At 38.7% G+C, this 144,179-nt stretch overlaps 3 protein-coding genes across 4 annotated transcripts; 1 reads left to right on the top strand and 2 right to left on the bottom strand.

Annotated features, from left to right (window-relative positions):
• Positions 1-56,142: 56,142 nt before the first annotated feature.
• GNPNAT1 (glucosamine-phosphate N-acetyltransferase 1) lies at positions 56,143-70,565 on the top strand. The gene is made up of 6 exons (XM_068964761.1): positions 56,143-56,277; positions 61,731-61,898; positions 62,853-62,915; positions 64,029-64,156; positions 66,727-66,788; positions 68,297-70,565. The coding sequence occupies exons 2-6, from the start codon at positions 61,745-61,747 to the stop codon at positions 68,442-68,444; spliced, it is 555 nt and encodes a 184-aa protein (XP_068820862.1). The 5' UTR covers positions 56,143-56,277; positions 61,731-61,744; the 3' UTR covers positions 68,445-70,565.
• Positions 70,566-74,193: 3,628 nt separating this feature from the next.
• On the bottom strand, positions 74,194-117,620 carry STYX (serine/threonine/tyrosine interacting protein). The gene is made up of 11 exons (XM_068965673.1): positions 117,317-117,620; positions 103,623-103,655; positions 99,836-99,889; positions 96,216-96,313; positions 89,515-89,575; positions 89,075-89,111; positions 88,623-88,662; positions 88,479-88,529; positions 86,738-86,810; positions 77,144-77,237; positions 74,194-74,547 (listed from the first exon to the last, which is right to left on the bottom strand). The coding sequence occupies exons 1-11, from the start codon at positions 117,371-117,373 to the stop codon at positions 74,474-74,476; spliced, it is 672 nt and encodes a 223-aa protein (XP_068821774.1). The 5' UTR covers positions 117,374-117,620; the 3' UTR covers positions 74,194-74,473.
• A 1,714-nt stretch (positions 117,621-119,334) lies between these two features.
• Positions 119,335-143,940, bottom strand: PSMC6 (proteasome 26S subunit, ATPase 6). 2 transcript variants are annotated; one of them, XM_068963579.1, is made up of 14 exons: positions 143,814-143,940; positions 142,765-142,844; positions 142,634-142,673; positions 142,334-142,386; positions 139,936-140,003; positions 139,580-139,694; positions 134,350-134,437; positions 132,996-133,057; positions 132,790-132,913; positions 132,378-132,439; positions 130,848-130,968; positions 130,623-130,703; positions 123,469-123,540; positions 119,335-120,085 (listed from the first exon to the last, which is right to left on the bottom strand). In XM_068963579.1, exons 1-14 carry the CDS (start codon positions 143,938-143,940, stop codon positions 119,967-119,969), a joined length of 1,212 nt encoding a protein of 403 aa, XP_068819680.1. In that variant the 3' UTR covers positions 119,335-119,966. The 2 variants fall into 2 exon arrangements, with proteins under 2 accessions (XP_068819680.1, XP_068819681.1); XM_068963580.1 differs by lacking the exons at positions 142,334-142,386; positions 142,634-142,673; positions 142,765-142,844; positions 143,814-143,940 and adding an exon at positions 142,122-142,280.
• Positions 143,941-144,179: the final 239 nt, after the last annotated feature.

The raw sequence follows: 144,179 nt of genomic DNA, 5'->3' as shown, positions 1-144,179 counted from the left end.
GCCACAGGATCAGGTAAGGCCCCAGAGCCAGTCCCCAGTCAGGTTCTACCCCAATGGGTAGGAGAGGAGACTGGTCATCTTCTTGAAGCTCCTAGGAAAGGAGCAACTGTTAAGGAAACCTGGGGACTCAGGAGAAGGGAGGCATTGTGACTGATAACCTCCTTGGAGCTCCCAGGAAGGGAGCAACAGTTAAGGAAACCTGGGGACTCAGGAGAAGGGAGGCATTGTGATAGCCTCTGAAAGATTGTGAGTGTGTGATTGCTGATTGAACAGAGTGAGAGAAATTTTTCTTTTTGGAAACTGCAAAACCAATTCTTTTTGCATATGCAATTAAAAACATTTAGCTTGTTAAAAGGCCTGCCTAGAAAAAAGCTTGACGTTAACCCTTTCCAGGTCCTTGAAATACATAGCCCACTTTGCCTAAGACCTCAGCCTTGGGCAAACTAGAACTTCAAGCAAGGAAAAAAAGGGGCCAAAGAGATAATTTAAATCTCAAACAGAAAACTGTAAGATCTCTCTCTGTCTGACTGTCTGGATTTATGTATGTTTCAGTGTATGTCTTTTGTTTTTTCTGATAATACTGTTGAAGTCATAAATGAGTTCTAAGTTAATTGGCCTAAAGAAAAGTAAGTGCTTATAAACCAAACAATTCCAAATACAAGAAAAATAAACCTAAATAAATTTCAGATTCACATGAACTGGAAAATATTCAATATTAAATATCTAGTATTAATGTTTGTTTGCTAATCTAATAAGGAAAATAGGATGTATGTTTTTAGTAAAGAAGGTATAAAAAATAAAATTATATTTTATAAGGGGAAAAGAAAGTAGGTCTGACTTATAGGTGGCTGTTACAGAAAGTGATTAAAAGGTTGGTGGAAAGTGGACCCTGAAAAAAGGTTTTGGGCATGGTTAGGACTAAGTTTAAAATAAATTTAATTAAGTTTACATAAATGAGTTTAAAGTAAGCTGGTGCAAAAACTTGAGTTTGGCCTTTCTCTCTGTTAGGAGGACATACTTTCTTCAGATGCTGAACTGCTTTTAATAATAGATTTAAATTTCTTTACCTCTTAATTGATCTGTTCTATATGTGCCTTTGAAATCTTTTGCTAACTTTGGCTAAGTAAATAACTATTATTTCACAGTAATTTATATGATCCTGCCTGACTGTTATAAACCCTTTTGACATTTATTGACAAAACTTCCTAAATAACTTGACTTCTAGCTAACTTTGGGATGCTTCAGAGGGCCCCTGAGACATCCCAAAGAGCTATTAAGTTACCTGGGTTCATTGCACATGTTAAATTACATAAGAAGTACTGCTGAAGGGGTGATAAATCTTTTCAGGTTATACTGTATGGTTGATGTTACTAATATAGATATCCTAGAATTATGTGAAATTCATATAGATCTCATATGCTCTTATAAAATATGGTCAATTATGATTCTAGTTATCATATTAAAGTGTTAGGACCAGGTTTCTTTGTCAATTGCAATAGAATCAGATTTTAAACATGCCTTCTATGGTTTTCCTCTCATGCCTGTAGAAGAAGACTACTAGTTCTTCAAGATTTTTGGAAAAGACTTTCTAAGATTAAGCAGATAAACAAATTTTGTTATTAACAGTAAGCTTGTACCAGACTGGAATTTGGTCTTCTCTCTGTTAGAGAGCAAAGTTCTCTTCAGTTCAGTTCAGTCGCTCAGTCGTGTCCGACTCTTTGCGACCCCATGAATTGCAGCACACCAGGCCTCCCTGTCCATCACCAACTCCCGGAGTTCACTCAAACTCACGTCCATCGAGTCGGTGATGCCATCCAGCCATCTCATCCTCTGTCATCCCCTTTACCACCTGCCCCCAATCCCTCCCAGCATCAGAGTCTTTTCCAATGAGTCAACTCTTCGCATGAGGTGGCCAAAGTACTGGAGTTTCAGCTTTAGCATCATTCCTTCCAAAGAACAACCAGGGCTGATCTCCTTCAGAATGGACTGGTTGGATCTCCTTGCAGTCCAAGGGACTCTCAAGAGTCTTCTCCAACACCACAGTTCAAAAGCATCAATTCTTCGGCGCTCAGCTTTCTTCACAGTCCAACTCTCACATTCATACATGACCACTGGAAAAACCATAGCCTTGACTAGACGGATCTTTGTTGGCAAAGTAATGTCTCTGCTTTTCAATATGCTATCTAGGTTGGTCATAACTTTTCTTCCAAGGAGTAAGCGTCTTTTAATTTCATGGCTGCAGTCACCATCTGCAGTGATTTTGGAGCCCCCCAAAATAAAGTCTGACACTGTTTCCACTGTTTCCCCATCTATTTCCCATGAAGTGTTGGGACCAGATGCCATGATCTTCATTTTCTGAATGTTGAGTTTTAAGCCAACCTTTTCACTCTCCTCTTTTACTTTCATCAAGAGGCTTTTTAGTTCCTCTTCCCTTTCTGCCATAAGGGTGGTGTTATCTGCATATCTGAGGTTATTGATATTTCTCCCGGCAATCTTGATTCCAGCTTGTGCTTCTTCCAGCCCAGCATTTCTCATGATGTACTCTGCATAGAAGTTAAATAAGCAGGGTGACAATATACAGCCTTGATGTACTCCTTTTCCTATTTGGAACCAGATTATGAATTTCTTTGTCTTTAAGTGATTTATATTTGTTTTTAAAATCTGGTTTTTTTTTACTTTGGTAAAGTAAATAAACATTATTTAAGATTGTGGGACATGTAGACAAAGCTCATTCTGCTTCTACAAAAAATAACTCCTCATGGTTAGACTTTTGCTATCCAGATGTCCTTAAAACATGGCAACAGTCTGCTCCTAAGTCAGGAAATTAAAAATGGATAAACAACAGCTGAAAATCAAAGAGCCAGGGCTATAGGAAATCCAAGATGGCCGCTTGGCTTTTCCCGGCTCCCTGACAGACCTCATTTTTATTTGATGCATTAAAGACTTCCCTGGCTACAATGTTAATGCCCTCACAATGAGTTCTCAAAAAAAAAAGAAAAAATTATGTTTCACTGAATGTTAACTTCTAGTTTTGTTAATTAAGGTCCGTGCTTAGTAACACTTCTGAAATAGTTCTTTGTTAAGTTATATTGCTAAAAGATTTAATTAAGTTATTAAAAAGGACACTCTAAGGTTGTTTCTAAAGCTTGTCTCAGTAACCAGTCTTTGGATAAAGGTCAGATGCTCCATGATGTACACCAGGAGATTAACACTTGAGTATTATCATTTAACTGAGTCAGATGACCTGGGGTATACCAGGCTATACCCAGTGAAAGTTCTTGACTTCAATTCTTGCTTGTGACCTTACTAATAACAGCTAGCTATATTATTTTCTATGCAGCTTGTTTCAGAAGATTATTTCTTGCATTACCAAATGTGTGACTGAGCCTAAGATGAAATGCTGATATGCAGTTCCATATGTGATCAGTAATGGTAATAACATAGCCCTAGATATGGGAAGCAGCAGCAAGAGGAAATATGTTCCTGGACCACAAGGCTAGCAAGACAGGTATAGTGCAGAGACTTTTGTTACTTGTAAGGCCTGGCCTAGTGACAACACACTGAGTGACCTGTCAATGGAATTTTTGCTAGACCTGGGAATGAGCCTTCCCAGCACCACGGGTTACAATGACCATGAAATGCCCCCAAAACATGGTCAAATATGTGGCTATAAAGGGGCCCTGTTGACTGAAAGTTGGCCCTTGCCAGCTGCCTCTACAAAGATTAACTCATGACCACTAGAAGATGCTGACCTTCAACACCCCTTTGAAAGGATAGAGACAAAAAATAAGGTACTCTGTGATCTGGGAAAAAAAGAAGGAAAAAAAAAAAACAGGCCTTCAGATAGTCAGATGTTTTCAGGTAAAGATTTTTATGAGTCTAAATTCTTGCATCTTCTCATACCTAGGGAAACATAATGTCACGAATCACTGTCTGGACCTGGTTCTCCTGGCTAGCCCCTCAGCAGCTTTCCTACGTCTATTAATCTTTGGGCCACATATCTTTAACTTTCTTGTTAAGTCTGTTTCTCCAAGTAGTAGTATGACAAGAATATCCCCCGGCCAACACCCAGACAATGCTACAACAAGCTGCCTTATCCTTCTGTGGACTCTCATCTCCCTCTGTGGAAATGTACCCCGAGGCCCTCAGGCTAGTCTCCCTTGAGATCTCATACGGGAGACCACCCCCCAGTGATAGAAAAGTTCAAGGGAGACCACCAGCAACTAGCTGACCTGGAGATGTCCTGAAACCTCCCGGCCCTGGAAGTTTTCTGCCATATAGCCCGAGAAACCTTAGAGAGGACACCTGTTTACTTGGGCAATTGGGTTCTTTCCTATCAGCCAGGAGATGAGGTATGGGTTAAAGATTGGAAGAGGGAACCACTTCAGCCAGTTTGGACAGGCTCTCACACGGTCGTCCTGGCAACCCCTACTGCTGATAAAGTTACAGGCGTCATCCCTTGCATCCACCACACCAGAGTCAAGAAGGCAGCTACTTCCTGTGATGAGGACACCTAGAAAGAAGTTCAGGACCCTAAAAAACTCCCCAAGGTCCTGTTCCAAAGACAACAGCCCTCACCCATAAAGGATGCTGAGCCCTGCTTTAGTCACTCCAGAAGCTGATTAGTCAATGCATGGCAGAAGCTTGAGGACTCTTCAGCCTTTTTCCAGCCACACTCTGGCAGCTGGCTGGTCAACACATGGAGGCAGCTTGAAGATCTGGCTATCAAGGTATCGATGGATTTTCATTGTCAACCCTGGCCTCTATCCCTAATTGGTATTATTGCTGTGCTCTTTGTTACAGGACCAACTAGACTCCCTGGCTTTACAGAACTGTACAACTCTGGTTTTACAGAATAGGAGAGGGCTAGACCTACTGACTGGAGAAGGCAGTGGCACCCCACTCCAGTACTCTTGCCTGGAAAATCCCATGGACGGAGGAGCCTGGTGGGCTGCAGTCCATGGGGCCGCTAAGAGTCGGACACGACTGAAGCAACTTAGCAGCAGCACCTACTGACAGCTGAAAAGAGAGGACTCTGCCTCTTCTTGAATGAAGAATGCTGCTTTTATGTAAGCCAATCAGAAATAGTCAGGGACATGGCCCAAAAGCTAAGGGAACAAATCATAAAAAGGAGAGAGAAACTAGGCAATTTCTGGGGTAATTGGAACAGTATCTGGAGCTGCCATCGTGGCTTCTCCCTTTAATAGGTCCTCTCTCTCATGTTCTTTGCGGCACTCTTGTTTGGCCCTTGTATTCTCAATGCAATCACCCCGTTCACAACCCAGTTCTAGGATTAAATCCATAAAGTTACAAATGGTAATAGCTCAATAGAGCCCCCTAAACGATGGGGAGCTCTGAATGTCCTACCAGAACATGAGATGATGCTTTCTACAACAAGTGATAGAAGCATTAAGAGGGGGGAATGAAGAGGAAAAGTTAAAATTTTACATAACCTCCTGCTCCTTCTGACTCTGTAACTCAGCTTGCTCCTTGCAAAGTCTGGATCACGTAGGTCACGTAGTCTCAGAAAGCCGGGACTTACATTTATTAGGAACTGGAGCTTATCTCACTCACCCTTGTCCTGCTGTTTGCAACTGTCCAGTCCTGCAGGCTTACCCATGCCTGTCTGTGTAAAGGTCAGGCATCTCCCTCCCCATCTTGACTGCTGTTCCCACACACACGAAACCCCTTAGTTTAAACCAGCTTACTAGCAGGTAGTGTTGCTCACTATAGTCTGTCTATAAAAACTCTGCAACCCCTCTGTTCAGGGCTCAGTGCTTAGTGTTAACTCCTCTGGGCCCGCCGGTGTAATAAACCTGAGTTCTCCAACTCTCCGAGTCTGGTGCTTGGTTTCTCGATTACTGGTTTGTGCAACAGAAGGAAGGGGATAATCCCTGTGGACTACCTATTACAATACAGATTTCTCATGTATGTAGGCACGGACATCCTAATTCATCCCCGGGCTGTCACTTATGTTTCTCTGGAACCATTCGTTTGATTTTGAATTCTCAGTCTCTTTTTGGGTTGTAAGTTTGTTGCTTTGTATGTCTACTTTTATTTTGCCTGGAAGGTACCTCATATACCGTGGTCTTCCTCTGCCTGAGAGACTTCCCTCGGTGTATGATCCTTCAAGGACCATCCTTGTGGCTAGTGCTGTCATAATTACCTAATTTCAGTGATGGCTTTTTATGAGTCTTCTGTATATATGTACCACACCTTTTTTCAGCTTTAGTCCCTCATTGCCGATTCTGCTGGTGGTGTGTCTCGGCTATCGGAAGCAGGGCTGAAGCGTTGTTGGGGGTGTCCGTGCCTTTTGATCAGTGGTTTTCTCAGGATATGGGCCGAGGTGTGGGAATGTCAGATCCTAGTTTTAATCTCTCTGAGTGGTTTCTCTCAGGCATTCAGAAACTGTCCATTCTACTGACTGTTGCCAATGTATATTTCCAGAGATAGCTTAGGAGGATTCTTTTTCCTCCAGGCTCTCTCCCACATTTATCGGTTGTAGATACGACCACTGTGCCTGGAGGGATTTGATTTCCCATTGTCATTTTGAATGGCACTCCTCCAGCAATTAGGGATCCTTAGTGTTCTTGCCTGGAGAATCCCAGGGACAGGGGAGCCTAGTAGGAGGCCGTCTATGGGGTCGCACAGAGTTGGACACGACTGAAGCGACTTAGCAGCAGCAGCAGTATGTTGTCTTCTTGTGAAGGTTTGACTTTGTTTTGGCTTTATTTTTCCTAAAAGGTTGTCAGGAGCATTTGCCTTTGACAACTGGGCTACTGAAACTCATCGGTGTTTGGAATTTATTTCTCCATTACCCGCCCCAGGACATTTCCTGAGGCGGGTAATGTTAATTTCTGTCATTAACAGAAATCCAGCCCTGCGATTTGAGTTGCCAGTGAACAGGGGAGAAAATGTTGTAGTTACAGAAAATGTCCACAGGGTGGCAGCATTATTCAGGCCTACCTTTGGTTCCTGGGGTAACAAAAACCTTAGGGAAAGTTTGCTTCTTGGGCAGTGAAATCGGGAGGAATGTGCCTGAGCTAACCCAAAAGGGCTTGAGTCTCAGTAATCTTTCCCCCTAAAGCATCACACAAACAGCCCGCCCTAGCGAATCTTTCCAGGATCATAGGACTCTGCTGAGGGTGCTTAGGAGCTAGTGCTAGGAGGCTGCACCCTCAGGAACGAGGCTTGAGCTGGGATCCCCAGCCCCAGGAGAGGTCAAGGCTAGCTGAACCTTGCCTTCAAATCCCTTGAGGCCTTGATGCCAGGCAGGACTCTGGTCCCAGCCAGAATGTAGGAGACAGTAGCCCTTTAAAAGGGTCAACCAAGGGCACCCTGCCGGATTGTGTCAACCATTCCCAGTTCAGCAGTGAGACTCAAGCCTGCCCAGGCTCCAGGGATATCATCCCAAGTCAGGGAGGGCAGAGATAAGAGTAGGCACTGCTTTTCTCTCCTTCTCTTACCATCTTGTCAATGCTGCAGTGCAGTACACTCGATCTGCAGTCTTGGGACTGTTGTCAGCATACAGCCTCCTGACTCAGGCATATGTATTTATGGGGTGGGGTATCTCTGTTAGGTAGGTACAATAGGGAAAAGGAGTCCAAGATGGCGGTGGCTAAAAGACAAAGAAGGGGAAAGCCCGCAAAAATAGAAAAAAAGAAGGTCCGAGGAACGGAGTGAGGACCTCAGGCAAAACAAACAACACTCCTGGCTGGCCCAGTTTACATAGGACAGGCCCAGGGAGAGAGAAACATGTAAAAAGAGGAGCCAAAGCTAGCTCGCTCTCTCCCACGCTGGGGCGCTCTTCTCCTCGTGTCTTTGGGTCAACGTGCCCTCACGCCTCGAAGACAGATTCTCCTGCTATCTTCTAAATAAAATAGAGCTGTAACACTGAGCTGTAACACTGATTTGTCTAAGAGCTATAACGTGGTCCTTTTGAGACCTGAGAGCTATAACACGGTCTATCCAAGACCTGAGAGCTGTGACACGCCCAGAGGGCTTTAACGTCCGTCACTCCAAATCTTTGTTGTGATGAGACAAAGAACCGAGGAACATACACTCACGTGACATCTCTTTTTTTTTTTTTTTTGGCATAGAAGGATGAGAAGAGTGCTGAATATCAGGTCCTTCTGAATTATATATCTCAGTTATACTTTTCTGTGTATTCATAGAAAAAACTTAATTATTGTGGATTATCTCTTGGAGATAATCAGATTTCTGTGGATCTGTGCAAGGAAGAGGATGGAAGGAGAGAAAAGAATATTCCTTGTGGATTATCTATTACAGATTCACATTTCTTCTCTATGAGGGTAAGGACTTCCTAATTCATTCAAGGCCATTCACATTTTTCTTTTTTTCCTGGAACCCTTTGTTTGTCTTTGAATTCTCTGAGTCTCTTTTCAGATTGTAAATTTTTTGCCTTGTATGTCTATTTTTATTCTGCTGGGAAGGTAAATCCTATTCCATAGTCTTCCTCTGCCTGCCTGGCTTCCCTTTGCCTAGATCCTTCAAGGTCCATCCCTGTGGCTAACAGTGTCTTAATTTCCTAATTTCAGTAGCTGTTTTTAAAGAGTGAGAAATAGTCTCCTGTATATATGTACCACATCTTGTTCCGGCTTTAACCTTTTGTTGGGAATTTTTCTGGTTGTATGTCTTTCCTAAGGAAGTGTAACCTGGAAGTGTTAAATTTACACCGGATTTGCTTCTGTGACTTTAACCCTATTTGTTACTGTAAGCATACAAAATGGCCTGCGACCTGAGAGGCCCACCTGTGAAGGACTGTAAGAAGTGAAACTAACACATTCCCAGGCCTGAGGCTTGCCATTCTAGGGGACATTTGCAAGGACTGAATAGTCTTTCTCTTTATTGCCTCACCTACCCACCATCTCTGATCCATAAAAGGACCTGGCAACCAGGCCCTGACAAGATATTTATTTTGGGGTGCTAGCCTGCCTTCTCCGGAGAAGGCAGTGGCACCCCGCTCCAGTACTCTTGCCTGGAAAATCCCAGGGATGGAGGAGCCTGGTGGGCTGCAGTCCATGGGGTCGCGAAGAGTCAGACACGACTGAAGTGACTTAGCAGCCTGCCTTCTCAGTCGGCTGGCTCCCTGGTTAAAATCTCTTCCTTGACTCAACACCTCATCTCTCAGTGAATTCACTGACCCGTCATGCAGTGATAAGAGCGAGCTTGGACTCAGTAAAGGTTTCTCTTAATTATTTAAAGATGTGGGAAACTTCTGCTTGCCTTTAATAGGAAAATCACAGAATTCAATTTCTTAAAATTCAGTATTTAGTACATAAAAGTTATCAGACCTTTGAAACTTTATTATGGACCTATTGTGTCATGGCTCCGCTGTGGTTTTCCTAATAAAAAATCTGAGCATAATCTTAAAAGAGACTCTAATCACCATATCTAATCACGAAGAGAGCTTAAGTACTGACATTTCAGTTAACTTAAATACAACTTTTACAAATAATGACTGTCAGCTAAACCAGGAAGCTGCCATTAGAATAGCTGGAGTTGAAAGAAGCTTATTTCATTAAAGACGCCCTTTTAAAAATTTCAGCTTAATAATCCATGTTAACTTTTGAGATTACCTTTGTAGACATAGTAAAATATTAGGAAAAATTTCAATGGCCTCCTTTTCCTGTTGTTATTAACATGAATAGTTCTTCCACAACAGAAACAAAACTCCGTGTCTCTATAGGAGATATCAAGCCCTCATTAAAATCTGCAGCTACTTAGTAAGTCAATGGACTTCTGGAGCAATCTTCTTATATTACTTCTGCACGTGTGAAGAGAGTAGTGCCTTGCCCTACCAGTGTCCTGCATGTATTATTACTAAGTATTCAGTCATCCAACAAATCATTTGTTATGTGCTCAACTTTACATAAATGTTGGTTGAACTGAAATGAGTTAAGTAAGTTGATCTGCCAAGGCCAGGCAACCACATGAAGCTCCCCAGGGAGCCTTCGGGGGTGCTTCAGCCTGCGGCATTGGGGAAAGATGCCCATGGGGGAGGGGATGGTGCTCTTTCTAAGGGCAGGCCTAGAAGTCACAGTGGTCAGGTTTCACAGACTCGGAAAGTGGCACCTGTCAGATACAGAGGCAGCATCTGACACCAGAATAATACTCTCTTGCTCAGACCTCTCTCTCCCTATGTTTTCTCATGCCATTTTCCCCGGTTCTCCTTTCCCTGGTTCCTCTCTCTGCCCAGCCCCCGTCAAGATTAGGCCAGGCCTCCTTGGATAGACTGTCGTCCTCATTCCACACATTCTCCCAGGGTGCAGCAGTCCATGCCATCACGTCAGCATCCTTGAGAGGAGGGCTGAGGACTCCCAGGTCCCCCTCTCAGCTCAGACCTCTCTAGTGGCGCTTGGACCCCACCTCTCATGTATCTCTTAAATGTCTCAAGCACCGAGGCCAAGGCAGAGCTCCTCACAACCCTCCCCTGCTCTTCCACCAGCTCAGCACTCCCCTCCCCCCCCCCCACCCACCCACCACGGCCCCAGATCTATCCAATGACTTCCCGCCCTCTCACAGCCGAGCATCACAAATACCTAGTCAGCACATTAGGGTCCTTCAAGTCTACCCACGAAACAGTTCTTGAACCTGCCTAATCCTTTCCATCCCATGCCTTAGTTCAGGACCTCACATTCCCCATCTGGATTATCCCATCACCTGACACTATTCTTCCTAATTCCAGTTAGAGCTCCTTACAGTCAGGCCTCCACACCAAAGGATCTTTCCAATACACAACTGCTGTCAGTGGTTTCCTATCACTATCAAGATCAAGTCCTAAAAAAGAAACAAAGAAACAGAAAGAAAGGAAGATAGTGTGTGTGTGTAAGTGTATTATTAATATAAGTACTAGATCGCCAGAGAAAGAGGCCCACCTGCTTTTCAAGGCAGAATAATATTGTAGAAGTGAATAGTCTGAAGTTTGAATGCCTGAGTTCAAATTTCAAATTCATAACTTGTAACAAATGTGACCCTGCAAATGTTACTAATGTGTGATGCTTCCGTGTATGTATTAGTTACTTAGTGCCGTGTAACAAATTACCTCAAGACTTAGTAGCTTGCCGGGTGCAGCAACTACTGCAGCCCAAGTACCCTAGAGGCTGTGCTCTGCAACGAGGGAAGCCACCGTAGTAAGGCATTATCACACAACTTGAGAGAAGCCACCGTAGTAAGGCATTATCACACAACTCGAGAGAAGCCACCGCAGTAAGGCAATATCACACAACCTGAGAGAAGCCACCGCAGTAAGGCATTATCACACAACTCGAGAGTCCCCTCTGCTCTCCACATCCAGAGAAAAGCCCGCACAGCAAGGAAGACCCAGCACAGCCATAAAGGGGAAAAAAAACTTAGTAGCTTGAAAGAACAAATACTTATTATCCCAGAGACGTTGGGGGATCAGGAATTTGGAAGCAGCCACGCTACATAAGTCGCGGTTGAGGCTGGGGCTCGACCAGACGGAGGCTACATTTTCTTTGCAAAATCACTCCCTCACAGGGCAGATGGCAGGAGGCTCCTGGCAGGAGGGATCTATTTCTTGCCATGTGGGCCTCTGCATAAGGCTGCTTAGGTGTCCTCATCAGATGGCTGCTGGCTTCCTCCAGAATGAATGAGACAGCAAAAGGGAGAAGGAGACTCTAATGCCTTTTGTGACCTAGTCTCCGAAGTCACAAACGGTCACTTCTGTTATATTTTATTAGTTGGAAGCAAGTTATTAGGCAGCCCAGACTCAAGGGGAGAGGAATTAGGGTCTACTTATAGGGAAGCAGATTAAAAAGTCTGTGGACATATTTTAATGCCACCACAATGTCGTCTGAAAAGTGGAGATAATAATAGTAGCTTCATAGCGTTATATGACGAGTAAAAGATCTAAGGGGTGCTCAGGGTTTAGAATGGTGCCCTGCGCGTGGTAAGAACTAAGTACTAGCTACTGTTAAAATCCCACACCCTCCCTAATCAACTCCCCTCACAAACCCTGTCACCTGGCCTTTCTGAGCTAACTGTCATTCCTTACATAAAGTATGCAAACACCTCTGTGCCCTGGCCCTCCTGGAAGATTCCCCTGTTCCATGTTTTTCCTCCAGCCCTTAGTGGTTCTTCTCCAAGCACCTTCCCAGAACCTTTCAGGCAGGCCGAGTTGCCCTGCGGCCAGCATCCCAGGGCTCCTCAGCCAAGCGTGCAGCACACACACCTGCTTCCTCCTGCTCCAGCTCCTGACGGTGGGCGTGTACTCCTTAGGGAGGATGTGCTCCCTCCGTGGAAAGGCCTCCCCTGACTCTCCCAGCAGAACCGGGAGCTCCTTCCCAGGAACCTCTTGGCATCTCAAGCATATTTTGTGTATCATCACATCATCATTGTCTTTGTCTCACACTGAAGGGATTCCTTATCTTCATAGCTGCAGGTACAAGCAGTGTCCAGAATACAGTGGGTGAATAAGACAGAATTTGTTGAACAAATGGATAAGTGTCTAAAACTTCAGAGAATATTTTTAATGAACAGGACGGGTCAAGCACATCATAAACCTCACTAGGTAAGCTCTGGCCAAACAAGGTCCCACTCTATTCATCTGGGATGCTCACAGTTCTGTTTTCTCAGAACCTACTTTTGTCTTCCTCACCAATTAATATAAACAGTTTAAAAGTATAAATTTATGTTATAAGCTTATATAACACTATGTTTATAGATTATAATGCTAAAACTTTGACAGAAAATAAAGCTGTTCATTGCTTACAATTTACAATAAAAAGGTATAAAAATTTCCCCTGTATTTAATACATTTTTATAACCTCTTGTTTAAACATTACTTCATTATTAATGCCTTTAAATGTAGTTAAACAAAACACCCAGAGACAAGTGTAAGAAGTTTGCCTATAAACACACCCAAAATGGAATATGACTCAGACCAAATAAATACTTCTAAAAACAGGCACAAAGGAAATCTTAATCTGAGATCTTTTTCAACAGCAACTCACACACACAGGTAAACTGAGAACTCTCAGCTTACTCAGAGTAAACTTTGTGACTGAGCGTTAGAGAATGGCACACTTGATAACCCAGGAACGAGCAGGGAGAAATGTGAAGATGTTAATGATGTGCTGTTTGCGGGGTGAGAAGCAGATGACCTTGGCCTCCTGTCAGAGGAAATATACACTGAAATATCTTTCTTAGTGTCTCACTGAAAGTTTTAGCTTGAACTTGACCCACTGTACTCTGTGAATGTTCCTGTTCTTCTAAGATTAGATTTCTTTCCATTTTTTGAAAGGTGTGTTTGGAAGCACTTGTGGTAGCTTTCAAGAGCCAAAGTTTAGCTTAATTACGCTGGCTTAAGAGGCAGTGGAATAAGCATTTCTGAATGAAGCATCCTGCCTGGTATCCCCTCAAATCATACCAGCTATGTGTTCTATCCTCTTTAAGGCAGGTCCTGGATGGGGAGGATTAGGGAATGGCTACGCCTAAGAGCTTCTGCTAACACATCCCTGGGCAAAACAAAGGAACATTCATGCACATGCTGCTGTGCCCTTCCAGACGTGTTCATGGCTGTGGCTGATACAAGACATTATCCCAGGGCTTTAGTAGGAGCTTTTATGCCACCAACTCCAACACTTAAATACTTCCTTCTCTGAATAACTAAGAAATAAAAGCAAACAGTGGCCTCTAAGCTATGGGAAAAACCTTGAAAGACAAGGACCCACAAGGCACCTACTGTAGATAAAGGTGAAATTATGAAGGTTTTGAATTGTGAAATTATAAAGGTGAAGCAGGATACAAGGGGACAAGACACATTCTTTAAAAGAATGGCAGTAGGGACTTCCCCAGCAGTCCAGTGGTTAAGACTCCACGCTTCCACTGCAGGCGGCAAGAGTTCAATCCCTGGCCAGGGAGCTAAGATCCTGTATGCCGTGCATGCAGACAAAAAGATACACACGTTTTTTAAAAACCAGGATGAAATAGCCCTTGAGGATATGACATAAACTGGTTAGAACCAACTAGGTGGAAGATGGTGGAAGATCTGACTTCCTGTGGACCCTGAGCCTCATTATACACGCACGGTAATGCATCAGCTAAATGACACCCCCACAGGGGCCGTGACAGTTCCAAAGCCAGCCACGAAAGGCAGGAAAGAGGGCAAGCAGCCCAGTTCCTGAAAATCCCTGCCCTTTCTCTCCAAAACAGTTGGAATAATCGTCCTACTCATTAGTTTATGAAAGTCGTAGTTCAAAAAAACTTAACCGCCCCGTATTTTGGGGCCTCTTGCCTTCTGAGATGGCCCACATTCTCTCTATGGAGAATGTCTCTCTCTCAGTAAATCAACTTCTTAACTATCACTTTGCCTTAGGCCAGCAATATTTGAATTTCTTCTGCTTTGAGACATAAAGAACCTGAAACTTCAGCAAGTCCTGATGCCAGGTATGTGATCAATTAAAAGACCGTGGATTCAAGTCCTAACCTGAGTTGTGTGGTTTCAAAGGAACACTGTGACCAGAAAAACATTTCTGAATCAGAAGGAACCTTAAATGTATGGGAGCCTTTTGGACCCAGATTTTTCCTTGCAAGCACAATTTCAAATATGCTGCTCCTCTGTCAGATCAAGTCGTAGGTCATCTGGGCCACCATCGTCACTTTACAGGCAAAGAAATCAAGGATAAATAATTTTCCAAAGATCACACAAGTAATCAGTGCCAGATGGAAATGCTCAACCAGTTCATTCCTCACTGTCCTTCTAACTGAGCCCAGGACAAAAGTCAAGGTCTCCTGCAATTTACCTCTAGTCCTTTCTCACCATATAACCCTAAATATGCTTTTTAAGAGCTGCATCATTACAAGAAAATCTGAATTAAGAAAGGAAGGTTCAGGTGAGCTAACATTTCCTCCAGTGACAAGAATGAAGTGCTTTAAGTTGTGAATTGGGAACTAACAAGAGGCTGTTTCCATTAAACTGAGAACCTTTCAGTCAACCCGTTCAAGGATGAACTAAGGAACAGCTCGCAAGATATCTGAATATGTGGCCTTTGTATTAGTTAGAAAACTTGATAAGCATTATAAGGCACAAAAATAGATCTCAAAAACTGTGTCAATAAAAACTACAGAATACAATGAAGAAAGAAAGAAAATGTTGCAGAAGAAAAGCGGACGACAGACATTCAGGGAAGTTTGTTTACATGTGGTGATTATTCACTACTGTCCGAAATGAATGTCAGGCTTTGGAGTTTACAAATGTTGTCACTCTTAATCAGAGAGTTAACAGGGAAAGCGAGTGGGACGTATGTAATAATTCTGTAGTGGAATTCCGTGGAAGTGATGCGGTAGGGTTTCCTCCCTCTGACCATCAGTTCAAGGGAGCAAACGAGGAAGGCAGAAAAGGTGCCGGCCTCAGATGACCCGCAGAGTGACAGGTTTCAAAATCATTTAAAACGCTACCTGTTTCTTTTTAGAAAATAACATTTATTTTTCTGTCTATAAATGTACTTATTGTACTTCTGTAGAAAGTATACTTTGTGGAAAACTTGAAAGACAGAGAGAAAAAGAAGAAAAGCACTCATTCTTCTTGGGACACATCCAGATGACCTTTATTAATGCTTGCTTATGTTTTTCATTATTTTTCTCCAAACGCAGTAGTATTTTATGAGATAAGACCATGTTTATAGATGTTTAACCTTATATTTAACTCAGTAAAGTATTATAAACCTCTCTTTTTGTCATTTAAAATTATTTTGCAAGTAATTTGTAAATGGCTGCCGTATATCAAAAAGTGTGAGTGTTAGTCGCTCAGTGGTGTCCCACCCTTTGTGACCCCATGGACTGTAGCCTGCCAGGGTCCTCTGCCCATGGAACCCTCCAGGCAAGAATACTGGAGTGGGTTACCATGCGCTCCTCCAGAGGATCTTCCCAGCCCAGGGACTGAGCCCCAGTCTTTTGCATTGCAGGCATATTCTTTACTGTCTGAGCCCCCAGGGAAGCCCACTTTATATAATGATTTTCTTATTTATCAATGTTTATAAGTAATACTATTACCAATATCTTTGTATATAAATCATTGTCCAGGGACTTCCCCAGTGATTCAGTGGTTAAGAATCTGCCTTCCAATGCAGGGGACAAGGGTTCAGTCCCTGGTGGGGGAACTTAGACCCCTTTGGCCATGAAGCAACAAAACCCAAGCAGAGAGAAGCCCGCACACTGTGACTGGAGAGGCCTGTGCACGGCAATTGAGAGCCCAGGCACCGCAATGAAGCCAAAACCAATAAGAATAAATAGGACTTCTCTGCAGGTTCAGTGGTTAAGAATCCACCTGCAAATGTTGGGGACACAGGTTCAATCCCCGGTCAAGGAAGATTCCATGTGCGGAGGGGCAACTAAGCCTGTGAGCCACAAGTACTAAACCCATGCTCTAGAGCCCGCATGCCAGACTACTGAAGCCTGATGCCCTAGAGCCTGTGCTGTACAGCAAGAGAAGCCACTTCAAGGAGAGCCCATGCGTCACAACTAGAGAGTAGCCCCCACTCGCCATAACCAGAAAACGGCTGTGCCCAGCAACGGAGACTCAGAGCGGCCAAAGATAAATAATCAACTGTATTTCTAGGTCCTAGCAATACAAATAATTCTTTAAAAATGTAAATAAATAAATAAATCACTGTCCACATTCCTGATTATTCCTACAGAGAGGAGCCTAGACTTTGAACTACTAGATCGGTTTGAACAACTTAAAGTTCTTGTTGACGTCTGCCAAATTAATTTTCAGAAAAGTTGCACTGATTTACACTCTCTTTGCCAGTGGATAGGGGGCTTCCCTTGTAGCTCAGTCGGTAAAGAGTCTGCCTGCAGTGCAGGAGACCCGGGTTCGATCCCTGGGTTGGGAAGATCCCCTGGAGAAGGAAATGGGAGCACACTCCAGTATCCTTGCCTGGAAAATCTCATGGACAGAGGAGCCTGGTGGGCTGCAGTCCATGGGGTTCCAAAGAGTCAGGCACAACTGAGCAACTAACACTTACTTACTTACTTACTTGCCAGTAGATAAGGAGCCTGTCTTACCAATGCCTTTGTATCTCTAAGGTTGAACATTACAGACTTCTTGCTCATCTGGGAGGAAAAAGAGGCACTATACTGCTCCTCAGTTTTGATTTGATTATTAATGAGTTTAAATTATTTTTACATAATTACTAGCAATTTATATTTCCTCTTTGTATCCTCCAACCATTGAGAGTTCTTTGGTAAAATATTTAGATATACATATAGATATATTTATGTATATGATATCTCATTATCTTTCCTAACAATCTATTGTCACTTAAATTGGGCATATTATTTTCTTTTATAATGTCTTACAGAAAATTTTATCAATCAATAAAGTGAAATAAATTCTTAAACCTGTCACAAACAGTATATGTAGAACTGTATGAAATAATGATGGGATGACTAATTTTTCCTCAAATAAACCATACATTAAACATTTTGCAAAAAAAAAAAAAAGTCCAAGATCTGCCTCAAATCAAGTTTTCTTTATCTTAAGACAAAATTTCAATGAGTCTCAGTGTGTTCACCTGTAAAATAAAACACAACACTTCAAAACTAGGCAGTCTTGTGCCTAATATAGAACAATACACGGCACCACCTAGAGGTAAAAAGAAATACTTTTACACATTCCCTAAGTTAAAGAATCTTTAGTCTTCAGCAAAATATCAAGTCAATAAATTTTATGTTAGCAGAAGTTGCCTGAATAAATGTATTGGAACTTTCGTAGTCTCTACGATAGAGGACCAAATTCTTAAAATGAATCTGTCACAGCGTCTGCAAGACTTCTTAGCTCCTATGCAAATTTAACTCATTTTTTTCCTACTGTCACTTTTTTATGGGATAAACTTTGAGAAAATTGGCATTGCTTGAAAGAAACCATGACACTATCTTAAGTCTGACTCTAAGGCCCACAGATGTCATGATTACTAGATATGATGTATCATAGTGTACAGTAGATATTTGGTATACTGGAGGTATTCTTTACCCTTTAGGGCATTGTGGACTTGATGAAAACCATGGTCAGAAAACAATCTCTCCATGATTAAAATATAGTGTCAGCTTCAACTCAGAGAAAATAATGCCTGGGTTGAAAATGCGGGTAGCATCAAAGATTTCCAGTGACGGCACACTGAATCTACTTGAAGTTGAAGAAAATTTTGGTCTATGGAAAGGTATGAAGACTATGGATGTCCAATCACTGTTTACATCTAGAATATTACAGCTGTTTCCACGCTGCTGTTAAGAACAGCTGCCTCTTTGTAGCCCCCTCTGGAACGGCACTGGTTTCATCTGTGCCTTCTAGATTGTTCTGAGTGTGTTCTTCAGCTTCATCATGCTTAACCTTCCAACTAAGTTGTAAGCTCGCCAAGTGAAATTGCATCTCCTGAAGGCCTTGGGTCCAGCCTCCCACCTTCTAGGCCTCCCATACTGGGAACATTTGTATGGACTAAGTGACAAGTACCTTGCTGGTGGGTATGAAGACACAATTTCTCTGGCAAATGTGAATGTACTAGGTAAAATGAAGCTCGGACAAATAAAGGTTAAGTAACTATTGTAACAAAGTTCAGAAAGAGTGTTGCCTAAGATCTGAGTTTACCCTTGACTGACATAACTTAGATTTAAAAGAAAAGCAACAAAAATCCTTTCTGAAACTGCCTTAAATTTGTACGGTCTCCAATTTCTAATTCATATTTTTGGGAATAGATTCCCTTTGGGGAACTGCACAATCGTACATTGTTTTTAACAGGGAAGACAAAATGGACTAAAAAATTTCCCCAACTTTTTATTTTGAAAGTTACGTGACTGAGTGACTGAACTGAGCTGAAACATCCAGAAAAGATGCAAGAATAGTATGATAAGCAGCCATACACCTATCACTTACCTTTAACCATTATTAACATTCTTTATGTAACTGCACTTATCTCTGAAACACTGAAACTGAGTTACAGATATCATAACACTTTATCCCTAAATACTTCAAGCAAAATTTAAGAACAATGATAGTCTCCATAACCCAGTGTCACTGCCACACTCAAGAAAATTAACAAGAATGCCCTAATGTGTACTTGAAATCCAAATGTCCATAATTGTTCCAAGGAGATCCTTTACAGTTGTTAAAAAAAAAACAAACAAACAAGATCTAATCAAGGATTACAGGTTGCATACAATTTATGTGGCATTCGATTATTGGGTGCTTACTACGTTACACAGGCCTTCACAAGAAATTTTAATTTTCACAGGAAATCTTGCTATAGTTTTTGCTACTATCTCAAATGGTGATAAAATCTTTACCTGTGAACACTTGATGTATTTCACTTATTCACCATTTTATGTACAGAATTTAGCACAGAGCCTTGAACATACTAGGTCCTAATATGAAATAAACGGAACATGGTGTACTTGTCCATTCTGGTGGAAAAACTACAATTAAAAACACGATGGAAAAGGACCTAATGTGTTGTGATGACACACCCAGGCAGAGGCAGCCCCTCTCCACATCCCCCTGCTTTTCCAGGCACTTTGGTGGGAACACTGGAGCTGTCCACCTCAGCTGCCTCCAGTGACCCGTTACAGGATAACAACGACAGTTTAGGCCAACTTTGCCTCTATTCAACAGATCCATTGTTTGTTTTAATATTAAACTTTATTTTTAATTTAGCATCAAGGAGGAAAGAGTTTCCCATTTGTTTTGTCAGTTTCCCGTTTGTTTTATCAGACACAAATACTGGGCACAAACTAAATGGCAGCCAATAGCAAACATAAGTTTAGCATCTAAGCACTTTCTTTTCTCTTTTTTGAGTCATAGGAGTTTGAGAACTCAGATTCACCGAACAATATACATACAAATAGCAAACAATTTTTTAACCTTTGCGAATTATGACAGGCTAATCTCTGAAAACATATACATAGAGCATCACAAAAGAGGTGATTGACTGTAACAATTTCAGCCTAATTTTGGTGATATTTTGATAAGTATTATCTGGTAAGAACGTAAGTCATTTATGTCATTTATTGGGCTAAAATATTCTCTGATACTTTGTCAGCTTCTTTTAGAGTCTTAAGAGACTTATCCGTCAAACAACTGGATGATGATTTTTTACCATGAAAACTGTAATTTCTATGATGTATGAGTAAAGAATCTGAAATAACTCATAGTTTCCATGATAAATATTCATCATAGTAATTTTGTACAGAAATGTATAATTCCCACTTCCAGTTGCTAGCTGAATCTGCTGAATAAAGCCAACTTTGCAAAGTGGAACAATGGAGCCATTCATCTTATTTGGATTTTACCAGTTTGCTGTGATACCTTCTTGGTTGTCTATGAAGGGAAACAGTTTAAACCTGTTCAAAGAAATCCCTACCAGTACCTTCCCCTGAGCCAGCATACATCTATCCAAAGAAGCAATTTTTCAGTTACTTCTTTGTGTGAATACTTTGCATTAGGCTGGTATTAGTAAAACTGCTTGCAAAATTTACTTTTGTTGTTAAACCATCCCACTTCACAGGCTGAGAAAGCCAAAAGACACATTTTCTGGGGTAAGGCAGAGTGACCCAAGGTTTTTAGGTGGCAGACTCCTGCAGGGCTTTTTTTTTTTTTTTTGCTGTCATAAATTTGACTTCAGTTATGCAGGTATCTGTAAATTTTTGCCCAGTGAATACTGTGCTCTTTAAAACACTTAGAAAGTGTTTCAGAAAATGTACTTTCTAAAGCACAAGACCATGCTCTGCAACAGCAGAAGCCCGTGCACCAAAACTGGAGAGTACCCCCTACTCGCCACATAGCGAGAAAGCCTGTGCACAGTAATGAAGACCCAGCACGGCCAAAAATACACGCATTTTTAAAAAACAATGATGCCCTCTGCTAAAGAAAGACACCCAAAACATAAGACAGGAAAGTTTAAAGTAAAAAGATGTTAAACTATATACGTTTTGCAAATATAATCAAAAGATAGCTAGCATGGCAGATTAATATGAGAAGAAAAAAAACTTTAAGGCAAAAAGCCCTACTGGAGATAAAGAGGTTCAAACTTTTTACAAAGAAAACTCCAGTCCTAGATGGCTTACTGGACAAGCTCTATTAAATATTCAAGAACTAATTCCAAAATGTTTCGGGGCTAGTGTAACATGTAAGTGAAAACCTACAGAAAGAGAAAGGACAAGTACAGGACAATCTCACTCACAAATACAAATGCAGAAATCTTTTAGCAAAATAATAGCAAAGCAAACCGAGCACAGTATAAAAAGGGAAATGTACCATGACCAAGTTGGTTTTATTTCAGATGTAAAAAGTTGGTTTCACACTGGAATAAAAATCAGACAATGTACTTTACGAAATTATAGTGAAATAGCATACAAATATCTCAATAGACGTGGGAAGTTTTCAATAAAATTCAACATTTATGACTTTAAAAAATCTTAGTCAAGTAGAAATAGAAAGGAACTTCTATTCAACACTGCACTGTAGATTTTTTTGGCTGTGCCACACAGCATGTGGGATCTTAGTTCCCCAACCAGAGATCAAACCCACATCCACTGCATGGGAAGCACAGAGTCCTAATCACTGGATGGCCAGGGAAGTCCCTACATGGTAGTTCTTAAACAGTGAAGGACAGCAAGGAAAAAAAAAAAAAAAATATATATATATATATATACACACACACACACACACATACATATATATATAAGGGTTAGAATTAAAGAAAACTATCACTCATTATTTGAAAATTATAGTTAAGTAATTCGAAATAATACTTCAATTAATTGTTGCATAGGAAAATTAGTATACTACATTACTGTAGGGCAGAAAAAGCAATTTGAAAATTTTATTTTTTCCTTTATACTAGCAATTAGTAGGTAAAAAATAACTTTAAAAAATACCGTTTGCAATGACATAAGGGAACAGTGTCAGACTTTATTTTTTGGCTCCAAAATCACTGCAGATGGTGACTGCAGCCATGAAATTAAAAGATGCTTGTTCCTTGGAAGGAAAGTTATGACCAACCTAGATAGCATATTCAAAAGCAGAGACATTACTTTGCCGACTAAAGTCCGTCTAGTCAAGGCTATGGTTTTTCCTGTGGTCGTGTATGGATGTGAGAGTTGGACTGTGAAGAAAGCTGAGTGCCGAAGAATTGATGCTTTTGAACTGTGGTGTTGGAGAAGACTCTTGAGAGTCCCTTGGACTGCAAGGAGATCCAACCAGTTCATTCTGAAGGAGATCAGCCCTGGGTGTTCTTTGGAAGGAATGATGCTAAAGCTGAAACTCCAGTACTTTGGCCACCTCATGCGAAGAGTTGACTCGTTGGCAAAGACTCTGATGCTGAGAGGGATTGGAGGCAGGAGGAGAAGGGGACGACCGAGGATGAGATGGCTGGATGGCATCACCGACTCGATGGACGTGAGTTTGAGTGAACTCCAGAAGTTGGTGATGGACAGGGAGGCCTGGCGTGCTGCAATTCGTGGGGTCGCAAAGAGTCAGACACGACTGAGCGACTGAACTGAACTGAAAAGTATGAAAACTTGGAAATAAATCAAGCTCTAAATTTTAGATTCTATGGAGAGAATTTAGGGAGAAATTTGAAAAGCTTATCTAAAATCTCAGAGAAGACCTAAATAAATATACCAGGATTGGAGGATTCAGCATCTTGAAGAGGCTGAGCTCCACTACTGATCATAAATAAGTCAGTAGCACAGAACTTGCTCTTCCATAGTAAACAGTCAGAAACCTGGACAAAGGATATGAGACGACTGTTTGCAAATGCCAGGGAAAGACAGATAACTGAAGAAGGAAAATAAAATGCTCCAGCGTCCCACATGGTGGCAACTTTGAGACTAGAGCACAGCTGACAGCATGGTGAACATTCTCACAAGAAAAACTCAGAGCACAGTGGTCTCATGAAATTAAGGAGACAGAGACTGGGTTTCGAGGAGGGGAGGGAGCTGGAATTTGTGGGACAAAGTACCAGAGAGGAGGGAGCTATACAGAGAAAGAACTTTCAAAATCTGCACAGAGATCTTCTTGATCTTTGGCTGAACACCAGTCTGCACAAACACAGGGTGAAATTCCACATAGCCGGGCAAAGAACAACTACCAGAATATGTAAACTGAACAATTCTTAGCACACAGGGAGTTAGACGCTGTTCAAGTTCTAGCCAGCCAGAGTAGAAAGACCTCACTGAGCCATAGGGTAATCAACAGAAACCCCAGGGTGGGTCAAGGCTTCTTACTAAAGCAAAACTAAAGGCTATTCTAGGCACACTCCAATGAAGCTTAAAATAATCCTCAAGAAAATCAGGTCAATCCACAAGTAACCTAACAATTAATCTTGTGCCAAAACAAACTTTAAAACTCTTTGAAGAAAGACAACAAAGGGCAAACAATAGCATAACATTTATAATCTATGATATCAAACAAAAAGTCACCAGACATAGAAAAAAGTAACAAGTTCTGAACCAGAAAAGGACCTGAAATTGATATATATAAAATATATGTGGTCTTTATACACACATATATGTGTGTATATTATATACACAGGCATACACATTTTTTGTCCCAGCCCTTCTTACTTTGACGTAAGTGAAAGTCGCTCAGTCATGTCTGACTCTTTGCAACCCCATGGACTATACAGTCCCTGGAATTCTCCAGGCTAGAATACTGGAGTGGGTAACCTTTCCCTTCTCCAGGGGATCTTCCAAACCCAGGGATCGAATCCAGGTCTCCCACATTGCAGGCGGATTCTTTATCAGCTGAGCCACACTTAACTTCAGTGCTAATGCCACCAGATATCCTGATAATGCAAAAGTGATCACTTCATGTCCATAAAAGTTAGTTTCATCTATGTCTTACAATCAAACAAAAACTACATAAATATTAGTGAGTATGGAAAAGGACATTTAGCTAATTTTGCTCACTTGTGTGCATTAAGCTCTTTAAGAGTTTAGAAAAAAAGATAAATTTTTTTTCCCTGTGTTTTCTTTGGCTTTACCTATTCACAGAACACTGATTCTCCCAGAGGTTTGCTTCCAGTGGAGTGGAAGCTCAACAGGTCAAATTTGGCCCATCACCTGCTTTTTTTCCTTTTTTTTGGAAGAGTGATTAGTCATTTTATTGGTGTACTATAATTTATTTTACCAATTTGTGAAATAAATTTAGGAATTTATACAGGTTTCTTTTTCCTGTTACAGCTAACAGCATGGTGAACATTCTCGCAGATAACTGTCTACATACAGCTCTTATTCTTTAGTGTGTATTTCTGAAAATGGAGCACGTTTAGTTGAAACTATTTAAAAACCGCTTTTGAAAAAGCTGAAAAAACTGTTTCCTGAAAACTTGTAACTCATAGAGTAGCAGTAGTGTTTGGTGCTAATAAACCATCATCCACACTTGGTATTTTCCATATGACAAACTCTACAAAAGCTTTACAGACACCATGTCAATCAACCACTCACTGACCCTACGAGATTATCATCATCCTCATTTTACAGATGGGAAAATTGAGGACCAAAGGGACAAAGTAACTTGCTTAAGGTTATGCCGTGGGAAACGGCAGAGCTAGAAGCCGGGCACGGCTCAGACTCCCCCAAAGCTCCTGCTCGTATTCTTATGCTACCCCTCCAGCCACTGGCACATTCATAAAAAGTGATGTCTTAAGAAGTACCTGATTATTTTGACTACCAAGCTTAGTGTTCCTGTCCCTTTAAAAAAAATTACTTATTTTAATTGGAGGCTAATTAATCTATAATATTGTGGTGGTTTTGCCATATATTGACATGAATCAGCCACGGGTGTACATGTGTCCCCCGTCCCAAACCCCCCTCCTACCTCCTTCCCCATCCCACCCCTCTGGGTTGTCCAAGTGCGCCAGCTTTGAGTGCCCTGTTTCATGCATCAAACTTGGACTGGTCATCTAGTTCAGATTTGGTAATATACATGTTTCAATGCTATTCTCTCAAATCATCCCACCCTCACGTTCTCTCACAGAGTCCAAAAGTCTGTTCTTTATATCTGTGTCTTGCATATAGGGTTGTCGGTACCATCTTTCTAAATTCCATATATATGCATTAATATACTGTATTGGTGTTTTTCTTTCTGACTTACTTCACTCTGTATAATAGACTCAAGTTTCATCTACCTCATTAGAAGTTACTCAAATGAGTTGTTTTTAATGGTTGAGTAATATTCCATTGTGTATATCTACCATAACTTTCTTATCCATTTGTCTGCTGATGGATGTCTAGGTTGCATCCATGTCCTACCTATTGTAAACAGTGCTGCATAGCCTGCTTTTATAAATACAGTTTTACTGGAATCCAGTGATGCCCATTTGCTTACATATTGTCAATGTCTACTTTTGTGCTATAACAGCAGAGTTGAGCAGTCACGACAGAGACCACAAAGCCTAAAATACTTACTCTCTGGCTCTACCAGAAAAGAGAGAGCAAACAAAAGCTATATTGAACAGAGGTAATAGTCAGATATGGCAAATAGTAATAAATGATCATTTGAATAGAATTCATCAGAAACTTCCATCTTGGAAAAGTTCTTTTTATACATTCTGATACACAAAAAACCTAAAGTCTATAGCCATTCTTTTTAATAGTTTCAGATGTTTTGACAGTGGTATACGTTTGGTAGACTAACCCCAGAAAATGGCACCATCAGATACAACTCTTTCAGTTTTGATTTGTCTAAGCACTTTTGTACAGATAAGTGTGACTCTGTGATACCATGGCCTGCAGCCCACCAGGCTCCTCTGTCCATGGGATTTTCCAGGCAAGCATACTGCAGTGGTTTTCCATTTCCTTCTCCAGGGGATCTTCCCGACCCAGGGATCAAAGCCGAGTCTCCTGCACTTCAGGCAGATTCTTTACTGACTGAGCTACCAGGGAAGCTGGCCTCAGATAGGTAGTGTTCTCACAATGTATATCCAATGATGGTGCCATTCTCTGGTTTTCTTACCTCAAATATCCTACCAAGTATGGCCATACATAGTTTTTGCTTGCATTTTAATTGGAATAAACATTTGTGTATGAAAATGTTTGGCATAAAACTTGAAATTCCTGATGTCTTTTGAAAAACTCGAAATATCTGACATTAGGGCTACATTCCTGTGACAATGTGCAGCTACTCAGTTTGGAGGTAACATACAAGTTTCCAAACTACTCATCATTACCTACTAATTTCTGACACTTAAAACATTCCAATTTTTTCATTTATATTTCTTCTCTGTACCACCCTCTCCCATCCCCAAGGCAGCTGACATTGCCTGTTCTTCCTCGCTACTTCCCAATTTCCTTTGCAAGCTCTTTTCCTTCATGCCTCTCTTAAACATTAGTGTTTCTCAGGGTCTCAGTTTTGGCTTTCTTCTCATGGTTTATAACTCTCACTGGACAACCTCATCTATATCCACAAACTGAACTTGAATTACCAGGCCCAGTGATAAGGTTAAGAGTATGGACAGCAACCTTACAATGGTAGGGATCACTAAGAATTTTCAGGATCTTTTTTCTCTAGTCCTGATCTCCTATCTGAACCCATGTTTCACATTTCTGTCTATAGACATCTCCCAGCAACTAAGACGACATACCCAATACTAAACCATTAGCTCATTTCCCAAACTAGTCTCTCATTATTCCCTCCTATTGTTTAAGGACACTGTAACCACTCAGTAATCCAAGACAGACTCTCAGGATTCACCTCTGAGTCTTTCTTCACATTCATAGTCATATCCAAATTTTACTAAGTCCTAGAAATTTACTCCATTAATATGTCTGAATATTTCTTTCTCTTGTTCACTCCCCTTTGAATGTAGTTCAGATACTCCTCATCTTCATGCAGAGCCATAACAGTAACTTCTTAACTCATCTCCAAGCTTCTGTTTTGTCTCCCTTCAATTCATTCTCCATGTTGCTGTCAGTGTACACTTTCTGAGAGTGCAAATCTGACCTCGGCACCCTGCTTAAACTCTACCAGGGGCTCCCCATCACTTGCAGCATTAAGTCTAACTTTCTCTGGATGAAGTATAGGAACCTCGGAGGTCTAAATTCTATCTTTATAGCTTCACTGCCTACCACTCTCCCATGTGTCTTGCACTTCAAATACTCTGCACAATTTGCAGTTATTTAGTAAGTCATGATGGAGAAGGCAATGGCACCCCACTCCAGTACTCTTGCCTGGAAAATCCCATGGACGGAGGAGCCTGGTGGGCTGCAGTCCATGAGGTCGCTAAGAGTCGGACACGACTGAAGCGACTTAGCAGCAGCAGCAGCAGCAGTAAGTCATGATCTTTGTCATTTCCACCTTTGCATATAATGTTATTTTGTTTTTGTTTTTTGCCACCTGGGATGGATTTTTTTTCCTTCTCTCATCTGCTTTTTAAAGTCCTGCATAAACTCCAAACTCGATTCAAATGTCACATCCTCCAGGAAAATTTCTATTATCTTCAGAGTTAAGTGTCTACTGTTCCCACTTCTTTTAGGGAAATTTCCACACTGTTTTAATGATTCTTTATTTTAGTTGAGGGAGACAGACAAGCCTATGGCACTGTTTTTCCATCAGTGATGAGGAGTAACTATGTCTTCACTCTCTCAACTATGAACTATGTATATAGTTCAAGATTTTGTAAACTAGGGTCCCCAAATCCCTGATTGTTTTTAAAACTGTTGTCTATCACTTATAAATTATCCCTCATCATAATTCACAATTAAAAAGTATTTTTATATAAAAAGCCTTTTAGCTTATTAAGTCAATATTCCTCTGCTGACATACTCTTAGAGATCTATAAGGAGTATTTACAGAGGGCTGTTGGTTTCCCAAGTGTGAAAAACACTGTTCTGAATAACTGGCTGAGATATTTATAACCACGTCAGGTTCTCTCTATAAAAATCTAAGTGACCAGTACAGAATGAAACCCACAGTACCTTATTTATGGTGTACTACTCACAACCGCCTTTTCAGTACTTTCAGTTCAGTTCAGTTCAGTCGCTCAGTGGTGTCCAGCTGTTTGCAACCCCATGAACTGCAGCCTTTCCATGACTTTCAGTTCAGTTCATTTCAGTTCAGTCACTCAGTGGTGTCCAGCTGTTTGCAACCCCATGAACTGCAGCACGCCAGGCCTCCCTGTCCATCACCAACTCCTGGAGTTCACCCAAACTCATGTCCCTCAAGTCGGTGATGCCATCCAGCCGTCTCATCCTCTGTCGTCCCCTTCTCCTCCTAGAAGTCAGCATTAACAAAATTGACACATGAATGAAGTATGTCTTCTTGTTAGTTCAGAAATTCAAGATGTTTAGGAACAGAAGGAAGTACATATGTTTAAGGAATCTATCAGCATTCTAATCTTCAAACTAACTTCATCAACCACAACACACGATGCAGTAGTACAAATGAGAACTGTACCACTCTATTAAAAGAAAATCTGGGCAAGTGGGGAAAGACTGAAAGGAGATATCCTTTGACAAGAGAGAGAAAAACATTAGTTACAAATATAAGTTTAACCATTTGAGTGACAGCTCCACACAGGGTGGGGTTCTGGGTGTCCCTGTTACTGGCACTGAGGGCCTCTTAGGTGGCTGCTGGGGAAGTGGAAGTCTATTTCTCTCCTTCTCTGTCTGGGTAGGCAATGATTTCAAATTCAAACCACTGAACGCTAACCGTTCAGCTGACAAGAGGCTGGGAGTAGGTGGTGAGCATCAGTTCAGTTCAGTTCAGTCACTCAGTCGTATCTGACTCTTTGCGACCCCATGAACCGCAGCACATCAGGCCTCCCTGTCCATCACCAACTCCCAGAGTCCACCCAAATCCATGCTATTGAGTCAGTGATGCCATCCAGCCATCTCATCCTCTGTCGTCCCCTTCTCCTCCCGCCTTCAATCTTTCCCAGCATCAGGGTCTTTTCAAATGAGTCAGCTCTTTGCATCAGGTGGCCAAAGTACTGAAGTTTCAGCTTCAACATCAGTCCTTCCAATGAACACTCAGGACTGATCTCCTTTAGGATTGACTGATTGGATCTCCTTGCAGTCCAAGGGACTCTCAAGAGTCTTCTCCTCATCAATCCATTGGTGCTCAGCTTTCTTTATAGTCCAACTCTCACATCCATACACGACTACTGGAAAAACCGTAGCCTTGACTAGACCGACCTTTGTTGGCAAAGTAATGTCTCTGCTTTTTAATATGCTGTCTAAGTTGGTCATAACTTTTCTTCAAGGAGTAAGCGTCTTTTAATTTCATGGCTGCGGTCACCATCTGCAGTGATTTTGGAGTCCAAAAAAATAGTCAGCCACTGTTTCCACTGTTTCCCAATCTATTTGCCATGAAGTGATGGGACCATGCACCAAATTAATGACCTAAATCATTCACCACCTAGCCGTGTTACCTCACAGGAGAAGTGGGCCCACCCAGCTGTCCCGTCAGAGTGTCCCCATATGGATGATGCCTCAACCAACAAAAATTTCCCCTTTGCATCCCTCCACCTTGTTTTCTGTTCTTCATTTTTTGTTGAAATCCTCGCTTCCTTTCTTTCCCTCAAAACACACAGGCCATCTCCTGTGTTATCGTTGAAATCCAAGGTTACTCCCCACCTCCAACCCAATTTTCCATTGCTCGGTAAAAAAAACAAGAGGTCATTCCTTGAGTAGATATTTCCTGAGTGCATACTGGGTGCCAGACACTGTGACCAAGAGAGGCTTAATCCTTTTGTTCAAGGTGAAGTCAACAAATTAAATGATTATAAATTAACACTATGAAGGAAATAAATAATGATGGAAATGGGGCTCTAATCACAAAGCCAAGGTAAATTTCCCTGCAGAGGCTGAGAGCTGAAAGAGGAGAAGGAGCTAGATTTGCAGTGGATGCTGGAGGAGAACATTCCAGGCAGAAGGAACAACTTGCTGGAAGGTAAGAACAGTCTTGATCTGTGAGAGAAACTGAGAAGTAAGGTCTGGCTGGAGCCCAGTGAGAGAGAGGAACAAGACACAGGATGAGGATGGATTAGAGAGGAAGGGACCGGCTCACTTTAGGCCTTATGGGCCAAGCTACTGAGCTTGACTTTCAAGAGCCATGGGACCCCTTCAGAGCAGTTTTGTTGGAGGGGAACATTATGATCTAATTTGTTTTGAAAGGGTCACCCTCCAGCTGAGGAGAATGGACTGAAAAGTGAAAAAAATGAAAACTGATAGAACAGCGACATATACTGCTTTATAACATTAATGTGCATACAAATAAACTAGAGATCTTGTTAAAGTGCTGTTTCTTGCATGGGGCGCAGGGAACTGAGAGCCTGAAATTCTATTCAGTTCCCACATGATGCTGATGCTGTTGGTCTATGAACCACATTTTGAGACCATGGAGTATCCAGGTGAGTTCAGTTCAGTTCAGTCGTTCAGTCGTGTCCAACTCTTTGCGACCCCATGGAATGCAGCACACCAGGCCTCCATCCATCACCAACTCCCGGAGTTTACTCAGACTCATATCCATTGAGTTAGTGATGCCATCCAACCATCTCATCCTCTGTGGACCCCTTCTCCTCCTGCCCTCAATCTTTCCCAGCATCAGGGTCTTTTCAAATGAGTCAGCTTTTCCCATCAGGTGGCCAAAGTATTGGAGTTTCAGCTTCAACATCAGTCATTCCAATGAATACCCAGGACTGATCTCCTTTAGAATGGACTGGTTGGATCTCCGTGCAGTCCAAGGGACTCTCAAGAGTCTTCTCCAACACCGCAGTTCAAAAGCATCAATTCTGCACTCAGCTTTCCTTATAATCCAACTCTCACATTCATACATGACTACTGGAAAAACCATAGCCTTGACTAGACAGATCTTTGTTGGCAAAGTAATGTCTCTGCTTTTTAATATGCTGTTTAGGCTGATCACAGGTGTTCTTCCAAGGAGCAGGCGTCTTTTAATTTCATGGCTGCAGTCACCATCTGCAGTGATTTTGGAGTCCCCCCAAAATAAAGTCTGCCACTGTTTCTACTGTTTCCTCATCTATTTGCCATGAAGTGATGGGACTGGATGCCATGATCTTAGTTTTCTGAATGCTGATCTTTAAGCCAACTTTTTCACTCTTCTCTTTCACTTTCATCAAGAGGTTCTTTAGTTCTTTGCTTTCTGCCATAAGGGTGATGTCATCTGCATATCTGAGGTTATTGATATTTCTCCCTGCAATCTTGATTCCAGCTTGTGCTCTTTCCAGCCCAGCATTTCTCATGATGTACTCTGCATATAAGTTAAATAAGCAGGGTGACAATATACAGCCTTGACGTACTCCTTTCCTGATTTGAAACCAGTCTGTTGTTCCATGTCCAGTTCTAACTGTTGCTTCCTGACCTGCATACAGATTTCTCAAGGGGCAGGTCAGGTAGTCTGGTATTCCCATCTCTTTCAGAATTTTCCACAGTTTTTTGTGATCCACACAGTCAAAGGCTTTGGCGTAGTCAACAAAGCAGAAGTAGATGTTTTTCTGGAACTCTCTTGCTTTTTTGATGATCCAGCGCATGTTGGCAATTTGATCTCTGGGAGATGATTGTAATTAGGAACAGGGTCATGACAATAAAGATAGAGAAAAGTAAGTGTATCCAAAACATTTTATGCTGGACTGGGAAAAAAGAACACCAAGATGGGTGGTAACCTTCTCCTTCTGCCCCCCCACCTTTTTTTAATGAGAATTCTCACATTGGAAGGATGGATTTTAGGTCAAAAGCTCTCATTACACAGAAATCTCATCTGAATGCTGGAGACACTTCTGGACTTTACTATGCTAAAAGAGCATTTCTTCTTCATAAATGTGCATTACAACATCTTCTCCTATTGACATATATTATGATTGTCATTTTCAATCACTCTTGTTAGTTCTTAGGGTTCCCTCCCCCTCGACAGTGGTAAGTATGAAATTAGTCACTAGAACAGTCATTCTCAAAGTGTGGTCCCCAAACTAGCAGCATCAGCATCAAATGGGAATTTGTTAGAAATGAAAATTCTTAGATGCCACCTTACATGTACTGAATCAGAAAATCTGAGAATGGAAATCCAGAAATCCGTGCTTTAACAAATCCTCTAGGTGATCATGGTGCTCATTCAAGTTTAGGGAGCACTGAATTAGAAAATTATAAAATATTAGTGTATATATTATTGGACATTAACATCTTTCTGAGTGAATCTTTTGGGAAGCAAAGACAAAGAAGATAGAACAACCTTAACCGAACAAATTAGAATACCTGGAAACCACAAACACAGCCATCTGAGCCTCTTAGATTATGTGTATAGACAGCTTTCACTATTACTGTTTGCTCTTTCTGTGTACTACTATGATGACAAGAAGAAAATTAGGAAATAAAAAGAAAACCCTATCTTCTTCCCTTTAAAATAAATTAAGGGACTTCCCCGGTGGTCCGGTGGCTAAGACTGCGCATCTGCACTCCCAGAGCAGGGGCCCTGGGTTCGATCCCTGGTCAGGGAACTAGATCCCACACGCCACAGCTAAAACCCAGCATGGCCAAATAAGTAAATAAATATTTTAAAAATAAACTGCTTAATGCTTTTCAGCTTAAGAGGATATTTGAGAGGCTCTTGTCTTTGTGCCTCTCCTTTCTCTTAGCCACAGTTGTCAATTAGGGGTATGAGGATGGAGGAATACGAGAATCACCTAAGAAGCTTTCTCAAAATACGTTCGCTCTCTCTCTCCCTCTCAGCTCATCCCAGCTGAGATGCTGATATAGGAATGTGGGTGGACTAGCACATATATCCCAAGAAATCTTCCTTGCGATTCCAATCTACTTCCATCCTCACCTCTCCCCACATCCCCGAGCAGCTCTCTTAGTATCTTGTCAATACAGAAGTAAGTATCAAGATCACAAAATCTATCTTCTGTCCTCTAGGACTCACTAATATGCCCCTACTGCGGCTTTAGTAGCATGCTGTGAGGTATGGTCTCAGCCCTGAAGGCTGTAATACTGTAGATAAAAGAAACAGCTAGTGAAAAGCATTAGACTAAATGCAATCAAGTGCCACATTGTGTGATGGAGACCTTAGGACTATGAAATTTGAAGAATAAGATTTGGCTTCCCACTCATTTTCACAATATCTTTTCATCTTGGAATACTGGGGGCCAGATGGCCTGAGATGCCAGAAGGACAAACACACAATCACATCCCACTCATGCATAAGAACAAAAACACAGTAGGGAACAGTAACAGAAGTCACTTTATGAAACACACCTGAAAACTGCAGATGCATTAGGGCCAAAGCAACCTGAGAGAAAACAGAAGAAGTCTTTTAAGAGCCACTGTTGAGCTTGTATTTGATGTTTCTCCATTCCTTTCCCGTTGCCTGATTCTTCACTATTTTGCTTCTTGTTTATTCCTTCAGGAGTGGATAAGTAGGACAGGGGAAACAGCAGATAAATTTTAGTATACTACCTCTGGTATTCTTTAATAATAAAAGTTCCAGTGATGAGAGTATTTCAAAGCGTTAGCTAAGCTTTGGGTAGGAATATGGATGTGAATTCCAAGATGTTCAGTAAAAAGCAAAAACCCAAGGTGAGACTAGTGTGCATGTATGTTACTTTTGTTAAACACATGAAAAAGAATATTTGTATTTCTCTATAAATGCTTTGGGAAAGATACACAAGTAACTGGTAACATTAGTTGCTCATGAAAAGAGGAACTGAGTGAGTGGACAGGGTTAAAAGAAGAGCTTTCACTGGATGCTCTTGTTATTTCTTGAATTCTGTACCATGTATTTCAATGATCTACTTTTTAAAAACAAATAAGCTTTTTTAAAGAGTACTGGCTAAAAGGAGATTTAGGAATCTCAATCCTTTCTTCTAGGAGGCTTCATCGTATACTAGAAAAAGCATTGTTTTATGAGTTCACACACACAAAAAATAAAAGATCTGGTTCCCAAACCTGGTCTGCTTCTTCCTAGTTTTGTGGCCTTGGCCAAGTTCCTTAAATTAGCTGAATCTCAGTTTGTGCATTAATAAAATCAGTATAACAAAAGCTACTTTGTGAGGATCAAACATTATATAAAACTGCCATGTGCTTACTCAATGATAGCTATTATTCTATGGATTTCAATTATTCCCACTATTCATTTCCACTAGTTATGTGTTGGATGTTGATTAAAGGGAACCTGAGATATGAATGAGGTCTAGGAGGATCTTAGTTTACAGATACCACCTACCTACCTTTGGGAGAAAATCAATCATTGTTTAAATTTTTTTTTAATCATTCTTTTAAAATTGTACTCAGGTACTTTTGGGGTCTTTTGGTGCAAAAGTCCAAAGGCTTCTTAAGCTTCATAAGGACTATTCCTTAATGTTCAAACTACAGCATAATTGCACTTATCTCACACGCTAGCAAAGTAATGCTCAAAATTCTCCAAGTCAGGCTTCAACAGTACATGAACCGTGAAATTCCAAATGTTCAAGCTGGATTTAGAAAAGGCAGAGGAACCAGAGATCAAATTTCCAACATCTGTTGAATCATCAAAAAAGCAAGAGAGTTCCAGAAAGACATCTACTTCTGCTTTATTGACTATGCCAAAGCCTTTGACTATGTGGATCACAATAAACTGTGGAAAATTCTGAAAGAGATGGGAATACCAGACCACCTGACCTGCCTCCTGAGAAATCTGTATGGAGGTCAAGAAGCAACAGTTAGAACTGAACATGGAACAATAGACTGGTTCCGAATCACGAAAGGAGTACATCAAGGCTGTATATTGTCACCCAGCTTATTTCACTTATATGCAGAGCACATCATGCGAAATGCCGGGCTGGAGGAAACACAAGCTAAAATCAAGATTGCAGGGAGAAATATCAATAACCTCAGATATGCAGATGACACCACCCTTATGGCAGAGAAGAACTAAAGAGCCCCTTGATGAAAGTGAAATAGGAGAGTGAAAACACTGGCTTAAAGCTCAACATTCAGAAAACTAAGATCATGGCATCTAGTCCCATCACTTCATGGCAAACAGATGGGGAAACAATGGAAACAGTGACAGACTTTATTTTTGGAGGACTTCAAAATCACTGCAGATGGTGACTGCAGCCATGAATTTAAAAGACGCTTGCTCCTTGGAAGAACACCTATGATCGGCCTAAACAGCATATTAAAAAGCAGAGACATTACTTTGCCAACAAAGATCTGTCTAGTCAAGGCTATGGTTTTTCCAGTAGTCATGTTATGGATGTGAGAGTTGGACTATAAAGAAAGCTGAGCACAGAAGAATTGATGCTTTTGAACTGCGGTGTTGGAGAAGACTCTTGAGAGTCCCTTGGACTGCAAGGAGATCCAACCAGGAAATCCTAAAGGAAATGAGTCCTGAATATTCATTGGAAAGACTGAAGCTGAAGCTCCAATACTTTGGCCACCTGATGCAAAGAACTGACTCATTGGAAAGGACCCTGACGCTGGGAAAGATTGTTGGTGATGGACGGGGAAGCCTGGCGTGCTGCAGTCTTTGCTGAGGTTGCAAAGAGTCGGACACGACTGAGCGACAGAATTGAAGGACTATTCCAAGAGATCTAGCAACCTCTGGCATATAATGATGGCCAGCTCCATAATGCAATTTCATGCTAGCTCCCCCTCCTTCCTTGCTTCACTCTTTTTCTTACTCCTTATATTACAAAGGCCTTATTTTGGCCTTTACTATGTTATTACTTTCCTCTCTTACTGTTACTGTCTCCTCACATACATTTTGTTTATTCTGCTGTTTCTAATTTCCTAAGTTTTATGCACTGAGCATTCATTTCTAGCCTTTCTTCATTTCTAATAGAAGCATTTAAGACAATAAGTTTCCCTCAATGCTCTGTCTAGCTGTCACTTTTCACTTATAAAATTTCCAGTTGGTTCTGTTTTTCTAGTTTCCATTTCTCGGCTGAGATTCCCCATCTGTTTACTCACATTTTTCAAGGAAAATTCCATTTTTTGCTTTAAACCCTTGAACAATGTATTTGTAAAAGCTGTTTTAAAGTCTATGTCTACGTATTCCAACATCCAGGGTCATATCTGTTTCTATTGGCTATCTTATCTCTTAATTAAGGGTCACATTCCCTTGTTTGTTGAGTTAGTTGTCCAATAATTTCTTCCTGTACTTGGAACAATTTTGGCTGCTACACTGTGAGGAACTGCATGATACTGTTTTTCTTTAAAGCTTGTTGAGTTTTTTTCTGGCACATTGTTGATTACACTGATTTGCCTTGATCCTATTCTTTTTAAATTTTCCTTGCCTTGATCCTATTCGTTTCTTTTTTTCTTGCCTTGATCCTATTCTGGTTTTGTCCTTAATTTAAGGCATGGACCTTACTGGAGTTTCAACTAAATGCCCAGGTACTCAATAAGATCCCTCCAGTCTGGATGGATTAGAACTCCACAATCTTTCAGCAATGGTGTTTCTGTTAAGTTCTCAGTCCCCTAATAGTCTCTCCTGGCCAATCTCACAATGGCCTTGACTTTTGTATGTGCAGTCAAGCACTTAGCCACACTCCTAAAGACAACCTCCTATGAGAGTCCCCTCTTCACAGCTCCATCATTTTGGGTGTACTGGCTCACAAATTGCAGTCACCTTAGCAACTCAAATCTGATCTCTGCCTCTTCTACTCGGCTGCTCTGCACTACAGCCCACCTCTTGCACCACACACCAAAAAGTGCTCCTGTTCAGAAAGGGAAGGCAACTGTAAAGGTCACTTCACGTTTCCCTTACGTTTAAGGATCATTGGCCTGTGCTGTTGCCCACTGCTTGAGAGCAGTCATTTTCTGTGCTTTGCCACCTTCATAGTCATTTACGGCACGAAGCTAAGCCAAATATCAGTTATTACATCAAGTATAGAAACAGCAATCCCCATCATTTTTTGATATGCAACATTTTTAACATTCAGTTTAAAGACTCAAATTCCCACTATTTTCTAAGTGGTTCATGAGTATGTTTCTTAGTCTCCAAACATGAGCTTTTAATATTTTTTCAGTACATATTTCTTATTTAATCCCAATGTGATCAAAGAAAGCAATATGTATGATACCACTCTTTTGAAATTTGTTCACACTTCCTTTATACCTCAATATATGGTACAAATATTCCATTGAAAGATGTGTATTCTGCAGTTTTGGGGTGGAATGTTCTATGGGTCCACTGAATCAAATATATTCATTGTTTTGTTCAAATTTTCTATATTCTTTATTTTTTTTGTCTGCTTGATCTACCACTGAGATATTGGTATTAAAATCATTCATTATAATTTGTGGGACTTCTCTACAGTTCTCTGTTGTTTCTGCTGATTCGATTCTTATATCTAGTGACTATTTTTAGTAATGCTCTTAGCTTTAAAAGCTTACTTTTTCTGATAGTGATAGATTTATACTTGCTTTTCTGTTTGCTTGATATATACTTTTCATGCTTTTATTTTCAACCTTCTTATATTCTTATTTTTAGCTGTTATCTTTTGTGAAGATTGATAGACATTCAGTTCAGTCCTGTTTCATTACTGTGAAACAGGTGTCCCCCAGCAACACTTGGCATAGTAGCTTGTGATGAAGCTTCATAATAGCTTTCTCATTTTTTGTTCAGCTTTGGAAAAACTGGTAAAACATAGGGAAGATTAGTAGCTGGAGGGTAGAAGGTGTTTGAGTTTATTAGAATGTCATGGGGAAAAAAGTATAGTTAAAAAAAGAAACTTCAATTTGTGGGAGTGATCTTCAAATGAATCAGATATTATATGAGACATTTCAAGATAAGAGAAAACAAGAAATTAGTTTTCAGTTCAGTCACTCAGTCATGTCTGACTCTTTGCGACCCCCTGACTGCAGCACGCCAGGCTTCCCTGTCCATCACCAACTCCCAGAACCTACTCAAACTCATGTCCATCACGTCGGTGATGCCATCCAACCATCTCATCCTCTGTCTTCCCCTTCTCCTCCTGCCTTCAATTTTTCCCAGGATCAGGATCTTCTGCAATGTGTCAGTTCTTCACATCAAGTGGCCAAAGTACTGGAGTTTCAGCTTCAGCATCGATCCTTCCAATGAATATTCAGGACTGATTTCCTTTAGGATGGACTGGTTGGATCTCCTTTAAGTCCAAGGGACTCTCAAGAGTCTTCTCCAACACCACAGTTCAAAAGCATCAATTCTTTGGCACCCAGCTTTCTTTATAGTCCAACTCTCTCATCCATACATGACTACTGCAAAAACCATAGACAGACCTTTGTCGGTAAAGTAAAGCCTCTGCTTTTTAAAATGCTGTCTAGGTTGGTCATAGCTTTTCTTCCAAGGAGCAAGCATCTTTTAACTTATGGTTGCAGTCACCATCTGCAGTGATTTTGGAGCCCAAGAAAATAAAGTCTGTCACTGTTTCCATTGTTTCCCCATCTATTTGCCATGAAGTGATGGGACTGAATACCATGATCTTAGTTTTCTTAATGTTGAGATTTAAGTCATCTTTTTCCCTCTCCTCTTTCACTTTCATCAAGAGGCTCTTTAGTTCTTCTTAATTTTCTGCCATAAGGGTGGTGTCATATGCATATCTGAGGTTATTGATATTTCTTCGGGCAATCTTGATTCCAGCTTGTGCTTCTTCCAGCCTGGCATTTCACATGATGTACTCTATATATGTTAAATAAGCGGGGTGACAATATACAGCCTTGATGTACTCCTTTTCCTATTTGGAACCAGTCTGTTGTTCCATGTCCAGTTCTAACTGATGCCTCCTGACCTACATACAGGTTTCTCAAGGGGCAGGTCAGGTGGTCTGGTATTCCCAGAATACCAGAATTTTTCAAAGTTTATTGTGATCCACACAGGCAAAGGCTTTGGCATAGTTAATAAAGCAGAAATAGATATCTTTCTGTAACTCTCTTGCTTTTTGCCAGCGGATGTCAGCAATTTGTTCTCTGGTTCCTCTGCCTTTTGTAAATCCAGCTTAAACATCTGGAAGTTCATGGTTCACGTACTGTTGAAGCCTGGCTTGGAGAATCTTGAGCATTATTTTGCTAGTGTTTGAGATGAGTGCAATTGTAGTTTGAGCATTCTTTGGCATTGTCTTTCTTTGGGATTAAAATGAAAATTGACCTTTTCCAGTCTTGTGGCCACTGCTGAGTTTTCCAGATTTGCTGGCATATTGAGTGCAGCACTTTCACAGCATCATCTTTTAGGATTTGAAATAGCTCAACTGGAATTCCATCACCTCCACTAGCTTTGTTCATAGTGGTGCTTCCTAAGGCCAACTTGACTTCGCAACAGTTTTAGAATCTATAAGAAAATGTGTGCACATATGTGTGTGTGCATGCTCAGTCCTGTCTGACTCTTTCTGACCCCATGAACTGTAACCTGCCAGGCTCCTCTGTTCATGGAATTTTCCAGGCATGAATACTAGAGTGGGTTGCCATTTCCTTCTCCAGGGGATCTTCCTGAGCCAGGGATCGAACCTGAGTCTTTTGCACCTGCTGCGTTGGAAGGCGGATTCTTTACCACTAGTGCCACCTGGGAAGGCTTCTATAAGAATGAGCAGACTTGGTGCAATATAAAGCTAAAGCCAGCACAAGCCCGAATGCCTGGACTAAAAGGACATAAAATACCCATAAATAGGACTGTAAACAACCACTAAACAGACATAAATATCCAGAATTTATGAAGGAAGACTTGGGGATTATGTAATAAACATAATTTTGATGAGAACCTATATTTGTATTATATCTATATGTAATTTGCATCCTAAGGTTTTTATATTCTAAATGTCTTATTGTATATGCTATGTGCTGGTCAACTATGATTCATGACTCTCCTTCCCAAACCTTCTCTTCTTCCAGGATTCCTTATTTAAATAAATGACATCCACCCATTTGGTTTGGCCAGAAATCTAGAAGTCAGCCTTGATTCATCCTTTCTTCACAATCAAATCCTATTGACTCTGTCCCTTAAGTATCTCTTGACTCAGTCCACTTTTTCTTCCTCTTCTCTGCCAACTTCCTAATCTGTTTCCTCTAACTGCCTCCTAACTGCTTTCTCTACGTGTATCTGTACAGGATCATCTCCTCCATTCTGCACATAGTGCCTAGAATGATCTTTTAAAAATGCAAGTGACCATGTCACTTCCCTGCTTAAACATATAAAAGAACAAAATAAATAGATAGGAAACTCCAATGGCTTCCCTCCCATCACTCTCAGAATAGAGACGAAGCCCTCAGTGAGGCCCCTGAGAACTGGCTGCTGCCTCTCACCACAGCCCCTCTGGCTTTCCTCTCACAGTACTTCAAAATCAATCCAGTGCTGTTGCCTCTGCCTAAATCGCTTTCCCCTCTATTCTTCACCTAGCCTACTTCTCCTTATTTTCCTTGTTTAGCTTTGATATCTCAAAAAATCCACTGTGACCTCCCAAACAGGTTGAAAGCTCCCACAGCATCCTGCACTACGTCTGCATAATCTCAGGTCATTTATAGATATTTGTAACGTTGGTGTCCCTCGCTCTGTTATCAGTTCCATAAGGGCTGGAAGTTGCCTATCTTATTTCTCTTTAGATCTCCAGTCCTTAGCATTGTTTCTTGGTATATGGTAGGATCTTAATATTTGGCAAATGATCAACACACAAAAGAATGAATGAATGATCATTGAATAGAGAATCTGTGATATATTAGAGGAGTATAAAGCAAAGCTCTATCCTCAGGTAGAAATCTAAGGAAATCCTTCCTTCAGAGGAGGATTAGTAATTAACATGGGAACATACGAAGGCCATATGAATGGTTCTTTTATGATTCTTTATGTTTCCCTTTGTTCAGGTTTCTGCCTGGAAGAACCAGGCTTGGGATTTTCGTATACTCAAACCATACCAGTAAAATACAGAAGGAGGATAATCTGTGTCTCCACGTTTTGCAGGAGGAAATTGAAGTTCAGAGATCAAAATAACCATTTATTGTCTCAAAGCAGTTTTGCGACCTTTGAATTATAATGATGCTATTATGTTTTCTGTGTTTGACATTGAGGTATGGCCACTATTCTAAAGCTGTTTTCATGGTTAAATAAGGCCGGTGAGTAGATAGTCTGATACTGAAAAAATAAACCATTCTAAATCCTAAAAATGTTTCCAACTGAATGTCAGGATAATGCAGTCACCCTTCCTTTCTGAGGTAACAACGCTGTTCTCAAAATAGAGATTCTGCCTCACAGAATACATCATAACGGGGGTGAACGAAGTTATGAAAACAAGAGTCTCTATGCATCAGACTTCCAAGTCATCTGGGTCAATGAAGTGCAGTTCTCTCTAGATTGAATTCTCTTTTTTTGGCCACAGCTCTTCCAACATAGCTTCCTAGCAGCATCATGCACTTTCCTTTAAACATGATGTTCCAGTTGTGTGACTAACAACAGACCAATCTGACAAGAGTTTCTCACTGCTTGACCAAGCCTGTCACCACTTCCATTAAATGCAGGGTGGTTCTAAGTGAGTGCTCTCTCAGACACTCCTCCTTGGGGCCTGGGTGTGCCCTCACAATCTGGTCAAGTAAGTGTGAGACAATCCAGTAAACTCTGGGCCAAACTGGGCTGATTTCATTTTTTGTTTCAATCACAGTCATCTAACTGTTGAGACTCTTGGTCATTTTAAGGAAAAACTGAATTTACTCAAATGTTTGCATAATGTAGCCTAATTCTATGGCAACAGAAAGGAAATCACTGAAAGAACAAAATTTCTAGTGGGAGAATCATGGCAAGCATGTGACTAAGAGAAGTCTCTATTCAACTGTACCTCACATTGGCCAATTACTTGAAAAAAGTGCCTAAAGTATTTTTGAGCTCTCTAATCCTCAAAACTTTTAAGTCGCTTGTGGATATAATATTTCATGTGGCTTACTTTTTTCTTTTACATTCTCAACATAGCAAAATGCTGTGAGAATGATTAGTGACTGATATTATATTTAACAAAGTCATCATTAAGTTTTATTTCTCATTCCATAATTTCCATAGAGAATTTCTAATATGTCTAAACATGTTAAAGGAATGACTGAAAGGGAGATAATAAATAATGATTAAGAGTTTAACAAATAATTAGAAAAACAAGACTAACATAAACAAGTATGCAGTGATAAACAGCAAAATGTAATCAAATGCTAGACTGTACAATATCCAGAGTTAATGAGGATGCAGAGAAATAAACAAGTTAAAACACTGTTTCTGAGGAAGTAAATTGATAAACCCACTTTTTTTTTTTTTAGAAAATGTTGAAGATGTATTAAATTTTCTATCATGATTTTTCTTTTCCAAAATGCAGACATAAAATTTAGATGTGAGTCTTACAACTGGACTTCCCTAGTGGCTCAGACTGTAATAAATCTTTCTGCAATGTGGGAGACCCGGTTCAATCCCTGGATCGAGAAGATCTCCTGGAGAAGGGAATGGCTACCCACTCCAGTATTCTTGCCTGGAGAATTCCATTCCTTGCACCTGCTCATGCCTTTAAATGTTTAGCTTCCCAGGTGGTGCCAATGATAACGAATCTGCCTGCCGATGCAAGAGACAAAAGATGTGTGTTCAATCTTTGGGTTGGGAAGATCCCCTGGAAGAGGAAATGGCAACCCATGGAAAATTACATGAACAGAGGAGGAGCCTGGCAGGCTCCATGGGGTTACAAAAGAGTCATGGCTATATTTTTGTTTTTAATTTTTTTCATGGAAAACTTTAAACACATACAAAAATAGAAAAATGCATTTTCATGTACATATCACCAAACCACACATCATTTTATTTTCTTGGAACATTCATCCTCTGAAAATAATCACAAAACTTACTTCATCATACCTTTCAGTAAAAGGGAAAGTGTTAGTCATTCAGTTGCGTCCGACTCTTTGGGACCCCATGGATTGTGGCCTGCCAGGCTCCTCTGTCCATGGGATTGCCCAGGCAAAAAAATTGGAGTGGGTTCCCATTCCCTTCTCCAGGGGATATTCCCAACCCAGGGATCGAACCCTGGGCTCCTGCATTGCACGCAGATTCTTCTCCCAGCATCAGAGTCTTTTCCAATGAGTCAACTCTTCACATGAGGTGGCCAAAGTACTGGAGTTTACTGTGTATAAAATAGACATGAGAACCTACTGTATAGAGAACAGGGAACTTGACTCAATGCTCTGTGTTGACCTAAATGGGAAGGAAATCTAAAGGAGAGGATACATGTATATGTGTAACTGATTCACTTTGCTGTACAGCAGAAACTAACACAACATTGTAAAGCAACTATACTCCAATAACAATTTTCTAAAGACTGTATTCCCAACACATCCCTATTTCTCATCATAACATTTGTTACTTCTAACATATTATACTTAAAAATATTACACTTCCTGTTTGCAATGCATTAAACTGTATGAAGACAGAGATTATCAAATGTTTTTTTCATTGGTATACCCCATACCTAGAACAATGCCTGACACACAGAAGGGCTTAATGATTAATAAATGAACATGTATTGATATGGAGAGATGTCCATGATATGGTAAGTTTAAAGAAATAGAAAACTACATCACAGTTTAAATAATAATATGCCATGCTGAGGGGAAAGAAGTGGATTGTGACAGAGGTGGTAGCACTCAGCCACTTCACTCCACATTTCTCAGCTTACCTCAGTTATAGCCAATAAATTGCAATTGGAAGGGGAGAATTATGGGCTGAGGCAGTAAAAATTCCTTGTGAGATTTTACAGTCTCTTTTCACTGCTATGGTGACTAAAGGGGCCTTGTATTGCAGGGTGCGACCACAGCCTGGTGGACTCTCCAGTACCCTGGGTCTCTGAATGACTGGGTGAGGAAACGGTCCTGCCAATCTGTGTAAGACATGTAGCACTGGCAAGAAATAAACCTTCGCTGTGTTAAATCACTGAGATTTGGGGGCTTGTTTGTTAATGGCGACATAATCTAGCTTATCCAGATGAATATATGTAGAAAAACTAGTATTCATTAAGCTCTTTCTATATGAACACTTTACACTTTATCTTATTAAAACCCTCACGAACCCCCCATAAGCCATTACTATCACACTGAGGAAAGTGAGGCAGCATGAGGGCAAATAACCGGTCCAAGTCTGCCAGCTAAATGCAGAAGCTGGAAATGGAACCCAGGCAGTTTGGAGTACAAGCTACCAAGCTGTTAACAGGAGTTATCCCTGAGGGCAGCGTTATGGGGACTTACTACTCTTTGTTCTGCATTTCTGTAATGTTGCAAATTTTAAAATAATCATTCATTACCTTTGCAGTAAGCAATCAGCAAACAGATAAATGACATGTTAGATACTTAAAGACTGTGAATTCAGAGACAGAAGTCAAGTTGACCACTGGAGTTTGGTGTAATTAAGAAACATCTAAAAATGGCCCTCTACCATCCATATAGGCATGCCTGGTTTTATAGGTGAATTTCAGCAAGGGAACCATATTATATTTCATAATAAAACTGGATATTTTTTCTAGGAGAATAATATTCCTATATATTTTAACTTTTGGCAAGGAAGGAATTAATAAAAATGGCCATGCCTATAGCAGGATGAAGTTCTGGGGATGTTTTGCAGGTTTTCCAGGAAAGTCATCCCTCAATACCTGCAACAAGTTGGTTACAACTGGGCTATCTTGGGGATAACAAAATCTGCAGATGCTCAAGTCTCTTATATAAAATGGCATGTTATTTGCATACAATCTATACATATCCTCCCCATATACTTTAAATCATCTCTGGATTACTCATAATACCTAATACAATGCAAATGATATGTAAATAGTTGCCAATGCGCGGCAAATTCAAGTTTGGCTTTTTAGAACTTTCTGGAATTCTTTTAAGGTTTTGCTCCATTTTTGGTTGAATCCATGGATGCACACTTGTAGATACAGAGGGTCAACTGTACTTCATGGCAAATAGATGGGGAAAAATTGGAAACAGTGACAGACTATATTTTCTTGGGCTTCAAAATTACTGCAGACAGTGACTGAAGCCATGAAATTAAAAGACACTTGCTCCTTAGAAGAAAAGCTATGATAAACCTAGACAGTATATTAAAAAGTAGAAGCATCACTTTGCGGACAAAGGTCCAATAGTCAAAGCTATGGTTTTTCCAGTAGTCAGGTAAGGATGTGAGAGTTGGACCATTAAGAAGGCTCAGTGCCGAAGAACTGAATCTTTCCAATTGTGGTGTTGGAGAAGACTCTTGAGAGTCCCTTAGACTGCAAGGAGATCCAACCAGTCAATCCTAAAGGGAAATCAACAATAAATACTCATTGGAAGGACTGATGCTGAAGCTCCAATACTTTGGCAAAGAGCCAACTCACTGAAAAAGACCCTGATGTTGGGAAAGACTGGGGACAAGAGGAGAAGGGGGCAGCAGAGGATGAGATGGTCAGATAGCATCACTGACTCAATGGACATGAGTTCTGAGCAAACTCTAGGAGATAGTGAAGGACAGGGAAGCCTGGCTGCAGTTCATGGGGTTGCAAAGAGTCAGACATGACTTAGCGACTGAACAACAACAACTGTACTTAACAGTGCTCTTTAAAAAAAAATGCAATAATAAAAAAAATTCCTTACAGCTAAATATGGCTATATTAAATGTATTTTTAACTGCTCTATTCAGTGATATTAAAACATATATGGCATAATATATAATAATACAGTGTATAACTAGCTTTGCTGGCTGCCCATGGTCTGAATCCCCATTTTGGGAACTGAACAACATTTGACTTTGGACAGGAGGAAACTGAAAGGCCAAAATCCTGGTCGTCCCAGATTTTGAGCAGCTCACTGGGATACTGGCTGCTTCTATCATCATTGTCTGATCTTGGGTCTCACCAGGCTTCCCACCAATCCTTCCAGAATTGGTTTCTTCTGCATAGAAGGAAGAACTTGAGTACCAGTCCAGGCAAACTGACAGCTATATAATCTGAAGGCACAGTTTAGGAGAAATGAACCACCTTTGAAAGATTCAAGAACAAGACCTAAATCTATAACGCAACAATAAATGTCATGAAAGCACTTTGACCAGATCTGAGAAACGCTGCATACCACCACATTTATCCCAGGCTTAATCTTTTGCTTCCTATCCAGGATTTTCTGTCATATCTGAGTGTTCCCTGACTCCATGCATAAAACACCTATGCTTAACTCCCATCTTTCATCTTTCATTTGTAATATCCCACTTTCAGAAAAGTGTCATTATGGAACATGATCTACTCAACAGTAAAAATGCTCTAGGTGTGGGGTTGAATGTTACAGAAAACAAATCTCTGAACTAGTTTTTTAGGTTAGGTCCAAAAGTATAAAATAAAATACAACCTCACCAGTAAGAAAATGAAAATTCCCCAAATTTCATTTGCCTGATTTCACAGTATTCATATGAAAAGCAAATGAAGCAGTTTATTTCAGATATACCTACTGTAAGATGCACTATTAGTTTTTCTTAGTGGTATATAATAAAAAAGTTAGTTTATTATAAACCACTAAGAAAGAAAAATATGGCCAATTAAAAACTATAACACATACTTTCTTCTTACTTGGAATGTTAACTCTTAAGAGCCTTTTATACTTAACTAAACATGGATCATTATATCTAGTTCTTGTGCATACACTGAGAGAAAAATATGAAGAAAATAAATTGGTTAAGGTATTCTTAAAACTTCTCATTGAACCCCACATCCTGAATCGCTTTTCAATTCAATCACTGATATTCATTTTTTCCCACATAATATCATTACCCATCCCAACAAGAATGTTGGTGGTGCAGCATTTCTTATAAGAAACTGAAAAATGTTTTTCTGCTTCAAAATGGCAACACAGGAGAATCCTGAAACCACTTCTCACAGACACACTGAATCTATACCTACACACAGACCGATTTCCTTCGAAAGATATCTGGAAACTAACTGAGCAACTCACACACATCAGATGAACCAAACCCCCCAACATCAAAACGGGTAGGTGGGACACAATCTCACCGTAAACCTCATCCCGGGCAGTGACAAAACCAGCAGAGAACTCACAACTCAGCTTCTCCCAGAGGACTGAAGGGTTTGGACCCCACTGCTGGTATCACAACTCTTAAGACTTCCACCTGAGAAATGGACCCCAAAACATCGGCTCTGAAAGCCAACAGGGATTGCAGACATGAGACCCACAAGGCTATATAGCAAACTAATCCAATAGATAGTCCTTAGACTGTGTGGATTCCCTGTGGTTAAACCCCAGGGCCTAGCGCAGGGGCAGCAGACTGAAATGCACCTAGTCTTTCCATGAAAGAGGATAGACACTAACCTTAGAAACCCAAGGGTCAGGCTTCTAACTTAAAAGGCTTCCAAGGGCCGACTGTATTGCTCTCCAGAAACCACGGAGGCTGGTGGGTTCATCTTCCCATTCTCCCCATGCCTTGTCCAGGTTGCCGGGATCTTCCAGAAAGGGGCTCATGTGCATGTCTGATGCCCCAGGTTTTGTGGCTGCTGCCTGGAGGATGCCACTTGCTCTCCTGGCTTTGGTGGCCAGTGAGGCTTCTGTTCAAGGGTCCCACTGGACTGTAACTAACAGAGAAACACCTTTTCACCAGTTATCCCTTCCGAGCCCAGGGTGGAGGGAGCAGACTGAACTGACCAGTCTTTCTATGAGAGAAGACTATTAGCTCTGTTAATAGCTGTGGCCTGAGGGACTGACAGCCCTCCTCTCCACAGCTGAGGGAGGCCAGTGGGCACCACATTAATGCTGGCTCTGTGCCCCAGTCTGTACTACTGGTGTCTCTGCGAAAGGCGCTTATGCCCACATCTGCCCCCTGGGGTTTTGTGATTGCCCCTCAGAGGTCTGGCATGACCTGTGGGCCTTGTGTTCATGGGTTCAATGGGATGATAGCAAAAAAGAAAAAAAGTTTTAAACTGGCTATCCCCTCAGGGCTCAGCAGAGAGGGAACAGACAGATTCATTTACCAGTCCTCCCCTGAAGGAAAATATTCACATACTAAAGTATGCTGCCTGAGGGTCTGGCTTCCATTTACTCCGCCTCTAGGTGCTGACTGCGATCCTCCCCTTTGGGATGCAGACATATCTTGGCAGATCCTGAACTCCTGGGAGCCTGTAAGAACACAGAAGGCTGCTTGGATAACCACAAAGGTTTAAGTGAGAGGCATGAGCTACAACAGCGTTGAAGAAGTTCCATCTTCTAAATCAGACCACTCCTTCAAGACTGAGACACGGCATTAAGCCAATATAGACAGTCAGGGAAAATGGAAAACACAGAGGAATAAGTTCCAAAGAAAAGAACAAGATAAAATCCCAGAAAAAGACTTTAATGACATGGAGTTAAATTCAGAATAATCTAATGTTTTAAGGGTGGTGGGTTAGTCAGTTATAAACCTGGAAAATAACTACAACTACTGTAATTTGTTAATGCATACACAAGATAAAAAGATGCAAACTGTGAAATCAAAAATATAAAATGTGAAGGGGGTAAAAATGTAGAGCTTCAGAATGTGTGCAAACTTAAGTTATTATCAACTTAAAATAGACTGTTAACAAATATAGCATATTTCATGTGAGCCTCATGATAACCACAAAGCAAAAAACTATAGTAGGTATACAAAAGATAAAGAAATTAAAGGTCACCACTACAGAAAATCACCCATCACAACAGAAGAGAGCAAGAGAAGAAGAGAACAAACGAATTACAAAACACCCAGAAACCAATCAGCAAAATGGCAGTAAGTTCATACTTATTAATACTTTATATATAAATGGAATAAATTCTCCAATTGAAATATGTAGAATGGCTGATGGATAAAAAACAAAACAAAAACAAGACTGAAATATATGCTGTCTACCAGAGACTTCCATCAGCTTTAAGAACAGACAAAAAGTGATGAAAATAGTCTCCGCAAACAAAAACCAAAGAAAACTGTGGTAGCTATATCTACATCAGACAAAAGACTTAAAGACAAACCTATAATAGGAGATGAAGATGATAAAGGGGTCAATCCAATAAGAAGATACAGCATTTATAGATTTACATGTATCCAACATTGAAGCAGAGGAGACTGGTGGCCTATAGTCCACAGGGTCGCAGAGTCAGACACAACTGAAGCAACTTAGCAAACACACACACACAACATAGGAACTGTGGAAAATTCTTAAAGAGACGGGAATACCAGACCACCTTACCTACCTCCTGAGAAACCTTGATGCAGTTCAAGAAGCAACAGTTAGAACCGAACATGGAACAATGGACTGGTTCAAAATTGAGAAAGGAATACATCAACACTGTATATTGTCACCTTGCTTATTTAACTTATATGCAGAGTACATCATGCAAAATGCCAGGCTGGATGAAGCACAAGCTGGAATCAAGATGGCCAGGAGAAATATCAATAAGCTCAGACATGCAGATGACACCACCCTATGGCAGAAAGAAAAGAAAAACTAAAGAGCCTCTTGATGAAAGTGAAAGAAGAAAGTGAAAAAGATGGCTTAAAACCTGACATTCAAAAAACAAAGATCATGGCATCCGGTCCCATTACTTTACTGGTAAATAAATAGGGAAACAATGGAAACAGTGAGACTATTTTCTTGGGCTCCAAAATCACTGCAGATGGTGACTCTAGCTAAGAAATTAAAAGATGCTTGCTCCTTGGAAGAAGTTCAGTTCAGTCGTGTCTGACTCTTTGCAACCCCATGGACTGCAGGAAGCCAGGATTCCCTGTCCATAACCAACTCCTGGTGCATGCTCAAACTTATGTCCATTGAGTCAGTGATGCCATCTAACCATCCCATCCTCTGTTGCCCCCTTCTCCTGCCTTCAATCTTTCCCAGCATCAGGGTCTTTTCCAGTGAGTCAGTTCTTCCCATCAGGTAGCCAGAGTATTGGAGCTTCAGCATCAGTCCTTCCAATGGATATTCAGAACTGATTTCCTTTAGGATTGACTAGTTGGATATCTTTGCAGTCCAAGGGACTTTCAAGAGTCTTCTCCAGTGCCGCAGATCAAAAGCATCAATTCTTTAGCCCTCAGCTTTCTTTATAGTCCAACTCTCATATCCATACATGACAACTGGAAACGGCATAGTTTTGACTATACAGACCTTTGTCAGTAAAGTAATGCCTCTGCTTTTTAACATGTTGTCTAGATTTGTCATAGTCTTCTTCCAAGGAGCCAGAGTCTTTTAATTTCATGGCTACAATCACCACCTGCAGTGATTTTGAAGCAACCCATCAACAGAAAACTGGATTAAAGATTTATTGAGCATGGCCCCACCCTTCAGAGCAAAACCCAGATTCCCCCACAGCCAGTCCCTCCCATCAGCAAGCTTCCATAACCCTCTTATCCTTATCTATCAGAGGACAGATAGAATGGAAACCACAATTACAGAAAACTAACCAAACTGATCACTTGTCTAACTCAACGAAACTATGAGGCAAGCCTTGTAGGGCCACCCAAGATAGATGGGTCAGGGTGGAGAGTTTTGACAAAACATGGTCCACTGGAGAAGGGAATGGCAAAACACTTCAGTATTCTTGCCTTGAGAACCCCATGAATGGTATGAAAAGGCAAGAAGATAGGACACCGAAAGATGAACTCCCCAGGTCGGTAGGTGCCCAATATGCTACTGGAGAAGAGTGGAGAAACAGCTCCAGAAAGAATAAAGAAGCTGAGCCAAAGCTAAAACAGTGCCCAGTTGTGGATGTGACTAATGAACAAGGTAAAATCTGATGCTCTAAAGAACAATATTGCATAGGAACCTGGAATGTTAGGTCCATGAATCAAGGTAAATTGGAAGTGGTCAAACAGGAGATGGCAAGAGTGAACATCAACATTTTAGGAATCAGTGAACTAAAATGGACTGGAATGGGTGAATTTAATTCAGATGACCATTATATCTACTACTGTGGGCAGGAATCCCGTAGAAGAATGAAGTAGCCCTCACAGTCAACAAAAGAGTCCAAAATGCAGTACTTGGGTGCAAGCTCAAAAACGACAGAATGATCTCTGTTCGTTTCCAAGGCAAACCATTCAATATCACAGGAATCCAATCTATGCCCCAACCACTAATACCGAAAAAGCTGAAGTTGAATGAATCTATGAAGACCTACAATACCTTCTAAAACTAACAGCAAAAAAAATATATCCTTGGGAGAAAAGTTATGACCAAGCTAGACAGCATATTGTAAAGCAGAGACATTACTTTACCAACAAAGGTCCGTATAGCCAAAGCTATGGATCACTCTTCTACCCTGGTGGCTCAGACGATAAGGTGTCTGCCTATAGTGCAGGAGACCTGGATTCGACCCCTAGGTCAGGAAGATCCGATCCCCTGGAGAAGGAAGTGGCAACCCACTGCAGTACTCTTGCCTGGAAAATCCCATGGATAGAGGAGCCTGGTGGGCTACAGTCCTTGGGGTCGCAAAGAGTCAGACACGACTGAATGACTTCACTTTCACTTTCACTATGGTGTTTCCAGCTTCCCTGGTAGCTCAGATGGTAAAGCATCTGCCTACGATGTGGGAGACCTGGGTTCGATCCCTGGGTTGGGAAGATCCCCTGAGAAGGAAATGGCAACCCACTCCAGAATTCTTGCCTGAAAAATCCCATGGACTGAGGATCCTGGCAGGCTACAGTCCATGGGGTCAGAAAGAGTCGGACACAACTGAGCGACTTCACTTCACTTCATGGTGTTTCCAGTAGTCATGTATGGATGTGAGAGTTGGGACTATAAAGAAAGCTGAGTGCTAAAGAATTGATGCTTTTGATCTGTGGTGCTAGAGAAGACTCTTGAGAGTCCCTTGGACTGCAAGGAGATCCAATTAGTCAATCCTAAAGGAAATTAATCCTGAATATCCATTGGAAGGACTGATGCTGAAGCTCCAATACTCTGGCTACCTGATGGGAAGAACTGACTCACTGGAAAAGACCCTGATATTGGGAAAGACTGAAGGCAGGAGAAGGGGGCAACAGAGGCTGGGATGGTTGGATGGCATCAACGACTCAGTGGACATGAGTTTGAGCAAGCTCCAGGAACTGGTGATGGACAGAGAAGCCTGGTGTACTGCAGTCCATGGGGTTGCAAAGAGTCAGACACGACTGAGTGACTGAACTGAGCAACATTGTGACTGTAATTAACAATTGTTGTTTAGTTGCTAAGTTGTGCCTGATTCTGTTGTGATCCTGTGGACTGTAGGCTGCCAGTCTCCTCTGTCTATGGGATTTCCTAGGCAAGAATACTGGAGTGGGTTGCCATTTCCTTCTCCAGGGGATCCCAACTCAGGGACTGAATTTGCATCTCCTGCATTGTAGGCAGATTCTTTACCACTATATCATCCGGGAAGCCCATAGTTAACAACACTGTACTGTATATCTGAAAGTTGCTAAGAGAACAAATCCTAAATTCTCATCACACACACACACACACACACAATTTGCAATAATGTGACGTTTATGGATGTTAACTAAATTTACTGTGGTGATCACTTCCCCGTATATATAATACATATATCAAAATCATGTTGAAGACCTAAAACTAATATTTAATACAATGTTTTATGCCAATTCTATTTTTTTTTAAAAGAAACTATAAAAAATCACTAGAGGACACATCAATGGTTCTATTAAACTATAAGTTGATACTGTCACTGGGCTACCTTGAGCTCATCTTGACAGTCAAAGAAAAGAGGGTCACTGGCCAGATTGACTGAATCTGACTGTTGAGGAAGAAATGGGTTCTCATGGTACAATGAGGGAGTAGTATGTCTTGAATGCAGATCTTCTGGGGTAACTCTTAGAACTCCTGTGGTTTGTGATCAATTTTGTAATTGATTATTTCACTGATAAATTATAAAATCTGCAGAGTTCTTTTGCTCAGGAGGAACTTGTAAACATAGGGCCAGAAGTCTGAAAGAAAACAAGGTTGTATGTTTCTTAAGATTGCACGCATGCTAAGTTTTTTCAGTTGTGACCAACTCTTTGCGACCCTTTGGATTTTAGGCCACTAGGCTCCTCTGCCCATGGTGATTCTCCAGGCAAGAATACTGGAGTGGGTTGCCATTTCCTTCTCCAGGGGATCTTCCTGATCCAGGGATCTATGTCTCTTACATCTCATGCATTGGCAGGCAAGTTCTTTACCACTAGTGCCACCTAGAGCCAGACAGCCTGGAGTGGGAAGTGGGCCTTAGGAAGCATCATTAGAACAAAGCTAGGGGAGGTGATGGAATTCCAGCTGAGTTATTTCAAATCCTAAAAGATGATGCTGTTAAAGTGCTGCATTCAATATGCCAGCAAATTTGGAAAACTCAGCAGTGGCCACAGAACTGGAAAAGGTCAGTTTTCATTCCAATCCCAAAGAGCAATGCCAAAGAATGTTCAAACTATCGCACAATTACATTCATTTCACATGTTAGCAAGGTAATGCTCAAAATCATTCAAGCTAGGCTTCAATAGAACATGAACTGAGAAGTTCCAGAAGTACAAGCTGTATTCAGAGAAGGCACAGGAACCAGAGATCAAATTGCTAACATCCGTTGGATTACGGAAAAAGCAAGAGAATTCCAGAAAAACATCTACTTCTGCTTCATTAATGACGCTAAAGCCTTTGACTGTGTGGATCACAAAAACCGTGGAAAATTCTTCAAGAGATACAGACCACCTTACCTGCCTCTTGAGAAACCTGCATGCAGGTCAAGCTGCTGCTAAGTCACTTCAGTCATGTCCAACTCTGTGCGACCCCATAGATGGCAGCCCACCAGGCTCCCCTGTCCCTGGGATTCTCCAGGCAAGAACACTGGAGTGAGTTGCCATTTCCTTCTCCAATGCATGAAAGTGAAAAGTGAAAGGGAAGTTGCTCAGTTGTGTCCGACTCTTCACGACCCCATGGACTTCAGCCTACCAGGCTCCTCTCTCCATGGGATTTTCCAGGCAAGAGTACTGGAGTGGGATGCCATTGCCTTCTCCGATGCAGGTCAAGAAGCAACAGTTAGAACTGGACATGGAACAGTGGACTGGTTCCAAATTGGGAACAGAGGACGTCAAGGCTGTATATTGTCACCTTGCCATATAAGTTAAATATAACGTATATGCAGAGTACATCACGTGAAATGCTGGGCTAAATAGAGCACAGGCTGGAATGAAGATTGCAGGGAGAAATATCAATAACTTCAGATATACAGATGATACCACCCTAATGGCAGAAAGTGAAGAGGAACTAAAGAGCCTCTTGATGAAAGTGAAAGAGGAGAGTGAAAAAGATGGCTTAAAACTCAACATTCAAAAAACAAAGATCATGGTATCTGGTCTCATCACTTTGTGGCAAATAGATGGGGAAACAATGGAAACAGTGACAGACTTTATTTTCTTGGGCTCCAAAATCACTGCGGACAGTGATGGCAGCCATGTAATTAAAAGACGCTTGCTCCTTGGAAGAAAAGCTATGACAAACTTAGACAGTGTATTAAAAGGCAGAGACATTACTGTGCCAATAAATATGGTCTGTATATTCAAAACTATGGTTTTTCCAGTAGTCATGTATGGATGTAAGAGTTGGACCATTAAGAAGGCTGAGCACTGAAGATTTGATGCTTTCAAACTATGGTGCTGGAGAAGACTCTTGAGAGTCCCTTGGACTGCAAGGAGATCAAACCAGTCAATCCTAAAGGAAATCAATTGTGAATATTCACTGGAAGGACTAATGCTGAAGCTGAAGCTCCAATACTCTGGCCACCTAATGGGAAGAGCAGACTCATTGGAAAAGACCCTGATTGCTGGGAAAGATTGAAGGCAAGAGGAGATGGGGATGACCGAAGACAAGATGGTTAGATGGCATCAGCAATTCAACGGACATGAGTCTGAGCAAGCTCTGGGAGATGGTGAAGGACACGAAATCCTGGCGTGCTGCCTGGGGTCTTAAGGAGTCGGACACGACTGAGCAATTGAACAAGTGCCACCTCGGAAGCCCCCTTCTTAAGATTAGTGTTTACTTTTGTTTATATCTTAACTGTTTTGTATACATGAAGGCAAAAACAAGGATGGATAGAGATATTTGAAGGTTTGAAATACATCAATCAGAAAGTTATCTGAAATTTAAGTCTTACAAATAAGCAGAAAATGCTAATCCTTTGAAGTATTAAAAACATAGTCGATAAATTGAAATTTATGATACAAGACAAGGAAGAAGAGCTACTGGCTATATAACTTTGGTTATGTAAAGCAGTTAACATCTCTGAAGTTGTTTCCCAATCTGTGAAATGAGGACACCTGCTAGTTAGGTAAGTCGCTTGGGAGGTAGGAGGTCAGAGAAGTCAGTTTTCTTATCCTAATCCAGGGTTTCTCAACTTTAGCAATACTGACATTCAGGCCAGGTCATTGTTTGTTGTGGGGAGCTGTCCTGTATACTGTAAGACATTTAGCAGCGTCCCTGACTTCTACGCCTCTCTCTATCATCATGTGAGAGGCCAGTAACTCTTCTCTCCTAGACTCAAGACTGAAAATGACCACCCATTGTCAACTGCCTTCTGGGAGGCAAAGTCGCCGCAGCTGAGTCACCGTGTTCATCCAAAAAGGGTTTGAGCGGGAAATAAAACGTAGTCTTAGAGTAGAATGCAGGGGGTCCACCTCACAGAGGCAGGATCTGTGACTCAGAAAACTGGGGATGAGGAGCTTCGAGCCTCCAGTGAGTACCCGAAGTCCTAATCAATGAATGAATTGACTCTGAAGGGAAGGTGCAACAAGGGGCAAACAAGAGGGGAAGGCGCTGAGACTGCGGTCTCCGAATCAGATACACACCCTAGTCACCATTACAGTGCTTAGCGGATTCCGAGGCAAAATTATTTTCCAGTTAAACCGCGACACCGAGGCTGTAATGGGAGCCTGACAAGCGAGGAGGTGCGAGCCGAGATGAGGATTCCTCCCGGCGCGCCGGCCGGTTGTAGTCCCAGGGAAATCTCCACCGGCTCCCGGCCCCCGCCCCACGTGCTGACGTCAGCCGCAGGTCCCGCCTCCACTCCGCTCCGCCCTCCGGGTCTCGCCCCCGCCCCCTCCGCAGCCACCTCCCCCTTCCCTGCTCGCGCCCCTGCGTAAGCGGGCAGGGGCGGGCTGGAGGCGTTGGTGCTGCCACGTCTTGGAGGCTGCGAGCGCAGCGGCCGAGGTGCAGCGGGCTGTAGCGCGGGAGGCGGGAAGAGGTGGGGCTGGCTCTGAAGCCGGATCCGGATCCAGTGCAGTGAACCCGGGTGGGTGAGAATCCGTCGAGCCTGGAGAGGAGCGCAGACTGCTGACCTCTACGGGTGAGAGGGTCTGGGGGTCGGGAGAGAGAGCGGGTCTGGACCGGATGCCCTGAGTGCCGGGTTGGGCCTGCCTTCAGGCTTATCAAACAGGTGTGACTGCTACCCCCGGGCGAGGCGAGCTAGGCCCGGCGAGGGGCGGGGGCAGATTCCGTTCGGGGATCCAGGCATTTATCTTCGCCACCTGGGTGCACATGGGGGCGTAGAGGGCAGTTTGGAGTAAGTTGAGCGAACCCACGCCTGGAGCAGAGGTTAGGGATGGTGGCCAATGGTCCAGCCATGCAGGAGGTGGCCTTGGCAAGGCAGGAGCAGAGACTAGGGTGAAATTAACTCTTCGTTCGGCAGCTTTAACGTGGGGGATTGAGACAGCTGTTCATAGTCTCTGCCGCCTTCGGTTTTGAAATGGGCATGAACGCCGTTGGCCCCCCTGTTCCCTTCGGAGGAGCATCCCACGGCGGTCAGGAGCCACTTGAGGACCTGATTCTGCTCCGAAGATCACCTCCTGCACTGATTAAATTGGGGTTTCACTGTGGGAAAGACGGACATCCTTTGTCTCTTCCAGGGGATTCTACCCTCTAGAGACACTAAGTATTGTGACTTCTCTTACAGGAGCTAACATTTATGTAAATCGAACTCTTAAAATGCCATACAAAATTGAAGGGCGACTAGTCTTGTTAGGATATACACTCGTGAATGAATCCTAGAATGGATCTCAGGAAATCATTTAGGTCAGTTTCATTAGGCAGGATTCACTGACGTTTTTTAGAACAGGGGAGATAGCTCCCAGGCTGGCACGATGATGTAAAGATTGGCCTCTACTGAGTATGGTACTGTAGGGCAAGAACGACATTGGAGGATTTAAGATTCACTCATTGGCTATTACCTTGAGGTCAAGTCCCGAAAGCTCCACGTGCTATAGCTTGCTCATGGATAGACTGGGAATAAGGCCTAAATTATAGGAATCAAATAAACTATCAAGAAATTTTAAAATTATCAACTGAAGTGTAACTGCATAATATAGCCAGGCCTATTAAAATCATCAGTAAATGAAGTGTTCTTAGGTTCAAACAAAATTCAAATTATTATTGAAATTGTTATGAAATGTATGTAGACGATCCCCAAAGTCTCAAACAGCACAAGGTCCCCCTTCCTGCTTTAACCGTGTACTAAATAAAGTAATGCTCCAAGAGCTCATGAGATATAAAGACGTTTAGATTTGACCTTAGATTGTTTTAAATTTTTATATCAACTTCTGAAATCTTCATTCCCAGTATCTATTACTTGTTGCTCTCAGTTGCTTGTTCCTAGCAGCAGCTCATCCCCTTGTATATCAGTAAAGATGGTGAGAAACCTGTTGAAATTGTGTCCAAAGAACGGTCAACCAACTGATGTGATCTTAGTAAAAATGAATTTGCTGTATGGTTTTTGTGATATAATTTGTGGCAGTTTGGAAATCTTTGTTTCTTCTGGATTTTCTGAATGAGCTCCAGATAAGTCTTATACCATTTGTTATTCATTCACTAGGCATTTATTGTGCTAATCTTAGGCATTATGGGCCTTTAAATACATGCTAACTTAGTAGTTAAACAGGTTTTTGAGAAATACTTAATGGTTAGGGTTCATTTTTTTAAATTAATCTAAAAATTTCAAAGACAGACCCCAACGAGGGAATTCCCTGGCAGTCTAGCAGTTAAAACTTGGTGCTTTCATTGCCGTAGACCTGGGGTCGATCCCTCGTTGGAGAGCTAAGATCCCACAAGCAGCACACCCCTCACCCCCACCCCTGGTCAAAAAAACCCCAAACCCCAAATAAGACTCCAGTGATGATGGAATTCGGCTTCAAATTCCTAACGTGGTACCTGGGGGCACTTTAAGACACTGAAAATTATCTTTTGCAAACCAAACTTAACAATTTTGCTCTTTTCTAAAATCTTTTGAAATTTAGTGTCAAATCACATCTTACTTTAACTTCCTCAATAAATTAGACACCAACAGAATTTGGAAGGAATGATGCTAAAGCTGAAACTTTTTTGGCCACCTCATGCAAAGAGTTGACTCACTGGAAAAGACTGATGCTGGGAGGGATTGGGGGCAGGAGGAAAAGGGGATGACCGAGGATGAGATGGCTGGATGGCATCACTGACTCGATGAACATGAGTTTGAGTGAACTCCAGGAGTTGGTGATGGACAGGGAGGCCTGGCATGCTGTGATTCATGGGCTTACAAAGAGTAGGACTCTACTGAGCGACTGAACTGAACAGAATTTTACTACATGGGGACATGGTAAAATAAAAGAAGGTAATCTTAAATATGCTTCCCTGGTGGCTCAGACAGTAAAGCGTCTGCCTGCGATGTGGGAGACAGCTCTGTTTTATAAAATAGCTCATATAAACATTTTGATATTAATTTTTGATTGTGATAAGACTATGGATTCTTATTTCTATCCAGAATGCTTTAAGAATTTTAACTAGCCTGAAATTCTTATTTTCCAAATATAGGTTATGAGTGCTGCTTTGACTAAATTTTGTGTTAGTCGCTCTGTCATGTATGACCCTGCAACCCATGGACTGTAGTCTGCCAGGCTCCTCTATCCTTGGGATTCTCCAGACAAGAATACTGGAGTGGATTGCCATTCCCTTCTCCAGAGGATCTTCCTGACCCAGGGATTGAACCCTGGTCTCCCGCATTGTAGGCTGATTCTTTACCAACTGAAAGTGGCTCACTCATGTCCAACTCTTTGGTACCCCATGGACTAAACAGTCCATGGAATTATGTAGGCCATTGCAGGCAGATTCTTTACCAGCTGAGCCACAAGGGAAGCCCAAGAATACTGTAGTGGGTAACCTATCCCTTCTCCAGAGGATCTTCCCAACCCAGGAATCGAACCGGGGTCTCCTGCATTGCAGGTGGTGGCTTTACCAATTGAGCTATCAGGGAAGCCCCTTCTTTCAGATTAGAGTACTCAAGAGCTTCAGGGGCCCAATTATCTGGGACAAATAAAGTGCACGCACTTAAATTACTTATAAAAAAACCTGTTTCAAATGAACCCTGGGTGTGTGCTCAGTCGCTTCAGTCATGTCTAACTACAGTTCATGGGATTTTCCAGGCAAGAAAACTGGAGTGGGTTGCCATGCCCCTCCAGAGTATCTTTCTGACCCGGGGATCAAACCTAAGTCTCCTGCATCTCCTGCTTTGCAGGTGGATTCTTTATTGCTGAGCCACAAAGGAAGCCCCCAAATAGACCATAAGCTGGTTAAATTTTATGAATGATTATTTTTTTATTTTTTTAATATGTATTTATTTGGCCACACCGGGTCTTAGTTGCAGTGTGCGGAATCTTTAGTCGAAGCATGTGGGATCTAGTTCCCTGTCCAGGGATTGAACCTGGGCACCTTGCATTGCGTGCTCAGAGTCTTAGCCTCTGGACCACCCAGGAAGTCCCTGAATGATTGTTTTAATCATCACAATTTCCTTTCCTTACTGTTCTTAGATCCAAGCATAGTGTTTAGAGCAAGTTATTTCTTCCTTTCCAAGAATGTTTTCAGTTTAACATAAGCATAACCTTGTTGTAGCCGCTGTACCCAGCAGTATGACTCATGAATTAAAAGTGAAAAAACACAAATATATGTTAGAAAAGTTAACATGAACATATAAAAAAATAAATTTTAAATTAGTAGCTAACTAAATTATATCTTGTTGAGCACGTAGTGTGCGACCCACTGTCAGGTGTTTGTATACACTAAGCCATTTCTTCAACAGTTTCATCTCCATTTTACAAATGAAGAAACATTGTTTAATTTACATAGCCATGATCAGACAGTTGACATCTGAATATCAGGTCTGACTCTAGAGCTTGTGGTCTTTCCTTGTCTAGGTTTCAATCTCAGCTTTGCTATTATAATTTTGTGACCTTGGGCAAGTTACTTGTCTACACCTGCATTTCCTCATCTGTTAACATGGAGATAATCATCTTCAGTACTCTAGCATTATTACAGTGAGTCAGTAATGTGTAAAGTTCTTTGAACAATGCCTGGCACATAGTAAGTGCTGAACAAATAATAACTTCTATTATTACACCACACTACCTTCCCAAAGCCTCTGCTAGATTGCAGCATTCCCTATATAGTTACATTGGGTTATACAATATAATCTAGCTTTATGGAAAAGCTAAAAATTGTTGCCCTTAGACATACTGTGATTTATGAAATGAAAACATCTGGAAGTTGTGTTATTGGGGGAAGTTATTCTGTTATTAAGTGGACTTTAATTTTTTCCTGTATTGCTTTATGGTAGTATATTATGCATATACATAGATTTGTCATTAAATTCTTTGTTTCAAAGAACTAGAGGCAGGTATCAAATAGAATACAGTTGACCGTTAATAAGATGGGTTTGAACTTCAAGGATCCACTTACCCACAGATTTTTTTCAGTAGTATTACAGTTCTACACATTGCAAAGTAGGTTGAATCCCCTGTTACAGAACCAGAGATACAGAGGGCAGAGTACAAGTTGTATGTGAATTTTCTACTGTGCATTTTTGACAGCATGGAGGATTGGCGCCCTAAACCCGTGCTGTTCAAGGATCAACTCTGGCTTCTGTTAACTGGGTGTGGTGTTAGAAATGAAAGTTTAGTGTTACCACACAGTCTCCTAGTAGTTGTTTGGAAGACTGTTTCCTCCAGCAACCCTCTTCTACAGAACTGTGCCCCCCCCCCCATTTCTATGCTTCATGATTTTCATTCTAGCATTATAGCTTTCATTTAGTTTCAGTTTTATTAAGACTACACCTACCTAATAAGAACCTGACCATTTCTGAATGTTCAAAAAAGAGAGAAAAATACCATAATTGATCATTTTTCAGTAGCATGAAAAACACAGGCTATTCTTAAAAAGTTGCTTAGATGCAGCTGAGCAACTTCTAGATTTTTAGAAAACCTGCTATCAAAACAAAATCCAATAGATACTTAGTGTGAATTTATCATAGCTGAGACCAAATATTCCAGTGAATTCTGTTCATGGTTCATATTTTATTTTAAAGGTACATCCTCAGTAGTCTTCCTTAGTATCAGATAAAACCAACAAATTATTCCTTAATCCAGTAATGTAAAAAAAATAAAGGAAGTCATTTAAAAGTCAGTTATTCAAAATGCTACGCTAGTAGCACTGGCCCATAGGAAAAAATGTTTTAAAAGTCCTGTTAGAAAAATGGAGTTTAAAAGTGTAACAACTTCTAAATTTAGTCATTCATTTACTATATTACAGAATTTCTCAGTTTTCTGTATAGCTCTGGGCTGTGGCATTTGATGTTACATTCAGGATAGATTAAATAAGTATCTTGCATACCTGTTAAAGATTTTCCTAAGTGCCATTTATTTTTATTAAGAAATTGACAATCTTGCCAATCAAAAATTTTCTATTAAATAAAATGCCTTAACATTTAAAATTTTGTTTTAGATCTTACTGCAAAGATGAAACCTGATGAAACTCCTATGTTTGACCCAAGTCTACTCAAAGAAGTGGACTGGAGTCAGAATACAGCTACATTTTCTCCAGCCATTTCCCCAACACATCCTGGAGAAGGTTTGGTTTTGAGGCCTCTTTGTACTGCTGATTTGAATAGAGGTATGGGCTCAGTTTACAAATGCTAGTTAGACTTACAGTTAGCATTTTTTCCACATACATGATGATGCTGATTATTTTTTTAAATATTTGACTTTCATATTACTTTTTTGTGCTTAAATTTTAAAGTGACTGAGAACTTAATTACAATGTGTATAGGCCAGATATTACTGTACTACAGTACTGTATTACACCACTTATATAGAACAGTGCTCCTTCCTAATTAAGCAGCCAAAAGGGGGAAATTAACCTCGTATAATGACATAAAAGTTAAGAATCTTCTCTAAAAATCTGGATGGAAAATGAGAATGAAGATAATTTGCCTTGGATAGTTGCAAAAGGTTTTGTCTACATGTATTCCTTTTTTTAATATCTAAATTCTCCAAAACAATATCCTTAAATTTCAGTAATCAAAAATCAATTTTTTACAGTTTCTTTTGTCAGGAAATCTTAAGTTGTTTTGGTCAAATCAGTTCTTCAGTATATAAAAGTTAAGATTCCCAAAGTTCCATGCTGTTCATGTTAACATAACATTAATCAGTAATCTTTAAAAAAACTGTTGTCTCAACAATATTGTATTTTACAAATAATATAATATTTGGTCATAATGAAAATCTTGCATTTTTAAGTAAAACCAAAGCACATCTTTGGGAAAATTTGACATCCCTTACATTGAATCTACTTCAAATTACATTTAAAACTGTATATGCTGGTTCTATATACTGAGTCTTAAGGTCAGCACTATTCCAAAAATCTTATGCAGGCAAAAACATTAGTAAAATCTATTACTGTTTTACATATTGATTATATAGAAAGAATGGGTTTGTTTAATCTTTTAAAATAAGAATGGTTCATTACAGAAAATTTTGAAAAAATAATGCCCACCAGCTTGACATATTGCTTCTTTTAATATATATTTGCTCTTCTCATGACTTGAAATCTGTTTTTCAAAACTAGGTTTTTTTAAGGTACTAGGTCAGCTGACGGAGACTGGAGTTGTCAACCCAGAACAATTTATGAGTAAGTCCTACAGCCTCTTTTTCCTGAAGAAAAAGAAATAAAGGGAAACAAGATTTTATTTTTGTTTCAAACTCTGTTCAGTGTCTGCTTGTTTTATTCAAATAGCTGGAAAATATTCAAATAACAAATTAGCTATTATTTGTTTAATGTGGCCAATCTATTCTAGAATCCAAAAGTAACTACTACTGTTTTACAAAATACCTGGTATTTTTAGATAATTACTATAGCATAGAACCTGGGTGGCAGAGAAATTTCATCATCAAAAAATGTAATAAAAATATGTGAGGATAGACACCCAGAAAGGTCAATTGACTTCCCCAAAATCACAGGGAGTTGTTGGTAAGGAAAAGACTACAACCTTCCTAACTCCATCCAGTGCTCTTAACACTGTCTTCATATCTTCTTCATTTTCTTCAATAGGTAATTTTATTTTGTACTCTATATGACCCTCTTGAAATGAAGGTTATTATTTTGTCATTGTTTTCCTTCTTTGAATCTATTTCTTCCTATTTCAGACCCATTACTAGAATATAACTGTGGAAATAAACAGTATGTTAATACTCTTGGGCTCAGTTTTTATTCTGAAATTCTTCTTTGCGGGAATATTAGATGAGAAATTGTTATTTCATCAATATAAGTCAGTCTGAGGGGAAGCGATTTATTCCATTTTTGCTCCTATTTGCTAACTGGCTTTGGAAAAATTACTGGGAAATGGAGACTTATTTTTTATCTGTTTCATAGGGTGCTTTCAAAGCAAACAAAAATGATGATTGTATTTCTAAAATGGGTCATGTAATCATGAAACACTTGTGATCACAAAAGGAAAATTGAAAACTACTTTATCAGATTGTAAAATAGCTGTATTAACCTTCCTTCATTCTGCTAGTAGATCTTTGAAATGTATGTACTATGTTCTACTCAGTACTGACTGCTGATGTTTCAAATACATGGTCATTCTTAATAACTGACATTTTCTCTAGACACAAAGTTGTAATTTACTGTAGTAAAATAGCTTTAAATATTCATTAAATTATTTCAGTTAATTCTAGTATTTTTTTTTTGGCACCTAATAAAGTTTAATGTCTATATAACACTCTTTTCCAATTTCCACAGAATCTTTTGAGCATATGAAGAAATCTGGGGATTACTATGTTACAGTTGTGGAAGATGTAACTTTAGGCCAGATAGTTGCTACAGCAACTCTGATAATAGAACATAAATTCATCCATTCCTGTGCTAAGGTATGTGTTCACATTAACGCTTATGAGTAAAATGGGTATCAACTTCAAGTTTCCATCAGACAAGTCTGTTTTCCCACTGCTTTTTACTGCAAAATGAGAGCAAAATATAGCCTGGAATAGTTTTGCTTTCTAGAAATCACTTAGTCATTTTCCCATTCTCTTAAAGAGTTGTGAGACAGAAAATGTTATTAATATGAATTGTTGTGTGTGTTAGAACTGGTAACAGTTCAGTTCAGTTCAGTCGCTCAGTCGTGTCTGACTCTTTGCGACCCCATGAATCACAGCACACCAGGCCTCCCTGTCCATCACCAACTCCCGGAGTTCACCCAAACTTCTGTGTACTGAGTCGGTGATTTCATCCAACCATCTCATCCTCTGTCGTCCCCTTCTCCTCCTGCCCCCAATCCCTCCCAGCATCAGGATCTTTTCCAATGAGTCAACTCTCTGCATGAGGTGGCCAAAGTATTGGAGTTTCAGCCTCAGTCCTTCCAATGAACACCCAGGACTGGTCTTAGGATGGACTGGTTGGATTTCCTTGCAGTCCAAGGGACTTCCAAGAGTCTTCTCCAGAACCACAGTTCAAAAGCATCATTTCTTTGGCTCTCAGCTTTCTTTATAGTCCAACTCTCATATCCATACATGACTACTGGAAGAACAATAGCTTTGAACAGATGGACCTTTGTTGGTAAAGTAATGTCTCTGCTTTTTAACAGGCTGTTTAGGTAGGTCATAGCTTTTCTTTCAAGGAGCAAACATCTTTTAATTTCATGGCTGCAGTCGCCATCTGCAGTGATTTTGAAGCCCCCCCCCAAAATAAAGTCTCTCACTGTTTCCACATCCATTTGCCATGAAGTGATGGGACTGGATGCCATGATCTTCGTTTTCTGAATGTTGAGCTTTAAGCCAACTTTTTCACTCTCCTCTTTCACTTTCATCAAAAGGCTTTTTAGTTCCTCTTCCCTTTCTGCCATAAGGGTGGTGTCATCTGCATATCTGAGGTTATTGATATTTCTCCGGGCAATCTTGATTCCAGCTTGTGCTCTCTCCAGCCCAGCATTTCTCATGATGTACTCTGCATATAAGTTAAATAAGCAGGGTGACAATATACAGCCTTGACATACTCCTTTTCCTATTTGGAACCAGTCTGTTGTTCCATGTCCAGTTCTAACTGTTGCTTCCTGACCTGCATACAGATTTCTCAAGAGGCAGGTCAAGTGGTCTGGTATTCCCATCTCTTTTAGAATTTTCCACAGTTTATTGTGATCCACACAGTCAAAGGCTTTGACAGTCAATAAAGCAGAAATAGATGTTTTTCTGGAACTTTCTTGCTGTTTCAATGATCCAGTGGATGTTGGCAATTTGATCTCTGGTTCCTCTGCCTTTTCTAATACCAGCTTGAACATCAGGAAGTTCATGGTTCACATATTGCTGAAGCCTGGCTTGGAGAATTTTGAGCATTACTTTACTAGCGTGTGAGATGAGTACAATTGTGTGGTAGTTTGAGCATTCTTTGGCATTTCCTTTCTTTGGGATTGGAATGAAAACTGACCTTTTCCAGTCCTGTGGCCACTGCTGAGTTTTCCATACTTGCTGGCATGTTGAGTGCAGCACTTTCACAGCATCATCTTTCAGGATTTGAAATAGCTCTACTGGAATTCCATCACCTCCACTAGCTTTGTTCATAGTGATGCTTTCTAAGGCCCACTTGACTTCACATTCCAGGATGTCTGGCTCTAGGTGAGTGATCACACCATCGTATCTGGGTTGTAAAGATCTTCTTTGTACAGTTTTTCTGTGTATGCTTGTCACCTCTTTTTTAATATCTTCTGCTTCTGTTAGGTCATAATATTTCTGTCCTTTATCGAGCCCATCTTTGCATGATATGTTCCCTTTTAATCTCTAATCTTCTTGAAGAGAACTGGTATAGACGTAGAGAAATTAAGTCAGCATTGTGGAATTTGGCAGTAATGTTTGGAATCACTAATGCTAATTTTTTTCAAAAATGACACTTGGAATGTACTGCATTAACACAAATTCTCATAAGTTTCCCACTGGTAAAAGGTTCAGAATAATATGTTCTAATCATGACCCTTCTAATGCCTGTAGAGTCCCTTCACTCCTCATGATTCACAGGAAATAGTAAAGAAAACAAGATCTAGATAACTCAATGAGAATATGATTGAAACACTTGGAATGTATTCTGTGAGGTATGAATTTTGGTGTGGTTTCTGTACTAGAAATTAGTATACTGTATTTGTATGTCTGAAATAAATTGCTTTTAAGCAGGAATAGGATAGTGGATGTAGTACCTTAATAACAAGATTACATTTTGGTGATGTGGATTCCGAGATTTGTTTTTAAATAATGGGATGGGATTTTTCAGGATATGGGTGAATTAGGTCACAAATTGATTCACTGTATTATTTCCTCTATAATGTTAAAAAATTTGCAATTTTTGAAGTTAAGGTTTATAAAACATTTATTTATCAATGAATTCTTACCATCATTTGTTGATTAACTAAAAACAAAACCTACATGCTTACTCTTTTAAACATTGTAAATATTTTCAGAGAGGACGAGTAGAAGATGTTGTTGTTAGTGATGAATGCAGAGGAAAGCAGCTTGGCAAATTGTAAGTAGGCAGAAACAAGGTAACCCTAGATAAAGTAGCTACTCTCTGTGTTTCAGTTTACATTTCCTTGCCAAGGTACTTGTTAAAAGTGTTTCCCTGTTTGAAGTTTTTTAAGCCTCATTAATTATGAACCCATTCTCACTCTATAGCTTAGACTGAATTTAATGAAAAGTATTTTTATATATAATTTTTGCCATAAAGTTTGGAAATTGGAACTGTACTGTTAAAACAGCCAACACCTTAAAGTTATTAACTTTTAATAGTAGTACTTTTTCATATTACTAGGAAGAAGAAACTTTTGGTGAGTCAAGTAATTTGTCTATCATATTTAAAAACAAAGGACATGTTCTCAGTCATATGACTTTTAGAACCATATACTGAACTGGCCTTACACTGTATAATCCTCTATACATTTATCTAAGTCTTTTAACTTTCACAGGTTAGAATTTACTTTTAAATATTTTCTGAGTTTTAAGGAATTCACTCAGTAAATATTAAGCACATGTGCTAGATACTAGTCAAAGTATTTGATACCTATCAAATATCCTCCCTGGTGGCTCAGATGGTAAAGCGTCTGTCTACAATGCGGGAGACCTGGGTTCGATCCCTGGGTTGGGAAAATCGCCTGGAGAAGGAAATGGCAATCCACTCCAGGACTATTGCCTGGAAAATCCCATGGACAGAGGAGCCTGGTAGGCTACAGCCCATGGGGTAGCAAAGAGTCAGACATGACTGAGCGACTTCACTTCAGTGAACAAAGAGAGACCAATTTCTAGTATTTCTGGTGCACGTTCACTTAGCCATACCTTTTATAATTGTGTAACTTCAAGCAAGAGGTTCCGTCTTCAGAATGATGAGGTTTTTTCCTATATGGGCAACATGAGAAATTCCTAGTTTTCTCTCCTTAAGGCGGTTAGAATCACATTTTTATACTTGGTTTGGATTCTTTAAGGATTTATAAAGATGTATGTGTTTTTGTTTCCACTTCTTATTAATTAGACTAAATCCATAGGTAACCTGATACATTCTTTCACAGATATTTAGGTAGCTTTTACAGTGATAAAGAACAAAGCAATTATTTATCCACTTTATGTGGGAATGTTGACTTAACAGTTTTGACTATTCAACACTGACTAAATAGTATGAATAGAATTTAGATACAAAGACTAATTTTGGCCATATTTTTTAAAAGGCTGCCAGTCTTTGGTGTTAACATTAATTTTAAAATCTACTTGTAAAGAGGGTTTGGGGTGAGTTTTCTGTTTATTAATAGACCAGAGATTACTACATAAAGTATATCTGGAACAAAATAAAATGCTTTGGGTGATTTAAATGCTTTATATATTTGTAACTTGAATTTTAAATGAATATAGTGAGAAAGGCCTTAATATAAACCTATTTGTAATGTAAACAAAGTTTTGTAAACTATTCACTCACATTGTTATTAATATCCGTTTTTATTAACAAATGCTCTATGCCTCTCCCCCCAACCCTTTTTAAAATTTCAGGTTATTATCAACCCTTACTTTGCTAAGCAAGAAACTGAACTGTTATAAGATTACCCTGGAATGTCTACCACAAAATGTTGGTTTCTACAAAAAGTTTGGATATACAGTATCCGAAGAAAACTACATGTGCCGGAGGTTTCTAAAGTAAAATCTTTTAAGAAAGACATCTATCAAAGGAGCTGATGCAGCAAGGCTATACGCTCTTCCTTGAGTTAAAATATTTTGTTGCTGCAACCAGGTGACCTCTATAAATACTGGATTGTGTATAATGACACTTAGAAGATTACTTTGGGCTGGTGGGACATGCTGAGTTTAGATTACAAATAAATTATTAAGGGGATGATTTTTAACCAAAGGAGTATATTTTTAACTTGAATCTTTTCTTGCATTGTATTTTTCTAAAGTTTGGCTTCATTTCTTAGTGGTCAGAGTATAGGTAGTAAGGAGTTATGTGTCTGCTATCTGTACTGCTCATTAAAAGAAAAAAAGCATACAGTGAATAAGATTGTTTCTTATCACATTCATAAAATTAGTATTTTTTGTTTCAAAGAAATATATCTAAATACCAGTTAAGGGTGTGTCATTTCACATGTTACATGAAATTGGATGTTAGATATAACTAAATGTAGTACAGTCCAACATTTGCCAATCCTAATACTGTACTGGCAGACAACCTGGTGAGCCTTTAAAAGAAGTAGAAATGAAGATTAACTTATAAAATGTGACAATTAAATATACACCTAAAAGTTGTTATAATTTTAATGTAGCTGAAGTACTACCTGTCTTATATGTGAAATATAATAATTATTCATTTGTTTAAATATCTAAGAAAAATATAAGGTACTTTTTAACAGTGAGTTAGTAAATAAATCTGGTATATTATATATTTCTAACCTTATTTCTCATCTTTCCATGGGGTGTCCAAAGCCTGTCTTCTAACATTTGTATGAAAAATGGATTACAAAGTTGTGGAACATTTTGAAATGTATCAGACTGCATTTATTACATCCTTAAGATGTTGATGGAAGCTTTTCTATTTAATGTGACTATAATGGTACTATTATTCTGGTCACTATCCTATTTTGATTTTAATTTTTTTTTTTAAGTTGAAATAAGAATTAGATACTTCACTACTGGTTCTTATCTTCTGCATTCCATGTTACATTAAACCTGTTCATATGAATAATTTTGTTAGAATCCTAATGTTTCCTGTGCCTTTCTTGAGTTGTCTGTTGAAATTATTAGGTCGAGTCAGGGTTAGTAAAATTTTAATTTTGTGTACTCTTTGTAAAAGGTGAATAGAAAGTAAAAACCACCTGTTTCTCATCCTGTTGACTCACACCTGCTTCAACTAGATTTCATATTTCCCTCCATGCAGTAAAGCTAGTTAACTTTCTAAATAATAGAAATTCTTTACTAATAGAAGGTGTGCTACTTACCTGCTGATGACCTAGGCAGATGAACTGGTGTGTTCCTAGTGAAAGCAACAAAACTAAATTTTGCTTTTTAAGAAAAAGGAGTCCTATAACCTTGGTAACAGTAGCTTTATTAGGTATATCCTGGTACTTAAAAACCCATGTTAAAAAATAACCCTAATAGAAACTTCTCTGGTGGTCCAGTGGTTGAGACTCCTTGCTTCCTGTACAGGGGGCATGGGTTTGATCCCTGGTTGGGGAGCTAAGATCCCTGTGTGGCTGTGGGGGTGGGACCCTAGTAAAAGGCAAATGTTTTATTACATTTCTTACCACTAAACAATGTGAAGTAAAACTACAAGGTGGCTATTTCAATAAATCCCTTTAAATAATGTTCTTACGGTCTTATCTTGAATTCCCCCCATAGGAAACAAAAGTTGTAGGTAAGGTATAACATATAAAAATTGTGTCACTGAGGAAATTGATGATCTGCATTTAGCTTTAGTTAACCAGAGAAGCTTGATTTCACTAAGGCATCCTGTGGGTAAACTTGAGTATGAAAAAAACTGCATAGATACATTTCAGTAATACATTTTTGAGTACTCTTCACTTTTGAAAAGGTATAATCAAGTGGCAGTTGTGATTTTTATTTTGCTCCATGTGTTTTATATATTTGTATTTTACTGACTAAAACGCACATCTTTTTTTACATGTAACATTTCGAAATCTGGATGCATTTTATGATCAATGGTTTGTCATGATTTATTCAGCAATATTTTTGCCTTTTAGTGGGATCAAAAAGATGGTGTAGTGATGCTGATGATGACATCTCAGATTTGATGAAGGATATTATGTAGGTAGGCTAACAAGGGGAAAACTAAAAGCAAGAAGTATTTTTTTAAATGAGCTGGAAGCTGTTCTATGAATGGCCTTACCTCTTCCTTCAGACACAAATTCCCTCACTTTCAACTCCAAACTTGTTCAAATAATCATTAAAAAATATCTTGAGCCTAAACTTGGGACTTCCCTGTACTGACTGACTATAATTTGTATGTGTGTAATCACAATGTTTTAGAAAATACCCTTAAGTGCTTCTCATTATCCAATGTTCATTTGTCCTTCATATTTAATCAGTGTGCGGGAATAAAACTGGGTTACTTTTACCTAGAAGACAACAATCTAAGTAAAGCGGTTATGGCATAAGCAGTACAAATGAACTTTTCAATCTTTTTTGAGGTATAATGGCACAACAGTTTTAATACAACCACCAATCTTCACAAAATAATTTTAATACTTTGTGCCTGAGCTAGCAGCATCTTGCACTGTGACATTGCTATACATACATAATAAGCATTTTATCCAAGTACAAATGTTAAAAGCAGAGTAACTTAAGCAATTGTCTATACAAAGGTAAATAGACACTGTAGGTTATTTTTCTTCTTGAATCATTTTTGCTGCATAGTAAATTGCAATTACATGTCAGTATAATGTTACTGATCTATAGAATACACTTTGAACTGTGAGGTATGGCAACTCCCTATGAGAGAGAGCTAACATGTAAACCTGAATATTTTGAGTGATTTTTTTTTTTTTAGCTGCCATGGATGGGTAAGACAAAAAAAATCCAGCATTCAAAGACCCTAGCAACTTATTTTTCTAATAAATAAAAAAAAATAAAATCTTTTAGTAATTTTCAGCTATTTCCTATCATTTTCTTATTGGAGCACTGATGAATGGACAAAAATATTGAGGTGAAGCTAAGTCTGTTATGGAATTATGGATTAAACAGTTATTTAAAAAAAAAAAATCCGCCAGGTAACTGCTCATTTACTTTACATCAAGTTGAGATTTTGATATATATATCTATATATGCATCCCAACTTTATAATTCAAGATTGCAGTTAAATACTTCTAAATTCACTTAAATTACCATGGTAATAAGACAATTAGAAACCTTATATTTTCTTTAAAAGGACATGCTTAACATTTTCTGACATTACTTCTAAACTCAGATGAAGCACAAAATCATCCCAAAACAAATATACTGCTCTGAAAGTTAAGTGGTTGAAAGTTGGTAGCAAAAGCTATCATGGTTTAACATTTCCACCACAGAGTAGATACAAATAAACAAAGGTAACTGCTCTTTATATACCTGATACGAAATTAACACAGACCAATGGACTGAAATTACAAGGTAAAAATACTGCTATTCTAGTTGAATATTTTCAATATTTAAGTTTCATACTTTCAAAATGGACAATAAAGCAGTTCTCCTATGTTCTGATGTGATATTTTAAATTCTGTGCCCAGATTAATATTTAATGCTTATAATTGGGTGCTGAGTCACTCATATATTATTCAAATATTCTATAAAATAAATCATGATTGGTTGGATGTACTATAATTAGCTATCACAAAATATCAAAGGAAATAGAGAAATTATAGAAACGGAACCAAATAAAAAGAATAGGAAGAGCTACCAGAAGAACCAGTTGAACACTGGATGGAAGAATATACTCAAAAAAAACTTGCAGTGTTCTTATATGAAAGAAAAAATAAACTTTTTGTCCATATTAATTTGTACTCAAGAAAATGAAGTCCCTTTTTCTAGTGTCTGTGAGAGTCTTTACAGTGCTGGGCAGGCACTTTAGTGACAACATAAAAATTACAGTGATTAAAAGTGGAAAATTACCGAATATAATTCAATAACCAAACCTGTATTCTTGGCCAGACTACTAGAGAGGATATGTATATTTTAAGAAATTAATTTAGAAAATCTTAACTGCCTCATTTTTAAAACCTAAATGGACTATTATGAAGATTCTTTTAAGCAGTTTTTGTGGAAGGAGCATCATAGATTATTAGTTTGCAAAAGAGTCTTTGCTGACCTACCCAATAGTAATCTATATACAGGGAAGCTGTGTTATCTGGCACTTTTACCAACTGGAATTTCTGAACACTCAGTGCAAATCTTGACTATACTAGACCAGCACACCCAATGATACAACACACCAATGATACAACAGAATACAAGACCTCAAGGGATTGACAATATGCTGTTTTTAGGGTGGTAAAATAGGGGAAGCGAAGAGCAATCAGAAGAAAACCATCTGGGTCAACAGAATTAACGCTTAATTAACAAAGCAGTTTTGATTCACTTCCACTCTCCTGTTATGCTGGATAAAAAAACTTTTCCTGTATTATTTCACCTCAGGGAGGAAAGCAAAGTAGGTAAGTTGGTATAATAGGTTACCTTATGTGGTACCTCTTGGTATCAAAGGAAGGTATGGAAATCACTCTCATCAGTAAAGCACCTCAAGAGAGGACTGAGAAAAATGAAATACAAAGGAGTTTCATTTGTGCTACCCTAAATCATCAACTATAAAAAGTTAAAACACTCCTCTCCTCCCCAACATCATACTTAAAATAGTAAAAATGTTTTTTAAGAACAATTTTTACATGTATAAATAAAAACATGGAGAACCTAGGATCCATAAAGTGACTTTGCTAATGCAAATTATGGGGGAAATTTGGATTAACTCAATGTAAAGTACTGATTACAACACTAATTTGTATACACTGAAGTCTTCCACAATCACTTTTCTACAAAAAATGCATCCTCAAAGAAAAGTCACTGTCTGAGCCAGAACAATCTCACAGAATCATTAAGACAACATAAAATGAAGGAGTAAATGTTCCATATTTCAAATAATTTACTCAGGTTTCTTCAAGCCTTAAGACTTTCAGTTTAAATCAATTTATCATTAAAAAAATTATAGAAAAATGTTCAAAACTTTTTACTGTTCTACATACTAATTTAGAGGTCATAAGGATTTATTATTTTTTCTAATGAGGCAAGGCACTTTTCTTTTTTGGGCTTTGTTTAGGAAAAACAGTGCTACATTGGTTTATTATATTTAGAACCATTTTGGACAAAGAAAAAATGGGCTACACAACTCCAAAAAGAAGAAATAGAACATTTGGCTTTTAAGAATGCTAAAGGAAAGTCACTTGAAAGTTTAAAACTCTCCTTGTATTTGTGAACATCTGTTATTATAAAGCAAACATTTTCCTTTGTTCATTAAACTTTTTCTTTCTATAGAATAAAATTAGGAAGGTAATAGGAAAGGAAGCAATACTTGGATCATGTTAAAATAAGGACAGTTGGCTGTCATGATTTAAAGATTATTAATAAGGGACCAAGAAGTTTAAAAAATTAAAAGATAAACTGTTGAGTTATACTAAAAAAAGAAATGTGGCAGATTCCTACATTTGTTAATGTTTCTGTAAGAGGCTCCATCATAAAACTGAACTGTTAAATTATTTTAAAAATGTACTATGTAGAACATAAAATGAATTTTTAGCAAACTTTAGGAAATTCTTTTGTTATAAATTACCCAGATTTTATAAACAAATCCCCCTAACTTGCATTTTGTTTAAAGTAACAACTTTATATCATACAAATAAATTTCAAGTATGAAAAGTGCATTATTGCAATAATACCTCTTTGCAAGTCCAAAATTCTTGGTTTATAATAAAACTGTAAAGAATTAAAAAAAAAAAAAAGGAGTGAAACCATCAGTGCCATCTATTGCAGAAGTCCAACATCTTAAAATGTTGCTCAACAAGCCGCAGAGAAACACGTCTGGAAGCAACATATAATTGAAAAGAAACTACTTGTGTTTTTACCATTTTACATTATTACTGTCTGTAGTATTTTTCTCCTTAAATAGAAATTCACATCCTCTATAATGTTGCTCTTGAATCAGCCATTCTGTGCAGCTGCCACTTGCATGTTTCCAAAATCATCTTCTTCTTCATGTGTTCTCTTCAAACTGCCTAAAAGTTATTGCGTGAACATAATATATGGTATAATGGGAACTTAAATTCATTCATTAGAATGTTACAGCTAGGAAAGGCTTCATTTTTCATGAAGTGTTATCATATATATGACAATGAAAATTTCATGACTGAATTTTTAGTAAACCTTTGTACTGATAAAATACTTTTGTTACAAATTACCCAAAAAACTTAATATCTTCATGACATTGTCCCTCTTAATAATTATTAAGGTATTTTATATAATGAACATTAATTTTTAAAATAACAGTTCATAAATGTTTGGTTACCATTTTATAGGCATCCATCATAAACGTGACTCAGAACATTATTTATGAACTTCATATAACTTTATGAAGTTATAATTTGTATAATTTTATTTTGTAGATGTAATTATCCTTTTGCTTTCACAGATGCTGTCAAAAATGTTTTTCCAGTGAAACTGACTGTTACCAACAAGTGTAGAACCGGAAGGAAGGCATGTAGCAGATAAGAGAATTTCTTTTATCTACTCCTCATATCACAGTCTGCTAGTACAGAAATTTCCCACACAGAGTATGTGTGGGATTGTACATGCCCAACAATCATAATCAAGAAATTTGAGTCTCAATAGAGGAAAACTTTAGGGAACAACTGAACTGGTAAAGGGTTTGCTGCGTTATCTGCCAAATAATTACATCACCTCAAACTTATGCCCTAAAAGTTGTGCTAAATCATGGTTAATAGTGTTAGTCCAGAGGGTGGACTGGATTCCAATGGGAAACTAGTATTTCACTATAAGATTAATAAGAAAAGAACAGAAATATAGTACTGATGGAATAAAGAAGAAAATATGCTAGTCATTAAAATAAGTCTAAATATGTGCGTACGTGCTAAGTCACTTCAGTTGTGTCCGATCTTTGCGACCCTATAGACTGCAGCCCACCAGGCTCCTCTGTCCATGGGATTCTCCAGGCAGTAATACCGGAGTAGGTTGCCATGCCCTCTTCCAGGGGAATCTTCCTGACCCAGGGACTGAACTCGTGTTTCTTATGTCTCCTGCACTGGCAGTTAGGCTCTTTACCATTAGCACCACCTGGAAAGCCTTAAGTCTAAACACAGCTGTTATTACAGATTCAGATGCAGTGCCACATCTGCACTCTACTAAAGGAGGTTGAGAGACATAGATAACTAATTCCAGGCAGAAAGTGAGGAGGTACAGATAAAGCTCTATGGTGGAAAAACTAGAAATTACTGGAAGAATAAGTTAATCATCATGTTTTCTTGAGGCAATGACATCTGAATCAAGTTTTTATGGAGAGACTGGATGTGATGCTTTCTAGGTGGAGAATAGAAGACACATGGGAAAGCATTAGTAGCTCAGTTTTCTGCAGTGCATATATAGAGGTACATTCAGAGATACAAATAAAGATCATAAGGGCCTTTAATTAACTATCTATGATGTGTTTGCTTCAGTAAAAAATTAAGCCAATGAAGACTTTTATACAAGAAGAAAACCACTATTAGAATTATCCTTCATGAAAATATGTCTGGCCACAATATATGGAACACTTAGGATGGGAGGCCAATACAGACCTGAACTATACTGAGATTAAAGGTATTATAAAAAGAAAGAATTTTTGTTACTGAAGAAACAGACCCTCCCATTTTGGAAAATGACTATATAGAAGTTGCAAACTAAAGAGTCAATAACAACTAGGAAGTTAAGCTTGAAGAGTGGTTATATAGTTTCATCACTAAGGAGGTATAATATAGTGCTGGACTTGTGGATGAGATCACTAGTGTTCAATTTCTAGAGCCAACACTAACCAGGTATGTAACCTATTTTTCCTAACTTAAAAGGCTGTTGCTGCAAATAAGACTGAAAGGAACTCTGGGAGAGAAAAATAATAAAGTAATAAATTCCATGAATGCTCTAATAAAAAGAAAGGAGTAGCAAGGTCTTGGAGAGGAATGTAAAAGTTAAAAGATTTTGAGAGCAAGCCTGGATCATTAAATGGGGGAGGAAACACTAAAATAGGGAAGAAAACAGGACAAATATTTATGGCAAAAGAGAAACTGAGTCACTCTACTTTCACTTAGTAGCCACGTTTTATTTTCAATAAGATCACCTAAGTGTATTTAGGGCCTCTGGTACCAGACCCCTCTTATTATTTTAATCTTTGCAACACAGTTATACTACTTAATTGTGGAGAAGGGAATGACAACCCACTCCAATATTCTAGACTGGAGAATTCCATGGACAGAGGAGCCTGGCAGGCTACAGTCCATGGGGTCACAAAGAGTTGGACACCACTGAGCAACTGACACTTTCACTTTAAACTACTTAAAGATTTAAAGCTCAACAAAATGGAAATCTGATCTTCCAACCAGCATGTTCTACTTAACTAGTGGCCTACACATAGAAGCTCTGTATAATACATAATTAATCATAAAATTAAAATTTCAAATTATTTTAATTCAATAGCCCATCCAAAAGTTTCTAAACAATTTAAATTGCTCAGTGTAACTTGCTAATAAGTGACAGATGCGTCTTCTCTTCTACTTTTCATATCATCTATCTCCCCAAATTGCTCCAAAATGAAAAAATCCTTACCTGTGGAATCAGAATGAACAGATAACGACCTTTCTATCTGAAGTGGTGACATCATCTGTATTGTTAATTTTGCTAGGTAGATGGCTTCATATTCCTAGAAAAGATTTTAATTAACTTGAATATACATTTAAATTCTTGGATACCCAAAACAAAATGAAATTTAAAAAGTGGTTAATGCATGCATTACTGGTATTATTAGTTTATACTGAAAACTCCAATGCCATATGGCGTAACAGAAATGCTTAAAATTCCTATCTTATAATTTCACATATACTGATGAGACTATAAATTAAATCAAGCCAATAGCCTGCACTAGGGTATCACACACTGAACTAGCAATCAGTACATATTCTCTGCCACTGGGGCAGATCTCTGACTTAAGAAAATGAAATAAAATATTAAAAAATCAGACTAATATAAAGCACTTAATGGATTCAAGTATATTCAGTTCAGTTCAGTCACTCATTGTCTGACTCTTTGTGACCCCATTGACCGCAGCACGCCAGGCTTCCCTGTCCATCACCAACTCCTGGAGCTTGCTCAAACTCATGTTCATTGAGTTGGTGGTGCCATCCAACCATCTCATCCTCTATCGTCCCCTTCTCCTCCCGCCTTCAATCTTCAAGCATATATCTGGTTCAAGTATATATCTGGTTCTAATTTCTTAAAATCAATAGTCTCTACTTCCAGTTAAAGATGAAATAATAAAGGCATTCATGTACCTTCTTTCCTTAAAGGGAAGAGATAGAACAAGATATATAGAGAACTCCTGATTTACTGAAACTACAAAACATTGATAACCCTGAATATGAGAAAGAAAAGTAAGGAAAAAAGAACAGTGCCTACCTTTATGACAGGAGAAAGAGAATTATAATTAGGAAGAGGCCTCAAGAGGACTTTTGGAATTCTGGAAAATGTTCAATTTCATTATCTAGATGGTAGTCACATGGATGTTTGTTTACACTTTATGCACTTACATATGTGTGTTATATTTCACAATAACATTAAAAAAATGGAACCAGACTAAGCTATGCACAGAAGATACCTGGCTACATACATCAAACAAAGTGGGTACAATTTAGAGTTCTCCAAAAGAGGTGGCAGACCTAAGACAAATCTTAGAAGCCCTTGCATAGTATGAAGTATGTGTGGGTCTAACAAGGAAAATGTGAACATCCACACCTGGCATTTTTGCAAGAAGCAAGCCTGGTAGAGGAGAAACTGTTGCCAAGCATCTGCTAATCTTGGTCAGCTAAAAGTAAAAACTGAATCACTAATTCTCAGGCCTGACTATACCTGAGGATCACCTGAGAAGTCTTAAAACCAGTGTATATATACTCAGCTTACCCCTCTCCTTGGGTGCCCCCTGCCAGTGATTCTCATTTAATGGTATGGGTAAACTTCCCCAGGTGATTCCAATGTGCATGTAGTACTTATGAACCTAAACAAGAAAAACTTGTGACAGAGGGGCTCTCTTTCTCCACTCACGGAGTAGAGTCATACTACTGGAAAAAACTGGTGGTGAGAAAGTCTTCCAAAACAACTTGGAAAATTTAAGCTGCCTATATTTCCCAATCTCTTCCCACAACTTTATTATTGGGAAAATGGCTTATCTAAGAAGAATGTTTCCAGTTCAAAGATGACCAATAATCAAAAAGGAACCAATATAAGTCTTATGTAAAGGTGTTTGTAAGGGGAAAAAAGCAACATTATAACCAAAGTCCATATATGAAGAAAACTGCATGAAAATTACACGAGGCAGGTGAAAATTGTGAATAATTCTCCATAAAATCAATGAGATATGGCATTTCTGAAACGAGTTCAAAGAAGAGATGAAAGGACTCATGGAAGAAATGTAACAATGAAAGAGATGACATAACTCTTAGAGCTCAATAGAAAAACAGAAAGAAAATAAACCACAAAAATAATGACTGTAAGAGAATCAACAAAGAGAACAGACCACATCATGCAATTCTAGCACATTATTAATGTACCCTTTTCTCCTGGATTGTTCCCAACAGCACATAAATATGCCCTTTCCTACCATGTTAGAAAACAAACAAAACGCCCCTCTTAATCCTAGTTTCCCCTCCAACTACTGTTTTTCTGTTTTCCCCTTTTAATTCCTGGAAATATCTATTCTTGCTCTTCACATTCCTCTCTTCCCATTATGCTTATACTTCCCATTCCACAAAAACTTGTTTGTCAAGGACACTGATCACTTCATGCTCCTACCCAATGTCAGTTCTCAGCCTTTAGTTCAGTTCAGTCACTCAGTTGTGTCCGACTCTTTGCAACCCCATGAGCTGCAGCACGCCAGGCCTCCCTGTCCATCACCAACTCCCGGAGTTCACCCAAACTCATGTCCATCGAGTTGGTGATGCCATCCAGCCATCTCATCCTCTGTCGTCCCCTTTTCTTCCTGCCCCCAATCCCTCCCAGGATCAGAGTCTTTTCCAATGAGTCAACTCTTCCCATGAGGTGGCCAAAGTACTGGAGTTTCAGCTTTAGCGTCATTCCTTCCAAAAAAGGAATGGTCTGTTCTCCTCTTTGTTGATTCTCTTACAGTCATTATTTTTGTGGTTTATTTTCTTTTTTCTGTTTTTCTATTGAGCTCTAAGAGTTATGTCATCTCTTTCATTGGAACATTTCTTCCATGAGTCCTTTTATTCTCTTTTCGAATGGACTGGTTGGATCTCCTTGCAGTTCAAGGGACTCTCAAGAGTCTTCTCCAAAACCACAGTTCAAAAGCATCAATTCTTTGGTGCTCAGCTTTCTTCACAGTCCAACTCTCACATCCATACATGACCACTGGAAAAACCATAGCCTTGACTAGATGGACCTTTGTTGGCAAAGTAATGTCTCTGCTTTTGAATATGCTATCTAGGTTAGTCATAACTTTCCTTCCAAGGAGTAAGCGTCTTTTAATTTCATGGCTGCAGTCACCACCTGCAGTGATTTTGGAGCCCCCAAAAATAAAGCCTGACACTGTTTCCACTGTTTCCCCATCTATTTGCCATGAAGTGATGGGACCAGATGCCATGATCTTCATTTTCTGAATGTTGAGCTTTAAGCCAACTTTTTCACTCTCCTCTTTCACTTTCATCAAGAGGCTTTTTCGTTCCTCTTCACTTTCTGCCATAAGGGTGGTGTCATCTGCATATCTGAGGTTATTGATATTTCTCCCGGCAATCTTGATTCTAGCTTGTGCTTCTTCCATCCCAGCATTTCTCATGATGTACTCTGCATATAAGTTAAATAAGCAGGGTGACAGTATACAGCCTTGACGTACTCCTATCAACCTTTGAAACAAAGGATCATCTCCTACTCTTAAAATGCCTTCTTCACTTGACTTCCCAAGCACCAGACCATCCTGGTTTTCTTCCCAATTCTTTGGCCACTCTTTTCAGCCTCCTCTGCTGATTCCCCATCTCCCCAATCTCTACATGTTGGGAGTACATGAAGTTTCTGTTTTTGAAATCCTTCTCTACCCACACTCCCTTCTCTGGTGATCTCACTGAGTTTTAAAGCTTTCAGTAGCATCCATATACCGAAAACCCCTAGATATAAGGTTCTTTCTCATGAACTCCAGGCTTATGTGCAGACCTGCCCACTATCTAATTAGCTCTCTTAACCCTAATATGACCAAAAACGTCTCGATTTTATTCCCTTCAAATTTCATGCAGTTTCTCCTATACAAGAAAGCAACAGTTCCTCTTCCAGCTGTTCAGACTAAAAGGCTTAGAATCATCCCAGTCTCTCTTCTCCAATCCAACAGCAAATTCTGTAAGCTATACTGTCAAGTAAATCCAGAATCTGATCTCTTTTCATCAACAATCACTTTTGTCTAAATCCGTATTCTCTTGACTCCCTCCCATCACTCCATAGCCTCGTAACTCATGTACTTGCTTCTGCCCTAACCCCAACAACCCTTACAGTATATACACATGGTATACTACACTTAACACAGATGACCCAGTTATTCCTTCACTTAAAAGTCAAAGGCCTTATTTATAATGGCCTATAAATGCCTATCACATGGCCCCTTACCTCCCAGGTTTAATCTATTATTACTATTCATTTGCTCACTCTGTTGCAGCTATACTGACCTCCTCACACTTCTTGAAAATACTATGCATACTCCCATCTCAAGGCACTTGCACATATTCCCTCTAACTAGAATGCTTTCCCCCAAGTATCAAAATAGCTCATTCTCTTAATTTCTTCAGGTCTTTGGTCAAATAACATTTTTGCGATAAGGCCTTTCCTGATCACCTTTCAAAAATGCAATTAATGTCACACTTCTTTATATGACCTTAACAGCTCTCTTATTTTTCTCTGTGACCTATTACCATATGATCTACTACTTTTGTGTTGTTGTAGTTTAGTCATTCCGTCATGTCTGACTCTTTGTGACCCAGTGGACTGTAGCCCACCAGGCTCCTCCGTCCATGGGATTTCTCTGGCAAGAATACTGCCATTTCCTTCTCCATGACCTACTATATTTTAGTTTGCTGCTGCTTAGTCGCTCCAGTCATGTCCGACTGTGCGACCCCATAGACAGCAGCCCACCAGGTTGGTTTACTGTCTAATTCATTAAAATAAGTTTTATGAAGTCAGGGATTTCTGTTTTGTTCTCTGCTTTACTGCCACTGCTTATAACAATGTCAAATAAACATCTGATGAAACAACAAAGCATGGGAAAGGAAAGAAAAGCTTGCCAAAAATCAAGCCAAAAGACAAAAAAACAAAGTTGAAAATAATTACAGAGAAAATGGTAGATATGGAAGAAAAAAAAAGAAAACAATATAAAATATGTCTCTGGGAGAAAAAAACAGGCAAGTGAAAAAGAACAATAGTCAAATACACATTAGAAGAAAACTTTCTGTATAAGGGAAGATGTGAATCTCTAAGTGGTAGGGCATATTATAACTAAAAGGAAATTAATATAGAGCAATCAAAAAGATATACTTAATAACGCATCTTATGCTCATCCACACAACACCTCCTCCTCCCAATCAAGTCTTCTAAGAGGGAGGAGTTTTAAAAATTAGGCTACCTTCAGACTTCTCTGCTGCTGCTAAGTCACTTCAGTCGTGTCCGACTCCGTGCGACCCCATAGACGGCAGCCCACCAGGCTCCCCTGTCCTTGGGATTCTCCAGGCAAGAACACTGGAGTGGGTTGCCATTTCCTTCTCCAATGCATGAAAGTGAAAAGTTATATGATTTATAAAGAAAACTCTCAAATACTAAGTAAAAAATAAAATCAAAAGTGAAATGACAGAATACTGAATTATAACAAGAGTAAAAACGTTACATAGCAAAATCTATGTACGATATGTAGAATATGGCTAAAGAAGTGCTAAAAGGATAATTTACAGTCTTGAATTCTTACTGCTCAGACAGTAAAGGAGACCCGAGCTTGACCCCTGGGTTGGGAATGGCTACCCACTCCAGTATTCTTGTCTGGAGAATCCCAAGAACAGAGGGATATAGTCCATGGGGTTGCAAAGAGTCAGAGATGACTGAGCGACTAAGCATGCACCTGAGAAAATCCACAAAAGAATAACAGCAGCAGCAGCAAAAACAACAAAAACCTAAGGAAAGCACAAAGCAAGAAGAAATTCAAATACAGAAAAATTATATAAACTAACCAGATCAGGGGGAAAAAGAAAGCACTGATATACAAAATTAGAAAAAAAGAATGAAAAAAATAACCACAGAAATTAGAAGATATCAAAAAATACAAAACATTATTTTCCTCAATTTTATCTCAAATCCAATGAAATTATATAGAAGATTATGAAACCATCCAAAGCGACCTAGTCTACGAAAATCAGACCTAACTATTAACCAAATGAAGAAAGCTGTCCAAGAATTGGTTCACTCTCAAAATATATGAATGAAATAATTAATAACTTAATTAAACTGAAAAAATCAAGGTCCAGTGATTTCACAGGTACTATATATATATCAAACATTAAGAAGCAGTTAACTCCAATCTAATTTACACTGTTCTAGAGCACTGGTGTCAGAGGTTAAAGTGTCTGCCTGCAATGTGGGAGACCTGAGTTCGATCCCCACATCAGGAGGATCCCCTGGAGAAGGAAATGGCAATCCACTCCAGTATTCTTGCCTGGAGAATCCCATGGATGGAGAAGCCTGGTAGGCTGCAGTCCATGGGGTTGCAAAGAGTTGGACACAACTGAGCAGCTTCACTCACAGATCACATAAAGAGAAGGCAAGTTTTCATTTTAAAAATGAGAAAACCATGACAGACACTCTAACCAGAAGATGGTAGTACAGAAAAAAAAATTATAAACCAGTATCACTTATTCAACTAACTCCAAAATCTTAAAAAAAAATTTTTTTTGACAAACAGAATCTAGCAACACATTAATGGAATATAGTCTACCATAACAAAGTGAGATTCATTTGTGAATCAAAATGATTCAAAATTAACAAGTCCAACATAATGTGATTCAATTCACCATATTAATGACTTAAAGGATGAAACTAGTCATTTCATAAAAAATTGTTTTAAGTTAAAAATCAGTATCTATTTCTGATAAAAAACTTTTTAAATATGCACAAGCAAATACTCACTGAAACACACACACACAGTGCAATAACAAAAGCAATGACATTGAAACCAAGAATAAAGTACGAATATTACAACACTATTACTTATCAAATTGTTCTGATACAATGATCATCAAAGTGAGAAAGAAAAAAAATTAGAAAAGAGGCAAAATTATTATGATTTGAAGATGAAAATGTAGGACAATCAACTGGAAAATTCTTTAGAATTGGTCCTAGAGTTTAGTAAGATTGCCAATTGAAAACATAAACAGCTTTCCTATATACAAATAAGTAATTAGAAACATACTAGAAAGAAATTTGAAAAAACAATTTTAATTATAATGGAATAAAAGAAAATAGCTAGGAATAAATTTCATAAAAAATACATATATTTTATACAATGAAAACTTTAAAACACTAAAGGACACAGAAATTGACTTGAATAAATGGAACATACTCTTAGAAACATACTCTTTGGAAAATTTAAAGGTGTCAATTCTTTCTGCACCCTTTCCAGTAAAGTTCACACCACAAAATATGTGTTAAGAACTTGGCAGGAAAATTTCAGAACATTAAGGAGGAAATCTTGATTAAATTACTTAATATAAGTAATACAGACTATTTACAAATATTATAGCATTTAAAACTTTGATACAAAGGCAGCAATAAGCAGATCGATGGAACAAAATACAAAGTCAGAAACAGACTCAAGTGCGGATTTAGAATTTGGTATATAATAAAAATGGCATTTCAAATCATTAGCTGTGCTGTGCTTAAGTTGCTCAGTCATGTCCAACTCTTTGCGATCCCATGCACTGTATGTAGCTCATCAGGCTACTCTGTCCATGGAGATTCTCCAGGCAAGAATACTGGAGTGGGTTGCCATGTCCTCCAGGGGATCTTCCCAACCCAGAGATCAAACTCAAGTCTCCTGCATTGCAGGTGGATTCTTTACTATCTGAGCCAGGAGGGAAGCCTTCAAATCACTGGCTACAGATAAATTTTCTACAAAGAATTTTTACAAACCAATGAGAAGAAGACCAACAACCTATTAGAAAAATGGGCTAACTATAAGCAGTTGTCACTTTTACCACTATGACAACAATGATCCAAAAGTTTCATAAAACACTTCAGCTATTGGTATTGATTAGGTATGGGTAAGCAGGTACTCTTTGATTCCCGGAGTCTTTTTAAAGGCAATTTAGCAACATCAACTTTCAAATGCCCTCTGACCCAGCAATTCCACTCTGATCAATTATCTTACAGGTACATTCACACATAGGACATTCTTTCCAATGTTATTTAAAATCATGAAAGACTGGAAACAACTTAAAGCCCTATGTATAAGGAACTGGTCACATAAAACTGTGAAACACACACACACACACACACACACAAATATTATGGAGGTAGAGCTATATATGATCTTCAAGATATACTATTAAGGAGACTTACTTTTCAAGTACTCTTCTTAAGCATTACTGAATTTTTATTTTTTTATTCATGACTATTTTTCTCTTTTTAAAATGAAATAAAAAACTAAAAGTGAATTAAAAATAAAAATGGATTTTGTTTCGGTTTCACCCAGTGGGTCGGCGGAGGCCAGGCTTGTGGGTGCCCAGAGTAGGGGTTCGGATCCCGGCCGCAAGATTTCTGATCATGATTGTTAAAGTGAGTCTGCGGAAGCAAACACCCAGTGACTTCCTGAAGCAAATCATCGGGCAATCAGTTGTTGTGAAATTAAATTCAGGAGTGGATTATCGAGGGGTCCTGGCTTGCCTGGATGGCTACATGAATATAGCCTTGGAGCAGACAGAGGAGTATGTAAATGGACAGCTGAAGAATAAGTACGGGGATGCGTTTATCCGAGGAAACAATGTGTTGTATGTAAGTACACAGAAGAGGAGGATGTGAAGACACCAAGACACAGTACTTTTCATACCGAGATATATTTTTTATCAAGTTTTTTGTTTCTTCTGTCATATAATTTTTCCTATTTTGTAATAGTTGGTGATTTCCCACTGACACATGATTGAGATAAATGTGTAAAATTGTGGATTTATGTAAAGAGTTCTTCCATATTTAAGTTGCAGTCATTTTTTTTTCTTTTACCTCTATGTCAGTGTGCAGAAAGCAAAAAGATTTTTTTTTTTAACTGGAAAGAAAATTTTTTTCTCCCTACATGGAAGTTTCCAGGCAACGCCATTTGATCTGACTGCTTTGCTTATGGGACTGACCGAAACGATGGATGTGAGGTTAATTAAAACACTGTAGGGATGGCAAAAAATAAATAAAAATAATAAAAAATAGAATAAAAATGAAGTAAATTAAGTTTGGTAACTAACACATTTTGTAGTGCTCTTAATGTTTCAATGTAAGATTTATTCCTGCATAACTAGATGCAATCAGCCAGAGCACATTCTTTGACTTACGATTTTTCATCTTGGAAAAAATTATTCAGATAATCCACAGGTTTACTTTCTTTTTAGTGTATCTTCTACACATCATCAAAGTGTGAAAGAACATAGAGAAGATAAAGCATATAAAATAGAAAAAGCTGCTACATGTAACACACTTAGAACCAAACTTCTCTTATGCTTTGTATGTAATCAAAATAGAGGGAAAATGGAGGACACGTCTAAGATCAACTATTTTACTTTAGATTTAACAATGTGCTTTTAATCCTTTTTTTCTTGTCAATGGCAGCTTTAAAAAAATACTTTTAAATAGATTCAAACTTGAACAAAGAAATTAGTCAGATTATGGCCATTTTTAAGTATTTACCAAGTACTACAACTAAATTATAGGAATACAAGCTTTTAATTATCATATTTTCTGACTGCCTTATTGGAGAAAGAAATGGCAACCCACTCCAGTGTTCTTGCCTGGAGAATCCCAGGGACGGGGGAGCCTGGTGGGCTGCCATGTATGGGGTCACACAGAGTCGAACACGACTGAAGTGACTTAGCAGCAGCAGCTGACTGCCTTAACGAAGAAAAATAGAGAAGTTACCTGAAGTTGATGGACAAATCCAGCATTAGGATTAATACAAAATCTTCTTTCTTGAACATAAGCAAATGCATCTCTGAAAACAAAAAAAAATAGGAAAACTCAGGCAGTAACATTATTTCATCAATTAATCTCAATTTTCCCAGAATTTATCTAAAGTAGGAACTTACCTAACAATTTACCTAAAACAGAAAATCATAATCAGACAGCTTGTACTACAGAGAGGTAGTGAACTGCAGTGGGAAAATCCTTTGCTTCCCAGCTGTGTTCTAGGGGATACTTTTCAACTTCTCTAAGCTTTATTTTTTTCATGTGTAACTTGGGGATCATAACAATTCCTATCTTTAAGCACTACTGTGAATATGGAAGATAGTAAGTAAAACATATCATGTATAGCATGTGTCACACACACTACATGCTCAGATTTTATTACTGGTTAAATTAGAAACATATGGACTTCCTTGTGTTGTTGAGATAAAAGTGTCCAGAAGTGTATCTGGCATCTGGCAGAGACCCAATAAATAGAAGTTATTTTCACTAGTATTGCTGACATGGCACCAAATAATAAAAATATATATATAAAACAAAATCTACCAAGCATTAATCTTTTCAATGAAATAAACACAAAAGTTGTATTCAAATAATATTTAAGAACACCTTTAAGCAAACTTTTCCATTATAATTTTAAGATAAAAATACCAAATGAACTAAAAGATCTGAATGTCCACTATGTGTCAGGCATGTGGATCCAATGTTGAACATAGCTCAAATGGACAAGGTTAACGGAGTACACAGCATAAGAACGGAAGGTTGATACAGGCATGTCATGTGAAGTTTCACTGGCCACATTTAGAATTATTAAGGATCAGAAACCTCTGAGAGCTTTTTAGGGTAAGGTGAAATATGATTTATCTTTTGAAACAATCAGTGTGAAGAACAGAACAGACTAGAGGAGGAAAGAAAACAGAAGACCACTAAGATGATAACTATTGGAAGAGCTTGTATTATGGAGATTAAATAATGAGACATGACTAGAGCTTGATTAGGGTGATTCAATAATGAGAAAGAGCCAGAATCGAGGAATATTTTAGGACATAAAACAGAATTTGGTAATGGATTAGTCTGGGACATGAGTGAAAGAGTATCAATGACTACAGTAGATTTGTAACTTGTACAAGACACTCTAAGAAAGGAAATACTGTACATTGGCCAGCTTTGTTTTAAGGTGAGAAAAGCACATTAGCCTCTCTCTCCCTTTCGTCTATGCAATATGCTTGGAAAAGATGATTTTGCATAAAACAAATAATAAATTGTGAATAGACAATAAAACAATTAAGCAATTTTTCACCCAACTACTGTTAAAGGAAAACATAATAAATTAACCTTTTAAACAAGGAAAGCAATTACATCTTTGTCTAATAAGAATTTTAAAACTTAGATTAACTAATTTCCTAGTAGTAAGCAACCAGTTTTCCATGGGTTACTCCAACTGTAATTATCTTGGGTTTTTAAAATAATAAAAGAACTAGCTTCATAAAGTAACAAAATAGCCCAAGTGGATCTACAAGGCAGACAGGCTACAGAGGTTAAGAGACTAATCACAGGATAAAAGGGCCTCATTAATCAACCATAACTAGATGACAAAAATCAGTAGATTATTAACTTCCAGTGCCCAAACTGTCTCCATTAAGCTTCATTTTAATGAGAATTTAAACTGTGGCTAGGTTTCAGAATACTTTCTTACCTGTACTTCATTCCAAATGTTTCCATAATGTATGCAATAACAAAGGCAGCACTAAAGAGGGGGAAAATATTTTAGAAAAAAAAAACAGAAAACATACTCATTAATTAAATGCTGGAGAAAGAAAGATTATTGCTAACATCATACCTCCTGGAGATCCCTGCATTCCCATGGACAAGAACTTTTCCTGAAAAACAAGAAATAGTTATTCTGATAGAAAGATACCTGATGCAGCAGCTAAAATATACTGAAACCATGTATCATACCACAGTAAAATAAATCTTAAGCATTTTATGTATTCTGTATACACAACTTGGATACTTACTAATTTTCAAATCTTTGAATTTATTTACATTAACTGTGTGGAAACTACAATAGACTTTTAGAGTAAAAAGATTTAAAGCTGACAACATGAAAATAGTTCTATAGAGATATTTAAGAAAGTCTATCCAAATAAAATAAGTTTTGGGAAATTTGGAAAGTCTATTATACATAATTATAATTTTCATATTCTTCATTTAAGACAAATACTAAAAATTTACTATAATGAATAATTTCCTAAAAATAAACATAAGTTAAATGAAAGAAAAATTATTTACCTCCACTTTGTAAGCTCTCATCAATAAATTCTTTTGTCTGAAGGAAAAAGACAGTGTGTTATAATAAAACATAGAGTAACATAAGCATACAATACAAACATATATACATAGTGAAACAAAATATACTGAAAATATTTTCCTGCTAATTTATATGAATAAAAATTACCTTACATCAAAAATTTCCAAATGCTACAGATATAATTATTATAAGTTTAAATATTATTTTGCATTTAAGAAATCTGAAATACAATTTCTCAAATATTTGGAGATCATAAAAAAGATTTTTAAAATAGTCAATTTTCTTTAAAATACAATCCCACAATTTTCAGAGATTACAAATAATAGCAGTATAGGAGAAAATCATGTTTCATTAAGTTTTAAAAGCACAATTAAGAAAGCAAATCATAAATATTAAATGATATTAAAATACTGTTACTTACCATGGGGAAAAAACGTATTATATTTTCAACCGGATTATCTGCAATATCCAAGACTAAATATCTGAAAATAGAATATTGTATGATTAAGCCCACTTTCAGATAAAACTCTTCATATATAAAAAATACAAAAATTTCTTGACAACCATGAAAATAACTTTCAAAATCATATTCCCAAGGACCAAGCCATATATTTTATAATGTTTGAAGGCACAGCAATTAAAGTCTTAAAGAACAGTTAACACATTAACATTTCTCTGATATGTATATAAAAAAAAGTCTATCTTCTTAAAATAGAAAAATCATAAACAGGAAGAAATTTTCCTCTAGATCAAAGTAGACCTAGAAAATAAAGACAAAAATTGCCTATTTTCTCCTCTTTGTTATTCTTCTATTTCTAGCAACTTCCCTAAGACTAGAAGAGTTTTCTTTGGATGGCCCTGCCACCCTTCCTCACAACCCTACAGAGGACAATTCAGAGACAGACCAAAGCCTGAGAGAGAAAAAACTAATGGAAATAGAATGCAGCAGTCTGACAGAGCCGTGAGTCAAACATTCATTGTTTGAACTAACCTACAACAGAGGAACAAGCAACCCAAAGACTGTCTGTCCTCAAATTTTACACCTTGAAAAACATTTAAAATAAGTCATTTCAATATACAAGCCTTACTTTATCTTGTGAAAAACTGCCATTTCTGGAAATCTGCTGGCAGTTCAGTGGTTAGGACTCAGTGCTTTCACTGTTGGGGACAGGGTTCTATCCCTGGTTGGGAAACTAAGATCCTGCAAGCCTTGTCATACAGTCTCAACAACCACTCCCCTCACCCCACCTCCAGCCAAAAAACAAAGAAACTTTCATTTCTAATCCATCCAAGACAATCTGTTTATTAACACAACTTAGTTAAGTAATTGAGTTATAACATTAAAATGTAAAGTCAATATTGCTTTAATAATTACTTTGGTGGTAGCAACTTCAATAAATTCAGGACTTATCACAGAAAAGCTATACCCAGGACATTTTGGCACTAAAAACAAAAATTAGAAAGGTATACTATGGCACTTTAAAATATAACACTGTCATTTTCTTTAATATATACAAGTCTAGATGTGTGTATACATGATGTGCATGCAATCGTGCACTGTAAGTTGCTTCAGTTGTGCCCAATTCTCTGCCACCCTATGGACTGTAGCCCACCAGGCTCCTCTATCCATGGGGATTCTCCAGGCAAGGGTAACTAGAGTGGGTTGCCATGCCCTCCTCCAGAGGACCTTCCTGATCCAGGGGTCGAACCTGCGTCTCCTATGTCTTCTGCATTAGCAGGCAGGTTCTTTACCACTAGTGCCACCTGCGAAGCCCGTGTATACATGAAACATACGTAACACAAAAAATTTAAAAGGAAATTTAACAAAATGTTAAAATCAAGCTCCTCTGGGTTGTGGAATTATGGATGGCTTTTTAAATATTTTTCTTGGTGTCATTCTGTATTTTCATAAATATGTATAAAGAACAAGTGTATCTGCAATTAGAAAAAAATCAATCTATTTCATTTTAGATTACATGCAATCCCCTTTTTAAAACTAATTTTCTTTAACTGAAAAATGTGTAGATCCCAGATCCTAAATTTCCCTTCCCAGAAGTAACCACTGTCAAGTTTCTAGTCTGTCAGTCCAGAAATTTCCTACGCATCTACAAGAATAATGCCTAATTACTGCACATACTTTAAACACTGTGAGAGCACACATGTGGCTCTGCACCTTGTTTCCTTCATGCAATAAATCATAAAGATTAGTCTATATCAGCACATACACAAATATTTCCTTCTTTTTCATGACTACATAGTCTATTATGTATTCACACAATATATTTTAGAGTATCTTACACTGAGGGACATTCAGGTTGTTTTCATTTTTAAAAAAATAAAGCAGAACATTAAAAGACTTTTAACATATATGGTTTTATACAAATACTTCTAGAATGATATCCAAAGAAGAGTTAACAGTACCTGCCTCCTAGCTAGGGATAAATCAGGTAGTTGGGTTTAGGGAAGGAAAGAAATTTTTCCTCTCATACCTTTTTGACCCTTTAGTCTTCGTATCATGTGTAATATATGCTTTATTTTTTAAGTGAAGCCAAAATAAAGAACATTAAAACCATCAGACGTGCACGGGGATGACCCAGAGAGATGTTATGGGGAGGGAGGTGGGAGGGGGGTTTCATGTTTGGGAACGCATGTACACCCGTGGTGGATTCATGTCAATGTATGGCAAAACCAATACAGTATTGTAAAGTAAAATAAAGTAAAAAAAAAAAAAAAAAAAACGCAATACAAAAAAGAAAAAAAAACCATCAGACACTCAACCTCATCATTTTAAGATAAATGTGAAAGGCAAACTAAAACTACACAACACAATTTTTACTCCAGGAGATCACAAGGCTGAAGAGCAATTTACTCCAGATCAGGTGGTGAAAGAGCTTGCAATAAGGCAATGAAGCTACCAGCGAGGCCATGCAGGGCTAACCAAGACAGACGGGTCATAGTGAAGAGTGAAGAGTTCTGACAAAATGTGGTCCACTGGAGGAGGAAAAGGCAAACCACTCCAGTGTTTCTGTCAGGAGAACCCCACGGACAGTATGAAAAGACAAAAAGATATGACACCGGAAGACGAGCCTCCAGGTTAGATGTCCAATATGTTACTGGGGAAGAGCAGAGGGCAATTACTAATAGCTCCAGAAAGAATAAAGTGGCTGGGCCAAAGTGGAAATGACACTCAGTTGTGGATGTGTCTGGTAGTGAAAGTCAAGTCCAATGCCATAAAGAACAATACTGCATAGGAACCTGGAATATTAGGTCCATGAATCAAGGTAAACGGGACACAGTCAAGCAGGAGATGGCAAGATTGAACACTGACATCTTAGGAATCAGTGAACTAAAATGGACTAGAATGGGTGAATTTAATTCAGATGACCATTATATCACTACTATGGGCAAGAATTCCTTAGAAGAAATGAAGTAACCCTCATAGTCAAAAAGAGTCCAAACTGCAGTACTTGGGTGCAGCCTCAAAAATGACAGAATGATCCTGCTTCATCCCCAAGGCAAGCCATTCAACATCAGTAATCCAAATCAATGCCCTAACCACTGATATTGAATAAGCTGAAGACAACCAGTTCTACAAAGACCTGCAACACTTCCTAGAACTAACACCAAAAAATGATGTCCTTTCCACCATAAGGGACTGAAATACAAAAGTAGGGAATCAAGAGATACCCAGAATAACAGACAAGTTTGGCCTTGGAGTACAATATGAAGCATGGCAAAGGCTACAAGAGTTTTGCCAAGAGAACACGCTGGTCATAGTAAACACCCTTTTCCAAAAACCCAAGAGATGACTCTACACATGGACATCACCAGATAGTTAACACCAAAATCATACTATGTTCTTTGCAGCTGAAAACGGAGGTCTATACAGTCAGCAAAAACAGGACCTGGAACTGACTGTGGCTCAGATCATGAGTTCCTTATCGCAAAATTCAGGTTTAAATTGAACAAAGTGGGGAAAACCATTAGGCCATTCAGTTATGACCTAAATCAATTCCCTTATGAATATACAGTGAGGTGACAAATAGATTCAAGGGATTAGATCTGGTGGACAGAGTGCCTGAAGAACTATGGATGGAGGTTCATAACATGGTACAAGAGGCAGTAACCAAAACCATCTCAAAGAAAAAGAAATGCAAGAAGGAAAAGTGGTTGTCTGAGGCTTTACAAATAGCTGAGGAAAGAAGAGAAGTGAAAGGCAAGGAAGAAAGGTATATCCAACTTAATGCAGAATTTCAGAGAATAGCAAAGAGAGATAAGAAGGCCTTCTTCAATGAACAGTGCAAAGAAACAGAGGAAACAACAGAATGGGAAAGACTAGAGATCTCTTCAAGAAAACTAGAGATATCAAGGCAACATTTCACACAACAATGGGCACGATAAAGGACAGGAACTATAAGGACCAAACCAAAGCGGAAGAGGTTAAGAAGAGGTGGCAAGGATACACAGAAGAATTATACAAATAAGGTCTTAATAACCTGGATATCCAAGATGGTGTGGTCACTCACCTAGAGCAGGATATCCTGGAGTGTGAAGTAAAGTGGGCTAAGGTAGCATTACTAAGAACAAAGTTAGTAGTGTGTGTTAGTTGCTCAATTATGTTCAACTCTCTGAGACCCCATGGACTGCAGCCTGCCAGGCTCCTCTATCCATGGAATTCTCCAGGCAAGAATACTGGAGTAGGTTGCCATTCTTTTCTCCAGAGAATCTTCCCAACCCAGGGATCAAACCTGCGTCTCTTATATCTCCTGCTTTGGGAGGCAGGTTCTTTACCACTAGTGTCACCTGGGAAGCTCAAAGCTAGTAGAAGTGATGGAATTCCAGGTGAGCTATTTAAAACCCTAAATGATGCTATTAAAGTGCTGCACTAAATATGTCAGCAAATTTGGAAAACTCAGCAGTGGTCACAGGACAGTAAAAGGTCAGTTTTCATTCCAATTTCAAAGAAGGGTAATGCCAAAGAATGCTCAAACTACCATACAATTGTGCTCATTTCACATGCTAGTAAGGTTATGCTCAAAATCCTTCACACTAGGCTTAAACAGTATGTGAACTGAGAATTTCCAGACATACAAGCTGGATTTAGAAAAGGCAGAGGAACTGGAGATCAAATTGACAACATTTACTGGATCATGGAGAAAGCAAGGGAGTTTCAGAAAAAACATCTATTTCTACTTCTTTAAATTTTGACTGTGTGGATCACAGCAAACTGTGGAAAATTCTTGAAGAGATGGGAATACAAGACCACCTTACCTGCCTCCTGAGAAACCTGTATGTAGGACAGGAAGCAATAGTTAGAAATGGACATGGAAAAGCTGATTGGCTCAAAACTGGAAAAGGAGACAACAAGGCTGTATACTGTCACCCTGATTATTTAACTTATATGTAGACTACACCAAGTGAAATGTGGGGCTGGATGAATAACAAGCTGGAACCAAGACTGCCAAGAGAAATGTCACAATCTCAGATATGCAGATGATACCACTTTAATGGCAGGAAGTGAAGAGGAACTAAAGGGCCTGTTAATAAGGATGATAGAGAAGAGTGAAAAAGTTGGCTTAAAACTCAACATTCAAAAACTAAGATCATGGCATCCAGTTCCATCATTTCATGGCAAATAGAAGGGGAAAAAGTGAAAGCAGTGACAAATTTTATTTTCTTGGAGTCCAAAATCACTGCATGGTGTGGTGACCACAGCCATGAAATTAAAAGACACTGGCTCTTTGGAAGAAGAGTTACGACAAACCTAGACAGCGTATTAAAAAGCAAAACCATCATTTTGCTGACAAAGGTCCCTATAGTCAAAGCTATGGTTTTTCCAGTAGTTATATACATATATGAAAGTTGAACCATAAAGAAGGGTTAGTGCTGAAGAACTGATGCTTTCTAACTGTAGTGCTGGAGAAGACTCTTGAGAGTCCCTTGGACTGCAGGGAGATCAAACCAGTCAATCCTAAAAAACCTCAATCCTGAATATTCATTGGAAGGACTGATGCTGAAGCTGTATCTTCAATACCTTGGCTACTTAATGCGAAGTGCTGACTTACTGGAAAAGACTCTGATGCTGGGAAAGATTGAAGGCAAAGGGACAAGGGGGCAGCAGAGGATTAGATGGTTAAGATAGCACCACTAACTCAATGGACATGAATCTGAGCAAACTCCAGTAGACAGTGGAGGACAGGGCAGCCTGGTGTGCTACAGTCCATGGACTGCAAAAAGTCAGACATGAACTAGCAAATGAACAAGACTGGAAAAAATTAAAAATATTTTATAATTCTATCTGAGAGAGATACCAAGGAAGGAGTCACTGTCATTCACTTTGCACTAGGAATGCAAACTGATGCAACTCACTGGAGGGCAATTTGTAACATCTATTAAAATTTAAATGCTCACATTCTTTAATCTAGTCGTTCTACTACAAATTTATCCTATTGATATATTCACATATGAATTAAATGACATAGAGGGATAGTCACTATATTAGCAAAAGTCTGGAAACAATCTAAATGTCTAACAATAGGAGATAGTTTGAACAGATTTTAGTAGAGTAATACAATAGATTACGGTCTACTTAAAAAGAATAACACAGGAGTTCTCTGGCGGGCTAATGGTTAGTATTCTAGGCCGTCACTGATGTGGCCCAGCTGGTCAGGGAACTGAGGTTCTACCAGCCAGAAGATGCAATGAAAAAAAAAAAAGAGAGAAGAATGTAGCTAAGTAATAATATGAAGCAATCTCCAAAATACATAATTTTTTAAAAAAGCCTAAGTTGATCTGTGAATATATATGTAACATAACTCCAGAAAGATACTCAAAAAGAAGTAACAATGGATACTTATAGTGAGGGGAATTGACTATTTATAGGACAGGAATAGGGAAACTATTTTTCAGTACACATTCTTTTGAACATTTAGAATTCTACATTATGTGCATAAATTACTTATTTAAAATATTTTAAGGGAAATTTATTCTTTAAATGATGTACTGTATGACCCATCTTTATAAGACATATATATACAAAGTCCAATATAATAAAATCAACTTAAAATAAAACATTACATGTTTGATACCCATAACATTTTTATACGTTACATCAATTCTTACCTAAATAATTGTTGAAAGTTGGGTTTAATAAAGTTTGCTTCAATATTTTGTCGTATACATATTATATGAGTTATTCCATGTTTCTGTAGTATAGGTAGCTATTAAAAAAAGAGAGAAATAGTTTGAAATACAAAACTTCATCTTACTGTAACACAGATTTGAAAATGCACAGGACTCAACTTTACAGTTAATACAGCCACATCTGAGCTTTAAATACAGGGAATCAAAGCTAATTTCATAACAACATGCTCGAAGTCATCAGCAAAATATTTCAATGATTCAAGATAAACACACTACATGTTCTCAAAAGGCTTATAGAATTATTTTATATCTATAATTTTAGAGCTTGATATGACCTTAAAGATAATTTATTTGGGAAACAATACTCTACCTTCATTATATATATTAACCCTTTGACCTTTATATTATGTATAACATACTTTATTTATAATTTACATTTATACACTCTTTATTATTTATTTGTAATACTATATAGTGGTTAAAGGCATGGGCTACGTACAGTCATGAGCTATGGAGGCCAAGCTCAAGATCCCAGCTCTGCTAATGACCTGAGCACTGTGGCTCAATTTTCTCACGTGAAAACTAGGAAAACAATACATATTCACTGAATAGATGTAAGAATTCTGTAAGATAATCTTTGGCATAGAGACTGGGACACATAGCAAGTATTTTTAGTAAATGGCAGTTATATATATTGGCTACAATTCTTATTTATTAGAGAGAACTACTCTAACATAAACAGTTATTCAACATTTCTGACCTAGTTAATAGCAGTGCTGGAGCCCAAATCTCTAGACTGCTCTCTGCATCTCCCAGTAAGTACAGTTTTTCTATTTTAAGCCAGAATTAATTTATACAATTCACAAAAACTAACTTCTAGGGCTTAAAAATTCTCCTACAAGTTAAAACTGGCAACTCCAAATTATTCTGTGATGCTTTGTGGCTCTATATTTAAAGAAATTTAACATGATAACTCTAAAAACTGTAAGTTTTTATTTGTAAGTGACTATAGGTTTCAGTGAAATTTACAGACAACATGTTATTTAAATAGTTAGAATATATATGCCACGAGAATAAGGACTTTGTTCACTGATTCACACTATGTATAAAGCAGTGCCTGGAACATAGTTGTTGTTCAATTATTACATGTTCAAGAAATGAATGAACAAATCATGAAGAATCAGAATTATTAATAAGCCTGTGTTTTCTATTTTCAGTTTATAATCCTATATATTTAATTCCCTTTCTGTATTAATAGAACAGCAATACTAATAATTCATGGAAAAAGTTAAAGAATAATTTCTACCTGTTACAGATCAAATGCTTGTGTCTCCCTAAAATTCCTATGTTGAAGCCCTAACCTCAAAGGTAATGATATTCGTTTGTGGGGCCTTTGGGAGGTAATTAGATATAAATGAGGCTATGAGGTGGAGCACCCATGCTGGAATTAGTGCTCTTACAAGAGGAAGAGGCATCAGAGCTTCATCCCTCTGCCATGTGAGACTACCTCAAGAAGGAAGCAAACCTTTGAAGAGGGCCCTCACCAAAACCTAACCATGATGGCACCCTCATCTCAAACTTCCCAGCCTCCAGAACCGTGAGAAATAAATGTCTGTGGCTGAGACCATCCACTCGATGGTATTTTATTATAGCAGCTTAAGCCAAGAAAATGTGGTTTCTAAATGTTAATTTTTGCAGCAAAATTATGTCTGGCATAGATTACAGTTCAGTTATCTTTGTATTTCCTGAGTACATCCTGAGATAGGGGAAAGGAGGTTAAGAATTTGGTAGGATTAATAATAAATCAATGTTCCATATTCACATTTATAGAACCCCCAAAGTGAATTCAATATTCATTCCTTTGTCTATCACTGATCTATGATATATGAACTTTTCATACCTACTCATTAATCTGAGAAACTACAAGAAGACATATATAATCAGGGATTAAACCTGTTTGTTTTATCAAGCTTGGAAGGCACATTAGATTACCAAGTAAAAACAAACCTTAAGACGGAACCCAAATATAACACCACACAAAATATTTTTTTTTTAGTTTTCAACAGAATTTTATTTATACAAAGCAAACTATAACCTTATCTCATAAATGCAAACAGAAAAAATTTTATAAAAAGAAACAGTTCACTACCTACAAAGACCCTAAATATATCCCTTTTATTAAAATTGTATTTGAATGTAATAAAAGATAGGGCGAACTAAATGAGTTTATTAGGAGCTTATTCCTTAAGGTTTCTTTATTTCTATTATTCTTCTGATGTTACTGTTTTATATGATGATATGAAAAGAAATATGGGCTGAACTATAATGACTTATGGTGGAAAATAATCAAATTTTGCCATTGAAGCTTTTCTTCAATCTAATGAGACCACAGCAAAGTTAGGGGGGAAGAGGTTTTGAGACAACGTATCTGTAAACAAATACTTACAAATTAATATGACAAAGAGTATAATACGTATATTTATAAAGCACAGTGAGAATACCAAAAGCATATAGTCTCAAATCATTCTGAACCCCAGTATTTGAGAGTATTACATTATTTGGGCAATAACTTTGTTTTTACAAAGTAGATCTATAGTTATAAAGTCTATAGGTATCTACTCTATCTTTTTCTAAGTACTTATTTAGATATATATTTTTATCAACATCCCACCTTCTCAACTTAGTTGCAGGCCATCAAATTACCACTATTACTCTTAGATATGCCTCAACAGTCAAAAAGCTTTCCAGTTCCAAAATGAATGACATTAACTTATCAAATTATTTCAAAAAAAGCTTTTAATTCTAAGGTTTTTAAAAAACCTATTCAGGTATCAAACTGACTTCTAAATAGGCAGGGTATTAGGGAAAACATCTGCAATATAATGTTTTATATTATAATTCAAAGAGAATTAGCATTGACATAATTCATAGGGCTGAATCCTCTAGGAATTGGTAACAACACTGCTATTAATACATATATCTGAATGAGATCTACCCTTTCAATTGTGTAACTGAAGAAATAGATTTCAGCGTAAATATACAGGACACCTAGATATATAATACAATACTTTACAACCTGGAGGTTCTAGATCTCCATAGCTTGGAAAAACAAACAAAATTTGAGTCATTTCAATTAAAATATGTAGGTTCTATGAATGTATTTGTACACGCTCATCACGCATATTCTATTTTACCCTTTAACTAATATGTTAAATAATCTTATTTGGGGATTTAATTACATCTCATATTTCTCAGAAACTATAATTAGCAATTACAGATGTCCAATATCCAGATTAACAATATCAGGTATCTTGGAAGGTAAATAAATTATTAAAGGTCAGTTTTTGGCAAGTATTTTAAACACATGGATTTCATGAGGAAAATAAAAATACAAAACCTCACTTGTGATTTGTTGTTAAACACTTGAGAATCACTGATCCAATAAAATCTGAAAAGAAGTAGGTACTCCAGAGTCACAATTACTGGTAATATGCAATATCAGTGGACCCTTCCTCTAACAAAACTTTTTCTACTAAAAAAACTTACCCCAACTAGTTGGTTAATAAGGTCTACTGATGACTCTAATTTAAAGTTCTTACCTTGCTTTTCATGGCAGAAGAATATGGGCCTAAAAACAAACCAGGCAGAATTTCCTAGAAAAAAATATTGAGCTATTTACCATCAGTAATTTAAATCTACACAAAATATGTACCATGTAAGTATTTTCATAGCTGTTATAATAATTTGCTAAAAAGTTTATTATTTAGGGAGAATTTTCTAGCAACACTGAGCAAATGACTGGGAAGAGAAATGCAGATGTGCTTTATATAACAGGATGACACATTTAAAATTTAAATTAATTCTGAAAAGTCAGGTATTTGAACTTCCATAGTGCTTTTTTATAAGCAGTCTGAGAATTAGTATTTTTGTCTTTTAGTCTAATTAGTATTGTTGTCTTTTCAATTACTAAAACACCTCTAATTTTACTTCTATTCTCGGCTACAAACTAGAAATAAAAGTTATAAAAAATATCACCCTTTTGGAATTACACAAAATCTTATTCAATCAAATGAAAAGTAGCACAAGATTCAGCAATTTAAATAAATAACATCTGAATCATGAATTAAAATTTATTCTATGAGAATTCAATATAGCAGCTCTTCAGTAGGGATATACCATACCCTATATACTAAAACAATTTTGTACTTCAATTCTATGGGATATCAGAATTATTTGTGTATAGATTTAATTTAATACTTCTTGTATGTAGAAACTAGATTTTACTCATCTTTGCATTCCCCATAGCACCAAGTAAAATACCTCACAGGTAATCATGTATTTTTAATAAGTGAATTTTCACTAAGAGAAACAGGGTTTTTAGAGGTCAAGGAATTCCTGAGGAGAGACACTGCTTGACCTTGGGAGTGGCAGAGCTGAAAAACGCAACAAAAAGTTTTGCTATGTAGTAGGTTCAGTTCAGCTGCTCAGTTGTAGCCGAACTCTTTGCGACCCATGGACTGCAACACGCCAGGCTTCCTTGTCCATCACCGAGTCCCAGAGCTTATTCAAACTCATGTCCATCAAGCCATTGAAGCCATCCAATCATCATCCTCTGTTGTCCCCTTATCCTCCCACCTTCAATCTTTCCCAACATCGGTGTCTTTTCCAATGAGTCACTTCTTCACATAAGGAGGCCAAAGGACTGGAGTTTCAGCTTCAGTATCAGTCCTTCCAATGAATATTTAGGACTGCTTTCCTTTAGGATGGACTGGTTGGATCTCCTTGCAGTCCAAGGGACTCTCAACAGTCTTCTCCAACATCACAGTTGAAAAGCATCAATTCTTTGGCACTCAGCTTGCTTTATAGTCCAACTCTCATATCCATAACATGACTACTGGAAAAACTATAGCTTTGACTAGATGGACCTTTGTTAGCAAAGTAATGTCTCTGTTTTTTAATATGCTGTCTAGGTTGGTAATAGCTTTTCTTACAAGGAGCAAGTGTCTTTTAATTTCATAGTGGCAGTCAACATCTGCAGTGATTTTGGAGCCACCCAAAATAGTCTCTCACTATTTGCCCATCTACTTGCCATGAAGTGATGGGACCGGATGCCATGATCTTAGTTTTCTGAATGTTGAGCTTTCAGCCAACTTTTTCACTCTCCTCTTTTACTTTCATCAAGAGGCCCTTTAGTTCTTCTTCACTTTCTGCCATAAGGGTGGTGTCATTTGCATATCTGAGGTTATTGATATTTCTCCTAGCAATCTTGATTCCAGCTTGTACTTCATCAAGCCCGGCATTTCGCATGATGCACTCTGTATATAAGTTAAATAAGCAGGGTGACAATATACAGCCTTGACATACTCCTTGTCTGATTTGGAACCAGTCTGTTGTTCCATGTCTAGTTCTAACTGTTGCTTCCTGACTGCCATATAGATTTCTCAGGAGGCAGGTAAAGTGGTCTGGTATACCTATCTCTAAGAATTTTTCACAGTTTGTTATGATACGCACAGTCAAAGGCTTTGGCGTAGTCAATAAAGCAGAAGTAAATGTCTTTCTGGAAATCTCTTGCTTTTTTGATGATCCAGCGGGTGCTCACAATTTGATCTGTGGTTCCTCTGCCTTTTCTAAATCCAGCTTGAATATCTGGAAGTTCACAGTTCACATACTGTTGAAGCCTGGCTTGGAGAATTTTGAGCATTACTTTACTAGCGTGTGAAATGAGTGCAACTGTGCAGTAGTTTCAATATTCTTTGGCATTGCCTTTCTTTGGGATTGGAATGAAAACTAACCATTTTCAGTCCTGTGGCCACTGCTGAGTTTTCCAAATTTGCTGGCATATTCACTGCAGCACTTTCACAGAATCATCTTTTAGGATTTGAAATAGCTCAGCTGGAATTCCATCACCTCCACTAGCTCTGTTCGTAGTGATACTTCCTAAGACCCATTTGACTTTGGACTTCAGGATGTCTGACTCTAGGTTGAGTGATCACACCATTGTGATTATCTGGGTCATGAAGATCTTTTTGTATAGTTCTTCTGTGTATTCTTGCCACCTCTTCTTAATATCTTCTGCTGTTAGTTCCATACCATTTCTGGCCTTTATTGTGCCCATCTTTGCATGAAATGTTCCCTTGCTATCTCTTATTTTCTTGAAGAGATCTTAAGTCTTTCCTATTCTATTGTTTTCCTCTATTTCTTTGCACTGATCACTGAGGAAGGCTTTCTTATCTCTCCTTGCTTTTCTTTGGAACTCTGCATTCAAATGGGTATATCTTTCCTTTTCTCCTTTGCCTTTAGCTTCCCTTCTTTTCTCAGCTATTTGTAAGGCCTCCTCAGACAACCATTTTGCCTGTTTGCATTTCTTTTTCTTGAGGATAGTCTTGATTACTGTCTCCCATACAATGTGAAGCTATCACTAATTCATTCATCCCATATTGTATTTTTTTTTCCATAAATTCCCTTTACTAAATGTTGGTTTGTACCATCCAGAAAATAGTCTTTCTCAATTTCCTGTGGAAAATTCACCTGCTTATTCTTTATTTAAAATTAAAAAAATTTTAATTTCAGTATAGTAGATTTATAATATTATACTAGTTTCAGGTGTATAGCATAGTAATTCAGTATTTTTGCAGATTATACTCCATTAAATGTTATTATACAGTAATGGCTATAATTCTTTATCTGATACAATAAAAACTTGTTGCTATTTTACACATAGGCATTTTTAATCTCTTAATCCCAGACACCTAATTTGTCCCACCACACTTTTGTCTCTCCTTTGGTAACCACTAGTTTGTTTTCTGTATCTTTGTAATTGCTAAGTCGTGTCCAACACTTTGCAACCCCATGGACTGTAATCTGCCAGGCTCCCTTGTCCATGGGATTCTCCAGTCAAGAATACTAGAGTGGGTTGCCATTTCCTCCTCCACATAGTGTGAGTATTCAACTCAATCTTCTGGAGAACTTCACTAAATTAACTGAAGTTGACTGGAAATCAGACACAAATGTGAACAATTAAGTGAAAATGGTGATCTGCTTTACAGTCTACTCTCCAGAGTTTATTCAAACTACACAAACACAGAAAGCAAACTGCTTCCAGAAATAATACAAATACTGTGCCCAATTTTTCAGATGAAGAAAAACAAAGTGACTCATTAAGCACATACATATATAACTATTTCAGTGATTCTAAGAAATTTCATCTCCTATCTTTTTAAGAGCCACAATTAACTTTTAATATGTTAATATTTAAAATACTCAGTGATGAACCTACAGATCATGAGTCAATGGGACTCAAATCCTTTGTGAAATTAGGTTAAATTATTTAATAATGATAATAACAGTAATACAGGTTGGCTGGAATAAAGAAGAAGGTTGTCATACCTGCATCTCTCGTCTCATAGGGTAGGTCCACTCCTTAAAAATGGAAGGAAAACATAAGAAAAGTAAATAACATTATGAAAAATGTCACCCAATTAAAGGTCAAAGATGTAATATACAAATGTACGGATTTTTTAAAAATACATTATACTTAGAGAATATTCTATAAACACAGCAGATCAAGTGGCTTCATAAATATGTGAAAATTTAACTGACAAGAAACAATGATTAAGTTGACTCTAAGTAGTCAGGCTTCCAAAATTATGATTATGTTACTTTACAACAGACTGAATAGTTCAGTAATTAAAAGTACAGGTATTCCAGATGTTTCTCGCAAAAATGATACTCTAAATCAGAGATGTAAAACAGACACCTTGTCATTTTGCCACCTCTAATCAATTGACAGCAGATAGCTATTGGGCTTCCCTTGTGCCTCAGCTGGTAAAGAATCTGCCTGCAATGCAAGAGACCTGGGTTTGACCCCTGGGTTGGGAAGATCCCCTGGAGAAGGGAAAAGCTACCCACTCCACTATTCAGGCCTGGAGAATTCCATGGACTGTACAGTCCATGGCGTTGCCAAGTCGGACACGACTGAGCGACTTTCACTTTATTGGCTTCTCTGATAGCTCAGCCAGTAAAGAATCTGCCTGCAAAGCAGAAGACCCTGGTTCAATTTCTGGGTTGGGAAGATCCGCTGGAGAAGGGATAGGCTACCCACTCCAGTATTCATGGGTTTCCCTTGTGGCTCAGCTGGTAAACAATCCGCCTGCAATGCAGACCTGGGTTCGATCCCTGGGTAGGGAAGATCGCCTGGATAAGGGAAAAGCTATCCACTCCAGTATTCCAGCCTGGAGAATTCTATGGACTGTATACTTCATGGGGTTGCAGAGTTGGACACGACTGAGCAACTTTCACTTTCAGACAGCTATTAATTAAACCCTATGTGGAGAAAAATTCAAGGAAGAAAAGAGTGCTGTGATCATTGAACATCTGCAACAGATGAAAAAAGAACAGAATATGATAGGTATTTATCTGCCATGCCTGATCTAAACTGCTAGATGCTTATCAAATAGCCTTTCCCATATCTCACTTGGGCTTGATTCTGTCTAGTTCAAGTCCCTTTAAAGATACACTTTACATCAGTACAGAGTTCATTCTTGGAATGCAGACCAAAATAAAATAGCTAGAAAGGGAAGCCACTCAGTCATGTCCGACTCTGCGACCCCATGGACTGTAGCCTACCACGCTCCTCCATCCACTGTCCTTCGGATTTTGCAGGCAAGAGTAGGGTGGCCATCTCCTTCTCCATGCAAAATGCCAACGCAAAATGGCAAAGACAGAGAAAGTTAGAAGAAGAAAAAAGCAATTACAGTGAATTGAAATGAGGAATCAAATACACTACAGGTAGTCTTCATTTGTAAATGGACTACATTCTATAAGTTTCTAGCTTAGTTGCTTGAAACTCAGAATTAAAAATAGTAATTAGGTTTCTAAAGTTAAAACTGCAAAAAGGTTTTTTAAATTTCTTTATAAAATTTTAGAATTACAGATAAGTTAAAAAAATGTACAAAGAATTCCCTTTACCCTCCATCCAGATTCCCCAAGTCAGAAAAGTATCTTTAACACAGAAGGTAGAAATGCTATACCTCTGTAATGGAAAGAGAGAATATATACTCCTACAATGACCATCAGCATTCCTTTTTTTTTTTTAATAAAGAGAAACAAAATACATTTTTTGTTTCAAATCTTAAAACTCTCAACAATGTAGAATTGGTCTATAAACCCTGAGAAACCAAATGACTGTTAAAATATATCTTCCAAAGTATCTTTAGCTTTGCACAGTGGCAGTATCATAGCCAATGAAGTTTATCTGAGGCATATTAACTGTAAATTCAAAAGTATCTTTAAATGCACAGATGAACTAAGTGAGGGAAGTCCCCAGATAGACACACACTCACAAACACAAGAAAGTACAAACCCAGCAAGGGCAGTAAACACTGAAACACAGCATCCTGAGAAGATCTGCTAGTCTTTTCAGTCTTATGTTTCTGTTCTTTTTTTTCCTTTTTAATAAAAAAGAAAATTTTATTCATATCTTACACTTAACAAAAATGTTGTAGACTTAGATGTGAACCCAAAATAACAACTTTTAGAAGAAAACATATGAGAATATTTTTGTGACTGGGTTAGGCTAATACTTCTTAAATATGACACCAAAATCACAATACATAAAAGAAAAAATTCAATAAACTGGACTTCCATCATGATACAAATATCTGTTGTGTGTAAGAAGCATTCACAGTTAAAAATTGAAATTGGAGCCATGAACTGGAGAAAATACTTGTAAGGAATGTATTTGATAAATAAACTGTATCTATATAGAACATAAAAAGAACTCTTAAAACCCAATAATAAGATTTGAAGAAATGAGGAGATTGAATTAGTGATCAAAATCATCCCAACAAACAAGTCTGGAACCAGACAACTTCACTGGTAAATTCAACCAAACATTCAAAGAAGAATTAGTATCAATCCTTTACTAACTTTTCCAAAAAACAAAAAAACTGGGAATACTTTTCAAACTCATTTTATGAGGACAGCAGGTTGTTCAGTCCCTAACTCATGTCCAACTCTTGCTGACCCTATGGACTGCAGTAGGCCAGGCTTCTCTGTCCTCCACTATCTCCCAGAAAGTGAAAGTCACTCAGTGGAGTCTGACTCTTTGCAACCCATGGACTGTACAGTCCATGGAATTCTCCAGGCTGGAATACTGGAGTGGGTAGCCTTTCCCTTCTCCAGAGGATGTTCCCAACCCAGGGACTGAACCCAGGTTTCCCACATTGCAGGTGAATCACCAGTATTCTGGAGAATTCCATGAACTGTATAGTCCACAAGGTCGCAACAAGTTGGACATGACTTAGCAACTTTCACTATCATTATCTCCCAGAATTTACTCAAAATCCTGTTCACTGAGTTGATGATGCTATCTAACCATCTTATCCTCTGCCACACCCTTTCCCTTTTGCCTTCAATCTTTCCCAGCATCAGGATCTTTTCCCATGAGTTGGCTCTTAAAATGGATGTAAGAATGAAGTGCTAAAATGACCAAATCTGAATGTAGAGCTCAAATAATTTTCACAAATATACTTACCCACAAAATCACAACACAGATGGAGATTTCCATCATCCTAGAAAGTTCCCTCTTTCCTCTTCTCAGTCAGTATCTCCTGTCTTCAGACTGACTCTTATCATTACAGATTTTAGTTTTGTCTGTCCTAGAACTTCATGTAAGTGGAATCATTTGTTGTTTAGTCACTAAGTCGTGTTCAACTCTTTTGTGACCCCATGGACCAGAGCCCACTCGGCTCCTCTGTCCATGGGATTCCCCAGGCCAGAATACTGGAGAGGGTTGCCAGTTCCTTCTCCAGATCTTCCAAACCGAAAGATCAAACTCTCATCTCTTGCACTGGCAGGAGAATTATTCACTAATGAACCACCAGGAAAGAATCATACAGCTGTACTATTTTAGGTCTGGTTTATCTCAACCTAATGTCTATGAGATTCATCTATGCTGTTGAGTATGTCAGTAGTTAACCCCTTTTTATTGCTGTGCAGTCACAACTGACTCCTTCTCCTGTTCATGGAGATTTAAGTAGCTTTCAGGTTTGGGCAATTATGAATAAAGGTGCTGTGAAAACTCTTTTATATGACCTTTGATGGACATATGCATTTATTTCTCTTGAATATATAAGTGGCAATTAAATGACAATCAGAGTAGGCCTATATCTGGCTTTACCAGACACTGTCAAAAGTTTTCCAAAAGCAATTTATGCTCCCACCAGCAATGGATGGGAGTTTTAGTTGTTCCACTTTCTCACCATGGTCTTACTTTAAATGGCACTGCACTTGAGAGAAAGCCTAGGACCTGCTCAAAGTGGGAAACGAGATCATGACCAAAACACTGGGTCCCCAAGGGGCAATACCTTCAGTGAAAACACACTGGAGGGAGTAGAAGCTTACTTTATCCCCATAGAAATGAGTACCCCTGCCTTTCCTATCTTTGGGTCTGAGTAGGTGGTGGTGGTCCTAGTGGGATGGGGTCTTAACCAGTCTGACTCATGAGACCAAGTGAAAATTTAATGTCAAGTTGTCCTGAATAGATAGTGTCCTGGGAAAAGTAAATGCATTTTCTCTCTGAAGGAACATACCCTAAACCTAAATCAGAAATAATTCAAAAGTTAAGTTCTTAGAACTCACAATTTAAAAATTCATTTAAAAAAGGAGGAAATAAGCCAGTATCAGAAGCCATACAACTGAATCACATTCACAAAAACTTCAGATATTAATTACAACAATAAAAAATATTGCTGTCTTTGTGGATATGATAAAACATTCACTATAAAAGTACCCTTCAGTTCAGTTCAGTCTCTCAGTCATGTCCAACTCTTTGCAACCCCATGAACTGCAGCACACCAGGCCTCCCTGTCCATCACCATCTCCCGGAGTTCACTCAGACTCACGTCCATCAAATCAGTGATGCCATCCAGCCATCTCATCCTCTGTCGTCCCCTTCTCCTCCTGCCCCCAATCCCTCCCAGCATCAGGGTCTTTGCCAATGAGTCAACTCTTCGCATGAGGTGGCCAAAGTACTGGAGTTTCAGCCTCAGCATCAATCCTTCCAATGAACACATAGGACTGATCTCCTTTAGAATGGACTGGTTGGATCTCCTTGCAGTTCAAGGGACTCTCAAGAGTCTTCTCCAACACCACAGTTCAAAAGCATCAATTCTTCGGCACTCAGCTTTCTTCACAGTCCAACTCTCAAATTCATATATGATCACTGGAAAAACCACAGCCTTGACTAGACGGACCTTTGTTAGCAAAAAAAATCTCTGCTTTTGAATATGCTATCTAGGTTGGTCATAACTTTCCTTCCAAGGAGTAAGCATCTTTTAATTTCATGGCTGCAATCACCATCTGCAGTGATTTTGGAGCCCCCCAAAATAAAAGTCTGACACTGTTTCCACTGTTTCCCCATCTATTTCCCATGAAGTGATGGGACCAGATGCCATGATCTTCATTTTCTGAATGTTGAGCTTTAAGCCAACTTTTTCACTCTCCTCTTTCACTTTCATCAAGAGGCTTTTTAGTTCCTCTTCCCTTTCTGCCATAAGGGTGGTGTCATCTACATATCTGAGGTTATTGATATTTCTCCTGGCAATCCTGATTCCAGCTTGTGCTTCTTCCAGCCCAGTGTTTCTCATGATGTACTCTGCATATAAGTTAAATAAACAGGGTGACAATACACAGCCTTGACGATGCTGTAAAGAGCAATACTGCATAGGAACCTGGAATGTTAGGTCCATGAATCAAGGCAAATTGGAAGTGGTCAAACAGGAGATGGCAAGAGTGAACACTGACATTCTAGGAATCAGCAAACTAAAATGGACTGGAATGGGTGAATTTAACTCAGATGACGATTATATCTACTACTGTGGGCAGGAATTCCTTAGAAGAAATGGAGTAGCCATCATGGTCAACAGAAGAGTCTGAAATGCAGTACTTGGACGCAATCTCAAAAACAAGAGAATGATCTCTCGTTTCCAAGGCAAACCATTCAATACCATGGTGACCCAAGCCTATGCCCCAACCAGTAACGCTGAAGAAGCTGAAGTTGAACGGTTCTATAAAGACCTACAAGACCTTTTAGAATTACACCCAGAAAAGATGTCCTTCTCATTATAGTGGACTGGAATGCCAAAAAAAAAAAAAAGAGTACCCTTAAGTATAACCAACAATTAAGAAATCAATTTTTTAAAGACCCAAAAGGAATATGTAGAACTGAAAATGTACAATTGAAATGAAAAGTCATCAGATAGGCTAAACAGAAGAAAGGACACTGTTAAAGAGAGAATTTGTGAATTAGAAAACAGAACTAATGAAATGACCTAAATCCAGAGTTGGAAAATATGAGCAGTTAACAGACAGGTAAGATGTAAGTAAAAGGTCTAACATCCATACAATCTAAGTTCTAGAAGGAAGGGTGAAAAAATAAAGGGGACATATTATACACAATATTCATACGAATTTCCCAAAACTAGTTAAAGGTACCTTAGAAATAGGCAGCTTATAAGGGAAAGAAATGCACAGATAAACAGGAAAAGAGGAAACTGCTCAGCATAGCAAACACAGAAAGAAGATTTTTTTTTTCCCACACTAAAAGCAAATAGAAGAATGGAAAATATGAATAGAGGCCAGAAGACCTACATATATGCAGCCAATTAATTTTCCTGAAAAGACACCAATGTAATTCAATGGAGAAAGAAAAGTCTTTCAACAAGTGATGCTGGAAATAACTGAATAAATGTCTGGAAAATAAAATAAATGTTGATCCTGACCACACATGCACACATGTGCACACACACAAATGTCTCATGTGTCTTCATTGCTGTAATCTACTTCCAATACTTGATGACAGTGCTTGGCACACAGTCAATCAAAGAGATGCAGCTTTGTGTGGTCTATGAGACTTGACCCAAAGAATGTTTTGACTCCTGTGTTCTTAGGAGCTCAGTTGTGTTCAACTCTCAACAGCCCCGATGGACTGTAGCCTGCCAGGATTCTCTGTCCATGGAATTTCCCAGGCAGGAACACTGGAGTGGGCTGTCATTTCCTCTTTCAGGGATCTTCCCAACCCAGGGATCAAACCTACCTTCCATCTCCTGCATTGGCAGACAGGTTCTTTACCACTAATGCCACCTGGGGAAGTCAGTGGGCACTCAATAGTCGTTGAATGAATGAAAAAAAAGTATGTGTGTTTGTGTGTAAACATAAATGCAAAAATGATATAATTTCTAGAAGAAAACACAGAAGAATATCTGCAACCTTGGGAAAAGAAACAATGTCTTAAAGAGGACACAAAAGGTACTAAGCACAAAGGAAAAACAATTTAGTCAATTTGAGTTAATGAAAATTAAAAAATTCTGATCAACTGAAGTATACTGCTAAGAAAACAAAAGATCAAGCCACAAACTGAAAGAAAATATTTGTAGTACATATATTCAACAAAAGACTTGTATCCAAAATACAAAATACCAACAATAAAGTGAAAACCTAATTTTTAAAATGGGAAAATAAGTGAACAGACATCTCATGGAAGGTAACTAAAAGGCCAATATCACATGAAAACATGCTCAACATCATTAGTCAGTCATTAAGGAAATTCAAATTAAAACCACTACATACCCACTAATGACTAATGTTAAAAAGTGACAGTACTATATATGTTAGTGTTGATGTGGAGCCAGTGGGACTCTCAAACACTGCTGATGGGAGTATAAAATGAAATGCTAATAATACACTTACTCTATTAATTGAGCAATTCTTAACAAAGATTTGCTAAAGAGAAATGAAAACATATGTCCACCAAAAAGACTTGTCCAAGAATATTCAAAGCAGTTTTATTCATCATAACCCCAAACGTCTATACATAGTATACTCATACAATGAAACAGTACTCAGCGATAAAAAAGAATCAACAACTCATAAACACAACAGAGATGAACTTCACAGATACTATGATCAGTGAAAAAAGTCATAAATGAAACCGTTTCTTTTGCATGATTCCATTTATATGAAGTTCAAGAACTGACAAAACTACACTATGGTTATAGAAATCATAATATTCATTGCCTAATGTGGGGTGTGGTAGGGGCTGCTTGGAAACATGAGCTAACTTCCTATGTTGGGAGAAATGGTCTATATCTTGATAGAAGCAGTAAACACTGGTGTATATATTTAACAAAACTCACTGATTGTACATAATATCTGCATTATAGTCTGTAAATTTTATAATCTCTATCAAAAGGAGAGAGAATCTGGACAAAAACAGATTACATATAAAAAAAGATAATTCAACTAACTGATTTCTCAACTAAAAGAATGAAACGCCAGAAGACAGAAGAGTAATACATTCAAAGTGGTGAAATAAATAACTGTTAGTCTAGGATACATATTGAGAAAATCATCTTTCAAGAACAAGAGTGAGATAAAAGACAATTCCATACTAACAAAAGAGAGTTTACTACCAGCAGACTCTTATTAAAGAACATCTAAAGTATGGTTTTTTTAAGAAAAAGTACTGCTGTCTCTATTTTACATTTTTACTTTAGGCGCTGAGAGCCTACATAACCTGACTTCAAGTAGTTTGTTCATCACTACACTATACAGTCTTTCAATGTAAGAAGGAACTATAAACAAACATATAGTTATACTTTAACAAATATAGACTATATGATTAGCTTATAGAGATTAATAGAATAGGAAAAAGTATATAATTTACAAGCCAGTAGAGGGGTAAATGTAATCAAACTGTACAAACTGAATTGTTTATCTGCTTTTATAACTTACCAATATATTATAACCTTCTTATATTGAAAAAATGTTAAACAAGTCAAATACTCTTGTCATTTTAGTCACAGAACCCTTAACCATTGAGCACAGTACCTGCAAAGAATATGCACTGAGGAGATTCACGGCACTACACTCTATGGATCTTACTTTTGTTTTTTAAAGATTCTCTAGCAGCTTTATATTCTGAAAAAACTTGTCAGAGTTGTGAGAAAGAATGTAATTAAAGAAATGTGTACGTTTGAATTTACCAAAACTGAAATAGCTACATTATGTGTGACAAAAGAAGAACAGAGGACCATATATAGAGAAGTGGTGTACATATATTCTAGGGAATATGAGGCAATATACCTGATGGCACTTAAAGCCACAGGAAAAACATGTGCTTCCTTCTGGTGTCAATTTTATCATAAATTCCACCTCCCTCAAACCCCCTGAGGAAAAAAATATTTTCACTGACCACTATCTTAGAACATTCATGTTAAAACAAACATGGACATATGAATAAAATTCAAAATTTACATGAATTTTTAAGTGAAACAAGAGGCTTCAAATAAATTTTGAGCTTCTCATAAGGTTGTATTCGATAGAACACATATGCTGTATTTACAGAAGACATAATAAAGGAGAAAGAAGCAAGCTGTATAGAAGAGAATGAAAAATTACTCCTATTCACCGGACAGATAAAAATTACTCCTATTCACCTGTTATATGACTTGCTGTAACAGGCATGGTTCCTTTGAAACCTAGAACGTCTTTTCTCATAGAAAATTTCATTTGGAGCATTTCCTGGTGCCAGCATCAGATCCTGATCTCAGAACAAATCTTAATAAACGCCTTGTCTACCAATTCTGCCTTTAGATCAGGACTTTGAAAGTCATTTATGCTCACAGTCTTGCTCTACCAGACATGTATCTGTCTGAACATATATCTAATAACCAAGTCTTGCATATATCACACTCAATCTTAATCTCAGCCTGCCCACATTGTTTCAAAAATCCACCTCTTTAGAGATGGTAGTGTTAATGAAGTAGACTCTCATTATAACTGATATGATGTATTTTGAGTTACTCCTGTAATTAATTAGTAGAATCAATTTCCCAAACTCTGCTGATTAGCCGAGCAGTCCAACTATGTTTCTCAAACCACAGCAAGCCAGTTAAGCCAAAATATCCTTAATTGTGAAACACACCATGCTTCTGATGGGAATTCATAAGTGAAAATCCTTCAATCAATATGAGCTAGAAGATACCACATATTAAAATGTCTTTCAGGCTCTCTTCTTACTTCTCAAGCAAATGCAATTACATGACCTATAAAGTCACACTTAGGGGACAGAAAAAATGCTATAAAAATGTTCAAAGACCAATAAACAAATAAATGTACCAACTTAAGCTAGTTGAAACATAATGTTTACAAATACCAAGAGGACTGTTTAAACAACAGGTTGGGGCAGTTAAGGGAAAAAAAAAAATCAGAATACTATACCTGAGCTGGGACACTTCACAAAACAGAAAAAGCAGTATTATAGTTTCTTTCACTGCTCCCCACCCCCAAAAAGGTCCTCTTCAGAGTAAGCTCTTTCCTTCTGGCCTAGCTCAAGTTCTGCTTAAACCAAAGGACCAAAAGAGATTTTTACTTTAAAAATGAGAGGGTTGGAAGGATATGGAAAAACAGAGAAGTAGTCCAAATCAGTTATTTCTAAACTAACTGCCACTGGAATTATCTAGTTCCATCTTAAACCAATTAACTCAGAAAAGGAGTCCAGGCTTGGTTATTTTTCAGAAGTTCCTTGAGTGAGCCTGCTCTTGTTGTTTAGTCGCTCAGTGGTTCCCGACTCTTTGTGACCCCTTGGACTCCTCTAGCCCACCAGGCTCCTCTGTCTATGGGATTTCGCAGGAAAGAATACTGCAGTGTGTTGCCATTTCTTCCTCCAGGAAATCCTCCCAATCCAGTAATCAAACCTGAGTAGCCTGCATTGCAGGCAGATTCTTTACAGCTGAGCCACTGGGGAAGTCCAGCAAGTGCTACAGAAGCTCAGACACCTGGGCATTGAACTAATCTGGAGATGGGAGAGTGGACACGAGGAACTGGCAAAATCAGGGAAAGCTTCTCTGAAGAAATGATGCCTCAAGTGGGATCTAGGCCAAGAATAAGTAGTTAATCAGGAGAGGGCAAGGGGAATGTGCTGGCAGTCATGGCAGGGGAAAATTGTAGCTTAAAGGCTTCTAAGGTAGGGGGAAAAACATAGAAGCATTCCAGAAATGGAGAGAAGATGACTATGGATAGGGCCTGAATGGAGCAAGGGGAAGAGTTGCTCATAACATGATTAAGAGAGGCAGGTGACGCCAGTTCACACAGGACCATGCTGATGACATTAAGGGTCTGAACTTCATCCTCAAAACAAATTACAGCAATTTTAAAGGAATGACAATCTTTTTGCAAGCTGATCTAAATTTTTGCTAGCAACCATCCTAGGAAGAGTGTTCTATCCAGTATTTCAAGAAACTTGGAAGTAATATTTTTATAGAGGTGACAGGATCATAAAGTTATCATATCCTGATTACATCAATCATTAACAGTCTTCACTGAAATTACTGTACTTGAATTTTTTTACTTAAGCAAGACTGGCATGTGATTGGGAGTGCTTCCTATGTGGAAAAAACTATGCTGGCTAGTCACCATAATCGTGTAAGACCATTTGCCACTTTACATATTTCACTGGAAATTAAAAAATTAACATTCTGTTTTATTAGACACTTTACCATGTGTAATTAACTAGATGCCCTATTTATGATTATTTACAGTTCTGTCTGGCCAGAAAGCATCTTCCATCTTCTGTGAAATGCTCCTATCATCTTGGTGGGAGGGCTACCAATGATAAACTTCAGTCCCCTTAGCCCAGGAAGTGTGCGACCTAGACTGGATCCCTCACTATACTCACCCCTTCCTGGCTCTCCTGACTGATACCAAGGATAAGCCAATCCACTAGATTTTAAACACTAAAGCTTAGAGAAAAGCGCCTTTCCCTCTTAATGTGAATGCTCTAAGGGTCTGACCCTCAAGCAACTGATGGTCAAACTTGATACCTGTGGAGAAGCCCAAGAAAAAGAACAGATCTTGACAGAAAATAGAGACAGGCATTAATGAAAGGCAGGGGCAGTACTGCTGCATTTTAATACCATCTAGTCAAGTCTGTTGGTATTAAAGACTGAGCCACTTCACTTTCACTTTTCACTTTCATGCACTGGAGAAGGAAATGGCAACCCACTTCAGTGTTCTTGCCTGGAGAATCCCAGGGACGGAGGAGCCTAGTGGGCTGCCGTCTATGGGGTCACACAGTCGGACACCACTGAAGCGTCTTAGCAGTTCAGTTCAGTTGTCGCTCAGTCGTGTCCGACTCTTTGCAACCCCATGAATCGCACCACACCAGGCCTCCCTGTCCATCACCATCTCCCGGAGTTCACTCAGACTCACATCCATCGAGTCCGTGATGCCATCCAGACATCTCATCCTCTGTTGTCCCCTTCTCCTCCTGCCCCCAATCCCTTCCAGCATCAGAGTCTTTTCCAATGAGTCAACTCTTCGCATGAGGTGTCCAAAGTACTGGAGCTTCAGCTTTAGCATCAGTCCTTCCAAAGAAATCCCAGGGTTGATCTCCCTCAGAATGGACTGGTTGGATCTCCTTGCAGTCCAAGGGACTCTCAAGAGTCTTCTCCAACACAACACTTAGTAGTAGCTGCAGTCAAGTCTCTGAGACCAGTTTGCACGCCAAACTTTCTGGATTTAGTTACTTCTTTTCTTTGTTACTTACGCTCCTCTGGTTTCTGTCACTTGTAACTGAGAGATAACAAACATCCAATGCTACAGAATAAGGAATGAACTGGCTTTCAGTAGATGATATGAATATCATTATGTACTAGGGTTAAGTATTACTTCTCTCCAACACAGGAAAGGCAGCAAGCAGGAAAGCAGCAAGCTGTGTTCCTAAGAATTTTACAATCTTTGCAAAGATAAGATGTATTATCATTCAATAAGATTAGATGCAAAGTCTGTAAAGATTTTAAACTAGAACTATTAAGACGAGAACAGGGAAGAATTGAGGTGTGTTTAAAAGGACAATGAATTAAGAACGAGGACACCAAGGTGCACTAGGAATACCATTTATTCTTAGTAAGCTACAATTTCTTCATCTTAAAAGTGGGAAAGCTCTACATTATTTCTAAGGTTGCCTAGTGTTGAAATTACTGAATCATTTCAAGGATATATAAGCATACTCTTCATTCACATTATTCCTTATAAAAGAAAAAAGTATAAAATCATTCTTACCCTAACCTAAATTCTACTTTTTTCCTATTTGAATCTACTCTTAAAACATGAAATTCTCAAGGATTATCATCACAAGCAAATGATCCCCCAAATCAAAAAAAGTGAACCAACCACAAAAGACATTCAATAGAATGAATACCTCCCATAAACTGATCTCTTAAAAGCTGAAATTTAACATTTCTTTCTTGAGACTACTAGAGCGCATTCTGTCTTCAGAAAATTTCTAATTTAGTAGTCTCCAATACCATAAAGCATTTTAAACTAGGAATAGATGCGGGAAAACGCAATACAAACGTTAGGGAGGGAAGATGTAAGGTGGGATGAAAAGAACCCCGAGTTAGAAATCAGGAGACCAAGTTATAAAGAATTTTATTCCCCATATTAATTTCCCTCCAAAGGGCAAGTTTTTTGACTGAAGTTTTCAGATTCAAATGAGCTAGTTTTGTGACATTTTACTCTGATGATCACGGTTTGCCTCAAAAGCACCAAAAATCAAATCAAACCAAAACAAACCAACTACTTCGGGAAACTTGTTGAAGGCACACTTCCAAGTTCAGGCCCCACATCAATTCCACACGTGGGCTCATGTGTCCCACAAGTCAATCGATGACACCAAAGATTATCCCTCAAAATGAGATTAAAAACATATCCTTGCATTGCTTTGGCAATAAAAGGGTTATCTTACTTCAAGGAAGTCCTCGACGCCGAATCTGGGGGAAAAAGGACTGAAGTAAGTAGACCAGACCCGGCCCGGGCGTCTCCGCAGGGGAAGAGGAACTCCGGGAGCCGTGGTCCGGGCAGACGGCCCCGGAGCGCGAGACTCCGCCCCGGGGTCCCGAGACGCCCTCAGGAGGCAACAGGGCTACCAGTAGGTGAAGGCTGCGACGGTTGGGGCCTGGGGTCCGCCCCTCGGCGAAGAGCCACTGAGGCCTGTGCGTGTTAGTCACTGCCAGACTCACCTCGGCGTCTTCTTTGCTCTGTGGGAGCGAGGGGAACTCCAGCTTCACGTCCTCCATGGTCCTGGCCCGGGTTTGTGGGTGGGGCCGGGTAGGAGAGGGAGTTACCCGCCGGCCGACCCTCGGGCAGGCAGTGGCGGTGAACGGAAAGGTAGACAGGAGGACTGACCGGGAGGCAGCGGGCTTACAACTAACACACGCAGACTATAGGGTCCCGGCGACTCCGGCGACAGCGGCGGCTACAGCCGGGAAGAGGGTTGGGCGGCTCGTATCCGGCCGCCATGCTGCTGCCGTCTTCCTCCCCACCGTGCTTCCGCGCCCCTCAGGCCGCCCAAGCTCTAGCACCAACACGAGCCCTACAACCGTCTCCCCTCCTTCCCCCTCCCGCCATCCCCGCGCAGCCCCAGCCAATCCCAGCCTACGCTTGCCTTCGGCCCGCCCCCTCTGCGGCCGCCAGGTGTCAGCGCGCCGCCGCCCCGCCCCTTCGCGAGCGCGCAGACGCGGGGGGGCGGGGCCCCAGAGGCGCCCGGGCGGGAGCTCGCTGGATGTGGAGGAGGTGCGGCTGCCGCAGGAGGAAGAACGAAGGACTGTCCTGGGAAAGGCAGTGGGATAATCTGAAACAACTCTGCCCTTTCTGGATCCAACGCAAATCCCTACTTTGGTGTAAGAACCGGGAAGACATCCTAGCCCCCATACGAAAGGAAACTATAGTTTTCTCCCTTCCTGAGAATCCTGCTCAATCTGTGGTGAGGTTATAACCAAAATAGTAATGAAGAGTTCACCTGAAAATTATGTAATGCGACACAGAATGAAACACTCACTTTTAAGCAAATCGAAAAGGTGTACTTTTAACAATACTTGGGAATATGACAATTGGAAAATATCAAGAAAAAATCTTAAATAAGAAAAATTGATAGCTCACTAATTTGTACATAATACTGAAGGTCTCTTCCTTTAATTTTAAGCTTATTACACTTCAACGTATTAGTAAACTATAAACTATATGGCTTTCAATATCTTTTTAAAAGGAGTTTGAATCAGTTAATACGATATTGTTAATAAAGTTCAGGTATAAACACTTTCTCTGGGCCTAGGGAGATAATGGTATCTTTTTTGTTTTTAAACAGATGAAGAAAATTAAGATTAGTGGAGGAACCCACACTTAAACATTCAAGATTTGTACACCAAACTTACTCTTAAAAACGACCCCCCGCCCCCCAACAACTGCAAATTACAATGGAAAGAATAAAAAAGATCACACTGATATTTGACCTAAACCTGACATCCTATTACTTTTTATAGTCATATTTATGAAACACACTAAATATACAGAGAAATAGAACTGTTTAATAATTTTAAGTATTAAATTGGCTAGTTTGAGGGCTCCATTTTCTTTACCACTATCTGTAAACGGTTCTCTTGTAGTCATAAAAAGCCACATATTACTCTGCTAGCAAGTTTTTTATTAGCAGAATGATTTTATAATTACCTGAGTCATATTCATTTCTTCAGTGTTTACTAAACTGAAGACAGTTTCTTTTTTTTAACTGCACCTTTAATAACAATCTTAATTGATGCCCAATGATGATTTCCTGTTGTAATTTGTTAAAGCTTTAATTCCCACATAATATGAGAAAGAATTGTGTATAGCTAACAGAACTTTTGTTTTGAACACTTCTGACATCAACATCCCCTACATCAGACACTCTGAGCCTGGTATCCATAGATACCTATGGAGTCCATTGGGTGAGCTTGGGAAATAATACATCTCGCAAGTTTTAATATATGCAAAATTGTGTGTACATATGTGTAAGTTTTTCTGAGAAGAGTGTACAAACCTCAAAAGGAAATTATCATCTTACAAAAATCAAGAAAACCAAGTCACATTTAATAGCAAACATTACTTTTAATCATAATCTTAAAAAAAAGGTATGGATGTGCATGTACTGTATCAATCAACTATCATACAGCCTAATCATAGAAGGCAAAAAATAAATAAAGACTTTCTGGAAGGAGGGATATACAGATATAGACTCTCTCGCTCTCTCTCACACACACAGACACACACACACACACACACACACACATACACACACACATCTATGTTACATATAGTAAAATGGTCTTGAACACTGAGTGTAGGTACTGTTTTCAAGTTCAAAAATCTACGATCTAAATACAACTTCATCTTGGTTATTAGTTTATTATACTTACTAAAGAACCTAATAGACCATTGAAAATGTAGTCTTATAAAAGACAAGAATATTTGTAGGAGAACTAAATTAAACAGATTTTATTAAACTTTTTAGGATGAGGAAAACAAGTGATATAAAATAAGTCATAAGAAATGCTCCCTGGTACTACTATCTCAAACCATTTTCAAGGTTTTACAAAATACTCACACAGCAAATACAAAAAGCTTCAACATACTCTTCTGACTTCTGCTGCAATAAATGCAACATTAACAAACATACAAATTTCCTCTGTACTTCTTAAAAGCAGAATTACTGAATTACTAATTTTTACAATGTTATTCATACAACATTTTTATTCATATGCTATTAATGAGATCATTGCCAATACATACATTATTTTAACTTTTTAAAAATTAAGCCAATAGATGTCATGCAGCGATGAAAAACCTTACAGTAAATTACACAGGTTTGTAGTCCAATTTAGACTCTAGCTTCTTAGAATCAGCCACTTTTCTGACTGCTTTCATGAAGTCTTCCTGTACTACAAAATCATGATCGGCACGAATTGCAAACATACCTGTGGAGAAGAAAACAACACGACTGCTATATTTAATATGTGATTATTTATTATAAAATAATGAAGAAGGGTAAGTGAAATGGTTGAAGGTGGTCAAAAGGTACAAACTTCCACTTAAAAAAGTAAGTCCTGGGGATGTAATGTACAGCATGGTGACTATACTTATTAACACTGCATTTTATATTTGAAAGTTGCTAAGAGTAGATCACAAGAAAAATATTTTTCTATGTGTGATGATGGAATGTTAACTAGACTTTCTGTGGTAGTCACTTCATAATATATACAAATACTTAATCATTATGTTGCACACATGAGACTAAATGTCAATTTAGTTTATATATCAATTAAAACTATATCTCAATTAAAAAAACTGGAAAAGTAAATAATGTTATTCTATGGAATAAATGTGAAGGAACCCAGATGTACTACTTCTCAGCAAGCAGTTCCAATTTGTTAAAAACCACTATCATTGTTCAACTAATTTCCATAGCTATAGTGAGCATTATTTTCCAAACCAAAAATTAGGAAACAATGAAACAATTATCTGGATACTTAACTCCAGCTCACACAGTCCCTGTATCCAAAGGCATCTTGAAAAAACAAAAGTGAAAGTAAAAGAGAAGTCACTCAGTCGTGTCCTACTCTTTGCAACCCCATGGACTGTAGCCTACCAGGCTCCTCCATCCATGGGATTTTCCAGGCAAGAGAATGGAGTGGGATGCCATTTCCTTCTCCAGGGGATCTTCCCAACCCAGGGATCGAACCCAGGTCTCCTGCATTGCAGACAGATGCTTTACTGTCTGAGCCACCAGGGAAGCCAATGAACAAAACCCAACTATCAACAATACATAAACATTTTAGGCAGCTCTTTCCTAACTCTGCATGCAGCAATCCCCTGGAAGGAGGGAGCACATGTATGGTTTGCTGCTGCTGCTGCTAAGTCGAGTCAGTCGTGTCTGACTGTGTGACCCCATGGACTGCAGCCTACCAGGCTCCTCCGTCCATGGGATTTTCCAGGCAAGAGTACTGGAGTGGGTTGCCATTTGCCTTCTCCGATCTATGGTTTGGGAAAACACAAAACAACTCCAGTAATTTTGATACCTTTTCCTTGTTAATAATCAAAAACTTAGAGAATAAGAATTAAATAAAATCAACAGTGGGCTTTAACAAAAACCAATGGCATTATTCATGTAAGAAAATTTACCTTTTTCATGTACAAATTGGTAATATGACTTTCATATTCAAATAACACAATTCAATTTTTGCTTTCAATTTTTGACAAGTTACTTGTCAAATACTACTTGACAAGGAGGTAAAGGTTTGTAGGTGTTTTTAAAAAACATTGTGTCATAGATGTAGGTCCCAGAGTTTTAGACAAACCTAATTTCCTGATAAGTTAAAACTGGTAAAATAAAATAATCTACTAAATAAATGAATCCTACCACTATTTTCACTGAGGATCTGCTTATACTGAATTTTCACTAAGATTAAATGACTGGATTGCAATAGAAAATTTCAAGGGTTGCTTCCTGTCTTCAAGATTTCTATATAAGAAATCTTGGCAATAGTTATTCTGTGCTATCCTCAGAAATTAGGTAAATGGAAATGACTAGTTTTTTTAATAGTGAAGTTTTAAAACCTGTTTAGAAGGCTGTAATTTAATTAGGCAAGCTATTTTTCCAAACCTTGTGCATATTACTGTTTCCAAATAATTTTTAGTGAATGAATGAATCTGAGATACATTCTAATCCAAAAAAAAGATAATCTCAGGATTTGAATGGGAAAAGACAACTATAATTGAATTAAATATATTTTAACTCACAGAAAGCTATGTTAACAAAAAAAAAATTGAAGCTGAATAAAAAGAAAACCAAATTCAGTCTCCAGATGAGAAGCATAAAAAGCTTAAATTTTAATTCACACCAAGTTACAATTCTTTATTGGGAAATAGCTAAAAATAAACTTTAAAAAATGTGGGAAAAAGAATATAACTTAATGGTATCAGCTTTTAAGATTATGATACTGCTTTTGTTTGGATTTCAGTTTCACCAAAAAATCTTCTAATAAGTTGGTCCAATGTAGATTTTGAAAGGAGAATGTCATAATTTAAGTTGTGGGCTTCCCTGGTGGCTCAGTTGGTAAAGCATCTGCCTGCAATGTGGGAGACCCAGGTTCAATCCCTGGGTTGGGAAGATACCCTGGAGAAGGAAATGGTAACCCACTCCAGTACTCTTACCTGGAAAATTCCATGGACAGAGAAGGCTGGTAGGCTAGAATCCATGGGGTTCCAAAGAGTCCAACACGACTGAGCAACTTCATTTTGCTTTGCTTTTAGTGTATGTTACTGAGTTTACCTCAATATTTTTGCTTATTAGTAAGTCTTTGTGAGCATGATTTACTGTGACTTCTACTGAGAGTTTCTGGACCTGCAGATTTTGATCCAGATACTGACTCACAGTATACCCATGAATATACTCCTATGGAGAAGCATGTCTGAGCAGCCTCTTTAAACACTGGTGAATTTACGAGAAACGTTAAAAATAAGGCTAAAGGTAAAATGAAAACGAGGAAATCACATATTGTAATACTTTAAAACTGTTCATATGCAACCTATGAAAGTCTAAAATCTACTATAAATTTTTTTAATTTAAAAATTTTGTGTGGAGGACAAATCTAAGTGACTCTATAGGGTTTTAAAGCCACTTGTTAACCAGAAATAAAAATCATACAATTCACAGAGAAAATCATACTAAAAAACTACTACATTTCCACAAATTGCATGAACACAAAATTCATAAATCCATCTTTCAAATTGAACTACTGGCTGACTAGTGTCAGGAGGCCTGTCAACCATTTTGCAGCAGACGGAGTGACCCCCAGTGCTGGCTCGGCTGGGTTTCTAGCACAGGCGTGGCAGTTCGGTACGGTCTCAGACTTACTCCAGGGGGACAGCATGCTATCACATGCATGTTTTTCCAAACCCTACCCAGAGGCATCTGTAAATGCCAAGAAGTTAACTTTCCCAAGAAGATCTCGTCCCATGGAGGAATAGAGGATAAGAGCTGGTAAATAAATGCTCTGGTCTCCCATATTTCAGCCAGACAATCCTGGAAAGAATTCTGTATGTTTCTGTGAAGCTTCATCAGAATCAAACACCTCCTGCCTACAACAGTTACTTTAGCTATATATCCTTGTTAACAGCTTTCCCTCTTTGCATCTCACTTGCCCTGTTCTCTCCTACTTCTTGGACTCAATTTCCCAGAAAATAACAAGCACTCAAAACCCTGCAAAGTCCAGGCTCTGCATTTGGACAAACCCAAGCACATTTTTAGCAAATTAAACAAATCAAAATCAAGAGTAAAAACTGTACTTTAAAGCCTTACCTGCTTCAGTACAAACATTCCTTAGGTCTGCTCCATTAAAGCCATCTGAAAGCTTCACAATTGCTTCATAATCTGTTTTAGAAAAATACTAGAAATTAGTTGTAAAAAAAAGTAGTTACAGAAGACCTTTACTTGATTTATGACCATATAGAAAATTTAAGAGCTTGCTTTGAAATAAGTCAGCTAGGCATCATCTGTGTCAATATTCCACAATATCAACAACTAAAAGCAATACTTCTGTTAAGTAAACCAGCACCAAGCAGAAATAAACGTACTTCTAAAACTCTAAAACCAAGAAACAATCGAGATCTGAAAGCATCTTAACCTGTTTCTACACAGAGACACAATTAAACACATGTGAACTTCATGTATCTGTCATGTTATGACTCTAAAACTGTAACCAAGTTTATAAACTATAACCAAGTTTATAAATTACAAACCAAGTTTGTAATTTGAACAAATCTAGAACATTCAAAACCAACTGTAACCACAATGGAATTTAATCATTAAAACAAATAAAACTACACCAAAAATAAGTCATCAGACATCATTTTACCACACACAATTTTAAATGCTAGCGTAACTATTGGCTAGGTTTTCAGATTTCTGTGAAAGCTCCAAGTGGTGAGATCCATGATAACATGACCTTTCTGTCCACATGACAGACTTGAAGATCTGCTGTCAATTATAGACTTGATGAAGGATAGGAAGAAGAGAGGCAACAAAGGCTACTACAATGTGAAAATCTGTGATAAGATACCCTTGTCAGGCAATCTAGAATATGTGAATATCTATTTGAAATCACAGACAATTGATCAATTAGTCTTCACTTATCTCTCTCTCCTAGATCATTATCATCAGCAAAAAAAAAAAGTAAATCCCTCCATCTTAAAGAAAATTCCCCCAATTCCTAATCTCCATTTCTGCTGCACCTCCACATCTTCTCCCCTTTGCCAAAGAACTCCTAAAAGTGCCTAAACTCAATGCCTCATGTCCTCATCTCTCTGACATCCATCTGCATAAGGCTCTCACTCCTACCACTCCAAAGAAATTTCTTTTCATGAGATCACCAATGATCCTCACCTAGTAAATCCAATCTCAGAACTCTTCTTATCAGGCCCACTGTCAGCATTTAACAGGAAATTAGTCCCTCCTTAAAATAATTTCTTCATTTATTTCCAGGATACCACCAGCTCCTGGTTAATTCCTACCTCTGTGACTACCCTTTCTCAGTCTCCTTTGATGGTTTTTCCTCTCAACTTCTTAATGCTGGAATTAGCTCAGTTTTTAAAACCCTTTTCTAACCATGGTCACTTCCTTAGAACCATTTCTATGCTGACATTACCCATATTTCTGGCTCCAGCACAGACCTCTCCAATGAACTATTGATGCACCAAGAATCACTAATCAACATCTTCATTTGGCTATCTAACTGGCATCTCAAATTAAATACTGCCAGAATCAAATTCTTCATTCTCCCTCTAAAACTTAATCTTTCCCGTCTTACCTCAAATTTAATTGATGGCAATTCCATTTGTCCAGTTGCATGAGTCAAAAACCTATGTCATTCCTGGTTCTTCTCTTTAGCTCACACCCTACATCTGATTCATTAGCAAGTCCTATGACTTCTATCTTAAAAACAGGTCCAGAATCACATTAGTACAAAAGATGCTGCTACCTCCTTAGACCAAGCCACCACCATCTTCTGCCTGCATTACTGAAATAACCTCATCAATCCTCTTGTTTATATCCTTGTCCCTCTAGTTGCAGCCAGAATGATCTTAAGGTGAGTAAATTTTGAAAACTTTACAAATGATATAATGCCTGCAATTTAAAAAGCCAGAGGGAAGAGGTAGAAGAAATTACAGATGAAACAAGATTGGCCAAGAGTTAATTACTGAAGCTGGGGAATTAATACTTGATAAGATTATACTCATCTCTACTTTTATGTATTTCCAATTTTCTGCAATAGAAGGTTAAATAATAAAAAGGTCATATCATTCCTCTGCTCACAGTCCTCCAATGGCATGCATACCACTAAAAACAAAAGCCAAAGTTCCTACTCAGTGGCCTCAATAAGGTTTTACAAAACCTGATTCCCATTACTTCTATGATTTATTTCACTTGCTGCTGCTGCAAAGTCACTTCAGTTGTGTCCAACTCTTTGCAACCCTAAGGACTGTAGCCCCCCAGGCTCCTCTGTCCATGGGATTTCCCAGGCAAGAACACTAGAGTGCATTGCCATGTCCTCCTCCAGGGGAATCTCCCCAACCCAGGGATCAGACCCACCTCTACTGCATAGTAGGCAGATTCTTTACTGCTGAGCCACCAGGGAAGCCCACTTCACTTGCTACTGTCCCACTGACTCTGCCACAGACACTTTGATCTCAATGCTGGCCCTAGAATGTTCCAGGAATGCATCTACTTCAAGGTCTTCTTACTTGCTGATCCTTCTGCATGATCTTTCCCCAAATATTCTTCTAGGTCACTACTTAAAAATCACTTTGGTAAGGCCTTCCCTGTGCTTCCCCCTCCCTACCTCCATTCAAAACTGTATACATGTTCATACCTGCTCCTGGCATACCTATTCCCCTTTTCTTGTTTTATTTTTCTCCATAGTACTTATCATCATCCAGTAACTATGTATTAGGCAAGTCAAGATAGCAGAGTAGAAGGACATGCGCTCATCTTCTGCAAGAACTCCAAAATTACAACTCACTGCTGAATAACTGTTGACAGGAGAATGCTGGTTCCCACCAAAAAGACACCCCACACCCAAGGGCAAAGGAGAAGCCCCAGCAAGATGGTAGGAGAGGCAAAATCGCGTTTACAATCAAATTGCATACAACCAGAGACGCCTGGAGGGCTCAAACACACCTTGTGTGCACCAGGACCCAGAGACCCCACAGAGACTGAGCCAGAACAGTGTCTGTGTCTCTTGTGGAGGTACAGGTCAGCAGTGGCCTGCCAGAGACACGGGCTCTGAGTGCAGCAGATCTGAGTATGGCATAAGCATTCTTGGAGGAGGTCGCCATTAAACCCACCATAAAGCCACCAGAACTTAACACACTAGGGAAACAGACTCTTAGAGGGCACAAACAAAACCTTGTGTGCACCAGGACCCAAGAGAAAGGAGCAGTGACCCGACAAGAAACTGCTCCAGACCTGCCCATGAGTATGCAGAAGTCTCTCGCGGAAGCATGGGTCAGTGGTGGCCGCTGTGGGGTCAGGGACACTGGGTGCAGCAGTATGCGCAGGGGACCTTCTAAAGGAAGTCCCCACTACCTTCATCACCTCCACCATAGTTTGGTCTCAGGTCAAACAACAGGGAGGGTACACAGCCCATCAACCGAAAATTGGATTAAAGATTTACTGAGCATTGTCCCAGGGCTTGTCCCACCTATCAGAACAAGAACCAGTTTCCCCCTCAGTCAGTCTCTGCCATCAGGAAGTTTCCATAAGCCTTTTGCCCTTATCCAGCAGAGGGTAACAGAATGAAAACCACAATCACAGAAAACTAATCAAACTGATCTGGACCACAGCCTTGTCTAAATAAAAGAACTATGACCCTTGAGTGTAGGGCCACCTAAGATGGACGGGTCATGGGGGAGAGTTCTGACAAAAAGTGGTCCACTGGAGAAGGGAACCCTATGAACAGTATGAAAAGGCAAAAAGATAGGACACTGAAAGATGAACTCCCCAGGTCGGTAGGTGCTCAATATGCTACCGGAGATCACTGGAGAAATAACTCCAAAAAGAATGAAGAGATAGAGCCAAAGCAAAAACAACACACCCAGTTGTGGATGTGACTGGTGATGGAAGCCAAGTCCAAAGCTGTAAAGAGCAATACTGCATAGGAACCTGGAATGTTAGGTCTACGAATCAAGGCAAATTGGAAGTGGTCAAACAGGAGATGGCAAAAGTGAACATCAACGTTTTAGGAATCACTGATCTAAAATGGACTGGGGGTGAATTTAACTCAGATGACCATTGTATCTACTACTGTGGGCAGGAATCCCTGAGAAGAAATGGAGTAGCCATCACAGTCAACAAAACAGTGCAAAACGCAGTACTTGGGTGCAATCCCAAAGACGACAGAATGATCTCTGTTCATTTCCAAGGCAAACCATTCAATATCACAGTAATCCAAGTCTCTGCCCCGACCAATAAAGCTGAAGAAGTTGAAGCTGAATGGTTCCATGAAGACATACAAGACCTTCTAGAACTAACATCAAAAAAGATGTCCTTTTCATTATAGGTGACTGGAAAGCAAAAGTAGGAAGTCAAGAGATACCCAGAATAATAGGCAAATTTGGCCTTGGAGTACAAAATGAAGCAGGGCAAAGGCTAACAGAGTTTTGCCAAGAGAAAACCCTCTAAGAGAGGGTCTTAGAAAACCCTCTTCCAACAACACAAGAGACTTAACACAGGGACATCACCAGATGGTCAACACCAAAATCAAACTGATTATATTCTTTGCAGCGAAAGATGGAGAAGCTCTATACAGTCGGCAAAAACAAGACCGGGAGCTGACTGTGGCCCAGGTCATGAACTGCTTATTGCCAAATTCAGACTTAAACTGAAGAAAGTAGAGAAAAACACCAGGCCATTCAGGTATGACCTAAATCAAATCCCTTACAAATATACAGTGGAAGTGACAAATAGATTTAAAGGATTATATCTAATAAACAGAGTGACTGAAGAACTACGGACGGAGTTCAAGACATTGTACAGGAGGCAGTGATCATGACCATCCCCAAGAAAAAGAAATGCAAAAAGGCAAAATGGTTGTCTGAGGAGGCCTTACAAATAGCCGAGAAAAGAAGAAAAGCTAAAGGCAAAGGAGAAAAGGAAAGATACACCCATTTGAATGCAGAGTTCCAAAGAAAAGGAAGGAGAGATAAGAAAGCCTTCCTCAGCGATCAATGCAAAGAAACAGGGGAAAACAACAGAATCAGAAATACTAGAGATCTCTTCAAGAAAATCAGAGAAAATCAGGGAACATTTTCACGCAAAGATGAGCACAATAAAGGACAGAAATGGTATGGACCTAACAGAAGCAGAAGATACTATGAGGAGGAGGCAAGAATACACAGAAGAACCATACAAAAAAGATCTTCATGACCCAGATAGACACGATGGTGTGATCACTCACCTAAAGCCAGACACCCTAGAATGCAAAGTCAAGTGGGCCTTAGGAAGCATCATTGCGAACAAAGCGAGTGGAGGTGATGGAATTCCAGTTGAGCTATTTCAAATCCTAAAAGATGATGCTGTGAAAGTGCTGCACTCAATATGCCAGCAAATCTGGAAAACAATATGCCAGCAAATCTGGAAAACGCAGCAGTGGCCACAAGACTGGAAAAAGTCAGTTTTCATTCCAATCACAAAGAAAGGCAATGCCAAAGAATGTTCAAACTACCACACAATTGCACTCATCTCACATTCTAGTAAAGTAATGCTCAAAATCCTCCAAGCCAGGCTTCAACAGTACGTGACCCAAGAACTTCCAGATGTTCAAGCTGGATTTAGAAAAGACAAAGGAATCAGAGATCAAATTCCTAACATCTACTGGATCATCGAGAAAGCAAGAGAGTTCCAGAAAGACATCTACTTCTGCTTTATTGACTATGCCAAAGTCTTTGACTCTGTGGATCACAACAAACTGTAGCAAATTCTGAAAGAGATGGGAATACCAGACCACTGGACCTGCCTCTGGAGAATCTGTATGCAGGTCAAGAAGCAAAAGTTAAAACTGGACACAGAACAACAGACTGCTTCAAAATCAGGAAAGGAGTACGTCAAGGCTGTATACTGTCACCCTGCTTATTTAACTTTTATGCAGAGTGCATCATGTAAATACCGGGCCAGATGAAGCACAAGCTGGAATCAAGATTGCTAGGAGAAATGTCAATGACCTCAGATATGCAGATGGCGAAGAAAAACTAAAGAGCCTCTTGATGAAAGTGAAAGAAATTGGCTTAAAACTCAACATTCAGAAAACTAAAATTATGGCATCCAGTCCCATCACTTCATGGCAAATGGATGTGGGAACAATGGAAACCTTGAAAGACTATTTTTTGGGGCTCCAGAATCACTGCAGATGGTGACTGCAGCCATCAAATTAAGACACTTGCTCCTTGGAAGAAAAGCTGTGAACAACCTAAACAGCCTGTTAAAAAGCAGAGACATTACTTTACCAACAAAGGTCCGTCTGTTCAAAGCTATGATTTTTCTAATAGTCATGTATGGATGGATGTGAGAGTTGGACTATAAAGAAAGCTGAGTGCAAAAGAATTGATGTTTCTGAACTGTGGTGTTGGAGAAGACTCTTGAGAGTCTCTTGGACTGCAAGGAGATCCAACCAGTCCATCCTAAAAGAAATCAGTCCTGAATATTCATTGGAAGGACTGATGCTGAAGCTGAGACTCCAATACTTTGGCCACCTGATGAAGAACTGACTCATTGGAAAAGATCCTGATGCTGGCAAAGACTGAAGGAGGGAGGAGAAGGGGACAACAGAGGATGAGATGGTTAGATGGCTTCACTGACTTGATGGACATGAGTTTGAGTAAGCTCCAGGATAGACAGGGATAGACAGGGAAGCCTGGTGTGCTACAGTCCATTGGCTCGCAAAGAGTCAGACATGACTGAGCAACTGAACTGAACTGAATATACTAGACTGCTGACTCTGAAGAACATAAAGGGTATAGGCATCAGCTCTCTCCATAATCGAAAATCTGTGCATAACTTATAGTCAGCCTTCCATATCCATGATTCTGCATCTGTTTATTCAACCAAAGCCAGTCAGGTAGTACTACAGCATTTGCTAGAGAAAAAGATCCACATATAAGCCAATCCACACAGTTCAATCCCATGTTGCTCAAGAGTCAACTGAATATTTTACTCACTTCACCTGTCTCTCCTGACAAGTTACATGAAGGCACGAACTTGTCTGTTTTGTTCATTGCTATATCCTAGGCACTTAGAACAACTCAGCACAGAGCAGATGCTCAACAACTATTAGCTGAATTCAAGACCACCATGTTTCCTGAATCTAAAACTCAATTTGGTAGACTATCGGTAATATCCAGTAGTATTTTGCTTACACAGTTACCAAATGTGAATATATAAAAAATAAGCTATTTCCTTACCTATTTCACCATGCTTTGTAATGGGACCTGCATGGATTTTCAATATATCTAACCTTGCTTGTTCGTTCGGTAAATCAATATCTGAGAATAAGAAAATTATAAAAAATTATATTACAGTCAGGTTTTTTCTTTGTTAAATAGAGTAGGGGGTGAGGAGGAGGTTTGGGATACAGAAATAGACATAGACAAAGAGAAATGGACAGCAGGCAAAGAAATTTAACTCACGTATTTTTCTATCTAATCTGCCTGGACGAAGCAAAGCAGGATCCAGTGTATCTGGTCTGTTGGTAGCCATGATCATTTTAACTCTATGCAGAGTATCAAATCCATCCATTTGATTCAGTAGCTAAGAATGTATTTGTGAATATAAATCAAAGGTACATTTTATAAAATATCCCAACCATTAAAAAACTTCAGACACAACTTTTATATGCCTACAGCCATGAAATATATTGCTTACAGATAGATATATGAGGTACAGAATGATCATCTGATGGAATTTATTTTTCTTACATAAAGGGATATATTTTTCATGCTAAAAGGTCCAAGGTAGATTATTTAACTATATACCTTTCTACAGCTTTCAGACTAGGTCTAATAAATCTGAAGGCATCCATCTAATCAAAAATTATGAAACTAAACTATATGGATCTGACTTCCAATGTTCAAATTTTTTGATAGAATTAGTTTTAAAACAAAAATAATAACTAATGTTTCAAGTGCTTATGGTATGCCAGATATAAAATTTACATTAGCATAACTGGACACAATGATTTTCTACAAACCTGATAATAAATCCATTAAACATCTTTTCAAATAATTCTATTATACATAGAAATACTGAGACATACTTCCTTTAATTTCTAAAGTTTTCTTGAGTAAATGCTGGAAAATCTAACTGCATTCAATCACATCTTTAAAACAAAGCTAATCTAACAATATGTCTATTTCTTTATGTCAATATGTCTAACATTCCCAAAATGTTAGCTAATAACATATCAGCTACATGAATAAAACTAGCATGTGTTGCTTTAAAAATAATTCAATTTAAGGCTTCTAAAAGACTCAACTAATTTTGAAATACTGTGTATATTCTGAGCAGACCAGAAACATTTATAAAAAACAATTTTCCAATACCCCTACTGAGACAGAAACTGACAATGTATTACCAATGCTACCTATCTATTTATAGAAGTTGGAAAATGTGTTTAAAATCTTGCCATCACTTTCACAGAACTTAAGAGTGGGAAATAGCTTTAATATACATTTCAATACCCCAGCATCCATCTTCAATAATCAAAACAATTTTAGCTTTCTTTCATTGTCAACAATAGAGGAAAGTATTAGTAATTTTCAGAATAGCCTAATACATAATGACAACTCATTTACTGTTACCAGTTTTAATATATTTGTCACTTGTAAAATATCTGTAAAACTAATACAAGATCACATTCACAATGTAAGTACAATATACAATTTAAATATTTAAATAGCTAGTCTGCTCAAACAACAGAACAGTACAGCAGTAAATCAAATGAAAATTTTTGGATATCCCTATTGTTTTCTAGGACTTATTTTCTTACTAGAGACTGTGCCAGAGAAAAGTGCTCATTCCTGGCAATATTTTCAAATTTCATATGTAAGTGCATTCTTCATTTAAACCATTGTACATATTTTGACTTTCAAATACCCAATGTATACTTATTCATTTTATAAATACTGATTTTCTTCTAAACCACTTTCACCAAATATTACCTCCATTAAAGTTCTCTGAATCTCTCTATCGGCTGAAGTACCCTCAGAAAACCGACGACCGCCTAGAATAACGATATGGAAACTTATGTGTTACTCCTCCTCTTTAAGCATCATTTAAGAAAACAATACAAAAATGATAGTTCTAGGGTTTAAAGTATTAAGATGAAAATTAATTAACAAAAATTATACTGATAAAATTAGAATTGATTTTGGTATGTTTCTCATTTTCTCAATGTTGAAGTTTATTTATTAAGATTGGTTAAACTTAAAGAATTAAAAAATAATTCATCTTGCTACTTCACAGAAGTTGCAATTAGAGGTGAAAAGAGATGGAAAAGTTTCTTTTAGATTAAAAAGTTTTCCTAACTTTCAAGAAAAGTTTAAAATAAATTTTAAAAACTGTTGTTCTTACCAATAGCATCTATTTCATCCATAAAAATGATGCATGGCTGATGGTCCCTGGCATAGTTAAACATTTCTCTGATCAAACGAGCACTTTCACCAATGTACTTGTCTACTATAGAACTAGATACAACCTGATTAAAGGAAAAACATTAAGGTAAACATAAGACAATTCAAATTTCATTTCAACAACTACACAAAGAATCTTCCCTTTACCTTTAAAAAATTGCAATCCAGCTGGCTAGCCACAGCTCGTGCCAAGAGTGTTTTTCCTGTACCTGGGAATGAAAAAAGAAGTAATTTTTGAAAAGTAATATAAATTTGAGGGAAAATAAGATAAATTTTCAAAAGCTTTTAAGAATGTAATCCTTTGAATAGTAAATTTTGCAAAAGGAGGCCAAGTCCTGAACAGAGTTTCCATTTTATTCAAAATATCCTTTCTCATTTTATTTTAAGCCAACCAAATACATAACTCTAGAAATATACCAAACCCTACTTAGTAACAAACTATGATGGAAACTTGCATATTAAAATCCATTGGTGTATACTGCACACTGAGTGGATCTTTACTTAGGTATGATATTATAATATTAAGTATTGGCTATTTGAAAACTACTGATTCAGTGGATTATTAAAATCTTCCCAATACTGGCATTTTCCATTATACAATATTTAAAAAATCATATTTGCTAATACCATCACCAATCTCATCCTGTCCTGTATTAACACAGTGGAAAAGTTGTCAAGCTCATAGTACCAGATATAAAGTTTTCAAAAACAAATTTTCATGTGCAAAGTTCCAATTTTATCAACAGTTACAGATGGGGTCAGTTGTTTAATAGGATTGGCTAACTTCATTTTTTAAAAAAAAATATGTGCAAGGTTACCAGTAACCAGTCTGATAACTAATTGTAGATTTTTCTTTCAAGTAAAATGGCACTATGTGAAAAGCAGCGAATTCAGCAGGCAACTGAGTAACAGCACAAATGGTTTTCTTGGAGATATCTACCCTATTAAGAATGCAACAGAAATACTTTAAAGTATTTTCCATTTCCTCATAAAATACAAGACATTATTCAAGGATCAAAAGTTCATATTTTTACCAGTTTATCAAGGATATTTTAAAGTGAAACTGGCCTCTTTTCATACTGCACATGTTGAGTGGCCACAAAGACAATGACTATTGTAACATTTTGTGCCATTGACTTAATTAATTCATGCTACATCATGAGCACCCTTGCACCATCAACACAGATGTTAGCTGCCTTTTTCACGGTGTTGACATCTTAGTATTACAAGAGTAAGTTCTGACCTTGCAGATACCCTGAAAGTATCTCTGGGATACCCATGGGTCTGTGAACCACACGGGACAACTGGCTAGAATCACAACATGTTAAGATATATGCTTATGAAACATAAGACTAAGCAAGGCTAAGAAAATTATAGACACACATCTCCAGTTGCTTCCTTACTCTGAACAGAATGAAGGCTGAAATGGCGACATTAAATATTTATATCTTATTGTTTTATTCATTGATTCATACTGAGACAGACGTAGCTTAACACCAACCTGGTGGTCCATATAACAAACACCCTTTTGGAGGTATTATTCCCACACGCTGGAATAATTCAGGGTTTGTAAGAGGTAATTCTATTACCTAGAAAAGAAGTTGCAGGTTTCTTAAACAGTTAGTTAACATTTTAATGTACTTTCAAATATTTTAAGTACAATATGAGCTGTTAACGTACACACATAATTCATAATAGATCTAGAATTCGTGCTATGTAAAACCATTTATACTAGAGGTCTTTATCCGGCAGATGTAAGATATCTCTTAAATCTAAAGAGCTTAAAATATTTTAAAAATTAAAAAAGCATGTGGCAGAACTTCCCTGGTGGTCCAGTGCCTAAGACTCCACACTCCCAATGCAGAAGGCTGGGCTGGGGAACTAGATCTTGCATGCTACAATTTTAAGATGAGGACAGTCAAATAAATACATAAAAATACTCATTTTTTTAAACAAGCATGTGGTAATTTGTACTACTTATTTAACACACTTGTTAAAATAACCACACACTTGGCATAAGTGATGGTTACACAGGCATATAACCTGTCAAAACATACTTCAACTGTACATTTAAAAACTCGTACGTTTAAAATTTCACTGAATATAACCTATGCATCAACAAAAAAATTATACTAAAAGAAATCAGTTAAGCTAAAAAACCCAAAAAGATCCACACTATTTTGCATTTGAATACAACAAAAATAATTATAAAACTGTCACCGAAAGAAATGTTATTTAAAATTTTCTTAGGTTGGCATTTTGTCATAGTAGTCTTAATAAAACCATAAATTCTGCTCTTAATGTTCTAGTTCAGTTCAGTTGCTCAGTTGTGACCGACTTTTTGTGACCCCATGGACTGCTGCATGCTGGGCTTCCCTGTCCATCACCAACTCCTGGAGCTTGCTCAAACTCATATCCATCGCATTGTTGATGCCATCCAACCATCTCATGCTCTGTCGTCCCCTTCTCCTCCTGCCTTCAATCTTTCCCAGCATCAGGGTCTTTTCCAATGAGTCAGTTCTCCACATCAGGCGGCTGAAGTACTGGAGTTTCACCTTCAGCTTCAGTCCTTCCCATGAACACCCAGGACTGATTTCCTTTAGGATGGACTGGTTGGATCTCCTTGCAGTCCAAGGGACTCTCAAGAGTCTTCTCCACCACAGTTCAAAAACATCAATTCTTCGGCACTCAGCTTTCTTTACAGTCCACTTCTCACATCCATACATAACTACTGGAAAAACCATAGCTTTGAACAGACGGACCTTTGTTGGTAACGTCTCTGCTTTTTAACAGGCTGTTTAGGTAGGTCATACATAGCTTTTCTTTCAAGGAGCAAACATCTTTTAATTTCATGGCTGCGGTCACCATCTGCAGTGATTTTGGAGCCCCCCAAAATAAACTCTCTCACTGTTCCCACATCCATTTGCCATGAAGTGATGGGACCAGATGCCATAATCTTAGTTTTCTGAATGTTGAGTTTTAAGCCAACTTTTTCACTCTCCTCTTTCTCTTTCATCAAGAGGCTCTTTAGTTTTTCTTTGCTTTCTGCCATAAGGGTGGTGCCATCTGCATATCTAAGGTTATTGATATTTCTCCTAGCAATCTTGATTCCAGCTTGTGCTTCATCCAGCCCAGCATTTACATGATGTACCCTGCATATAAATTACATAAGCAGGGTCACAATATTCAACCTTGACGTCCTCCTTTCCTGATTTGGAAGCAGTCTGTCGTTCCATGTCCAGTTCTAACTGTTGCTTCTTGACCTGCATACAGATTTCTTAGGAGGCAGGTCAGGTGGTCTGGTATTCCCATCTCTTTCAGAATTTTCCAGTTTGTTGTGATCCACAGAGTCAAAGGCTTTGGCATAGTCAATAAAGCAGAAGTAGATGTCTTTCTGGAACTCTCTTGCTTTCTCGATGATCCAATGGATGTTAACAATTTGAACTCTGGTTCCTCTGCCTTTTCTAAATCCAGCTTGAACATCTGGAAGTTCTTGGGTCATGTACTGTTGAAGCCTGGCCTGGAAAATTTTTAGCATTATTTTGCTAGTGTGTGAGATGACTGCCAATTGTGCAGTAGTTTGAACATTCTCTGGCATTCCCTTTCTTTGGGATTGGAATGAAAACTGACCTTTTCCAGTCCTGTGGCCACTGCTGAGTTTTCCAGATTTGCTGGCATATTGAGTGCATCACTTTCACAGCATCATCTTTTAGGATTTGAAATAGCTCCACTGGAATTCCATCACCTCCACTAGCTTTGTTCATAGTGATGCTTCCTAAGGCCCACTTGACTTCGCATTCTAGGATGTCTGGCTCGAAGTGAGTGATCATCACACCATCGTGGTTATCTGGGTCATGAAGGTCTTTTCTGTACAGATCTTCTGTGTGTGTATTTTTGCCACCTCTTCCTAGTATCTTCTACTTCTGTTAGGTCCATACCATTTCTGTCCTTTATTGTGCTCATCTTTGCATGAAATGTTCCTTGGCATCTCTAATTTTCTTGAAGAGATCTCTAGTCTTTCCCATTCTATTGTTTTCCTCTATTTCTTTGCATTGATAAGGCTTTCCCTTATCCCTCCTTGCTATTGAGCCACAGTCAGCTCAATGCCCTAAGACTGATTCAAAGGAAGCAAAGTGAGGGACCAAAAAGGTGAGCATTTGACTGTCCAATTTAAACTCTTCAGTCCCAGTAACTTGTTCAGTTCAGTTCAGTTGCTCAGTCGTGTCCAGCTCTTTGCGACCCCACGGACTGCAGCATGCCAGCCCTCCCTGTCCATAACCAACTCATGGAGTTTACTCAAACTCATGCCCATTGAGTCGGTGATGCCATTCGACCATCTCATCCTCTGTCATTCCCTTCTCCTCCCGCCTTCAATCTTTCCCAGCATCAGGGTCTTTTCCAACGAGTTAGCTCGTCACATCAGGTAGCCGAAGTATTGGGAGTTTCAGCTTCAGTATCAGTCCTTCCAATGAACATTCAGGACTGATTTCCTTTAGGATGGACTGGTTGGATCTCCTTGATGTCCAAGGGACTCTCAACAGTCTTCTCCAACACCACAGTTCAAAAGCATCAATTCTTTGGCTTTCAGCTTTCCTTATAGTCCAACTCTCACATCCATACATGACTACTGGAAAAACCATAGCCTTGACTAGATGGACCTTTGTTGGCAAAGTAATGTCTCTGTTTTTTAATAGGCTGTCTAGGTTGGTCATAACTTTTCTTCCAAAGAGCAAGCGTCTCTTCATTTCATGGCTGCAATCACCATTTGCAGTGATTTTGGAGCCCCAAAATATGAAGTCTGCCACTGTTTACCAGTAACTTGAAAGAGAAACTTTTATTGAATAGTTTTGCACATAAGGTATGATTAAGACATACCAAAACTGTGGGCAATTAATATTCTCAACTGTCTCCAGATGGAAAAGGGGACTGCATGTTCATGGTGTGCATGTGTTTAATTAATATTCTCAACTGTCTGCAGATGTCCTTGGTGTGTGTGTGTGTAATTAATATTCTCAACTGTCTGCAGATGGAAAAGGGATTGCATGTCTGTAGTGTATGTGTGTGAGAGGGAGAAAAAGAGAGAGAGATTCTGCTCCTATGGCTGATGCAGCAAACCACTGTAAAAGATTTCACTGTTTCATGAAGCCCCAGTTCTCTCTCTGCCCTTTCATTAACTACTAAGTGAAAATAACATGCTTTTATCTCTGCTTAAGCCAGTGCTTCCTCAAGATGGTTTTAAAAAAGTTAAAAAGCTTGGTTTCATAATCATCTGGAATGCGTGCTTATTTTTGCTTTTTAGGCCACACCATGAGGCATACAGGATTTTAGTTTCCCAACCAGGGCTGGAACCCAGGGTCCCAGCACTGGGAGTACAGAGTCGTAACCATTGGACATTAACGCAACTCCCCCAGAATGCTTGTTTAAATGTTAATTCCTGTTGATTCTACCCCTAATCCATTACATCAAAACCATGCAGACAGCTTAAGAATCTGTACCTTTAATAAGAGTTCCAGAAAATTTAAAGTGCTGAAATCAGATAATGCAAGCCCTTTTCTAATTAACCAAATTCATTCCTGAGTATCTCCATCCTAAATTAGGATGAAATCAATAGGACAATGTAATCTGCTTAAAAGAGAATTGTTAAGAAGCTATCTGTGCTGTGAAGCAAGGCAATCCTGATTTGATTGTTCACCTAAGAACTTAATTGTTTCTGTTGTCCAGTCGCTAAGCTGTGCCCCACTCTTTGTGACCCCATGGAATGCAGCACACCATTTAAGCCACCCAAAGCCAGTATTTTTCTTAAATGACAGTAAACAGCTTTAACAAAATAAAATATGTAAGACACAGATAACTTACTCTATTATAAGGGTAATAGCATAACGAGGTTATGGGAAAACACTACATCACACACACTATCCAAATGTGCTCCAACCCAAGTAAATTACAAAATAATCAAACCAACAGATGGCACGAGCATTGGATTATATCCATTATTCAATGTATCAGTATATGTCAATTATTCTTAGTTGTTTTCCCCTTCTTCGTCATAAAAAAAGAGTAAGATTTTTCTAACACCAAATTTGGCCACCTCATGCGAAGAGTTGACTCGTTGGAAAAGACTCTGATGGTGGGAGGGATTGGGGGCAGGAGGAGAAGGGGACGACAGAGGATGAGATGGCTGGATGGCATCACTGAGTCAATGGACGTGAGTAAGTGAACTCCATGAGTTGGTGATGGACAAGGAAGCCTGGCGTGCTGCGATTCATGGGGTCGCAAAGAGTCGGACACGACTGAGTGACTGAACTGAACTGAACACCAGATTATCTCCAAATTACAAAAACCTGTCATTTTTATAGCTAGAGCTTCAGAGCTATTTTTCTCTCAGCAAAAATACTATTTATATAATATTCAGTCAACATTATTTGGACAAAGTAATTTTACATCCTCTCTCTTCCTTCAGGCATTTCTTTTTCATGGTTACTTATTTTTGATACAAATGTACATGACACATCTTAACAGACAGCCCACCTACCACCACACAGGTAGAGCGTGGCCCCTAGGACAGAGGTGGGGCAGGGAGAGGAGCTGGTAGCGCTGCCATCTGCCTCTCAGCCTCCCCAGACTGCAGCCCAGGCTCCAGAGACCCAGACACCACAGGCGCTGGCCTTTAGGCACTTTAAAACCAGTACCATTTCTTGGTAACTTCAGAGAACAAAGCATACACTACCAACCTCTCTTAATTCACGAATCTGTTCTGATAGCCCTCCAATCTCAGAATAAGAAACATTCCCAGGGTCCTCATGAGACATGTTGTAAACCAATGGATCCACTTCTCTTGGCAAATATCTGTAATGATAAAGTGTACTTTTCTTTTAAAAGATGTCTTTTGTCTCAGCCTACAAAGAGTATAAATGACTGCTTATACAAGAACCTGTAGGAGATCTTATAAAATCATGTTTAAGTTAATCTGAAATTAGTAAAAGCAGAAAAGTGGCAAAATATTCAGTGATCTCAGGAAGCACTGATTTTGGATAAAATATTCCCTTCATGACAATAAAAGGTTAACTAAATAGTATAAGACACCTACCTCATGATAGTTAGTGTAGTCATATCCAAAGCAACTCTTGTTCCTGGCTTCAGCTTACTTTTGTCAAGCTAATTTTATAAAACAGAAAGTGTTACATAAACACTTGAAAGGGGGTATAACAGTATAACAAGAGCATAGTTAGAAGCCAAATAATCATTTTTATCCTTTAGAGAGAACACCAATATTAGATTATAAACAACATGCAGAGCTGCCTCTTAAAAAAGTGCCCTTTTGTGCAATCTCACTGTGAAACGTGAAACCCCTATACACAAAATTTGAGGAGGCAATGACTGTTTTTGAAGCAGGAACTGACTGCAGTATTTTACTTTCAAAGGCTCACTATTTAATAGTTTTGCTCATCATTTTGATTTAGGCACTGTAGTACAGTGACTTTGGAAACTGGTAGCAAAGTATACATACAGAAATCCCTTAGTGAACATTTGTGAAGAAAGGAAAGCATCTTACAAGTATGCCCATTAAATTTATTTTAAAAACTATGGTTTTGAGAAGAATATACTCCATGATCACAGTAGATAGGGGAGAAATGCACTGTTTCCCTCTAGAGATTTTTTTTTAATTCTAAAGAATTAAAAACATCCCAGCAACCTTCATTCATTCCTTTGCTACCTGTCAGACACTATGGTAAACATATTTCATGTTAAGTTGAATCATACTAAATAATTTATTGGCATATTTAGACAGTGTAACTTATTTGGGTAGAACTGGATAGAATCTATCCAAAGAGATTCAATCACGCTCAGGCTGTTTCTCAAAAAAAAGTTACTTTTCAATAGTTTAGAAAACTGCTTGTTAATACAACTTCAGAATCACACAAATTACTGAACACTTTTCACAGAATTTTGCAAAGAGTGCTTGGTTTAGGATTTAGTGCCAGTTAAAATGAAGTGGGAAGCCTCCCTGGTGGTTCAGTGGTAAAGAATCTGCCTGCCAATGCAGGAGACAAATGCAGGAGACATGGATTCAATGCCTGGGTCAGAAGATCCCCTGGAGGAGGAAATGGCACCTCACTCCAGTGTTCTCGCCTAGAAATTTTCATGGGCAGAGGAGCCTGGAGGGCAACAGTCCACGAAGTAGCGAAGAGTTGGACAGGATAGAGCAACCTGAAGTGGAAGCAAGCTAAAAACTAGGTTTAATATAATGGATTAAACTAAAAATATTTCCCAGATACAGTAGTTCCCCCTCCCTTATTTATAAATGGAAACTTTATCATAATAAGTATGTATGTGTAGGAAAAAACACAGCACATATAGGTTTGGTGTATGCCTAGGTTTCAGGCATCCACTGGGAGTCTCGGAACATATCCCCCACGGATGAAGGACTACTGTACTTGAAACAAGAGCTTAAACAGAGATCAACAAGAAGTTATTTCATTTATATCTACAGGCGATATATACTCCGGCCTTTCTAATATTTTTCAGCTTTCAAATGCTCTATTGCCCTCATACAGTCATATCTTTAAATGCCAACTTTTGGCATCCAAAGGGTCCTAAAAGGGACATAAATATCCTTTATAGGATTAGGCATCTAAAATTTTGATTTAGAAAATATCATCCCACTTATATGTAAGTAAAATCTTAAGACTGAACTTAGTCCCTGGGTAAAATTCCATTCTATAGCCATGTTGGATCAATGTTTTAAAACCTGAACCTGATATAACAAATACTCAGAGAGAACTCTTCCAATGAGTTTTTTTAAATCTGCTAAAGGCATTTCCTAAAGAACAGAGCAGTACATAAATTGGCTTCAGTGGTTACTAAATAATTCAAATCTGTTTGTCAGTTTTTGACTGCAAAATAAAACTTGGGAGTTATATCAATTTGCTTATTCTAATCTAAACCAATTCATACAAAATCAATTTAACCTACAGGAAAGTTGATAAGTAATATTTCTGAATGTTTAAAGTGCAATTTATAAGGTTTAATCTTTTAAGTCTTCTTCAAAAAGAGACATTAAAATAAAATAACCTGAGTTATTTTTCAGTTCTAAGATTCTCTGATTTCTCTGTGTGTAAAGTTGACTGAGCTAATGCTATCAAGCAGAAAAATAGACTACCAGGAGGGCTCAGCTGGTAAGAATCCGCTTGCAATGTGGAAGACCTGGGTTCAATCCCTGGGTTGGGAAGATCCCCTGGAGAAAGGAAAGGCTACCCACTCCAGTATTCTGACCTGGAGAATTCCATAGCCAGTATAGTCCATGGGGTTGCAAACAGTCAGACACGACTGAGCTTTCATCAGGAGTCAAATCCATGGTTTGAGTTTAGGCTTTATTAATAATTAGCTGTATCTGAACAAGTCACCTTTGGGACCTGGAAAAGTAAATAACTTACTTGAAAGCACTTTTGTCAATTATAAAGCACTATACAAATACAAAATGTTACCTGTCGACGACAACCCACAACATATCTCGGTCCATTTGTAGCTTTAACAATGACTAAAGGGGAAAAAAGAAATGAAAAAACAAATTGAAACATAGAAAGTAAAAACTAAATATATCCACATTGATGGCAGGTTGCATTTTATTTTGTTCTCCAAAAGACAAGAGTTGAAAGAAAACTCAGTCTATGCAAGAATATCATCTATCTTCATTATACTCATTTAAGCAATAAGCATTCAAAGCTGGTGACAGAAAGGAGGTAACCCTGCTCTTTTTCTCTCTACTAACAATCTAATACACTTACATTTTTCTTCAGTTAACTGCTTAAGTACTTCACCCACAATCTAATAAAGAAAAAAGAGAGCATTATTTTTTGCCAAGAGCTTAAAAAAATAAATCACCATCACCCTCTACATCCCAAACTCCATTACCTACCTGCCCAACACTTTGTAGAGCCTTCAGATCATTTTCAGATTTTTCATACTGCTTGGTAAGTTCTTTTAATTGTTCCCTTACTGAAATAATATAATTTGAACATTTTGAATTAAGTAATCTTCGCGAGTTTAAGGCACCAAATCTTAACTTTTGTCTGTTTCACTTTACATATATTTTATATCCACTGTATCAGACCACACAAAAGTAACAATGCTGTTTGTAGATGACATGTTTCAAAACGAAATATTACAGAGAAAGCATGTATTTTTATTTTCTTGATGGGCGATACTTACTTCTTTGAGCACATTTTAGGTAACATTCTTAACAGATATTGACCTGACATTTCCAGATCTGAGATTACAAATCCAAATAATAAGAGTTAGACCCTCCTCACTTCATCTATCTACATGCACTGTTACCCTCTGGCTTTTTAACCTAAATAAAGCTCCACAGAATTATGGTTAAGGTTTTCATTCATTACGTCGGTGACGGTGCATTAAGAAAAAAATACAAAACTCTTTTCAGGAGGTAAGGGAAACTTGTGTAATTAATGCAGTACAATTCAAACCACGAGTAAAGATGAAAAGGGCTATTACTGACCGATACGCCTTATCCCTTAAACCCCATGTTCGGCTTTCTTCTCCACTAACAAGCCAACCCCCCTAGAATCTCATCTCGTGCTTGAGCTTCTTTGACTCATGTCTTTTCCCCGCTCCGGGTCCCCGGGCTCCACCAACACTGCACTCCTTGCACCTCAATCTGGGAAACATCTGTGACTAACTTCTTCCTCACTCTTTGTCGGGTCATTTCCCACTTTCATCTCAGAACTGGGGATGTTCTGTCTGTCACCTGGACCAGACTAGATCACTTCCACGCCCGAAAAGGCTCGACTTCCCAAATACTGGGCGGAATGACAAAGCGCCTTGTCCCTGGACTGAGGCCTTCTCATCCCCGGGACTCGGTTGCCGAACTCGGCAAAAGGCCTCCACTTCGGCAGAGACAGAAGCGGGTCCAGGTACGAGATTACGTGGAAAGAAAGGTGCACTCACACTCCTTGAGACGGCCGTCAATCTCTTTGTGCTCCAGCAGTTTCTTGCGGTAGTCCTGAAGCGCCTTATCTCTAGGGTCCGCCATGATGAGAAGCCGTCGCTCATAGGGGATGCCGGGAATGGCCATGGCCGCCGGGGCGGGGGACGGGGCGGGGCGAGGGAGAAGAGCCTCCCTAGAAGGGCAGGTTCGCAGGTGACCCCGCCCCTTCCGGTTGGCTCCGCCTCTGCACTGCCCTTCTCCAACTTCTGCGTCTAGGGCGCCGGAGCCCGTGGAAGGAGACCTCCACCTACACCGTCCCCTGCTGGTCTGCCTGGGTAAAGCAGGGCGCTATCCCCTGAGAAGCATTGGTGTTTTTAAGTCACGCT

Source organism: Capricornis sumatraensis, chromosome 2 (assembly GCF_032405125.1).
Source record: "Capricornis sumatraensis isolate serow.1 chromosome 2, serow.2, whole genome shotgun sequence".
NCBI lineage: Eukaryota > Metazoa > Chordata > Mammalia > Artiodactyla > Bovidae > Capricornis > Capricornis sumatraensis.
This window is presented reverse-complemented; position numbering and strand designations above follow the sequence as displayed.

Coding starts and splice junctions, on each gene's coding strand:
- GNPNAT1 (XM_068964761.1), top strand. CDS start 61,745: ATGAAACCTGATGAAACTCCTATGTTTGACCCAAGTCTACTCAAAGAA. Junction 61,899..62,852: donor TACTGCTGATTTGAATAGAG/GTATGGGCTCAG, acceptor TTTCAAAACTAG/GTTTTTTTAAGGTACTAGGT. Junction 66,789..68,296: donor GGAAAGCAGCTTGGCAAATT/GTAAGTAGGCAG, acceptor TTAAAATTTCAG/GTTATTATCAACCCTTACTT.
- STYX (XM_068965673.1), bottom strand. CDS start 117,373: ATGGAGGACGTGAAGCTGGAGTTCCCCTCGCTCCCACAGAGCAAAGAA. Junction 99,890..103,622: donor CTATGAGACGAGAGATGCAG/GTATGACAACCT, acceptor ATTTTTTTCTAG/GAAATTCTGCCTGGTTTGTT. Junction 96,314..99,835: donor CTTCTGCCATGAAAAGCAAG/GTAAGAACTTTA, acceptor TTTTTTTAATAG/CTACCTATACTACAGAAACA.
- PSMC6 (XM_068963579.1), bottom strand. CDS start 143,940: ATGGCCATTCCCGGCATCCCCTATGAGCGACGGCTTCTCATCATGGCG. Junction 130,969..132,377: donor TTCAGAGAACTTTAATGGAG/GTAATATTTGGT, acceptor ATACATTCTTAG/CTACTGAATCAAATGGATGG. Junction 123,541..130,622: donor TACAAAGCATGGTGAAATAG/GTAAGGAAATAG, acceptor TTTCTAAAACAG/ATTATGAAGCAATTGTGAAG.